This window comes from Amphiura filiformis, chromosome 6, assembly GCF_039555335.1.
Source record: "Amphiura filiformis chromosome 6, Afil_fr2py, whole genome shotgun sequence".
NCBI classification, from domain to species: domain Eukaryota; kingdom Metazoa; phylum Echinodermata; class Ophiuroidea; order Amphilepidida; family Amphiuridae; genus Amphiura; species Amphiura filiformis.
The window spans coordinates 54260570-54377577 of NC_092633.1; the positions used below are offsets into that span (position 1 = coordinate 54260570).

Sequence of the window (117008 nt, forward strand, 5' to 3'; positions counted from 1 at the left end):
GGAACGTGCGACCCCTAGTCTCCGAGAAAATAGGCTGAAAACAGTTGTTACTAATTTGACCTCAGATGACCCCTGGGTGACCTTGACCCACTAACCAATACAAACTTGTTTCGTCTTAGGTCAAGATGCACTTACCCACCAAGTTGCATGCCCATATGACAGTTTTTACTATTTTGACCCCTAGATGACCTCTGGTGACCTTGACCCACTAACCAATACAAACTTGTTCTGTCCCGGGTCAAGGCGCACCCACCCGTCAAGTTTGAGGAACGTGCGACCCCCAGTCTCTTAGAAAAACAGTTTTTACTGATTTGACCCCTGGATGACCTCTGGTGACCTTGACCCACTAACCAATACAAACTTGTTCTGTCTTGGGTCAAGCTGCACCCACCCACCAAGTTTGAGGAACGTGCGACCCCTAGTCTCCGAGAAAATAGGCGGACAGACAGACAGACACACAGAAACACAGACACACAGAAACACAGACGATGCGTATTATTATATAGATATTTTGCGTCATGTTTTTAAATGTGCCGATCATCCGAAAAAGTAGACAAGGGAAAAGGTATATGGGAAGACGAGTTGTCGGAGTTGATTGTCGGAGTTTTACTTCAAATATTTGCATATTGAAGATACCCAGCAAACACACACACAAAGTTTAAATGTCGGGTTATATGGGTATAAAAACGTTTTAATAACATATTCATAAAACATTTTGGAAAACTTTTGATAAAATATTTTGCAAAAATGTTTGCCAACATATGCCCAAGATATTTTACAATGACATTTTAAACACGTATTCATGATCTTTATATAACCCGACCTTTAGGCCTAAATATGATAAAAAATAAATGTTTTAAGAACATTTTTATGTTTGCTGGATATTCATATTTGAAGATATGTGATGGTGGATATTAAAGTCCCAGTGGGTTGTTGGACAAGAGAAGGCAAAATTGATACATAAGAGAAAATAATAACCAGTCATGGAGGTTATATAATTTTACGTTGCCTTAGCACCATGCATTAAGTATCAGATTAGTCAGTCTAATAGTACTTCATTCATATTGGTTAGCTGTATCTGTGGAGGTAATTAATGGTCTACTACTGGTAGACTACTAGGGACATTGTTTTCCATGCAGGAAGGTATTTGTTACAGTTTGCAACATGCATGAATTTTCCATTTGCATACCCTGCTTCCTTTCCTTTGGTAACTTCAGTAGATAGTCAAAATAATAATCATTAAAAAATAATTAAACATAAGGAAAAAAATAGAGGTATTAATTATTTTCTTTGTAGGCCCTACATGCTATCTACAGAAGATAGCAAGCAAAGCAAAAAATATGCAAAATAACAATGTTCCAAAAAAACATTGCCTAACAGTAACACGCGTTCTAGATGATGATTCAGTACGGCCAATCTGAGGATTCAGTGCGCAAAATCCCGGGGCAAAACCGCTATAAATAGCAGCGCGCTTAGAAGAAAAAATAGCTAATAGGCCGAATACAAAGCCATAAAGAAATGTTAAAATGAAGAAGCTGACCAAAATTTAAAACGGCATTGATATAGCATTGATTATCAGGAACAGGAAGGAAAAATATAAGAAACAAAACAAAACAAGAAAATAAAATCAAAACAAAACAAAACAAAACAAAAAACAATGATGATTCAGTACGCAAGAAATTACCTTTTATCTTAGGCCTATATAAACCCGCCGTCATTGTTAACTTAAGTAGATAGTCAAAATAATAATCATTAAACATAAGGAAAAAAATAGAGGAATTAATTATTTTCTTTGTAGGCCCTAAATGCTATTTACAGAAGATAGCAAGCAAAGCAAAAAACATGCAAAATAATAATGTTCCAAAAAATATTGCCTAACACGCGTTCTAGATTTAAAAAAATGTAGATATTTATATAGCGCTTTATGCCGTAAACAGCCTCAAAGCGCTTTACATTTATTCCGCCGTCATTAGAATAATCGGAACCACGTTTGCAGCCTACAAATGGCGCAGGGTTCATCAGTACAACGACTGTGACTACCCCTAACAGATTCCCATTGCACCTGGGTGGGGGTGAGGCAAGCGAGGCAAAGCGCCTTGCCCAAGGGCACAACACGGCTGGCGGGACGGGGACTCGAACCCACGCACGTCGAGCAAGCTCTCAGATTATGAGTCCAAGGCCATATCCACTGAACCACCATGCCCACATGATGATGTTTCACTACGGCTAATCTGAGCAGAATCTGAGGATTCAGTGCGTAAAATCCGGGGGCAAAACCGCTATAATTGGCAGCACGCTTAGAAAAAAAAAAAAGCCAATAGGCCGAATGCAAAGCTATAAAGAAATGTTAAAATGAAGAAGCTGACCAAAATTTAAAACGGCATTGATATAGCATTGATTATCAGGAACAGGAAGCAAAAATATAAGAAACAAAACAAAACAACAAAATAAAAACAAAACAAAAACAAAACAAAACAAAACAAAAAACAACGATTATTCAGTACACAAGAAATTACCTTTTATCTTAAGCCTATATAAACCCGCTCTCATTGTTAACTTCAGTAGATAGTCAAAATAATAATCATTAAAAAATAATTAAACATAAGGAAAAAAATAGAGGTATTAATTATTTTCTTTGTAGGCCCTAAATGCTATCTACAGAAGATAGCAAGCAAAGCAAAAAACATGCAAAATAATAATGTTCCAAAAAACATTGCCTAACACGCGTTCTAGATGATGATTCAGTACGGCAAATCTGAGGATTCAGTGCGCAAAATCTCGGGGCAAACCCGCTATAAATGGCAGCGCGCTTAGAAGGAAAAATAGCTAATAGACCGAATGAAAAGCTATAAAGAAATGTTAAAATGAAGAAGCTGACCAAAATTTAAAACGGCATTGATATAGCATTGATTATCGGGAACAGGAAGGAAAAATATAAGAAACAAAACAAAACAACAAAATAAAATCAAAACAAAAACAAAACAAAACAAAACAATGATGATTCAGTACGCAAGAAATTACCTTTTATCTTAGGCCTATATAAAACCCGCCGTCATTGTTAACTTAAGTAGATAGTCAAAATAATAATCATTAAACATAAAGAAATAAAATAGAGGTATTAATTTTTTTTTTTTCTTTTGTAGGCCCTAAGTGCTATCTACAGAAGATAGCAAGCAAAGCAAAAAACATGCAAAATAGTAATGTTCCAAAAAATATTGCCTAACACGCGTTCTAGATGATGATTCAGTACGGCGAATCTGAGGATTCAGTGCGTAAAATCCGGGGGCAAAACCGCTATAATTGGCAGCGCGCTTAGAAAAAAAATTAGCCAATAGGCCGAATGCAAAGCTATAAAGAAATGTTAAAATGAAGAAGCTGACCAAAATTTAAAACGGCATTGATATAGCATTGATTATCAGGAACAGGAAGCAAAAATATAAGAAACAAAACAAAACAACAAAACAAAAACAAAACAAAAAACAACGATGATTCAGTACACAAGAAATCACCTTTTATCTTAGGCCTATATAAACCCGCTCTCATTGTTAACTTCAGTAGATAGTCAAAATAATAATCATTAAAAAATAATTAAAAAAAAGGAAAAAAATAGAGGTATTAATTATTTTCTTTTGTAGGCCCTAAATGCTATCTACAGAAGATAGCAAGCAAAGCAAAAAACATGCAAAATAATAATGATCCAAAAAACATTGCCTAACACGCGTTCTAGATGATGATTCAGTACGGTAAATCTGAGGATTCAGTGCGCAAAATCTCGGGGCAAACCCGCTATATAAATGGCAGCGCGCTTAGAAGAAAAAATAGCTAATAGGCCGAATGCAAAGCCATAAAGAAATGTTAAAATGAAGAAGCTGACCAAAGCGCCTTGCCCAAGGGCACAACACGGCTGGCGGGACGGGGACTCGAACCCACGCACGTCGAGCAAGCTCTCAGATTATGAGTCCAAGGCCATATCCACTGAACCACCATGCCCACATGATGATGATTCACTACGGCTAATCTGAGCAGAATCTGAGTATTCAGTGCGTAAAATCCGGGGGCAAAACCGCTATAATTGGCAGCACGCTTAGAAAAAAAAATAGCCAATAGGCCGAATGGAAAGCTATAAAGAAATGTTAAAATGAAGAAGCTGACCAAAATTTAAAACGGCATTGATATAGCATTGATTATCAGGAACAGGAAGCAAAAATATAAGAAACAAAACAAAACAACAAAATAAAAAAACAAAACAAAAACAAAACAAAACAAAACAAAAAACAACGATGATTCAGTACACAAGAAATTACCTTTTATCTTAGGCCTATATAAACCCGCTCTCATTGTTAACTTCAGTAGATAGTCAAAATAATAATCATTAAAAATAATTAAACATAAGGAAAAAAAAATAGAGGTATTAATTATTTTCTTTGTAGGGCCCTAAATGCTATCTACAGAAGATAGCAAGCAAAGCAAAAACATGCAAAATAATAATGTTCCAAAAAAATTGCCTAACACGCGTTCTAGATGATGATTCAGTAGGCCTACGGCAAATCTGAGGATTCAGTGCGCAAAATCTCGGGGCAAACCCGCTATAAATGGCAGCGCGCTTAGAAGAAAAAATAGCTAATAGACCGAATGAAAAGCTATAAAGAAATGTTAAAATGAAGAAGCTGACCAAAATTTAAAACGGCATTGATATAGCATTGATTATCGGGAACAGGAAGGAAAAATATAAGAAACAAAACAAAACAACAAAATAAAATCAAAACAAAAACAAAACAATGATGATTCAGTACGCAAGAAATTACCTTTTATCTTAGGCCTATATAAAACCCGCCGTCATTGTTAACTTAAGTAGATAGTCAAAATAATAATCATTAAACATAAAGAAATAAAATAGAGGTATTAATTTTTTTTCTTTGTAGGCCCTAAGTGCTATCTACAGAAGATAGCAAGCAAAGCAAAAAACATGCAAAATAGTAATGTTCCAAAAAATATTGCCTAACACGCGTTCTAGATGATGATTCAGTACGGCGAATCTGAGGATTCAGTGCGTAAAATCCGGGGGCAAAACCGCTATAAATGGCAGCGCGCTTAGAAAAAAAATTAGCCAATAGGCCGAATGCAAAGCTATAAAGAAATGTTAAAATGAAGAAGCTGACCAAAATTTAAAACAGCATTGATATAGCATTGATTATCAGGAACAGGAAGCAAACATATAAGAAACAAAACAAAACAACAAAACAAAAACAAAACAAAACAAAAAACAACGATGATTCAGTACACAAGAAATCACCTTTTATCTTAGGCCTATATAAACCCGCTCTCATTGTTAACCTCAGTAGATAGTCAAAATAATAATCATTAAAAAATAATTAAACATAAGGAAAAAAATAGAGGTATTAATTATTTTGTTTGTAGGCCCTAAATGCTATCTACAGAAGATAGCAAGCAAAGCAAAAAACATGCAAAATAATAATGTTCCAAAAAACATTGCCTAACACGCGTTCTAGATGATGATTCAGTACGGTAAATCTGAGGATTCAGTGCGCAAAATCTCGGGGCAAACCCGCTATAAATGGCAGCGCGCTTAGAAGAAAAAATAGCTAATAGACCGAATGAAAAGCTATAAAGAAATGTTAAAATGAAGAAGCTGACCAAAATTTAAAACGGCATTGATATAGCATTGATTATCGGGAACAGGAAGGAAAAATATAAGAAACAAAACAAAACAAAAAAAAAAATAACAAAAAAAAAAAAAAAAAAATGATTCAGTACGCAAGAAATTACCTTTTATCTTAGGCCTATATAAAACCCGCCGTCATTGTTAACTTAAGTAGATAGTCAAAATAATAATCATTAAACATAAAGAAATAAAATAGAGGTATTAATTTTTTTTCTTTGTAGGCCCTAAGTGCTATCTACAGAAGATAGCAAGCAAAGCAAAAAACATGCAAAATAGTAATGTGCCAAAAAAAATTGAATAACACGCGCTATAGATGAAGATACATTAAGGCGAATCTGAGGATTCAGTGCGTAAAATCCGGGGGCAAAACCGCTATAAATGGCAGCAAAAAAAAAAAAAAAATTAGCCAATAGGCCGAATGCAAAGCTATAAAGAAATGTTAAAATGAAGAAGCTGACCAAAATTTAAAACAGCATTGATATAGCATTGATTATCAGGAACAGGAAGCAAACATATAAGAAACAAAACAAAACAACAAAACAAAAACAAAACAAAACAAAAAACAACGATGATTCAGTACACAAGAAATCACCTTTTATCTTAGGCCTATATAAACCCGCTCTCATTGTTAACCTCAGTAGATAGTCAAAATAAAAAAAATAAAAAAATAATTAAACATAAGGAAAAAAATAGAGGTATTAATTATTTTGTTTGTAGGCCCTAAATGCTATCTACAGAAGATAGCAAGCAAAGCAAAAAACATGCAAAATAATAATGTTCCCAAAAACATTGCCTAACACGCGTTCTAGATGATGATGATTCAGTACGGTAAATCTGAGGATTCAGTGCGCAAAATCTCGGGGCAAACCCGCTATATAAATGGCAGCGCGCTTAGAAGAAAAAATAGCTAATAGGCCGAATGCAAAGCCATAAAGAAATGTTAAAATGAAGAAGCTGACCAAAATTTAAAACGGCATTGATATAGCATTGATTATCAGGAACAGGAAGGAAAAATATAAGAAACAAAACAAAACAACAAAATAAAATCAAAACAAAAACAAAACAAAAAACCATGATGATTCAGAACGCAAGAAATTACCTTTTATCTTAGGCCTATATAAACCCGCCGTCATTGTTAACTTAAGTAGATAGTCAAAATAATAATCATTAAACATAAGGGAAAAAAATAGAGGTATTAATTATTTTCTTTGTAGGCCCTAAATGCTATCTACAGAAGATAGCAAGCAAAGCAAAAAACATGCAAAATAATAATGTTCCAAAAAACATTGCCTAACACGCGTTCTAGATGATGATTCAGTACGGTAAATCTGAGGATTCAGTGCGCAAAATCTCGGGGCAAACCCGCTATAAATGGCAGCGCGCTTAGAAGAAAAAATAGCTAATAGACCGAATGCAAAGCTATAAAGAAATGTTAAAATGAAGAAGCTGACCAAAATTTAAAACGGCATTTATATAGCATAGATTATCAGGAACAGGAAGGAAAAATATAAGAAACAAAACAAAACAACAAAATAAAATCAAAACAAAAACAAAACAAAAAACAACGATGATTCAGTACGCAAGAAATTACCTTTTATCTTAGGCTTATATAAACCCGCCGTCATTGTTAACTTAAGTAGATAGTCAAAATAATAATCATTAAACATAAAGAAAAAAAATAGAGGTATTATTTTTTTTCTTTGTAGGCCCTAAGTGCTATCTACAGAAGATAGCAAGCAAAGCAAAAAACATGCAAAATAATAATGTTCCGAAAAATATTGCCTAACACGCGTTCTAGATGATGATTCAGTACGGCGAATCTGAGGATTCAGTGCGTAAAATCCGGGGGCAAAACCGCTATAATTGGCAGCCCGCTTAGAAAAAAATTAGCCAATAGGCCGAATGCAAAGCTATAAAGAAATGTTAAAATGAAGAAGCTGACCAAAATTTAAAACGGCATTGATATAGCATTGATTATCAGGAACAGGAAGCAAAAATATAAGAAACAAAACAAAATAAAAACAAAACAAAAACAAAACAAAACAAAAAAAAAACAACGATGATTCAGTACACAAGAAATTACCTGTTATCTTAGGCCTATATAAACCCGCTCTCATTGTTAACTTCAGTAGATAGTCAAAATAATAATCATTAAAAAAATCATTAAACATAAGGAAAAAAATAGAGGTATTAATTATTTTCTTTGTAGGCCCTAAATGCTATCTACAGAAGATAGCAAGCAAAGCAAAAACATGCAAAATAATAATGTTCCAAAAACATTGGCTAACACGCGTTCTAGAACGGCAAATCTGAGGATTCAGTGCGCAAAACCCCGGGGCAAAACGGCTCGCTTAGAAAAAAAAATGCCAATAGGCCGAATGCAAAGCTATAAAGAAATGTTAAAATGAAGAAGCTGGCCAAAATTTAAAACGGCATTGATATAGCAAAGATTTTCAGGAACAGGAAGGGGAAAAATAAGAAACAAAACAAAACAACAAAATAAAAACAAAACAAAAAACAAGGATGATTCAGTACGCAAGAAATTACCTTTTATCTTAGGCATATATAAACCCGCCGTCATTGTTAACTTCAGTAGATAGTCAAAATAATAATCATTAAACGTAAAGAAAAAAAATAGAGGTATTAATTATTTTTTTGTAGGCCCTAAATGCTATCTACAGAAGATAGCAAGCAAAGCAAAACACATGCAAAATAATAATGTTCCAAAAACATTGCCTAACTTGCACGCGTTCTAGATTAAGTTTTAAATCCCGGGACAAAACGGCTATAAATGGCAGCTCGCTTAGAAAAAAAGAGCCAATAGGCCGAATGCAAAGCTATAAAGAAATGTTAAAATAAAGAAGCCGACCAAAATTTAAAACGGCATTTATATAGCATATAGATTATCAGGAACAGGAAGGAAAAAAAAGAAACAAAACAAAACAAAACAAAACAAAACAAAAAAACAATGATGATTCAGTACGTAAGAAATTACTTTTTATCTTTAGCCTATATAAGCCAACCGTCATTACCTCTTCAGATAATCAAAATAATAATCATAAACATAAAAAAATTGCCAATAGGCCGAATGCAAAGCTATAAAGAAATGTTAAATGAAGAAGCTTTACGACGGGGGTTCATAACAATTAATATGTTTTTAGCAGGTTCATCGTCGGACAATAGAACTGTTCTAAACTTGTCCGACGGTGAACCCTCTAAAAACTTACTAACTGACAGAAAATATTAGCATGAAAGTTCATCTGTATTGGTAATCCATATATAGAAAGATTTAAACTCTTGATCTCAATACAAAATATTTACCTCCGTAATTTTCAGCTGTTGCTACTACAGCCTTCGTCAGCGGAATGACCCGATCGAAAATAATTCATACATTTAGCAGAACGCATGTTGGAAAAATCTGTTTGTATATAAATTATTTTTGTTTATAACATCTACGGCGTGCGGGCATGGCAGGTCTATGAAATATTGAAGTATTTGATGTTTGTTTGTTTGTTTTTTCGCTATCTACTCAAGATAGCATTTACAGCGCGGCGGGTCTATAATAAAGAAAATTTGAGAAAAGTTCAAAAAGCCGAATTTGGGTGTTGAAGATAGCATTTACGTCACGATGGTTCTATAAAATACAGAAGGAAGGAAATTCACTGATTTAGTATTTAACATTTTATCGGCCAATTAATATAGCCCAACTTTATTTCCTGCATGCTCATCTCTTTGACTATATTTTTCTGAACACGTGCCTAGAGTTGGGTATATAATGGGCGATTTAGAAAAAAAATTACCAGGCTGGTGGTGCCACTACTAGAACCTCCAAGATAAAAAGCTATAAAAGCACGAGAATGAAACAAATCAAAATCGTCAGCTAAGTGCAAGAAAGTCATAAGTGTTTATAGTAATAGTAAAACACTTACTACCTCAGCTGACGATCATGATAAAGCAACTCAATCAGGCGCTTTCTACGAATGGAGACAATTATACGAGCGAGACCGGAGACCGGATTCTGAGCCAGAACTATTTTTAACAATTAGTATCACATTCTAAAATCACAATCTAGAAACTTCCAGAGTCTCGAAACATCCATGAGACATTCAATCATGCCAACATGGAAAAGAATTTACATCCTTGACGTGAATGGCAAATCATATTCATATTTATTGGTATTATAATTAGATTTGTCCCTTTATGTAGGCAAATACATCCGGTCAGTTCATTCAACATTCAGTAGGCCTATACATTCGACGATCAACTTAACTCATGAAGTACCATGATTGAAGCTCCGATTTTGAATTCCTGATCGAAAATTATCTAATTAAAACGAGTGTTTAATGATTTTATAAATAAAACAATTAATATCTTGCTCCGTTACACATCTTTGAACTGTTTAATTCTACAAAACATGATGCCTGATAAACGTTGGCATACCACCCATTCCTTACATACCAGTCAAGATTGCGCGTGCGCATCAAGCTCAAATTTCTCATATCAAAAAAATAGGATGCCACTTTCCTTAGTGTCACCTTCTTCACGATCGTTGAACATTTCAACACACCATTAGCAATGCTCTGCGAGAACGTCTATCAGATGTTCTCAGAACACAAACTATTGAAAATGCAAGAATTTGTAATCTAAGATGTTCATGGCGGCTGGTTAGTGCAGCGATGACTCTCTCTTACTCATCCCTGCGAATAACTTGTATTTCTGGTTTTCGGAAAGGTTTGTGTAGCAAAGAAATAAACATCGTCTGCAAAAACAGGTAAGAAAATAAGTTATACAATAAGCATGTCAAGTTTAGGCCTAAGTATGTATTGTTTTTATATATAAGAAGGTAAACTTTCGGTGCAGAAAACTTTGCCGACACATATTGTTGTTGCAGACGGCAACATCACCGCGAGACGATGGGCATGATGTAGGATGTGTAAACATAATGTCATATCTTAATATCTTTATTCCGTTTGGCATCACGTTACTTTTTATCGTCGCTACTTCGTCGCTTTTATATATTGAAGAAAAATAATTCAAACGCAAATGTGTGTGTGCTTCAATAGGCCTATAATTCAACAGAAAGTAGTTTGTATGTTCTTGAACATTATCGCATGTTGACGTGATCTCATCATGACCTCAGGCTTAACGCCATTCACATTAACTATTAGCGTTCAGGTTCAAATCGTTTCACAACCAATACTTCCGACATTAAAGGTCGCAGTTCATTCCATTACATTAACCCATGGCCATGTGTGTGGTAGGCCCTACATTATTTAAAGCGAATGTGACTTTTATATTTTACATATTATTCTATGCGTCATAACTTTCGTGGTATTAAATCAACAGTAACTATGGTAACGATAAAACAGTCATAACTCACAAAATGTAACAGATACATAAACAGGCATTAAGCACATAATAACAAGTTCAAGTAAATGAGCAACTAGTACATATCAAGATAAAAGACATTCAAATTCAAGACATTTTAAATAAACCGAAGCAATTTTATGATCACCAAGGCTTGGCTGAAGTTATCCGTTTTACTTTAAGAACTTATATCATCCATTGGGTGCAAAATATCAGAAACATTGCGGGCACGATTTTGCGATTTTTCAGGAAAAAAAATAGTATGTAAAAACGTCTAATTTAGTAATTTATCGCAGATATATTGATTTGAAATATCTTTGAGTACCCCTTAAATGTGACAGGAAATGTGTTTTCTATTATAATTATAACGTGTGGGCTGACTCAGGCAAATGGGGTGATATAAAACGCGTCATTAGGTGTAACTGGTTGTCTCAACTGTAATTACAATGATCAATAATTGCAATAATTTCAATAATTACAGCTTCAATAAATTAGTTAACTAAAACAAACAAGCATTAGTAGTAACTTGATAATTCTTTTCAGATTTTTGTTTTATAAAATTGGGCTGCTGCAACTAATGCGGCTTTGATTTTTTCAAATTGGTACCACAATGCCACCACAAAATCCAGCCTCGTCATATCCTGGATATGATTTCCGACACCAGCAAAAAAAGGCATATCAATTTGTAAGCGCTCTTTAGCAAAGTCATAGTTCATTGAATTTACAACCGTATGACAAAACAGGCGAAAATAGTAACTTTTTGCACAAGATTTGCAATTTAAAGAGAATTGGCCATTGCTCATTCTAGTGACGCTAGTGTATGGACAATATAAGTGTGCTTTTTCATTTAATGACATAAAATTTGACAAATATTGTAAGGAACACTTGAGGTTTTGTCTTTTAATACCTACATTTTGGTCAAAAAATGTGCTTGAGTAGGTAGTTTTCAACAGATTTACCACATTCGCCTTGAATTGCGTTATCTGTCGACCTAATGACGAAAAGTGTTTTCAGGGGGAAGTATTAGCTTTCGTTTGATATAAAAAAAATTCTGATTGGATGAAGGGAACACTTGAGGTTTCGACAAAAACCAATCAAAGAGGCCCATTTTTCAGCTAGAAGCTCAACAGCTCTCACATTGCTATGCACTCAACCGTGTAGTGTAATCAAAGACTGTGTTGCAGACATTGACATTCACTGCTTGTTGTTCTCTGCTTGGAAGCTCTTGGACGAAAATGTGTGCTCAGGTGTATCGAGGTGGAAACTGTACACATGATTGTTTATAAGAGAATCGTTTTTGTATAGAAACCTTTCCATATGTCATCTACATAAGAAACACTACCGGTATTGAATCACAAGTTCTTTAGATTTGATGTGTAAAATACTGGGTACTAAGTGCAGTGAACACTGAATACGAACATTAATTCTATTCTCCATGCTCTTGTTGAGATTACTTAATAAAATTGAGACAACAAGTTACTTTAATATAAGTAAGTATAAGTTCAACATATTATATTTTTTTAATGTAAAGAAAAGGGGAGACTCAGGGGACTCAAGCAAACATGCATGGTTGCTGTAAAAGTTTCATTGATGTGACTGTGCGCATACTAATGTCATCTTATCTGACTTTGGAATACCTCGTACATTCACTGAATGAGGTCTGACCTTCCTGTCAGACCCATCTACGACACTTTAAATCATGTTATCAACAATATGTACTAAGATGTGCTTAATCATTGTGATAGCAAAAGATGGGTAATAGACTGTGGTTTATTCTGAATGTAATATTATAATCTATGATGATATGCTTGACTCTTAAACTTTTGCTGGTGGTGATATTTCTAATCTAATTAAGGTTATTTACACTATGACCTTTCCTGTGGGTAAATAATTGTCAATACTAGCAGCCTGTTATTGTCCTCTCATCTAAGAGTCTTTAAGGAGGCATACAGGGCAACTCTAAGTGGGCAATTGTTTTGTATTGTATTTTTAGAAGTTATGGTAGTACATAAAAGTACATTTTCAAAAAGGAAACGATGCAAGGAATCCAACTAGCACAGCAGATTTCTGACCAAAATGAGCAAATTTAGAGAAAAGTGCCAATGATTTTCCATGCCAATTTTTTCATCTACCACGACAACTTAACTTAAAATTCAATGAAACATGCATATTTATGTTCTAAGGACATAGCAAACGTTTTCCTCAAAGTTTAATTTGGAACGTATACTATTTTTATTCCTAAAAATATCAAAAATTTATATAAGTCAAATTTTGATCCTTTTTGACCCTTTTTAAAACGAAGAAAAAGTTCTGAGATTCGAGAAAATAATTTCTAGTTTTGTGTCCTCAGAACACAAATATGCAATTTTCATCGATTTTGAAATATAAGGTAGGCCTAAGTTGTTATTAGAAATCTACCGTACCGTTGGATTGCTTGCATCATTTCCTTGCACTAATCACCATTACTTTTAAAGATACAATACAAAAAATTGTCTAAAATTGCCCACTTAGAGCGATCCTGCGTGCCCCATTAATTTGGAGCCATACAATCAGAATAATGGGTGAGATGAGTGTTAGTGAATGTGTTTTTTTTTCAACCATTTTTTAACCAAGCGTTACCATCAAGGTAATATTAAACTCTAAACTACAATAAGAACACTACCCAACTTTGGCCCGTAGTTTGCTATTTAATTCTAAAATTCTTAAATTGTATTCACAGCTGATCTGGTTTTTAAAATATATATTTTATAATGCTTATATAGGTGTAGTATTTTTAAGCCTTTTTAAATTTTTATACTGATTTCATTGTATCTAGATGTATCTTTTATTTTGTGATTATGATTTTCAATTTTATTGTAAAGCGCATTGAGAAATTATATTATTATTATTATTATCATCATTATTCCGAATGTGTGCGTAAATTTAAACAGTACTGAGAATAAGGAATATTTTTTCTTTGAGTTTTCAGGAGGGGGGGGGGTCGATGTCGTGTATGGGCTGTTTTTGATTAAATATGCTTGACTACCGGTTAAAATACATACGACAGATTTGGATGGTTGCCAAATTGAATGAGCTGATAATGGCACTCGTCTGCAATTTCTTGTGGTTGGCGGAATATCGCCCTCTTTTTGAGTTACGAACCGTCTAATAGTAGAGAGTTTTGTGTGGATGCACTTTTTTTTCAAGATCCTGTGCTTCAACCTCAATCTAAATGATGATCACGTATATGGGCCCGAAGAAAAGCCTTTGCATCGGGGCTTGAGATTGGAATTCCAGTTTCCTCTCTCATGAAGTAAGGGTTAAGAGTAAAATTGTACAATTTTTGTTGTGTTTGGGAGTGGCCTTCTCTCCTTTCTCCTTTTCCTTGTTATTTTCTTCCTTTTCTTGCTTTGTTTATCAAAGCTATCTCATGATCTTGGCCGAGCCAGCATGCATTTTATTAGCCTACATTGGCTATCCAGGCTTGTGCTTTTTATAGTATTATAGTATTTTATAGATTAAAATTCCTAAGAGATCTATAACAGCTCTATTTTGATTGGTTACGTGTATGCCTATATCATATAATGAACCAATCAGGGACAGTGCAAGAAAGACAGTGGTGCACATGGGATTCGTCTGACCTCTCAAGTCAAACAACCGTATCTATAAATAACTAACAACGCAGATACTGTGTATTGACTTAGATGTTATCATCAGTCAGATCCTAAATTTTAAATGCAGCTTATACAAGTAGGCTACGTAACATAGTAGATGCATGTGTTTTTACTTAGGAGTCAGAGCACAAATTGGCCTCATACTAGTGGGTACGGCCTCACCCTGGTCCCCACTATAGTCTGTGTGAGGCCAACTCAAGGTCAGCCCACTTCCTGTGGCTTGTCGTACTCACTTATATTGTTTACTCGTCTTGGGATCTTTAGCCAGGCCCCATCAGTGAAGTGGATCTGAACCACAAAAGGCTTCTTGCGTAAGTAGTAAATAACACAGGGAATCCATATTACTATACAAAGTGGGCAGAAGGATATCAAAATATGTAAACATTATGATGACTTTTCAAAAAGACACATTAAGAGTTTACATTATAAATATTCTGACACTTTAGTATCTAATCCCTGAGACCAAACACCAAACGGCTTCACTCTGGCAATGTGACCAGAAAAATATGTGGAGTGAGGCCAGCCCCACTAGTGAGATGAGGCCGATTTGTGCTTTCACGGTTCGTTCATACTACGCCACAATTGTTTTGTGGTGCGTTACCGCACTGCATCGTACTACAAAGCACTGCATTGCTGTATCGCAATAAAGTTAAATACATTTTAACTTGAAAATGCGACGGGTTGCGTTGAGTTGCGGCAAAAAGTGATCGAAATGTCGGCAATACACCGCACCGCAAAGCAACTGCGGCTTAGTATGAACGAACCTTTAGAAAGTAGATACTATGCAATTGCATACTTTTTAACCGGCTTGCTTCTAAAGTATTACTAGTAATTAATGAAGTACATACTGCATTTGTAATCGAGAAGCTTACCCAGTTCGTAAATTTTCTCCTTTCTATACGTGTCATTACAGATACCAAGATGGCGGCTAGTCTGGTGAGGACAGATGAATTAGATCGCCAGTTTCTGCAATGTGCATTGTGTATAGATCGATTGCAGAAGCCTAAGGTTCTTCCTTGTCAACACTCATTCTGTCAAGGCTGCTTAAAACTTTGGGCTGCTAGATGTGACGATCTTACTCTCTCATGTCCTGTTTGCAGAACAGAATATACATTAAATGAAAATGGAGTGGAAGGATTGCCTGATAACTTCTTCGTGAAAAGTATAATAGATTTCATCAATCGCAAGCGTCGTGTCTCATCTGTGGCTACACCATGTCATGGTTGCGACCAAGAGGCGGCCCACTATTGCCACGACTGTGCCGAACTATTATGTATTGACTGTGCCGGTGCTCACAGACGACTTCGTCTTACCCGCAACCATCGTCTTACCACGGTTGATGAGTACAAAACAAGTGGAATGGTGGTTCGTCTGGAAACAATTAATAAAGCTGTCACAAGTTGTGGCACCCACGGTAAGGATGTCACTTTGTACTGTGAAACTTGTGATATGCCAATATGTTCCCAGTGTACCTCGACGACGCATAGAAGGCCAAGCCACGTCCATCGCAAATTGAAAGATGCGGCAAAAGTACGCAGGGTGTTGTTGAATCAGTTGGTAGATCGCGCACAGAGAAAAGTCGATGAGTTACGCGAATGTGTGTCTGCAATGCGAGAGACAAATAGACAACTTCAGATAAGGCGTGGGCACGTAGAAGCCCAGATTAAGCAAAGGAAGGAGACTATTTTAGAGTTACTTGATTGCTATGAGCAGGATACATTGGCGGAATTAGAGCAGGAATATCAGAATAGACGATCAGCAATGGAAGCTGAGATCGAAGATGTTCAGCATGTACTTGACAAAACAATTGGCGTGTGTAATGTAACTGAAAATCTCATGAAAGAAGGGGATGATGCCTCTTTGTTGTTTATCAACCAGGAGACCACTAGGAAATTGGAGGAAGCCATATCTGTAGACATAAACTGTCAAATCGATGAAAATGGTCATATTGGCTTTACCGTCCCGGATGCTAATCCTGGTCGCGTAGCTACCTTCGGGAATATCCAGCGTCATAGTGCCAGTGCCACTAGATCGTCTATCAAAACTGAATCATCGCCGCCACAGGCTGTCAAAATCGGCGAAGATATCAGGGTAATATTAGGCACCAGGGACGCCGCTGGTGAAGAGGTTTCCGAAGGTGGCGCCAATGTATCCGCCAAGTTGTGGGCCCCTACAGGTGAGGTTGGTCTCGCTAGAGTGATGGATAGGAATGACGGTAACTATGATATACTTTTCCGGCCAAACATTGAAGGCAGACACAAACTAGTGGTGTCTGTGTTTGGACGTCAGATTAGTCAAAGTCCCTTTGAGATTAACGTTGAACAGACGGAGCGTCACGTGATTGCATTTGGTAATCCTGATCTTGAAGGCAATAGCCAAGGCAGCATTCTTAGACTTCGCGAGCCTTGGGGTGTTGCCGTATCTCGCAGTAAAGAAATCATTCTGATTGCTGATACAGGCAATAGTACCATAAGGATCTTCGATCTGGATGGCAATTACCAGAGGCAGTTGAACTTTCCTAATTTCATGTGCAAATTTGAACCGGTAGATTTAGCGCTTACTGAAGATGAAAACAATCTGGTAGTTACTGATCATAGCAATTGTCAAGTCATGCTGTGTAATTTAGACGGACAGCTCATCAGACTCTTTGGTATGGCTCAATTGTGCAGACCTGCAGGTGTTGCGATTAACAGCATCGGCTATGTGTTCGTGGCGGATCATGAGGCTAATTGCATTCGTGTGTTCGATTCGGAAGGCATGTTCATCAACAGCATCGGAAGAGGAGGTAATGGCAATGGGGAATTCAACGGTCCTATTGCTGTGACGGTCAACAGCAAAGACGAACTGTTAGTGTCTGATCGTGAGAATCATAGAATCCAAATCTTAGATCCTGATGGTGAGTACTTAGCAGAAGTTTCTTCGCGACATAGCGGTGAAAGTGAGTTGAAATATCCAACGGGTATCGCTGTGGATGATGACGATAATATCGTGGTATGCAATGACTGGAACAATCGCGTGTTGATGTTCCGATCAGATGGCTCTTTTATCAAGAGAATTGACTGTGATTCGGATGGCTTGATGTATCCCAATGGAGTCGCTGTCATTGAAGACGGTAAGGTCGCAGTTGTGGATTATGGCAATGATTCGGTTAGGATCTTCAAGAATGTTTGAATGTATTAAACACCTATACGTGTTTCGGACACATTTAGTGATTGATGCATGTTATATAAGCATCAAGTTATTGTATTATGATTTATTATTTGTGAATATGATTATTTCCAAACTGTCATCATGTATTTTGATATTGACAATGTTGAAATTTATATTAACTGTATCAGTATCAGAGATTCCTGATATTTTTCCATTTGAGTCGGGGAAATGAATAAAAAAAAAGGAAGCTATGAGGCTAGGTTGACAGGGTAAAGACAAATATACTACGCATAAAAAGTATCCGAACACTTAAAAAACAAAATCTTGAAGACCCTTAACATAAAGTACCATAAAGTAATCATTAATTTGATGGATAATTTTATTATACGCATTTTGATACCGCATTGGCCCGATCCTACTTTATTTCCCCAAGTTATACCGATTTGAATGGAAAAGAGAGCATTTAAAAAGTGATAAATTTGGCTATTTCCTCCTTCAGGGTGATTCCTACTGGCTATTCTAAAGGGTTTTATAGCGCAACTGAGCAACATTCACTCAAACTCAACCGTGCTCATTATTAGTGTATTTTGAGAGAAAGGTCTATGTACATTTTGGCACTTTTGAAATGCTCTCTTTTTTTTTATTCATTATCGCATAATGTCGAATGAGGTATCAAAATACACAGAACAAAATAAATTATCCATCTATTGATTACTTAATTTGGTAAATTGGGTTTAATGTATGTAAGATGTTGCTTTTTTTAAGTGTTCTGGTACTTTTTGTGCGCCGTATTATATCTCATAGAATCGTGGTCTAATTTTGGTATGTCGACTGTCATCTTTCTAATCTAAATTACACAAGAAAACAAATTTACACAACACCAACGAAAAATTATTTTCGATATCCCTCTCCTTCTAGTCGAATAATAATTATTCAAGATAAATTGTAATATTTTGGGAATCACTCATACTCATTGAATTATTCGTGGTGACCATGGAGCACCGCAGTTCAAAAGAATGATATTTGTATAGCAGTTAAGGGGGTACTACACCACTGCCCAATTTTGTGCCTATTTTTGCATTTTTCTCACAATCATAGCGCATTGGGGACAAGTAAGAAATGTATATTATAGGGGCAAAGACTACAAATACTGCACTGGAAATTTTATTTCAGCACAGACAACAGTTGTGGAGTTACAGTCAAAAATTAGGGAAAACCAATATTTGATAAATAAATCAATAACTACTTGCTTTGAGTTGCTGAATTGTCAGTACAGTAGTTGTAGTTCTTGCCCCTATAATATACATATCTTACTTGTCACCAATGTGCTATAATTTTTGGAGAAAAATGCAAAAATAGGCACAACATTGGGCAGGGGTGTAGTACCCCCTTAAGTTAGCTCAATCGAAAAGGTGTTCGACTATGGTGAGAAAGGTTGCGGGTTTGAACCCTGCCGGTGGTTTAGTACATTCTCGTGGAAAAATTGAGTTAGCTTGAAATTCCCCTGGACAAGGAACTTACTGCTAATAATGTCTCTTTGTAAACCGGACGAAACTCTGGGAGCTGATCCTGGATGCGTAGGTCAATTGTGAAATGCCATAGGGTGTGAGCTTCTAACCAGCAAAGTCCCAGAGTTGTTAAATGGTTTATGGAATGATGTGGGGCCGTAGTGGTCAATGACAACCTGTAAAGTGTGCTGAAGCTTGTGAATCATCGTCTAGCCGTAAATTTCTTACCATGTGTTTAGGATATGCTCATTTGCACATAACTACATGTAGTGGTATATATCATGTACTGGAGAAATGGCTTATTGACGATTGGTAAGCGATTAATTGCAAAATATGCGTAACATTTGACATTTTGTCTATTTTCGTCTCAAAGTCCCAAACTAACAACGCGATGAATCTTCTGGAAAAACATTTGAAATCGAAAGAGTATTTGATCTTCCCAAATGGTAGCGCACATTATTGACGTCTATGTGGATGTATTTGCTAAGATTGGGTCATTTTCATATTTTTATGTTGAATATTGTAATATATCCATTTAAATGTCAGAATTAATTCATAAAAATGTCATACGCAAGAAAAACTACAGTCAACGTTATAATGTTTCGCATTGTATTTTTATTTAGTTGATAACATTACAATCTTGTAAAAGTTACAATTTTGAGAATAATTGAGGGCCTCCTCCAGAGTACACGGAGTTGGGTATACCTCTTAAGCAAATCTTGAAACACAAACAACATAAAATAATGCCGAATAGTTGTAGCCATTTAGCAAGGCTTGTGGCTACTCCATTATATCACAGTAACTACATGTGTACACTATAAATATTGAATACACAAACATATTTCCTACCAGTTATGTTTATTAAAACGAACATGGATGCCCATAAAGATGCAACGTGATAAACTAATATTGTAAGTATTAAAATCTGTATTGCAGTATGAGTGAATTAATAGCGAATTCCATTCAATAATTGCCAAAAAAAGAGAAGATATTGAATATATTCGTGATTATGACCTTGAAGCTCTCTGGTGCAAAAGGATGATTTTCGTAAATGAGCAACCACAGCATGGCCAGTGTAGGGCAACAGAGCAACCAAGGCATGGCCAGTGTAGGGCAACAGAGCAACCAAGTCATGGACACTGTAGGGTAAATGAACAACCAAAGCATGACCATTGTAGGGCAACAGAGTAACCAAGGCATGGTCAGTGTATGGTAAATCCAAGCCATGGTCATTGTAGGGCAACAGAAGTTGTTTGACTTAGGTTTGACTGACCATATCAAACTTCTTGCCATGTGTTTAGGATATGGTCATAACTAACCTATCAATTTGAGCGATGATATTCACTCAGTTTGCCAACATGTTTTCAATTATTGATATTATCTTTGGTAGGCATCGTTATGAGATGTTGATCATGTTGTAGATTCATATTAAAAGTTTAGATCTCCCCCTGAGCCTATTTTGATCGCTAGTGGTAAGATTGATAAAATCAAAATTAAATGATAACATATTATGTGCATGTACCGGAGAAATAATTTATGAATCCTTTATTGACGGTTTAGTTAGTATGGGATTAATCACAAAATATGCGTAACATTTGACATGTTGTCTATTTGCGTCTTAAAGCCCCAATACTCAATTTAATCTTGCACTATGGTACATGTATAGTGCACATTATTGACGTATATGGATATATTTGCTGTGATAGGGTCATTTGTTTTATGTATAATATTGTTTTGGCATATATATATATCCATTTAGAAGTCAGAATTCATAAGAATGTCATACACAAAAAACCTGCAGCTAATTATTACTGTTCGCGTTGTATTTTTAATTATAGTTCATAATAAAAGTACATTACAATCGTGTACTAAAAGTCACAATTTTGAGAACAATTGGGATACCTCTTGAGCAAATTGCGAAATACAAACAGCATAATCTAATATAGAATAGCAGTAGCCATTTAGCAAGGCTTGTGGCTACTCCATTATATAACGATAACTACATGTGTGTATTATTAATATTTGAATACACAAACATATTTCCGACAGAAAACGAACATAGATGCCCATAAACATGCAACCTGATAAACACACATTTTAAGTATTAAAATCTGTATTGCAGTATGAGTGATTTAATAGGGAGGTGCATTCAATTATTGCAGAAAAAGTGAAGAAATTGAATATATTCGTGATTATGACCTTGAAAGCTCTCTCGTGCAAAATTATAATCTTCGTAAATGAGCAACCAGAGCATGTCATTGTAGGGCGACAGAGCAACCAATGCATGGCCATTGTATGGTAAATGAGCAACTAAAGCATGGCCATTGTAGAGCAACAAAGCAACCAAGGCATGGCCATTGTGGGGTAAATGAGCAACCAAGGCATGTCCATTATAGGGCAACAGAGCAACCAAGGCATGGTCAGTGTAGGGTAAATGGGCAACTAAAGCATGGCCATTGTAGGGCGACAGAGCAACCAAGGCATGGTCAGTGTAGGGCAACAGAAGACTAATAGAAGTTTTCTAGCTTAGATTTGACTGAGCCTTTCACGTTGACTTCTCGCAAAAATCTGAAAATTGCTGCTCCTAAGCCATTTTAAAACTTCTCGCCATGTGTTTAGGATATGATCATTTGCTTATAACTAACCTTTCAATTTGAGCGATGATATTCATTCATTTGCCGACATGTTTTCAATCAGTGATATCATCTTCGGTAGGCATGGCAATTGCAACGTTATTAGGTTCATATTAAAATTTTAGATCTCCCCGTGAGCCTATTTTGATCGCTAGTGGTAAGATTACTTGTTACAGGTACATCGCTATAACATATCATGTACTGAAGAAATGGCTTATCTGAATCCCCTATTGACGGTTAGTATGGGATTAATTACAAGATATGGGTAACATTTGACATTTTGTCTATTTGCGTCTCAAAGTCCCAAACTAACAACGCGATGAACCTGCTGTAACAACATTTGAAATCTAAAGAGTATTTAATCTTCCACAGTGGTAGTGCACATTATTGACGTCTATTGTAAAGATGTATTGGTTGTGATTGAATCATTTTCATGTTTTATGTATAATATTGTATCCACTTAAATGTCAGAAAGACTCCAGAATTTATAAGAATGTCAAAGATATTAATTTGCAAGAAAAACTACAGCTGGCATATAGTCATAAGAGAAGTTGTACCACTGTATAGGGCAAAATATTTAAAGGGTATGAAATACATACTTACATACATTTGCAATAATAGCCAAAAGACTATTAAAACTGTATTGTTATCGAAGTGAATCTTCATGATTGAAATTCCGAAACTTTTACAACGAAAATATCCGGACTTTCGAAACTGTCATGTGCACTTTCATGTATTACATAAAGGGTGAGAAATAGACCATATTGTTCAGGTATTGTGGACATGATAGATGTTGACCAATAGCGAATAACCGATAGGAGAAATGCGTGTTGTTCTAATCATCTATAGTGTCTACAACACTCTAAATAAAATTTGTGACATGATCTGGTCCATGGGGGCCAAAGGTGGCAGATTTGAAACTGAGATAAAGGCAAAAATATGGAGTAAAAAACAATAAAATACATAAGAAAATAGACATCAAAAAACTTCATAACTTTAGAACCAAGTATGCTAGACCTTTGGTGTTTTCAGTTTATGATAGCTTATTGTATGTATAACGTAATAACTACATCAACATAATTTTCAGAAATGCCTCCTTTGGCCCCCATGGACCAGATTGTGTCACAATTACTCAATGTTGAGTGAAAAGGAAACAGAGCAACAAAATAAGTGAATGGAATTCAATGTTGATTAAATTTTACTCAAAGTGAGTAAAAAACAATCAATATTGCGTCATTTTGTTGCTCTGTTTCCTTTTTACTCAACATTGAGTATTATTTTTTATACTGTTTTTTTTCAAATTTAAAGTGAAGCTAAAGTACACTCACTGACTAACAATAGAAAAAATTTCTTCGAGGTACGTCGAGACCCGGAGGGGTATATTTAATACTAGATTGCGATTTGATCCCGGAAAAGAAAAAAGTATAAGCCTATAGGAAATTCAGCGTGATAATGTTGAAAACATTATTTTATCTGTGTATTTTTTGACTCCGATCACATTTTATCACGTTCATGTACTCTAACAAACACTGAACGGGGCCTAAGGAAATGGGTAACTTCATGATTATGTAGCGGTGTTTTTCATCACATTTAATATTATTTATAGGTCAAAACATAAGCATAGGCTAAGGTATTATTGTTGAATGACAGAGTCTGACTTTATGCTTAACATTTGAAATGTTCTGTAATTTTATTAGCAGCAATCAATCGTCTTTAGTGTACATTTGTATTATAAATTTAGTTTGCGGAGAACTATTTCCTTCATTATAGGCGCCGGGATTAGGCGACGAAAAATACACAGTTAATTCTACGGACAAACAGACCTTTTAAGTAGGGTCGTTCGGGTTTTTTTTTAATGACTCTAAATATCACACTAATTTGTAAATAAATTGCATATGTTTGTAATTACTTTTCTTTTATCGCTTTGCACACGTACTTATTTCAGACAAAATTATCTACCTTTTGCATGATTGTATAATGCTTTAATGCTTATAAATGCATTTTTTTTAAATTCCAAAAGGAAAATCTGAGCCGGTCGGGCCCGTAGAACAGGGTTTTTTCTTTGCCATAACTCTTTAATATAGCCGTATGTTCGTTAGTTAATAGTTTACAGTAATTCCAATTACGAGATAAAAGAGGAACCATCTTGTAATTAGGCATATATTGTGTTACTAGAATGTCTTTCACATACTGTTAATACTTTCATAATGTACATAGTTTCCTATTATCCACTTCTAAACGCTCTAAGCAGTCAAGTTAGCCCAATAGAAAAAGGTTCGAGCCCCGACACAGTGTCTGTTTGTTCTTGAAAAATAACTGAGCTAACTTGAAATTCCCCTATAGGTAAAGAATAACTTGTTATTGTCTTGGACGGTCACCTGGAAAGAACTTGAGGTTGATTCTTGGTGCTATGGTTTATTGTGGTATGTATAGGGTGTGTGCTTCTTAGCTGCAAATCCCTGATTACATGTTTGATTTTTATTATGTGGTGTTTTGGGACTGTGCTTGGGACACAGTGTTCAGCGAATTCCTGTTAACATGTAAACATATAGTGAAGTGTTCTGAAGCTTGTGGGTTTGTACCGCTGAATGAGACAGTGTGTTGGTGTCGCATTATTGATGTTGCTATGTTGTGCTAAACAATGCATTGAAAAGATAACTTTTAAGTAACAGTAATTCCAATTTAGAGATAATAGAAACAATATCTTGTAATTGTATGTGTTATTAGAATGTCTTTCACATTATATTAGTACTTTCATAATGTATAGCCTAACTTCCTATCTTTAAAAACCTGTATTGTTGGTTTCGAAGTGGATAAGTATGTACTGATAATGCATGTACTTATGTGGTTGTCTCAAAACATAGGCTGTATCAAAATGATTTGAGTCCTAAAATGGTTATTTGTGGTCATACCAAGAGCATCCAATGTGATTTCGAAGAGGCGGGCCTTTCAATCAATATCAAAACTGGTGGATACCAATTATTGTGATACAGCTTGTATAAGAAAAACAATTGGCGCTCTTCTCTTAGTTCAGGCAAACAGAGGGATTTATCTTTATCATGAAATGCGCAATCTACACTCAAGGAAAATAATGTTTGCACATCCACACACTGGCATACTAAATTGATGAAAGCACTTTTGACATTGGGTCTCTAGCCTCCTCAACATAATGTTGAAGAGGAATGGGAAATGGAATCTTAAGGGAAGGGGAAGCTTTGTACTCATCAGACATTGTTACACTAATCTCACTAAACTAGCAGAGCAAAGAAGAGTACTAATTTATTGTCAAAGTGTGCCAAATAGTTATTTTCCTTGATTGTAGGTATTGTATTGCACTTTATTCCTGAAATGTGAGGTGCAATTTCAAGACTGCGATGGTAACTTGGAAGAATAAACCATTATCAAAGAATTGCGAGTTTCTCACACATCCCTGAAACCTTTGAAATTGTTATGTTTTACTCAAATTAATGATGATACATTTTAGCTGTCAGCACTCGCATTAAAACATTGATACATTCTTGACACATATTTCTATTCAATATCTAAAATGATATTTGATCACGTATTATAACACTTTTAAAAAGTTGTTGATTGAGCACCTGTATAAGTAATTGATAAAATGTGCATATTATAACATATCATATTATTTTAATGTATACCCTTAAACCAGCAACAGAGTACTTGTATGTGCATAGAATTTAAACCTGCAAATTCAATAAAAAATGTAAAAATAATAAACCATTCTTTGGGATGTCATAAACGTTACCAACACTTTTAAAGAAAACAAGTCGGAAGTATAAAGGGTCGTAAGTCCAAAAAGGTTAGGGTTTAGGATATTTTAGGATTAGGATTATAAGGTTATGCTTAGGGTTATGATAGTATTATGGTTAGTGTTAGGGTAAGTGTTAGGGTTTGGGATATAGGGTAAGCCATGGTTTAGGGCCAGGGCTTGGGTTATAAAAATCTCGGGTGAGGATGAGGCATGGGGATCATATATGCATTATTGCCGTTTTGGACTAATGACTCTTCGGACTAACATTTTAATCTTCAGTTACGAAGCACCATTTCTAAAAGCACACAGATTGACACAGATCATGTACAGATTTGTGAAGAGATTTTAACATGTTCTTATGACGAAGAGATGTATATATTTCAAGTAATATGTTGCAGTACCGAATGTTTCCAATATTTTTGTATCATTTTTGCGACTTCATAATACGCTGACAAGCACGCTGAACAATTTTCAAATAGTAAAAGCAATACTGCGCGTCCTGATATTGCACTTTTATAATAATTCTTGATCACCCTTTATAGGGCATTGTTAATAACGTTGTCATAGAGATATCATTTTAGGAGTCTTTGCACTTCGTCAGCATAATAATTATTGAAAGTGATTTTCCCAATTAGATCATGCAGTATGTACACACCAAAACGTTTTTCTTTTTCTGTAAATCGCAATAATATATATTAAAGTGCGCTATATTATACAGTATATATCCGATGATTTTATTATCATTTACATACCAACTTATATACGTAGCTCCATCTATTTATGTATTGACTAATGCGTGGGTACATAATGAAAAATGACAAAATTCAAATAAAATGTATTATACGTAGAAAGTGTTGTAAGTGACTGTTTTTGTTCATTCTTTATAATTGGACTTATTGAAAAATCCTAAAGTCATGTGTATCTATGTATGTAGCAATATTCGTGTAATACGGTTTTATTTAGCTTATTAAAGGAGGATTTCGTGATCCTAGCATCCTCTTTTTATGACATTTTTCAGTACATATCCACGAAAAAAGCCTATTCCCAAAATGTCAGTTGATTCCGATTTTGCGTTTGCGAGTTATGCATGATTATGTGTATTACACTGCTCCATAGACAATTCGTTGTAATTTCGTTCTGGTGCACCAGAACGAAATTCAAATTTCACGATATCTTTGCAAAACGAATTAATCTGCAAGAAATATTTTGTACATCAGAGGTTTCCAGTGATATAAAAAATCTCAACTTTTTTTCAGAAAAGTCTGGGGATGAGGCTGTGGATCACGAAATGCCCCTTTAACCAATTTACCCTAGCAGAGATACCAATTTGGTCGAGCCCGTTGTTATTATTGTTTTCAATTTTGGTCCAAGTTTCAATGGTGATTCTGTAGGGTTTACCTGGGCTTAACTAAAACAAACAAACAAACAAACAAACAAACAAACACACTGGACGACATGAAAGAACCATTCATTCTTTAAAAATATCAATAGTTTCAAAATATTATATTTTTAAAAGAATTCGTTTGTTTGTTTGTTGTTGTTTTGTTGTTGTGCATCTTGTTTCACTTTACGGGTGTAAAAACAGTAGCTCCCCATGGCCACGCATCAGGCATGTATCACGCACTTTGAAAAGTTTCTATCACCATGTAACCGTCGAGATATTGCGATGTTGTAACAAATAACTGATCCATACATACCCTTAACTAACTGCCAAACACCCTGGCACATGCACACATCAAATACCTTTGAAGAGGCATTCATGCGTTTCCATCTCACACACACATACCTTTGAAAAGGCATTCATGTGTTTCCATCTGTTCATTGCAAAGTATTAATAATAGCATTAGTACGGCTCCGTACATCTGTACAGTTTAGGATAAGCACACACGCGGCGAGTTAATTGGTCATTTATGGTATTGCCGGGTCTGAAAGTCAACTTTACTATCATTTTTGAATATCTGCACATCACATTGTTTATATTAGACTAGCACACCCCAAATCACACACCACACACCCGTAATCATAAAATGTCTTTCGCGTGTTTTTATGTTTCACATGTTTTTATCTGTTTGAAGTGATATTCTACATCTTCCCTATGCAGGAAAATATAGCACAACACAATTATTACTCTTGGAAAGTCAGCCGAAGGCTACACAGCCTCATCACCATTTCATTAAGCAAGCGACCGACCGCCTTGCCGTCTTCGCGCCCAAATCAAAATGTTGCCCATCTTCTCTTTATTACGCCCAAATGTTGAATGTTAACTGCACGAGAGAACGTTTTTAATATTGGCATGAATTTTTCAAACAACAATTTTGATGAAATACTTTAGATATGCAAACGATGTACAATCTGGAAGAAAGTGCGTAAGGTTAATATTTCATAAAACCATATAATTATCCTCTATGTCAGTTAAACATGTCAACATTTGTATGAATTATGACATCTATCATCTAGCAACCCGTCGTTTTTACCAGCTGCCAGTACCAGGCACTTGAACTTTTGGATAACGTAACATGGAGTTCAAGTGTAGAGCCAAAAATACGTCTGCAGCGTGTCGTTATGTTTTTAACCTTTCAAAAGCTATCATAATTCTAATCTATTTCAATCATTATCATTTGCGTCCTGCAGATCATCTATTTACATTCACTTGGACAAGCAACAGTCGCGTGTAACTGTTGGAGTGTCATTTTTGTATAATGGTATTTGTATATTGTGTTGAACAAAACCATTAACAAAACCAAAATCCTGATGAGAAAAAAAAATATACATAACACTAGCAGACTAAAAGATGATTTATGACAAATCGAAGATGTTTCAAAAGCCTTATTCACTGCACATTTGCCGTTTGTACAGTACATTTGCATAAAAGCCCCCGGCATAATACCGGTACAGTCTGTATATAATTGCGTTTGCTTAAAGGAAACGAGGGAAATATAGCTCTTTTAAAAACTCAGTATGAGGGCATGTCAAATGGTAGCAATAATTGATAAGATCATGTAAGTTCAAATGTTAACTTGCGAGTTGTATACAAGTCAAATGAATACGAATGGGTTGTAGTCAATCGTGATATGATTAAGGGTATAAATATACGTACTCATGATGCAGAAGAAAGGGCAGGAGGAGTAGCGTATAAAACGTTAATGCTGCAACAGACTGAGAGGAGAGTAAGTTAAGGAAGGAAACAGAGCGCCACGACTATTATCATCATCACAGCTGGCTGCATGGCAGCTTGACTGGCTCGGCTGTCTTGACTCTGCCTGCGCAGGACTGAAACACAACTAGGCATGCTAACAATTTACGACCCTTCTTACTCACGTCATTTAAAGAGACGGTACCGACGTAGCCTAATTGCTGCGCCGGCTTAAGTGTATTTTCTTACCTCGATTCACCTCAGCGGTGCAAGGCTAATATTATGTGAAGATATAATGCTATTGCAGATTCTATATAGACTAGGTTACGGTTTACGCTAAATCACTACCATGCAGTGAATGTTTACATCAAGTAAGACTAAAAATATATAGCAGTGTGCTTCGTTATTGTCAAGGTATCTCCTGTCGACGTCTTCTTAAGACATTCATGGACCTTTAATGATTACCATCAAACGTAAGTATAAATTTACTTTGACTTTATTGAACTATTGCAAATTTGTTATTACTATATGATATTGTTTGTTTACCATAATAGCTGGATGCATTACAGATTACAGGTGCAACAGTCCTTTGAGATGCACTTGCATGCTCTATGAAGATAATTACGAAGATCTGTCACATGCTTCCAAAACATTTAGCATACCATAATAAACATTAAAGCAATAATTACACAAGTCATGTAAGAATGTTTGCAATATATAGGTTTAGCAAGTGTTATATTGTTTCAAACACATCAATGCAGACCATTATTGCTTTAAGTTATTTTTATTTTTATAATTAGCTCCTTTACAACTGACTTTCTAAGAAAATTTATCTTATAATTGTTGTTAAAATATATGTATCATATATATCTTACATTAATATGAACTGAATGATCATGCAATCGGGGTTTGGTTTCAAGTTGCGCTTTCAAATATTGTTCTTTACAAGTGGAATAATAAGGCACTGAATGTTATCAAAGGACTTTTACTTGTGCGGGCAAATTACAATGTGTATAGCATTAGAGAAATGCATCACTTTATAATAATTACAGTTAGTCGGAGCTAGTCGGCATCTGAACACACGTGCGTCTTGTAGTATTTTCCGGCAGGCGTGAATAATGCATTGTACAACTTCTACTACAACTAGTAGTAGAATGTAAGGTATAGGTAAAAGGGTCCATCTACCTACGAAAGGCCTGACCTTTTTTTCTTTGCCGTACCGTGAGCAACATCCACTTACTATACATCGTAACCTAGGCCGAGAACACGGCATGCAGGCAGATGCTGGTGTTACGTATCCTCATAATTTAAGCCGCAAGCTGGACCGGGAAAACGTGAACTTAAAGATGAAGTCATACCAGCGAAAAAAGCTCCCTTATGTTGAAATTGAATCTCAAAGTATTGTATTTCCTAATTACTATGCATGCATTCTCGCATCACATTGTCTGTGCACCTGAAATGCTTTTAGTAGCAATTTCCCACATTTACAAAATATCAAGAGAAAGATTTTATCTTGATTAAAAGGTATCCGAGGTATAAACATTCTACAATTTGTAACAAACGGTAACGTTGAGATTTTAAACCACTCTTAAGATTAAGATGGAAAAAGGTAAATGATACGCCCCTGGGAAGGCAGAAGAAACGAGCATGTTCTAGGAAAAACTTAATTATACGACCAAGAAGAGTGTTATGGATCAAGAATGATACCTAGATAAATGCACCAGACTAATCCGGAATTAGATCGAAATAAAAATGAGATAATGCTTTTAGGTGCGTCTTTTATTGCTCAGACGAGGAGCAATCTTATATAGGTATCCCTATGACGCCAGACAGTGTATGAAAGACAGTGTTAGATTACAGCCATGCACTCAATGAATATTCGCCGTTATCTTTCTCCACACAATTTGACCTGCAAAAAGCCGTGGATTGAAAACTGTTCTCTTCTTTTTTATTTTTAATTCAAAGTAGATGAATAAAAAAAGTGTTTAAAATGTATCTGAATGTGGATTGGTAATATTATAGTGAAACCTTATGACTGTATTAATTAATATATTTTAATCAATTCGCCCCTTTAATTTATGTGGCAGTCATTTAGTTGATTCCGACGCTGAAGAATATTGCCCGGCTTGTAATCATTATGTCTCCTAATTATACAAGACAAGGGGTGGGTTTTTAATTAATTTAGTCGCTAATTTGAAACCCACAATCTAAATTCAAAATAATACTAATATGGTTAGTACGCAAATATCAAGAGACTGAAGCTCTGTTTTAGTCATCGTTGCGGATTTTACCTAGACGATATAGTAAAAGTGGTTTATGTAAGCAATTTTGATCATGTCAATTGACTTGTGTAATTTAGCATGGTGTGCTATCTACTGAAGATAGCGATATAGCGTAAGTTGACTAGAGCCGGACAGTCTTCAATTTGCTCGGCAATAGCACCAGTAAATTACCTAATCAGTAACATCAGGGATGTATTCAGTGTGTGGGGTGTGTTTGTGGGATGGGTTGGATGTGGGAGTGGGGTTGGTGTGGTTGGGTGTGTGAAGATGAGGCAGGGGTATATTTACCTGAGGGTAACTAAACCGTATTGCATTAATTATAGGATATGTAATGTTGATTGACCGTATCTGAGAGTACCATGTATGACAACAATTATTATGTATAAGATGATGTTTGCAGGGTGTGTGTGGACGTTTTTAGTTGTTTGGAGGGGTGCGTGGTTGGGTGTCTGTCGTCAGGGTGTGTTTAATAAACATCTCAAAAAAAGTAACTAACCACCCTTAAATAATGACCATTATTCAAAAACTGGTGATTGTATTACAAATCTGTAAAATGCGTTGGTAGCAGAATTATTTCTGTACATATTTGCAGCAATTGACTAAATATTGACGTCACAGCGTACATTTAAATCAATGTAACCCAAGATTTGAAAGTTGCAGTAAATTGTATTGATTTTGTATTCAGTGTAATGGAAGGAAATCTGTGTAATGATATCTGAGTGTTTTTGTATTGTAAAAATTTGTATAAATTATAAGTGCAACTTTCAAATCTGGACCTTACTACATTAAATTGACCGGTGTTTTATTGTTTTCTAGGCTATCGTATCAAATGAGGTGTCAAAATGCGCAGAAATAAATTCTGCTTCCAACACATTTTACAGATTTGTAATACAATAGCCCTTTTTGAATAATGACCATTATTTAAGGGGGGTTAGTTACTTTTTTTTGAGATGTTTATATCACGATATGGGTGGATGGGTTGTATTGTGTGTTTAATAAACATCTCAAAAAAGTAACTAACCACCCTTAAATAATGACCATTATTCAAAAACTGGTGATTGTATTACAAATCTGTAAAATGCGTTGGTAGCAGAATTATTTCTGTACATATTTGCAGCAATTGACTAAATATTGACGTCACAACGTACATTTAAATCAATGTAACCCAAGATTTGAAAGTTGCAGTAAATTGTATTGATTTTGTATTCAGTGTAATGGAAGGAAATCTGTGTAATGATATCTGAGTGTTTTTGTATTGTAAAAATTTGTATAAATTATAAGTGCAACTTTCAAATCTGGACCTTACTACATTAAATTGACCGGTGTTTTATTGTTTTCTAGGCTATCGTATCAAATGAGGTGTCAAAATGCGCAGAAATAAATTCTGCTTCCAACACATTTTACAGATTTGTAATACAATAGCCCCTTTTTGAATAATGACCATTATTTAAGGGGGTTAGTTACTTTTTTTGAGATGTTTATATCACGATATGGGTGGATGGGTTGTATTGTGTGATTGCAGATGTGGACGGAGCATTACTGATCTGCTTGTTTTTATCATCTGTTAAAACAATGTAAAATGATCCAAATCATACGTGTCGCTTACAGATGTTATAGCGAAAACACTACGAGTGTACCGTGTTCGCAAACCTACAAACGGCAATGGTTTAAAGAATGACAAAATATTACACGATATTGCGAAGTTCATTGACTTTATATTTTAGTCTCCTGTTATTTTCCTTTTCTAATTCTAAATGTGGTGTAGGATTACGTCTTTCCCGGTTTGCTATCATCGGCCCAGACACAGCTTACTATCCCGTAGTAACACATTAGCATAATCACAGAACACTCCGTTTCTAGGTACTGTGCCGGGCACCATAATATTTCAAATCATGTCAATTAATTGTCAATGTTTATTGAAACTGTCTTTGAGCATTAGCGGTCGAAATACTCTCTAAATAATTTACACAAAACTCAGACAATAATGTTTCTAATTTTTTACTACTTCTACAACTGTCAAAAACGCATAACAAAAATGAATGCAAATACAGAACCTCTGATTATCATTCTAAATTATTTATCATCAGTTTTGCTTCGAAGTTAAATCTTGTTCATGCAAGTGCGCAAGTAGCTTTAAGACTAAACGACTGGCGTATCATTAAAAAATCTTTTCCCCTTTAAGAAAAAGTGTCGATTGCTTAAAATGAAAATAATTCTTGTTTGAAATGGAAACACCCTTGGGTTGTAAAAGAACCGTGTTGTATTCAGGTTGTTATACTAGTGTGGACCATTACACGACATACAATATACGAGTTTTATTAGTCCTGCTTGTATTGGTACCATGTTATATAGTTTAGAAATAACATTGCAGCATGCATGGACAAAATGACCGCAAGGCACTTGTTTCAATACGCTATGGAATTCCTCGCAATAAAGGTACATGCTTGTATGTTGCTAACAAAATGTGATACAGTGTAATATGCCTATTTTATCAGACAAAACTTTGCCTCTCAAACATTTTGCAAAAAAGCTGTGTGCTATACTTTTTTTTTCTTATAACGTCATCTGTGTAAGGCATGTCCTTGAGCACGCATAACAAAAGATGCATGGTAGCCCGAAAGCCTATCATTTGCATAACAATTCGTTCATGATCTGTTATCTATCTTACATTGAGACTTACCATTAAAACAACACAAGATATCAAAAAGAAAAAAGCATAGCACATAGCCTTTTTTGCAAAATGTTTGAGAGGCAAAGTTTTGTCTGATAAAGTAGGCATATTACACTGTATCACATAGGGGGGAAATATTTTTTTAATGATACGCCAGTCGTTTAGTCTTAAAGCTACTTGCGAACTTGCATGAACAAGATTTAACTTCGAAGCAAAACTGGTGACAAATAATTTTAAATGATAATCAGAGGTTCTGTATTAGCATTCAATTTTTAAATTTATTTTTGACAGTTGTAGAAGTCATAAAAATTCTGTGCAACCGCTAATGCTCAAAGGCAGTTTCAATAAACATTGACAATTAATTGACATGACTGAAAATATGTATGGTGGCCGGCACAGTACCTAGAAACGGAGTGTTATGTGATAATGTTAATGTGTTACTACGGGATAGTAAGCTGACAACTTAAAAGTTGTGTATGCAAGTCCTGCAATTGAATTTTGTTTATATATTGTACCGCGAATGTATGACTGACAGAAAATTGCAAAACTAATGTCTGTACATTTTTTCGCGGGTAGAAGAATTTTATAATGGGATGTAATAATAGTCCATTAAAGACCTAATTGGGATTTAATATTGTATAAATATCATTTTTCATGTCGTGTTTTTAGAAAAGGTCCAAGAACTAGTGTTTTTCTACTTGTTTTTCTCAGTTTTCAATAGGCAGAAACATACACACATTAGTCTCGTTTGTCATGGAATTTGGAGTAAGAATATTCTAATAAGCATGCACAGGACGAACAATGAAACAAAGCCGTGCCATTTTGAAATTATAATAGCTCTAAAATATCATGAACACTGCCAACGAAAGACACAAGCAGATCAAACATGTATGTTCTCTTTATCCTTCTCGGTTTTTATTTCCATTAATTTCTTTCACAGTAATATCATAGTCATAATAGCCGAGTAATATTTCCTACACTCTTTGCTCGGGGTTATGAGGTTCTAACGACATTAATGCTCTTTTCTTCTCTATTGATCGCAAGCACTATGCCTGGACATTACCGGATACCGGGTAACACAAAAACAACTGCTGCTGTAGATCAATTCGTCTCTTCGTATTATGGCTTCCGTAAACACTTTTTGTGAAAACATGCCACGTTAAGAATTTAGGCAGTGGTTTCATGCAGAATTCTAAAATATGTATATTAAGTAGCCTTGACGTTAACATATTGCTATCTTTTCAGTGTGTAATTTGCCGATAATTTCCTTTTTAACTACCTTGGAACAATTGTAGACGACTGTGCACCATTGTAAAGTGTGAATAATTGTTTAGGATATCTCTATTTTGTAGCTACATCTGCAGCTATGTCGTTCCAAGACAGACCCAAGTAATGATACATAGATATGCATGAAGCAATAATTGTTTACAATATCTTTATTTTGTAGCTACATCTGAAGCTATGTCTTCCCAAGACAGACCCGAGTAATGATGCATAGATATACGTGAAGCATAATAGTTGTTTAGGATATCTCTATTTTTATAGCTACATCAATCGTCATGACATCCCAAGTAAAAAAAATATCTATAAATAAATAACATAGTAAATATTACATTTCGGCATGAGAATATGTTTTGTTAATCAATATGCTCCAAAAGCTCCAAAAGTACTTAATTCATTGTACTTGCCTACTACATCGTTCTACCAGCAGTGGGTTGGTATTGGTTAATGCCATCTGGCTCGGATGGTTGTTACTTAGCTAATTGTTTAGGGTATCTCTATTTTGATGCTACATCTGAAGATATGTCTTCCCAAGACAGACCCAAGTAATGCTACAAAGATATGCATGAAGCAATATTGTTTATGATATCTTTATTTTGTAGCTACATCTGAAGCTATGTCTTCCCAAGACAGACCCAAGTAATGATACATAGATATGTGCAAGGCAATAATTGTTTAAGTTATCTCTATTTTTGTAGCTACATCTGAAGCTATGTCTTCCCAAGACAGACCTAAGTGATGATACATAGATATGCATGAAGCAATATTGTTTAGGATATATGTGCAAGGCAATAATTGTTTAAGTTATCTCTATTTTGTAGCTACATCTGAAGCTATGTCTTCCCAAGACAGACCTAAGTGATGATACATAGATATGCATGAAGCAATATTGTTTAGGATATCTTTATTTTGTGGATACATCTGAGGCTATGTCTTCCCAAGACAGACCCAAGTGATGATATTGATATGCGTGAAGCAGTAATTGTTAAGGATATCTATACATTTACGTTTCGACATGAGAAGTATGTTTTGTTAATCAATATGCTCCAAAAGCTCCAAAAGTACAACACAATTCTTTCTACTTGCCTACTACATCGTTCTACCAGCAGTGGGTTGGTATCGGTTCCTGCCATCTGGCTCGGTTACTTGTTACTTAGCCTGTAATTTCATTACACGTAGCAGATACAGTCTTTTCATTTGTAAGATGAAATTAGTCTGCACTTCACAAGCAGATACTTCGTGTGGACAGAGCCAATGACGATTGCAACTGATATTCTTTCATGTTTATATCTGTTTTATCAAGTAGTCTAATGACATATCCATTGCATTGGTGCTGGAAATGGCGTCAAGAATTTGAAATCATGTACTTAGTTCAGTGAAAGTGACAAACCCTAAATATATTTTTCATTTTTCTGAATTAATTTTGAATTGCATTATACATCTAAAACATCCATATGGCATCTGAATATTCGACTTATAATTTGTTAACTCGTAAAAAACAGGAAATAAGAAACGTAGTCTAATTTCATTAGAATTAAAACAACAGCAAAACAACGACAACAACGACAAAAACAACAGCGATAAAAAGACGCAAAATTGTTTGGTTGGCGTAACTTTCCTGACTCTAAATAACCGCTAACCCACACCTCTTTATTACCTTCCATAAAAATTGTCCTCGACCCGAGTGTATTTTTCAAACATAATAAGATATTTTCATTTTAGTATTATTTTGAATATCCAGTACTAATATACTGCACATGTGCGTATTTCTTAACATTTTTATATTCTATGTACATTTTTGGAGGGCATTGCAAATTGCATGTATTGTGTTGGCGACCCTATTTTTTTGGCCTGTTATGTCAATACGTATTAAATTTTGGATTATTTGAACCCAGGTTCGACTTCAAAATAAACCTTTTTACTTAGCTATTATATTTTGAAAAAGTATTGCCGTATTAAGCAATATTTTTTATGCCTAATAAAATAATGAAAAGCAGCACAAGGAAGGTCTCTTGATTAAAAAAAATCACCCACACAAATCTGTGTCTATTTTTGTTTGTTAACAGTACGTATGAGAGAGCTACTAACACAGGGCAGCCTTCGATCGTACAAAATTTCATCACTTACATTGTTCAATTATGATTCTTGCTCATGCAGCAGGATTATGGTCATATTTCGAGCCAGTAAATTGCTTCTGGAGGCTTCATTTTAATTGATACTGTATACATAGAGAGTATGATAGCCTTACTAAAGTAATGTCTAACAGATCAATAAGCATGACAGGATATTGAAAATCGAAGCTCAGAAATACAGGTACGGATGGTTAATATAATATTGGCTAGATGACACAATATGGATTGGTTGTGTGGCATTAACGATGGAATTTAACTTGTTAGTTGTCTCATTGCTTTAGTTTCTGATTAAATATGCTAATGCATATGCTCTCTACAGACTATAAAAATAGTCATAATAAAACCAACCAGGTTTCGCTTTTTAAGAGAAGATATCTTTTTCAAAATATAATAGCCAAGTAAAAAGGTTTATTTTGCAGTCGAACAAATTAAATTGTTCGTAATACCGGAACATTATAATTGTCTGTCCTACTTCCGATTCTACGAAATTCTTTTGGATGCATTTATTTGCTTCTTATTCTATTATTTGTAATTCTGTTATAAGAGTTTTATCGAATTACATTTCCTTGCAATTCTATCTGTATCACCGTGCTTTTGCACGCACCGTACATTTGTACACTCTTAAAAAAGGCAGTCGAATTTGACTAGATTCATGGTAAAATAAGATATCATTAGATTAAATTTTGTCAAATTTGACCAGATATCGCGTCACATTTGTTACGATCAGGATGAGAGTATATACAACCCTAGTCAAAATTATACTGACACCAGCTTTGTGTCAAATTGGATCCAATTTAACACGATTTCTAGTCAAATTTGACTAAAGAAATCTAGTGAGATATTATTTGACAAGGAATCTAGTCCCATTCGACTAGACCTTTTGAGAGTGTATCTTGTTGCCATTGTTACCATCAGGATGAGAGTATATACAACCCTGGTCAAATTATACAAAAAAAAGGAAATCTTTCAAGGTAAGCGCTTAACAAAACCATGTAATATATATACACCTGTTTCCGTAATGAGATTTGGACTTTGACTAATACAGCGCAGTGTGACAATTGGTTGATGCAAAGAGATATCTTCTGACACTATCATTATTATTTAATTACAAGGGATTTGTACGTTTTGTTTAATTTTGCAGATGCAAATATTTTATTCTATTGGTGAGACACAAACATAACTAAAATCCGATTTCAAGAATAAGTATTGCTGTAATGCTGATTTTTAAATATATACATATACCACGAACACTGTCTGTAAACATATGCGGCGGAACTTGGAACGCGGGGGTCAGGACCCCTCTAAATTTTTTGGTGGAGGTCCGACCCTCTCCCTCCCCAAAATCATAATAGAAGAAAAAATAAAGCAACTATTACCCTCTGCGTCTTCCGTTTTAGCACAAAAAACAAAAGTTTTTTGCCCAAATAGGGTAAAATTGCGCACTGGTCCATAGAATAGCAAAACGCACCTTCACTTAGATCTTTATTACTCTGAAATTGAAATTGTTTCGCGCAAAATATGTTCGTCCACCGACCTTCCCTAAATTTTAATGCTTCCGCCGCCACTGTCAGCAAACGAAGTATTACCATGATTACTATGATTACTGACAAGACATATGTGAAAATATCGCCCATAACGTTACTCGTAAAATTCATGGAAATTATTCTGCGGGATGGTAATTATTTTTGATGTTAACATCTGTTACTTTACATTAGGAAAATTGATACGAATTCTCCATATCTCCTTAAATAATATTCATGTAACATACATGCAATACACTTGAAATGAACTCATACAAGAAACAATCGTTATGCAGACCCCTGGTGGTGTGAATGTCTGAAGCCAAATTCAACTAATATTGTTTTCTTAAAATTTAAAGAAATTATGCATAGCAATTGTATTTAATTTTATTTCTATATTCTATTAATCCTTCTTGGAAAATTTGACGCGCCGTATGTTTACTGTCAAAGAAGATTATCGTAGATGGTGGCCAGTGGCATATTCCAATTAATAATCCAGCAGTAGGCTAGGTTTACTCATATCATATTGGTCAAAGAAATTGATCCGACTTCCGGTAACTAGTCATTTTGTTTCAACCTGTGGCTAGTTTAACATATAATGAATATAGTTAAGGCCTGAAGTATAATTAAAATGTTTTCCTGTAATACAAATATAATTACACACTGTTTTCTCAGAAATCGTTTAAACCTATGTTGAACTCCCTTCCTGAAGGCTGCTCATGGTTGAATTGAAACCTAGTATTTTTGAATGTTTATACCACTGTTTACTGTAATTAGAAAATGCTATTGGCAACCTACTTAAGGGCTTGTATCTTTTACAATATCAGACGCTATAAAATAAGAAACTTATCTTGCAATTTTCTACAAAGCCTGTGTATGTATATAGTCTATACCCAACACAATTCGAAACTTACATAAGTTAAATAAATGCCGTGAGGTATCTTTAGGAGTATTCCAATGGATGTTATCTGATCTGACAGAGTCTGATTTTTCAATGCAAGTAATAAAGCAGTATCTGTTTTGCTAATTACAAAGAGATATTACCCTTCACTTTGGAAGCAGATTAATCCAAAATATCTGTCTCACATGTGAAAACTCAGCATCGGATATGTTACTTTATTGCAGATACTCCATTTCAGGGGCGGCGCCACAGGGGGGCAAGGGGGGCAATTGCCCCCCCTATAATTTTCAAAAAAGAGGTAAAAGGAAGGAAAAGAGAAAGAGAAGAAGAGAGAGAAAAGAGAGGGAGAGAAAGAGAGGAGGAGAAGAAGAAAAGGAGCCATTCCCTCCCTGGCCATGGTTAGAAGGAGGAAACTCCCCCCGGGGAAACTCCCCCTTCGGACATCTTGCCCCTTGTGAAATGCTGACCTACGCGGTTTTAAAGTTGTTGGTTTTTATATTTTGGGCCCATTTTCGGCAAATTTTCCCCCATAAAAGTCACATGGCTTCTCTTGACTTTTCTCCCAACTCATAAAGAACCTAGTTTTTTGCTCGCTACACTCGCGAATGGGCAAATTTTGTCCTTTTCTAACTGAAAAAGCATAAAAAACAGGGTTTTTTTTTCGCTCGCTACGCTCGCAAAGTGGAGTTTTGGGCTTTTAGTGATCATATGGGGCGACTATACCTCCCGTCTACGCTCCTGATTACGGCTTTCAGTTTGAAATATTTCCCCCCCTTCATATAATTTTATCGTGCCAATTTATAATAAAAAAAACCGGCATATCATATACAATTCAACTGACTTAACATAGGCCTACACCGCGTTGCGACCAGAGGCGTAGAGATCCGACCCGGGTGTGGGGCATAAATCCCCCCAATATTTTGATAGGGTAGATGGTCCATACAATCATTCCCTAATGTTGATGCCTGTATGTGGGTTTCTGACCAAAGTAACCTCATATTTGGCCATTTTAGCCTAAAAAGTGCCAATTTTTCGCGCTTCGCGCGACTTTGTTTAACATTTCCACCATATTTCACTTCGTGCACATTTGTACAATGAACTTATTTTGTTGCCAAAAGGTGCTGGATTTACTAATTGAGTAGGTCCATGCCTAAAACCAGCGGGCTGAAAGTCGGGCCCGTGAATGAAATCCATAAAAATATGCGGTTGGAAATAAATAACCCGAAAAAGGTGCATCAAATGGCTTCATTTGTGCTTTCATTTTTAAAATTTTCCCAATTCTGAGGGGGGCACATCTCCCCTCAGACACCCCCCTGCGTCGCGCAAACGCGACGGGCGGCGCTGTCGCGCCGCATAACAAATTTCTAAAATGGTTTTGCCCCCCCTATCAAAATACCCTGGCGCCGCCCTGCTCCATTTCGACTGCACTTACCCACTTCTTGCGCTGAGCAGTTGATTTACTTTGAGAACAGACCGAATCCAGACACAATCTCCAAAGTAAAATGCAGTATGCTTTGTAATATATGTACTTGGAAGGCAGAATATAGAATACGTCTTACGCCTTGTGGCTTACGCCGTGCAATTCCTTTGAAATCAGGTCTCAACGGAGCGATTTGGATAAGAATAATCCGTCAGGTGTATTAAAAGACGGAAAACGCAAACCAAATATTATTGCAAATCACAATGTCTGAATAATGCTCGATAAACTGCTTTATAGTAGTTCAAAACAATCTAGAAACGTTTGAGACTCGGGATGCAACCAAAGAATAATAATTAAAAAAAAAACTACTTCATGTAAACATTTTGTGTTGTAGTTTTTATGAAATTTCGGGCAGCGAAGTTGCCAGAACTGTTGATGGAGCAAAAGAAGTTGTGAGAGTCAAGGTCATTCAATCGAAGTGGCAATTTAATGTGATGAAATCAGACCATCCTCCTTAAGTATCATGAAAATAGATGTATCGGTATGCAGCAAGGAATTGATAAATATCTATGCTAATAAATTATTAATTGAATATCAAGTTCTACACCTTGTTAGGAGAGAACAAAATTATAAGCACTCGGAAGTGTGCTCCGATTATGTGGCGTATAGTGTTGAAGAAAATATAGGCAGAAGGGCATAATGGGGCATGGGTAATACGTGACTAATATTTCGCCGTAAATATTTATACATTCGGATAAAGATAGATCTGCATATACACAAACTTACAAAAAAGTATTGCAATATCGCTGAAAAAAGAACAATTCAGTAAACTGTAAGTTGAACATTGATCTAATATCCTGCCGAATTCACATCATGTGCTAGATGTTATGTTCCTTGCATGAAGATATTAAGATTAGGCTATAATCAAATGCAGCAAACCTTTGACGAGCGCGACTACCGCGATGTTGCAAATTCGGAGCTAACAACGCGTACGGCGCACAGTTCATTCATAAATTTCCACTCGGCAACAGCAGATTGCCTCAGCAGCCAATCAGAGACAAGTGCGTCCAACGCAGTAAATACGCGATGTATAGGCTACTTAAAATACGCGCTCGTCAAAGGTTTACTGCATTTGATTATAATCAATGTGATGGAAGGTGTCCACTGCTGTGGTGACATCATGCAATGGCGGAGGGAGACGGAAATCCATTTGAACGCAGAATTGATGAAGCTTTAGTCCAAAAAAAAGCTAGAAAATGTCCAGGTGTCTTAAAATGGTGGCGGGAGAATGAGAGTGGCTACCCCATATGGCACCCGATGACTTTGAATCACACAAAAACATTGTTTTGTGTGTTCACTTGTTTAAATGTCATTATGTCCTTTCATAGTATGGAGTAACCACGTGATCTTATACTCTCCCAACCCTTGTAAGACGTCGGCCAAAATTGACTGCTATTTTTTTTATATATCAAGCACCGCTTCCGTGCAACTTTCTTCCGTAACCAATTTCCTGATACGTTGCAGAAACCTAAAAAACCATTTGACGACCATTGTAAAGGCATCTGGACATTTTATGGACTTTTCTGTCAAACGGAGTTCCGTCTTTCCGCCATTGTGAGCACCTGAGACCATACTACCTAAAGGTATTATGGTCTCAGGTGAGCACTGACAAAACGCGCATACATGATGTCACCATAGGTGACACCTTCTATCCTATTGATTAGCCTGGTCATAATTATATCATGCAAAGAACATTGCCATCTAGTACGTTATCTGAAATCGACAGGATATTGGATGAATGTTCAACTTACAGTTGATTGAATTTTTGTTTTTCGGCGATGTTGCAATACTTTTCCAGTGTGTGTATATACTTCATCACGCATTTTAAAGATTTTCATCTCGGACGATCTCGCAATCTTGATCCACCAAGCAGCACAAAATATAATGAAATGGAATATTATGGTCAAAGAAATTTTTTCAACAGTTGGACCCATACTATGGAACTGTAGAGTGTGTGTGAATGTATTTAAAAATAACCCCAAATCTTCCCCAAGTGAAAGTTTTGACTATTCAGCAAGCACTTTGAAAACTTTGATGCAGAGTCCAAAGAATGTCTTTAAACTGTTTATTGTACACTAAGACTTGTAGACGATTTTCAACAATTGGGACACTCCTATATAATTAATCCTATAGGGCACATGACGTGTATATAAATTCAAGTCAGAATTAAACAAGATTACAGAACTTATAATTATAAACCAGACTTAGTTTTGTAATGACTGATCAAATTTGATCGCCTTTTGAGTATTTTGAGTAATAAGGGTCAAACTATTCCACCGTAATGTGGTTTGGTTACCTCTCCTCACCTCGGTACCTCAAAATGTACAACGAATTTGATTGAAGATCAAGATGAAGATCAGATTGTCCAAACAGACACAATCAAAGTAATACTGTCATTGCTTGTCAATAGTGTTAAGTTTTAAGTCGCAAAGATTACAAAGTACATATAACCATCTTCTACTTTCGTATTGAATTTCAGGTCTATTTAGTCATGTCAGTATTCAACTTGATTTCTTTTATTGAACACAATTACTTAACAAAATCCTGTATAAAAGGTTTGCGTAAGAGAATGTGTTATTGTGAAACTTTGTTAGATTATCAACAAACAAAGTTGAATGATTGTATCGAATCGTTAAACTATTCTCTATACCACATAGTCAGGCGAAGAGATCCAGACTAGTAAGTATCCTATACCAATAACAGGAATCCCATTGGACACAGGTTAGGATTTCGACGTTGAAACAACGTTGATACAACGTCAAAGTTTCAACATAACCTGATTTCGAAAATTAAATTTGTGCAGAAGTGTTGGCAGAATTTCAGAATATACCTGATTGTTTCCGAAAAATCAATGGTTCAAGCTTCATATGGGGTGTCCATAGATTGGGTCAAAGGTAACAAGACGATCACTAGGGACAATCAGCTAAATTACACTCTAATACAGTTAAAATTAGATAAAAAAGACAAATCTATAACTTTTTTGGACCACCCTTTGCTTTAATTTAGTAAAACGAATACTAAAAAGCATGAAATAAAGTAAAAAAATTAACAAGTAGCTTATGAGTCCACCCACTTTTGAAGTAGGGGTCAGTCGACAGTCGGTCGGGATTTATATTTCTGTAAAGCTAATATCGAGGGCTTAGAGCCAGAAGCAGCTATGTCCATTTGTTTCCTCAATTACATGTTACTCATTTCGGTAACAAATTCTGACATCCATAAGAAAATGTAAGTGACTTTGGGGTATATGCATGGTCACTTGTGTCTAGCTAACTGTTCAAGTGACCATGCATATACCTCAAAGTCACTTGCATTTATATTATGGAGGGTATAATTAACCGTACATTTGTTGCCGAAATGAGTAACATGTAATTGAGAAAACAAATGGACTTAGCTGCTTCTGGCTCTAAGCCCTAGATATAACGGTAAAATACGACCAAGAGCTTGAAGGTTTTTGTTTTTAAATGTTATTATTTAATATTTGCAAACATATTTTGAAACATTTTTTAGTCAAAATCAATACCAAAACAAACCCGGATGATTTTACATGATTTCAGCAAAATAAAAATAAAATCTCCCAAAACGCAAAATCTGGGTCGGTCGGGTGCGTAAAATAGGTTTTTTCGTTGCATAAACTATAGTACTTTAGAAGCCCAACATAAAAAAAATCGTCAAAAAGTTTACCAACGAAGTCTATTATTTTTCCGGGATATCATAAAGGAACAAAGGGTAAATAGCCCTGTCATATCGTTATCTTAAATATCGCAATAATCGTCCTATCTAACATGATCGAGTGGAAAACTTGTTGTAACTCCCTGGGCGGTACATCTATCAATGCAATAGTCACTGTGGCCTTTAAAGGTTAGTGATTGCGTCACCATTCTCAAATTTTTGAAACGTAAACCCAAAATAACATGTAAACTTCTAGTTTTGTGTTACAACTTGATAAAATCTACTTCAGCTATATGGTCACCCTTTGTATTTATTTGGCTTCTATATTGCCTATTTCGCAATTGTGTTTTTTTGCTAATAGGGAGATTTTACTTTTAAAGGTATATACCTATGAGACGAAATAAACGTCATCATACGATATGGGCAGGGAAATAATATAGTGGAGATGCGAAGCACAAAGCAGAGAGCCTCGGTATATCCGTAACTAATACGGCGATATGAAGTTATCACTTCATGAGGTGCGTGATTTGAAGTTATTTTAGTATCTTCTCCATATGCCTAACAATAAGAGTGGGCGAACTTATTTCGTATCGTACGTGGGCTTACTTTCGCAGCTGAATAAACTTTTGTTCTCTTATTTATCCCTCTTGCTATCTATACCAAGTAAAGTTTCCAGGGTTTGTCCTTTATGTCAATCTCGATCTCAATCTAGTTTTAAAGTACACATGACAGAGATTTGGGCCCAGGGGCTCTCAAAATTGTACTGAATTGCTCACTGAGTTTCGATAAAGTACCATTCTCTTATCTCTCTACCCACCTTTCGCACAAATTAGACCCATCATTATGCCATAGGTGATCAATAATTTGTCACCTTTTGCTTTAATAAAATTAATGAGGAGATCGCTTTAGCAAATACGTATGCTGAATATGCACACGGAAACCTGGACATAGGCTTCCTCATGTAACAGGGAGACCCCTTCCCTTGGGGGATCTGGGTACAGGAAGGGGCATATACTCGTATATTTTCGTCCGGGGGCAACTATAAGTACAATCATTCATCACAGCCATTATTTTGACAGAACATTGAAAGACATTTTGATGTTGCATTAAATTGCAATTAAAATCACCGTTTGGGTCGAATTTTGTACCTAATGTTGAAAGGTTTCTTGAATTCCCTCCAAAGAACTTGATTGGAATCCACCTTTAAGAGGACCCATATATACCCACGCTTTTGTACATCGACTGTACTGTTCCAGTGATAAATATCTACCTGCTATTTGGAGCGCTGTCATCTTATGTATGTTTTAGCACAAAGCTTGATCAATGCGTGATCACGTGACAAATATAAGTTGACGGAAAAGCGTAAATTGCGTAATAGCGGTTTATCTTTGATATGATCTTCCTTTTTACTTATAAAGCTTGGTGATCTTATAAATTGATCTCTTAGGACTTCATTTGATACAAATGAAAGACGCTCAATGTGAAAGCAACGATCCAGTTATTAGGTCACTGACGTCGGCAAATTATTCCCGAAGGACTTTGGTACTTCACGATTTTTTCCCTGATATACGATAAATGCCAAGTATAGGGCCTATACCTTCCTCCATCTATATAAGTAAAATAGCCTTAGAAATACGATATGACATAGTAAAAAAGTTCAGCACTAATGACAACTTTGTGACGTATCCACCTTTGATTTGATTAAATACAGCGAAAAGCAAGTAAAAAAAGTTTTTTTGAAAACGCCAATCTAGAATATTTTTAGCCATGGACAAAAAAGGTTTTATTTCTAATAACTGTAACATAATTCAATCAGTATTTCGTCCAAGTTTGTGACACAACGGAAATCCACAAGAAAGTTAAGTGGGTCTACAAGTTAGTTCGACATCTTCCACAAACGGAAGAAAAGCACTCGAAAAACACAAGTTGATTGACACGAACGCATACAGACTGTTCGAAAGAAACCGTGATTTAAATCTTATTATTCCTTTCATGAAGAGTGTAGGCGGAACAAATTGTCTCCTATAGAGTGACGTTTGCGTTTCATGACAACTTTATTAAAACGTAAAAGAAAATGTAAAACGACACACCAATATCCGCTTAGTGCATGGCCTAAGTCTACTTTGATTTATTAAAGGGGCATTTCGTGATACACAGCCTCATCCCCACTTTTCCCAAAAAAAGTTGAGATTTTTACACCACTGGATACCTCTGGCTACATAATGTTTATGTACCAAATATTTCTTGCAGATTAATTCGTTTAGCAAAAATATCGTTAAATTTGAATTTCGTTCTGGTGCACCAGAACGAAATTACAACACATTGTCTATGGAGCAGTGTAATACACATAATCATGCATAACTCGCAAACGCAAAATCGGAATCAACTGAAATTTTGGAAATAAGCTTTTTTCGTGGATATCTACTGAAAAATGTCATAAAAAGAGGATGCTAGGATCACGAAATACTCCTTTAAGATCAAATCAGGGATTTTCAACAGTTACAATATTGTTATAGACAATTAAATTACAATACACTTGTTTCCTTTTCCGAGCATGATGTCTATCTGATCAATCTTTTCAGTTAGAAACAATTAGACCTGAATATAATGATTAAAAGCTTTCACATATCGGTTTACATAACACAGAGAGTATGACAGGCAGAAAACAGCATGACAGACGGACATTACGGACGGATACGTAAATGCATACAGCCCACCCACCCATACAATTACACACCCACCCCTCCATTCATACCCACACACGCAACAACCCCTTCATCTCAATAAACCAGCCACTAGTTAGACACACCACCATTCATCCTAAATCCTGTACACATACTCAAATACTCATTCCGTATTAAATTATTAATTGTGCAACTTGAAAATAGCGTAGTAAAATACACAATCAAACACCCCCAAACACCCACCCACGAAACCCCAAAGCACGCATCCGCCCACCCCAACAACCAACCACAAACCACACCCACATACGCACGCATGTTTTCATTCCCAAATGATTCAATTGGTTATACGTGGTATTCCAGGATCGGGTAAACCGACTTTAGATATGCAACTTGAATGGAGCATAAGATGCAGGAAATTGCTACAATCACACACACCCCCACCCGAAACCCACGACACACCCACACCCAACTTTAAAAGAGCGGAAAATACAAGGAAAAGGGGGATTTTAGTGCTGGAATGTTACGTTTTCTTGTTTTAGTGCTGGAAATGTTCTTTGCAGGAATTACTAATAGTAGCATATAATATTCATTTCACTTTGTGATATTGAAATATTATGTCCTGAAGAATAATTCAGGCCTCCATAATTAAGGATATTAATAGGTATTCAAACACAAACACCCCCCTCTCCCACCTAGCCTAGACATCACCACCAATACACCCCTACTCATTCAACAATACGTGGTATTCCAAGATGTGGAAAATCGACTTTAGTCATGACTTTGTACAACTTGCAATATTAAAGCGCAGCACCCAGCGGCGCAACATAGCCTAAAATCCTAACCGGTAGAACACAGTTCTTTAACACCAATGAAATTCGATACTCATAAAACGATCTCTGAATATATTGGGTTCATTATTCCATAATCATAGGTCAAGGTCTACTCCATTATTGTTACATGGAGGTCATTGAACTACGCCCTCTGTAATGAATATATTTTGGATCATGGTGTGCTACGAGCCATTTAACAGGATCCGATGTTGACGGAATTTCGTGTTACTTTTTGTTAAAGCAATAGATTTTTTTCTGTGGTGTTGTATTTAATTAAAAAATAACCAATCATTTATGCAATTATACAAAACCCTATTTCCAGGGTCTTTACCTGAATAAATATTTATTTGTGTATACATGTATAATCTGCGAGAGTCATAACGCTTTTAAAAATCTTAATTATAGATGTTACTAACACTTAGTACAAACGATATCGATTCAGCCTGAACCATCTGGGATACTGTCGTGACAATATTCCCTGTAATTAAATTTAGTGATAAAATACGATAGGTTTAATATAGGGAATCAAATTCTAAAATGTTGAATATTTCACCATACAATAAAGTATTTATGTGTGGTAATAAATGAATTTGATTCAGGCACAATTCCGCTTACATTATCATATAATTATGTTATTAAATACAAAAAAAGCTCTAATAGTTTCATGGTTGGTATTTACACACATGTAAATTTACATAACAATACATCGCACCTGTGAAGGCATTATTGAAGGAGTCCAAGAATGTTGACTCTTTGAGTCTGTAAGCATTATCTGATTAACAATGTTGGCAGATATCCATTTATGTGAGAGCACACATCGGATGCAAAGTTAAATAATTGTTGGCACATGTCCAAAACTATAACCAGTAAATCCGTATGAAAGAATTCGATGTTCTTTTCTTAATACTAATATTCAGGAAATTATATTACTAGCCGGGCCTCCATACTTTCATTTTTTTTTACACACACACAAATGTTTGACATTGTTTTTAATACGTCTCCTTGATATTATGTAAGATTGCAATTAATAGTGAAATATAAAAACAAAGTCGGAAGAGAAGAGGAACCAGATTCTGTTACCATCACGAGCCAAGGTTTGCGTGCTTGCATCAAATCTATTTGAATTTTTACGAAATTACATGCTGACCTCGGCATGACTGCTCCATTCTCAGCGGATAAGTAAATTGCAACTAGCCAAGTGGAAATTAAACTCTAGATTGAAGGACCTTGTTAATAGTCACTTGCATTCTACCTATTTACACAGCCGTGACGTTAGTCACGGCTGTGTCTTTTTTCTTACAGGTTCTTCTTCTTACCTAGCCGGGACACCGGCTAGGTCTTGGGATGCTATCGGATCTTTCTTCTTCTGGCAACACGTGACATTTTGCGTGACTTGCCACGTTTCGCCCCAGCTCTGTTATGCTTTGACTGATTTTGACCATACTTGGTCACAAACACCACTGACCATGTCCTCACATGTGACATGACATTGGACTCCATTTGACCTTTGACCTGCTCACAATGGCAAAAATGCAATTTTTACTCTAAAATGCTTCTTCTGCCACAAATTACATAGTACGATGATGTCACTTACACATATGCATCGGCTATATCCAGTGCCTATAAATTATTCACAGAATTTGGGTCAAAGGTCATTAAGGGGTCATTTCCGGTCTGAAAGCTAAAATATTTAAAAATCACTGTTTTTACAAATTACATAGCAGAGTGTTGTCATTAGCACACATGCATTGCTACCAACCAGGGTCTTTGGGGTGTCTACAGTTTCGGGGTCAAAGGTCATTAAGGGGTCGCTTCCGGTCAAAAACCAAAAATCATCAAATATGTTCATTTTTTTTATCTCAAAACGTAACCAAACCAGAGTGACATAAACTTCATATATGCATTAGTGTTACCCGATGTATGCACGGTATTTTTATTTTTTTGGTCAAAGGTCATTTAGACGTCATTTCCGGTTTTAAGCTAAATAACTTCAAGAATTTTTATCTCCATAACTAAGCACAGTTGATTTTTTAAATTTAAACTGTAACAATGCATTTTCTCGGTGTATATAAGGTTTTTTTATATTGGGGTCAAAGGTCATTAAGGAGGTCAAAACGTCAAATTTGCAAAAAAAAGTTTAAAATTACGGAAAAGTAGCTGTATATCAGCCTATGGAAGACGGATAAAGCCCCTACATGCTACAGTGAAGCTCCATTAACGGTGTTAGATGTCCACAATAGCAGGTCAAAGGTCAAACTTTAAGTTAAGACTGGCATTTCCGGCCCTGGCTAGGTCCAGATCTGTAACCAGATCTAGTTCTTTACACAGCCGTGACGTTAGTCACGGCTGTGTCTTTTTTCTTCAGCTTCTTTCTTTCCTTACACAGCCGTGACGTTAGTCACGGCTGTGTCTTTTTCTTACAGGATCTTCTTCTTCTTTCTTTCTTCTTTCTGTCAACCATTACATTTGCTCTAGCACTCACATGCTTATATCGATTTTGACTTAACTTGGTCACAATGATCATTGACCGTGCCCCTACATGTCACATGAAATTTGTGGGGTCAAAGGTCACGCAGGGGTCATAGGGGTCAAAAACGTGATTTCAACTAAAAATGCATCTTCTCCTACAGATTACTTACGACAGTGACGCCACTTGCACACATGCGTTGTTATTAACCAGTGTCTATATGGTGTACACAGATTTGGGGTCAAAGGTCATTAAGGGGTCACTTCCGGTATAAAACGAAATACTTTCAAATTTTTTTATTAGCTAAGGAAAACATAGGACAGTAACGGTATATTCACATATGAGTTGCAGTTACCCAATGTATATGTGGTATTTTTAATGGTATTTTTTTATTTGGGGTCAAAGGTCATTAAGGGGTCACTTCCGGAATAAAACGAAATACCTTTAAAATGCATCTTCTCCCACAAATTACGTAGGACAGTGACACCACTTGCACACATGCATTGCTATTACCCAGTGTCAATGTGGTGTACACAGATTTGGGGCCAAAGGTCATTAAGGGCCACTTCCGGTATAAATTGAAATATCTTCAAAAAAATGTATTAGCTAAGAAGAACATAGGAGAGTAATGGTATGTTCACACATGAATTGTGTTTAACCAATGTATATATGATATTTTTTTATTTGGGGTCAAAGGTCATTAAGTGGTCATTTCCGGTATAAAACGAAATACCTTTAAAATGCATCTTCTCCCACAAATTACTCAGGACAGTGATGCCACTTACACACATGCATTGTTATTACCCAGTGTTTATGGGGTGTACACAGATTTGGGGTCAAAGGTCATTAAGGGGCCACTTCCGGTCTGAGACGAAAAACGTTCAAAATGCCCCTTCTGCCACAAATAACATGGCAAAATAATGCCACGTGCACGCATACATTGACATTAGCCAATGCCTATGGGGTTTTCATACATTTTGGGGTCAAAGGTCATTAAGAGGTCACAACACGGCTGTGTTCGTGGTCTTAGACCACAGCTAAGTCTAGTTCTTCTTCTTTCTTCTTTCTGTCAACCATTACATTTGCTCTAGCACTCAAACGCTTACATCGATTTTGACCTAACTTGGTCACTATGATCATTGACCGTGCCCCTACATGTCACATGAAACTTGTGGGGTCAAAGGTCATGCAGAGGTCAAAGGGTCAAAAACGTGATTTCAACTAAAAATGCATCTTCTCCCACGACTTACGTATGACAGCGACGCCACTTGCACACATGAATTGTTATTACCCAGTGTCTATGTGGTGTACACAGATTTGGGGTCAAAGGTCATTAAGGGGTCACTTCCGGTATAAAACGAAATACCTTTAAAATTTTTATTAGCTAAGTAAAACATGGGACAGTAACGGTATGTTCGCATATGATCTTCAGTCACCCAATGTATATGTGGTATTTTTTTATTTGAGGTCAAATCTCATTAAGGGTCACTTCCGGTATGAAACGAAATACCTTTAAAATGCATCTTCTTCCACAGACTATGTAGGACAGTGACGCCACTTGCACACATGCATTGTTATTATCTAGTGTCTATGGGGTGTACACAGATTTGGGGTCAAAGGTCATTAAGGGGTCACTTCCGGTATAAATCGAAATATCTTCAAAATTTTTTATTAGCTAAGAAAATCTTAGGAGAGTGATGGTATGTTCACACATGAATTGTGTTTACTCAATGTATATATGGTATTTTTTTATTTGGGGTCAACGGTCATTAAGGGGTAATTTCCGGTATAAAACGAAATACCTTTAAAATGCATCTTCTCCCACAAATCACGTAGGACAGTGATGCCACTTACACACATGCATTGTTATTACCCAGTGTCTATGGGGTGTACACAGATTTGGGGTCAAAGGTTATTAAGGGGTCGCTTCCGGTATAAAACGAAATAACTTCAAAAAGTTTTATCAGCCAAGAAAAATATAGCACAGAGACGGTACATTCACACATAAATTGATGTTCCTCAGTGTATACGTGGAATTTTTTTATTTGGGGTAAAAGGTCATTAAGGGGTCACTTCCGGTCTGAGACATAAAACCTTCAAAATGCCCCTTCTGCCACAAATTACATGGCAAAGTGATGCCACGTGCACACATACATTGACATTAGCCAATGTCTATGAGGTTTTCATATATTTTGGGGTCAAAGGTCATTAAGGGGTCACAACACGGCTGTGTTCGTGGTCTTAGACCACAGCTAAGTCTAGTTCTTTCTTCTTTCTGTCAACCATTACATTTGCTCTAGCACTCACATGCTTACATCGATTTTGACCTAACTTGGTCACAATGATCATTGACCGTGCCCCTACATGTCACATGAAACTCGTGGGGTCAAAGGTCACACAGGGGTCACAGGGGTTAAAAACGTGATTTCAACTCAAAATGCATCTTCTCCTACAAATTACGTAGGACAGTGACGCCACTTGCACACATGCATTGTAATTACCCAGTGTCTATGTGGTGTACACAGATTTGGGGTCAAAGGTCATTAAGGGGTCACTTCCGGTGTAAAACGAAAAAGCTTCAAAAAATTTTATTAGCTAAGTAAAACATAGCACAGTAACGGTATGTTCACATATGATCTGCAGTCTCCCAATGTATATGTGGTATTTTTTTTATTTGGGGTCAAAGCTCATTAAGGGGTCACTTCCGGTATAAAAAGAAATACCTTTAAAATGCATCTTCTTCCACAAATTATGTGGAACAGAGACGCCACTTGCACACATGCATTGTTATCACCCAGTGTCTATGGGGTGTACACAGATTTGGGGTCAAAGGTCATTAAGGGGTCACTTCCGGTATAAAACGAAACACCTTCAAATTTTTTTTATAAGCTAAGTAAAACATGGGACAGTAACGGTATGTTCACACATGATCTGTAGTCACCCAATGTATATGTGGTATTTTTTTATTTGGGGTCAAATCTCATTAAGGGGTCACTTACGTTATAAAACAAAATACCTTTAAAATGCATCTTCTTCCACAGATTCTGTAGGACAGTGACGCAAATTGCACACATGCATTGTTATTACCCAGTGTCTATGGGGTGTACACAGATTTGGGGTCAAATGTCATTAAGGGGTCACTTCCGGTATAAAACGAAAAACCTTTAAAAAATTTTATTTGCTAAGAAAAACATAGGACAGAAACCGTATGTTCACACATGAATTGTGGTTACCCAGTTTATATGTAGTATTATTTTATTTGGGGTCAAAGGTCATTAAGGGGTCACTTCCGGTATAAAACGAAATACCTTTAAAATGTTTCTTCTTCCACAAATTACGTAGGACAGTGATGCTACTTGCACACATGCATTGTTAATATAACACAGTGTCTATATGGTGTACACACATTTGAGGTCAAAGGTCAGTAAGGGGTCACTTCCGGTATAAAACGATATACCTTCAAAATGCCCCTTCTGCCACAAAAAGCATAGCAAAGTGATGCCATATGGACACGTGCATTGACATTAGCCAATGTCTATGGGGTTGTCATATATTTTGGGGTCAAAGGTGATTAGAGGTCACAACACGGCTGTGTTCGTGGTCTTAGACCACAGCTAAGTCTAGTTTACTATTTGTTTTATGTCCTATCTTCTACTCACGTTTCAATCGGTGGCGAGGCCTTTTGGATATTACAGGCAGAAGAAAGACATATTTTTGTTTCCCAAAATTAATATGTAACTGTACATTGTAGTATGGTTTGAGTTACGCTGATGTTAGTTGATCAATAATATTTCAACCTTGAGTAACAAAAATATTTTGAGAGGGAGAGAGGAAAATGGGAGCAATGAAAGAGAAGAGCGGGTGCTAGAAAGTAGAGAATTGGGCAATAGTATTTTCAACCTTGAGTAGCCTAAAAACATTTTGAGAGAATGAGAACGGTAGAGTGAGAAAAAGCAACTTAAGAGAGAAAGAGAGACGATGGAGAGTAGAGAGAAAGAGATAGTAGAAGAGAATATAAACGAACAAACGAGATAAGAGAAAAGTTTGCTGCATGTTGTTTTCAGTGAATGTCTCTTGAACTCTATCAATGCCATTTTATTATGTCCTGTTCTTTCTATAGAGCCTATGACGGTAAATATTAACAATTATCATTGAAAGAGAGACGATGGAGAGCAGAGAGAAAGAGATAGTAGAAGAGAATATAAACGAACAAACGAGATAAGAGAAAAGTTTGCTGCATGTTGTTTTCAGTGAATGTCTCTTGAACTCTATCAATGCCATTTTATTATGTCCTGTTCTTTCTATAGAGCCTATGACGGTAAATATTAACAATTATCATTGAAAGAGAGACGATGGAGAGCAGAGAGAAAGAGATAGTAGAAGAGAAGATAAACGAACAAACGAGATAAGAGAAAAGTTTGCTGCATGTTGTTTTCAGTGAATGTCTCTTGAACTCTATCAATACAATTTTATTATGTCCTGTTCTTCCTATAGAGCCTATGACGGTAAATATTAACAATTATCATATTCTTGTCTCAAAGCAAGGCTCTCATTGTAAATAGTCGTAACAGTTACTATTCAAGTTCATGGAGTGCAACGAAGTTAGTATCCAAAATAGGAAACTACTAAACAGTGATGACGAAAAGATTTGTTTCCCGAATGTTGCGACCCATACGATCAATAGAGGTTATCCGTGTCCTATAAGTTGTATATCCTATCAGCGACTGCTATACCTTGTTTAGGACTTTCAAAAGAAGTCCCTGCATGTGCAATCATGACTGTTTCAAAATAGCCCGCCAAGAGTCATGCAGGTAATTCCGCATTGCATTGGTTTGAATGAGGAATACTACGGGAATCAGCGCCTTTTGTTAGAAGTCACACATGAGTAAAGTGGCTAACCTCTATATTGGGGACCCTAGATGCATTCCTGGATACAAAATAATATTTCTCTTCAATATTATTGAAGAGATCTAATCTAGTTTGATTTTATTGACGGTTGAACAATAAAATCACAATACTTCGTGTGTACAATGCACAATGGCAGATTTTGTATCCACTCTTGTATCTAGGGTCTTTGATATTGATCAATCAAATTGATCGTGTATGGGCCGCATAATAGCTCATAATTTCAATGCCTATTCATTTGATTTATATGTACTGTGTTGAATAATGTGTTGAACCAATAATCTGTATGGTAAAAGCAAATTTCTCCCTGTAATCGTATGGCGACATTTTTGTTGTTACTATATTATGTGTTGGTTATCGTAACACCTAATTTATTATCCTCACTTCTTAATATCATTTGCTTATAAAATTGAGACAATTTAGAACCCATCCACGCATAAAGCTTCACGTAATGTGTAATCAAACATAAAAATGCGTCAATAATTGCACAACATTTTCATTCAATGTCTCGAACTATGCTTCTAGATAAATATTTTAAACTACATTATTTCGTGTCTAATTATAAAATATTCTTCTGTTAAAAAGGCCCCTGGATTTTTATTTCAGCAGGTATCTATACCAAAATGTAATTTCACTTTAGTAGTCGCATAGTAGATAGCCCGCCTCGAGATATTCAATTACCGTGTATCATATCCAACCCGGGCAGTCACGTGATCACGTAGAAAACAGCCTGTATGCTGCATTGCAGACGACCGACGACAAATGAAACAGACAAATTGCAAGCGTCGTGTCGGATTGGAGTTGGAGGGATTTCTTGTTAAGGCCAGGCTACCCCAGTATACCAAGCCCGCAGCTAAAGATTTACCCAAAAATCACAATCCTATTATGATTATGACGGGTAAAGTCTTCGGATGTCAGCAGGCTTGTATTTTTTGTGTCGTGTGTAAGAATACTTCAATACGGTTCCAGTCACGTTAACGGTTAAAATTGAAAATAAAAACGTACAGATAGACTGTTGTGCTTATACAGAACTATTCCATAAAATGTATTTAATTTTGGGGCAAATATCAACCTTCAGGTTGTCATTGACGAAATCACGATATATAATGCAATATTATGCAGCTTGTTTCATGGTAGTCTCACTAAACCAAAACAGAGAAAACATAACCATAACAAATAAACGTTTATATAATTAAGTCCATCTGAGCATCAAGGGTTCGAACTAGAGATCGTTCATATAAATGAATGAGCATTTGAACTGTTTGCGGACATTGTTGGAACTGCTAATTAGATTGAGTATATCATTGTATATTGTGGTAATAATCTGAATAACTGGCTGAATTAACCGTTGAATATAAAAAGAAAATCATTACGCCACATTCAATTTGAATCTTAACTTTTAGTTAATCGATCAAACACCAACTGAGAACAAGCCACCTTGACAATGTAAGCTAATCATGCTAATGTATCTATTTATTCAACGAGACAAAACTTTCGTTCTATTGCGTGGACCACGTTACATTGACTGTTAATAATACTATTCATAACTTTGCTCTCTTCGCACAGTTTGCTCCCTATATCCAGATCGATGGTACATTTACGAGGAGCTCTTTTAATTCTTTACCCTATAGTTCTACGAAGGGAGGAAGAGGGATGTACCAACCCCTAAGGGTTTCATCCTGCATAGGAAAAACGCTTATGTTTACACCCAAACGACTCTAGCCAATCGCAGAGCAACCCTTTGCGCTCATTTTGAGTGATAACAGTTTACCTAGTACTTTACCTGAGAGCAGGGCCGTTCGAAAATGACCATAGGGGGGGGGGGGTGAGGCCCACACTAATATTCTACAGTAAAATCCATCTTGCTCTGTGAAATTATACTTTTAACTTTGTGATTAGGATTGAATAGTCATTTCTCTTAATATGGATGAGAAAATACGGTGAAAATATCATGTTGGTAGAATTTTTAGCCGAAAATCAATGCTGTCTATGCATAACCGTAATTCGTCATAGCGACATTATGTGGGAAATGTACTTATTTTGGTATCACTAGATAGAGGAGACCCATGGCTTTATACTTTGATACCAAATATACTGGTATAAAACGTTTAATTTAGCGATATTATTATTTTGGTATCACTGGACAGAGGAGACCCATAATACTGTATTACCAAATATATTGGCGTGACGTTTAATATAGAGACATTATGTTTGGAAATGTACTTATTTTGGTATCACTGGACAGTGGAGACACAATATTCTATAAATGTTGGTACCAAATATATTGGCATACTAGTATGACGTTATACCAATATTATGTGGGAATGTACTTCTCTTGGTATCACTGGATAGAGGAGACTCGTTATCTACTTTGATACCAAATATATTGGCATATGACGTTTAATATAGACATATTACATGTGGGAAATGTACTTATTTTGGTATCTCTTATAGAGGAGACTCGTTATCTTTACTTTGGTACCAAATATATTGGCATATGACGTTTACTATAGATATTATATGGGATATGTACTTACTTTGGTATCACTGGATACAGGCTGTATCAAAATGATTGGTACACATCAGCTTTCAGTGATTATGGACAAGACTACCACATCAAAATACAACCTAAGATTCACCTAATTTGTAGATAAATGTTGTGAAAGGATGTCAACTCTAAATTGTTGCAATTTCGATATGATCCAATTTGGATTTGCAGGCAGCAGGCTTGTCAATAAGCATGAAAATAGATGGGTACCATTCATTTTGATACAGCCTGTAGAAGTGACTTGTTATCTTTACTTCACGGTTGTTTGATGTGATCATTTATTAATGTTTCTAACAAAACATTACATAATATAGACTTTTACAATACCAACAGCTATCACACTAATATACACATATAACTATTTTTTAACTTAGATTTTCTTTTCTTTGTCAAATATTTCATTTTCTGCCTTTTGAGGTAATTTTTATTTTATAAACGTTATTTGTACGCAAATTGAGGGCGCTATTTACATATATTTTAAATATAATTTAGCCCAATAATATGAGTCATTCCTTTCATGATAAAAAGTAGTTCCTTGCCATATGTTACTCATTGTTATGTTTTAATGCCATTATACAAGCGTCTAGCCCTTGGAAACATTTATCTTGTAAAAGATTGATGATAAATAGTGCCATCAGTGTTCAACTTTGCTTAAAAATGAACACAGTTCTACATGCCTTCAACCGTGACTTTGGTACCAAATATATTGGCATATGACGTTTACTATAGCGATATTATGTGGGAAATATACTTAGTTTGGTATCATTGGATAGAGGAGGTCCATTATCTATACTCTGGTACCAAATATATTAGCAAATGACATTTAATATGGAAAACTAGGGGGTTGCAACACTCTTCTCTTCTAAGGTATACCTAGGCAGCTAACTGCGATCTTACCTACAAGAAATCTACGAACGACCGAAGCCTGTAACCAGGCCCGTACGCAGGATTTCATTGGGGGGGGTGGGGGCTGATTTTGAAAAAGTGGACTTTTTTCCAAAGGGGGAGGCGATTTTGTGAAAAGTGGACTTTTTTCCAAGAGGGGAGAGGCGATTTTGTGAAAAGTGGACTTTCTTCCTATAATTTGGACCTTTTTTGTCCAAAAAAGCATAAAAACCTGATTTTTTGCTCGCTACAATCGCAAATTTGCAAATTTCCCAAATTTGGGGGCCCCCCCCCCCCCGCGTACGGGCCTGCATGTAACTAGCAAAGCCTGTAACTATCAATCAATCCCTTTGGTATAGATGGTTAGCTACTCCTTTATTTTGACAGCAAGAACATCGTAATTATGTCCTTTTGCCGATTGCATTATGTCTACAGGTATATCTTTGCTATATTGTATTTTACTTCGTTTAGTTAATGCTACACAGTCATAGCTTTTTTTTCCTTGTAACCATTAAAGAAAAAATATATGCTAACACTTTCTACACAATTTGCCTTAGGTTCTCTAACTGTGAGAATCATCTGATTTTCAGACGCTGATGTAATTGGTCTATCTGATAATCTCCAGGCCAGGATCTGAAACCAAATCTGATGTTACTCTTGATAGCAACAAATTGACTACAAATGAGAGCCAAGCTTGATATGTCTACTGCAGACTCTATAATTTGCGTTACCTAATAATCTTAGATTTTCTTTTCTTTGTCAAATATTTCATTTTCTGCCTTTTGAGGTAATTTTTATTTTATAAACGTTGTACGCAAATTGAGGGCGCTATTTACATATATTTTAAATATAATTTAGCCCAATAATATGAGTCATTCCTTTCATGATAAAAAGTAGTTCCTTGCCATATGTTACTCATTGTTATGTTTTAATGCCATTATACAAGTGTCTAGCCCTTGCCGGGAGCCCTTGGAAACATTTATCTTGTAAAAGATTGATGATAAATAGTGCCATCAGTGTTCAACTTTGCTTAAAAATGAACACAGTTCTACATGCCTTCAACCGTGACTTTGGTACCACCCCCCTCCCCCCGCGTACGGGCCTGCATGTAACTAGCAAAGCCTGTAACTATCAATCAATCCCTTTGGTATAGATGGTTAGCTACTCCTTTATTTTGACAGCAAGAACATCGCCCGGGGGTCACTCCCATTGTGGCCTGTACACCATCCGCGATAATGAAAACGCGTAAAAAGGGTAGTTTTTCGTGGGTAGGCACGATACGCGCGTAACGCGTTTAGGGTGTCAAAAACATGAAATATTGGAAAAAAGGGTAGCAAAATTGCAATTGCTACTACGCGGAAATGAAATTTCGGGTATGAAATTTGATGCAAGGAATAAAATCCCTGTTTAGGGTATCATTTTAGCCAAGGGTTAAATCCTTGTTTAGGGTGCTTTTCAAAAGTTGATTATCGCGGATGGTGTACAGGCCACAATGGGAGTGACCCCCCCGGGGAACATCGTAATTATGTCCTTTTGCCGATTGCATTATGTCTACAGGTATATCTTTGCTATATTGTATTTTACTTCGTTTAGTTAATGCTACACAGTCATAGCTTTTTTTTCCTTGTAACCATTAAAGAAAAAATATATGCTAACACTTTCTACACAATTTGCCTTAGGTTCTCTAACTGTGAGAATCATCTGATTTTCAGACGCTGATGTAATTGGTCTATCTGATAATGATTTGTGAATCGGCATCTCCAGGCCAGGATCTGAAACCAAATCTGATGTTACTCTTGATAGCAACAAATTGACTACAAATGAGAGCCAAGCTTGATATGTCTACTGCAGACTCTATAATTTGCGTTACCTAATAATCCATTAGAGTACACAAATGATATTATACAGTTATAGGTATTGTTATTAGAGAAACAGTACGACATGAGAACATAATAATAAATACTGAGGCCTTAGCAGTGTTCCACATGTAAAGGAGTTAGTCATAATATAACCATCCCATATGACAAGAATTACTTTCCAAAACGAAGTGTTTACAATTTCCCATTTTTTTACGCTAGACAGCAATACTCTAGAAAAAATAGATTAATACTATTATGAGTTAAGGAAGTGCCAGTATTGGATATCAAGCAGATAGGCAGAGCGAAATTCGAAGAATAGCTTTTCAATCTTAAGGAACTGTACACTGTTGTCGGAAGTTACATTATGCTTGTAGACAAGAGCCTTAGAAAGTGAAATGCATCTAGCATTGCAAGTCATCTCATAAAGGCATTTAAACAACAGATGCATACGAGGCACCGATTCATAAAATATGCTACCTCGATCTTCCATGTCTACAGGCCTTCAGTTTGAACTACGGTTTAATAATGTGAGACTGTTTCTCTCACGAAAGAAACCATTTCTGGATAATAGAAATTGATAACCTTAAATATAAGAAGGTCATTTGAACATCTGCTTCGTTGTCTTTGGATGCCCAGTCTATGATGTAATGTTCATTGTCCAGTCTATAAAAGTGGCAATCGTCATTATTTTATATAGATGGATAAGTGCTTCAAAGTAGATTGAAGTAGTATTTGATTTTGAAACATTAATACAAAAACATTAAGGATTCCATGAAGCACATGATCCATGTATGGATGGAACTGTGTTGACTAGGCCTTAGCTATTAAATATAGCAAATGACTATACTTGATGTCAATTATTTAATCTGCATGAAAACTTTGAACCTGCTGAATTCGGCAGCCATAAAGACATCAACATCCATTGCTTATGACGTCAACCAGTCTATACGACTGTTCAACATAAGTTCTTCACTGACATGATGCGACCTTTAGTTGACCTATTGAAGATGTCATATGTTGCAGTAAAGCAGCTAGTCTGACGCACACCTCTTTATCTTTCAAGATTGGGTGCGGAGCGCGTGTGTTACACTATATCCAGGGCAACCCTGTTGTGTTCGACGTCATTGCAAGTAGTTACTTAGGATCATATGGCCATTACACGTACGAGCGTGCCATTTGGAAAGCCACGTGCTTTCATATGTTGACAGGAGTTTCTATTACTGGTGATGTCATAGTCCAGCTTCTTTTAAAAGAGTCACTTAGATGCGCCTACTGTGTTGTAATAGGAAACCATATTGGCCTTCAATGTTATTTAGTTACATCATTGTATATGCTCATTAAATTGGCTTGGTAGGAGAGTTGTCATCTTCATGTAACACAGTGACCTTGACGTTGCTTTTGATATCTTTGAAAAGTTTGCTGCGGTAACACTATAACAATAAAACACGATATTATTGTAGCCCTATAAATAACTGGTCACATTATAAAATTTAACAAAAATAAAGCGTTTCCTTGTTGAACAACATCGCCATGTTCCTTCGAGTCAGTCCCATTGCAGTCTTCGTTAAATGAAGCCTGCAATGGGACTGTGTCTGAATTGCCTGACATTGCTTCTAATGTACACAACATATTGGCACACCATATTATGTAACTTCTACATAGTATCATTCCAGGTGTTACAAGCTGAGTTCCAAGGAGAATCAGACGTACCTTGTTCACGTGTGTATACCATCTATGTATCTGTATCAAAACGTGGATAGAAAATGTGTAATGTACGGTACAAACATTCGAAGTAGAGCAGGAACTGGCGGCAACGAATATTATAGAACGCACTTCAGTGTATAGTGCCTTTCAAGGTCAATTACCTACACCTTGGTGTAGTCTGAAGTGTTGAAGACGGCCTATCCCATATCGGCACAACAATTAGCCTAAGAAACAGGGTGAAGTGTTGAAGACGGCCTATCCCATTCCGACACAACAATTAGCCTAAGGAACAGGGACAGCATAGACATAGTCATTGGCAATTGGAGACAATTAGACTCAAGAGCCCCAGCCCTGGCACCGTCTCCGTGCTCAACAATTAAAGTCATAATGTACGATCTTTTTCAGAATTTACCTTTATTTTTTTTCAAAACCGATTTTTTGGCATATTTGTAATACTTACATATGTTCTAACTTAAATCTATGAGCAAACTGTCAAATTCGTCCTATTTGTAGTAAAACGGAACGATTTTTGTTGGTCCGACATAAAGTCATAATTTTTTAGATTATGACTTTATGTCGGCCACGATCGCAAACCATAGTCTCGTACAAAACTAGCTTGGTTACGCTCCCTCCACATGTGGAGGGAGCGTAACCAAACTGGCCGCGTAGGAGACTAACTCTGAGGCCGCACTCGCTGTCCTAATCCAAATAGTGCGAGATGTTTGATAGAGGTGAAGTTTATGATGTTGTTTCTTTGCAAATTCCCAATGTTTTTCGCGTCCAAATATATTGGGAACTTTCATAATGATTGCATATTATCATTTTAGAAGAAAAAAAGAAAAATCTAAAAATTTAAAAAGATCGTACATTAAGGCTTTCGCGACTTTTTCTTTCTGTTTGATCAATCGGTTAACACGGTTTGTATGTGTTACCCTATAATATGATATGGGTTCGTCATCTACATATTGCAAGGGTCCTTTCTGTTATAAACTGAACTGTTCGTCTGCAGTCTATGTGTAGAGTAGCTAACAAAGTTCTTCAAGTACGTATAAAAAATACGTAACCTATATAATATATGTAATGTAATATAACATTATTTCCAAAGGTGAATGTGTTTAGCATCCCGTATTACATCTGCCACGACAATAGTCACGTGATTTAAATTACCATCTTATGTAAATGGACATTCACTATTACCAGAATGACCTGGATCAGTTTAAATTGCGTCATGTTATTCGCGAAACTAGTTCCATTGACCAACATAAGAAATTGGTAACTGACAATATCTTCACCATCAGCAACACCAAAATTGACAATAAGGAAGTAAGGAAGGGCACGGCGTGGCCTCAAAATTCCCTGTGTAAATCGAATCATGCAACTTTTAGTGATGACTATCACTCATTTTGTGGATCGCTCTCTTCCGAAGGGCATTAAAACTAAACCACTTGACGGATATTTTTTGTACTTGCTGTAAATCAAGAATAATGTATACATTACATGTAGGCTAAAAACTGAGTAGGTGAGGCATCTGCAAATAGTCGTACCTCCCTGATATGTAAATGACAGATAACAGCAAAACCAACTGGCAAATCTGTCCATTGGTAAGTGGAGAGAGTCAGGGGATTTCAAGTGGGTGCTTATTGATTGGCAAATGACAAATTTGGGCATAAGTGCAGCCCACCATTCAATGTGGAGGATGGACTAGACTTTATCGATTGATTTTGCTGGAGTAATTTCCAGTTAACCAGGTTTAAGTACTGCAAAGGTCAAATCATGTATGCTGTGCAGCATAACTGTACTATGGGTCGCATTCGTGACTTTTTAACTTCGTATATCGTAACATCTTAAACACAGTTGACAGTTCTCCAAAATGGGGGGGGCTCTCATGAACAGGCGTATTTAATTATCCCGGTTAATTATTTTAATAATATTGCTCAGTCCTGTAGCTTGCAATGTGTAAAGTACTTTTAGTATCTTTCACATTACAATTTCAAAGGGAGAATAACTGCATATACCAATAAATTGAAGATTTTAAACTTGTTTAATATAACGGCGTGATTGCTCATCATCAACTTGTCAACGTATTCTAGAGTGACTTGCAAAATGTTTGTAACAGAAAGAATGCTTGTAACAGAAAGATTGATACGAAAAACAAACAAACATGTTTCAACATTGGTGAAAATACGAATGATAAGCCTAAGGTACGAATAATATAAATTTGGCCTAAGGCATCCACGATTCAGTATGCTTTGAATGCATAATCTACTTCATCAACATGCGTAGATACATCGTATTATATATTGTATGGAGTTAGTGAGGCTGATGAAATCCAGATAGGCGTGTATCGAGTTGAAATAAAAAACCATTCAGCATGGATGAACATACAGGTGCTATTTTAATCGTGTAATTATCACACTTCTGACATTTAGAAACATACCATTGTACATCTCAAATGATTTTGCAAAATTGTGATAAACATCGTGGGAGAACAGTGTATAGATAAGCACCGTATGAAAACAGTATGATTCATCAAGATGTTAAAAAAGAGCGAAAAAGAACAAATAATCTGGTGCCTTGAGTGTGACAACAATGGACATAAGTTTAAATGCGGTAATTTTTAACGTGCCACAAAGGTATAACAGTGTATACTCAAAAAACCAAAATGTGATTGGCCCCAGTGGTACCATATGTTTGCTTGCAATCAATGACAATGATCTTCATTTAACAGTCACCTACCTGGACAACCGATTCTTTAGAAATGCTTAGTCGCGCTAAAAGTCGATCGATACATGTTAAAATCAGCACAATTCAGAGATACACCTTTTGCTATGAAATTAATTTTCTCGGTCAAATATAAAGCAATATTTTTTTTTTTCAGTAATGTCAGTTAAAAACTTGGTGCTTGGATATACATTTTTTTTAAAAATCCTGGTGTTAAAATTAAGCATCAAATTGTATCTTTTAGTGTGATATTTTTGATTTTTATAGGCCTTGAGTTCGCCTGCGAGCTTTTTACGGAATTGATTTTTTAGCGTCTCAAACTAATATAGTTTGCTAAAGAAAGATATTTCCCACCTCTGTAAAGCACATCGTGTGGGTCTATATATTATAGTTTTGTCAGAATGTCCGTTTTTATTTTACCCTTTTTCCCTTCATGCTCTGAAAATGTCAAACTCGGTGCTTTTATCTCGTGCGCAACCAGCAGAAATAGTCGATATTTTCATTGTTGTCATCCAGGGCAATTTTCCATTGAAAAGCAAAGATCATGTAGATTGCCCGACTAGCGATTTGGTAGCCCAAATCCCCAATTGGTAAATGAGGTGAATTTTAAAAATTTGCTCCCGTGATAGCCTGCAATTTCAATTTATATGGATTCCATGATTATGAAAACCATTTTGTCTGTCGGTGTGTTTGTTTACCTAGGTTAGTCCGTATTAAGAGACGCACGCTTGAGGTTCATGAAAATCCACGGTCCAAACCTAGAAAAATTAGCGTGTTATTATAGGGGATTTTAATCTTCTGTCCCTCCTATCTCCATGTGAATTTTGTATGACCTACCCCCGCCCCCCCCCCATCGCGGGTTGCCATTTTCATTACACCCTTCAGACTTGTGTTCGGGTTTCTGTAGAGATTCATCAGTGTTCGGGTTTGTTTTTAATTTGACATGTAGGCCTATATAATAGGCCTAACCATATTTGTCATAATTAAGCGCTATACCTAAATGTATAGCTATGCTATATATTATTATGTAATATCATGTACATGTAGGCCTATAGGGTGGGGTGGGTGCAGAGGTGTTTAAGGTGGGTAGTGGGGGTGTATGTAGGGAAACTTTGGTGTGGTAATCAACACACTTTAACCATGACTTTCAATGCAAGGCTTATTGTTGCCACAAATGTTGTTTTTTTTCCTTAAGGTTATTTAATAAGTTTTTATAAACTTCCATGTTTAACCTGGTATTGTTTTGGCTGCTTCATAAGGGCCTATGACTTTCGGTGGGTTTCCAAAAGCAGTTTCAAACAAACACAAACAAAAGGCACCATACCCAGTCACCTTCATGACAATTGAAACACTACGTCAAGTATTAACATCCAAGTTATTCTGTTTTTAGGCAAGCAATTTTAAATAATTGCTTGAACAGGTTTTTGTTTAAAAACAAAAACCTGTTTAAGTTAACAATGAAAATGAATGGTTCTTATAAGGCACAATCTCTGATGAGGAACTCAAAGCGCGTAAAGCACGAAATTTACAAACAAACATAAAAACAATCAATTTATAAAGATGTTTAAAAACAAAAACCTGTTTAAGTTAACAATGATAATGAACGGTTCTTATAAGCCACAATCTCTGATAGTTCTTATAAGGACAATCTATTTCTGGCGTTTAAATAACGAAAGTCTGGGGCGTTACGCCAGGGCGTTACGAAGGTTATTTCTTTGGAAGTGTGTTCCAAACAGTTTGCTTGATCATAAAACATACAGCGTAATATAATGTTTTGTAAAAGAAAGTTTTGTTTAAAATATTGCCCAATTGCATGTAAGCCTTCGGGCAAAGTTGTTTTGAGGAGAAGCAAATTTCAACACATTGGTCCGAATCACTCACGTGATGATGAAATATCCTCATCGTGCTATAAACATGATCAGTATAAGAGCGCTATTAGGCCTGGGAATTTCGTTGCTATATTGAAGTTCTGGCAACACTGTATCATGCCGGTATTCCTATTAAACCCAGGGATATCGATCCACAATGCTAGTATTATTAGCCTTATAATTTTATATTTCACGCGTTGATTTTGAAAAAATTTCAGCCGGTGAAAAAATGGTGAAATCAAAACGTAAATTCTGACAAAACTATGATATATCGCTCACGGTGATGTGCGTTAGAAAGTTGGGAAAAATCCTTCATTAGCGTACTATATTACTTTGAAAAGCTAAAAGGTTGATCCAAGAAAAGGCTCGCGGGCAGAGTTTAAGCCTATCAAAATCGAAAATCTTACACGAAATGACTGAATTTCACGCCTAAGTTTAACACTAGGATTTGAAAAAAAAATAAGTATCAAGCACTACAATTTGACCTGACATTTACTGAAAAAATGAAAATGATTGCATTTCATTTGGCCGAGAAAATTAATTTTACATTGAAAAGGTGTAACTCAAAATTTAGCTCGTTTCAACACCAAATTCGATCGTTTGTATTGCCACATTAAATGACTGAGTGAGCCTTGCTAAACAAAAGAATCGGTTGTCCAGGCTGCTAACTGTTAACATGTTCCCAAATGTTGAGGGCTAGTGTAGTAAGATGTATTCCGGTATACATTGACTCTTGTAGTTCATACTGCAGTTACTGTTCATTTTCCTATACACAATACACAGTGCTCTCACCATTGACGTGTGACCTATATATATTTTGTACTCTCTGAAATTCTAGAAAATATAGTATTGTAACATGTCCTAAATTTTTAGCTAATTTAGCTGTTTGGAAATATTTGCACTTTGGTGTTTTAGTATGGAAGGGCACGGCATGGCCTGCAAAATTCCCTGTGTAAATCGAATGCAACTTTTAGTGACTATCACTCACTTGTGGACTGCTCTCTTCCGAAGGTCATTAAAGCTAAAGCACTTGACGGATATTTTTTGTACTTGCTGTCAATCAAGAATAATGTATACATTACATGTAGGCTAAAACCTGAGTAGGTGGGGCATCTGCAAATGCTCGTACCTCCCTGATATGTAAATGACAGATAACAGCAAAAACAACTCCCATATCTGTCCATAACTTTGGTCAGTGGAGCGAATCAAGGGATTTCAAGTGGGTGATTATTGATTGGCAAGTGCAATATTTGGGCATAAGTGCAGTCCACCATTCAATATGGAGGATGGGCTATAGACTTTATCGATTGATTTTGCTGTATAATTTCCTGTTAACATGCAGGTTTTAAGTACTGCAAAGGTCGAATCATGTTTGCTGTGCAGCATAACTGCACTTTGTGCTCCATCAAACAGTTGGTAATAAACATTAGGTAAATGATTTTTCTTTATTACATAAACGGAATCTTTTTTTTTAAGTTATGGCCATTGAAGTAAAGAAATATTTGAATTACACTCAAAGTTGTTCCTCTACATTTTAAAGGAATCATGATGAGTACGACGACTATAATTATAAGAATTGATAAGATTTTGATTAACGGATCTCAAGAAAATGGAAAATGAAGGCAATGCATGAGCCATGGGATCTTCTTGATAGAACTCATGCCATTCACTCTTGTGTATCAGATTTATTTGACTCAATATTTGAGTGCAATAGGTCATGCTCCCATCCCACCCGCCTTAATATGTATCTGCATCATTACTTGGGTCTTTCAAAAAGTTACTGTAACCCTAGGTTATATATTTGGTAAATTTGTCCACGATACACTTGGGTATTTTCTACCTTGTGATGCATGTCATCTGGTTGTCATATTTTTGTTGTTGAGGCGAAGTAGACATTAAACTAAGATTCAGTGCATTGAAACCATTATATGAAAAGAAACCCCCAGATGAAAAGTTGTAAACATGGTATGGTTTCTAGAAACACTGATTTCAGCAGCATCTCACACACCATCACCCACTGAGAAAGGAACCAGTTGGTTCTGAAATTATTTGGGAAAATAACCTGGTGAGTGCAGTTGAAAGTTTTAATCTTTTTACTTCTTGTTTACTACCTGCACGTATGAACTTACACAACTGTATGGTATGTAATGTTTGGTCACCATCAATGTAATCTAATGTGATCTAATAATATTTGATTCCTTAATTTAGATTTTATGTACCGATACTTTTTAATAATACGGTAATCACTCTTTGAAGAAAAGGTTCCAAGTTCCAAGAGTTCTCCCAGGACTGAGGACAGGATTTTACTCTTGTAAATGCCTCATTGTCAAATAAATCGATTAGAATCTGATCGACTTTAGTATAAATTACTAAAAGGTACTTAAAACTATGTAAGTATATTGCCCTACAACGTACAAGAGAGAAGATAACTAGATTATCTTGAAGTAATAGAGTAGAGGAATATTATTGTCAATTCTGCTTTCCCGCGTAAAATACGCAAAAGAGATTTTTTTCTTTTGACTTCGGAGGAATTTGTAATGGGTCTGCTTACATCAAAGTACAGTAACTACATGTAAATACAACAGCAGATACAGTGTTTTTGCTCTGTATCCTGGAGCTAGTATATGTAATGATTAACAAAGCAGGCCGGTTCTGCGTTTTTTTTACTCGGTAAGGCAGAATTATTCTTATATATTAGTTCTAATTGGCATTCTGGGTTCGTTGACCACGATGATGTCTAAATGTCATATTTATGAACTCAACTTAAACATAATGATTTTTATAGTAGATAACAATAAGCTATATTTTTTTCCTCATTATTTTATAGATTGCTCGACATGATGTAATTATGATGACTCTCATCAATTGAGCAACTGCTGGATGGGACGTAGTATGCAGGACGGCCAATCCGTGACCCTCACGCTTGTTAATCAGACGCTTCGGATAGATGTTGCGGAGATAGCATCTCAGAGGTCCACGGTTTTGTTTTAAATCGCCTCGAACCGAAACAGATGAACGGTACACGGGAGCGCTAAAAGGCTGAGAGTAGTTTCGAGCTGGATTGGTATTCTGTATGTACGGATATGAGGTACGGTAAAGCAGTTTTTATAGTTTGAGTGAATCTCATCATACATTTTTCCGTTTCAGGTTTATCCCGTGATATCATTTCATTATTTCCTAAAATTATATATGCAACGACGAATGGCACATTTGCAACGGTTTATATGCCACAATACTTCAACTGTTCCTTTCGTTCATCGGCAAAAATAATGATGCACGACTGTACGTTAGGCGTAATGATAATGACAAAATAAATGATTTTAAGTCAATTAACATTTACAAACAGTTCTGGTACATATCTTGATAGATATTGTCGCCATTTAGCTTTCCCCCGTTAAGGCTGGATTTGGTGTTTTTGTACCTTTTTAAATAATTTTCTAAATGGATTAAAGAGGAATACTTTCAATTAATATTTAATATAAACCTATAATTGAATACCTATAAGTGGAACAAGGGCCCAACTCCACCATTTTACAAAAATGAGTTTGACCCAGCATTCTATTGCCAGCAGACTGTTCATCCTTGTGTGTGAAAGAAGGGTCCCAATCCACTCTCTATTTATAAATTTCTAAGTCCTCCTTAACCCAAAATCTGTGGATGAAAAGTCCAACTCCGTGGAGTTGGGCCTTTCTTCCACAAATATTGGGTTAAATAGGAGTTTTGTTTATCCATGAAATGTCATAAACTTTCATGTAAACGGGTTACATATTTCTACTTTTTCAATAATTACCAAATTTCTGTAGCTATATATAACATAATATGCTTACGGAACTATAGCACTTCCAGTGTACTATTGGAAGAAGGGCCCTGTACCGCTGGCATGGAAACATAATATATTTCTGACATGTACGTATGTAATAATGGTAATAATGTATATATATTCATGGTTAAAAGTCCCCTGAAGATGAAAACATTCTCTGCAACTTTTCCAAATATTAAGTTTTTCTTAATATCTCCAAAACAGTTTTGATGGAGTTGAGCCCTTCTTCCACTTTCAATGCATGCAATCCAAATACATGTATGTATTACTTGGATATATGCAAAGGTTACCGAAACAGGTTACGAAAACATGAGGTCACACAACTGAGACAGCACAGGATTGCACTCCTTTGCCCAGTTGTTTCTGGCCTATAACTTGACTGATTTTTCCTGTAACCACTTTGCACTTTCTATAACCTGCTTTTTCCATTACATCTACTTGGATTGAACCCCCTTGTATTCACAGCATGCTAATTGAGTACATTGTCTATATATTGAAATGTGAGAAACCCTCAAGAGACAGGACATGATGAGCAAGAACTATACACTAATTAAGTTTGGTATTATGTTGCAAATGTTAAGTTAATTTATTAATAATTAAACATTTGTACGCGCAAATGGTTCAAACTAGTAAATAAAATAAATCGATATTAGCCTGAAAATATTTTAATAAAATTAGACAAAAAAATAGCGAGAAATATAAAATATCACTTGCTCATATGGTTCGTTTTATAACCATAATGGCTGCACTGACAAAGTAATTAGCAGATTAGTGACGTCTGTACATGTCAATTTAAATCAACGTCTTATTTGAAATTAAAATACAATAACCACCTCTATACGGTATTTTCATGACAAGCATGAACAGTTCAGTTGACATACATATGTATCATCTTAACAAATTTCTATTATTTTTGCTTGATTTTATTTTCCATCCATATTTAAAGGCCCATTCAGTGATTTGCTCATCCGGACGATAGTAAAAATCATGAAAATTCAGATTTTGGTATCTTTGTCATTATCATAGATGTGCTAACATAGTCTGCTAATGGTTCAGCGGAAAGCCGTGTATTTAAAGGCACTGTGTTCCCAAACACATTGTGCAACTCCATCTGAAATTTCCGTGATCCTAGTCTGACAGATTGTACCATTTTCACCATGCGATGGCGTGCTAACATACGACTTTTTTGTTGTTGTTGATAAATGGTTTATGGAATGATGTGGGGCCGCAGTGGTCAGCGACAACCTGTAAAGTGTGCTGAGGCTTGTTGATCAACGTCTAGGCGTTGTGCCTGTGCATAGCGCACTATAAATCACTGCGGTTTTTTTTAACGCCCAATGGGCGGGCTTACATAGACTGAACTTAGCTATTTACATGAATCTGTAATTTGCACACTGACATACATACTATACATTAGCTACATGTATTTGAATGGGCTCGAACTTCGTCAATACTGCTGTTTTCTTCGTTTTTGGCCAAATGTTTCATTTCAAAAATACCAGATGACAATTTGACTGACTTATTCTTCATATTTAAGCAATTTATAAACAATTTTAATGTTTTTACACTTGCGCTGGGATCACTGAATGGGACTTTAATATGATACGACCTTTTACTTTCAATAATAACATATGTTATGGCGTCATTCCTGATCATAATTTCCTTTCTATATAAGGCAATTTTGGAATTCATGATATGAAAAAATTAATGTTCAGTCATCTGCCATTATAAATGCGAAACAAGGTTTGGTTATACATGTGGCTTAGCTTAGTTTAGCACCAGAGGATGATTTAAGCACTTCCCAGCAAGTCTTGCGGTTAGCACAGCTGTGTGAGTGAACATGACACCACTGCCCGCCCACTGCATACACACGTGCATGGTTAAATTTGAATTTGGACAGATATATTTACAATAAAAACACCTTCAAAAAGTTGGTCGATTTCACATTTTATGTTATCTACAGAAGGTGTGAATTATCCTTCATGCATACATCACTTTAAATCTGAAATCGACCAAGTAATAATGACACACGGGCAATTCTAAAACAACATCTTTTGCACAGAGTTCAATGGGATTTGAAAAGTAAAGTGGCAGTTGAAACTCTAGTGATAACACTTTTACAGTGCATGATGGGGCTTCCTTAAATCATCCTCTGGTTTAGCACTCCACACAGAAATAATACGGTTAGAATAGGACACTTGATATTAAGCGAGAACTCATAAAAGCAGATGGTGTAGCCGGTCTTTATAGCTGATCTGTAAGTTTCTGTAACTATACTGCGCCAATAAAGTATCCTTACATTTAGAAAAATAATCACAATTTCCAAACTGAACAATATTGGAGTAAATTTGTTTTTTCAATAGATGCACTATCTAATCCTGCACATTATGACACCACATTGAATCCAGTGTGACTTCAAAAAGTAAAGTTACATGCATTTGATTAGACGAAGGACCAGTTTTAAAAGTGACAAACTGGCCTATTCAAAACTCCACAGGCCACAAATCTGGTTTGAGAGTGGTGAATGGTTAATTTATGCGTTTGGCTTTATTTAAAACAAAAGGAACAAAAGAAAACTGAAACAAAAGAACTGACAAATAAAATGAAAGTTATGAAAGTACAGAGAAGTAAAAACTGAAATAAAAACTGCTTTAAATAACGCTTCATTGAAGAAACTGTGTTGTCTCTTTGTCGCGCTTGTTGGAATCTTTTTACGCCTTGTATAGGCCAGTTTGTCACTTTTAAAACTGGACATTCGTCTATTCAATTGCTTGTAACTTTACTTCTTGAGGTCACATTGGATTCAATGTGGTGTCATAATGTGCAGGATTAGATAGTGCATATATTAAAAAAACAAATTTACCCAAATATTGTTCAGTTTTGAAATTGTGATTATTTTTCCAAGTGTAAGGATACTTTATTGGCGCAGTATTATTATATACAGCGCAATATACGGTACCGGTTGAGCCGACTGGCGTTCAAATTTAATTTGAAAATATTAAAAAATGATTTTGTCGGTAAATTGCTATAATTATGTAAAGAGAAAAGACAATTATTTATTCTTATGAACATGATGAATACCTTGAAGAAAAAAAAGAAGCAGAAGAAGAAAAGGAAAAGAAAGAAATAATCTGTTAGTCTACTGGTCTACGCCGATTCATTTTTGAAGCCAAACCCCAAAACATTTACGTTTTCGCACAGCCTGTATGGGCCGGGCGTATGGATCGGGAACACTGAGTTGTTCGGGAGGGATGACTGGAAACGTTTTTGAAAAATATCCAAAGTATTGTATATTTATTGTAAAAAGTATATATAGGGCCTACAATGAATGGATTCAACGAATTAAAACAGAGGTATATTTGAAATGGTTTAGAAAAAAAAGAAAAAAAAAGACACAGCCCGGAGGATTATTTAAAAATATACATTCCAACAGCAGTCATGTAAATATCGGAAAATGAATCTGATCCATATGAATCCAGCTAAAGATTCAATTAAGATTAAACTGACATAATCATGATAATGCGTATCGTCATTCAAAGAAGTAAAATAGCACGGCGGGCACTCGCCTTTGGAAATGACCTGGGTGTGAGGACAGCGATTCAAAACTTTTGGTAAGAGATTTGCCGCCATAAAAGTGTGTGGGGAAGTCTCAGTCAGAGTTGGCCTGGTCAACGATCTTGGCCTGGTCAACGATCTTTCCCTTGCAAAAGTTCGGGGCAAAAGTACCTATACCGTTAAGTATTTTAATATTGTTGCTAAAGGTACCCATACCCTTAAGTATCAAAGTGTTAATATATCAACGTGTTGCTCACAAAATTGACGTGTAAAAGGTATGCATTGGGGTAATACAAGTTACAGACCTTGCTTGGTAGAACCTAGAATCCATTTAAAAAATGTTTTCCACCAGGTTTTAACTAGCATTTGAGATAGCAAGTCTCATTGCATTCTATTGAAAAGACGTATGTTTGAATCTATTGAAAAGACGTTTTTTTAAACTGGCACATGGTTACACTGTAAATCCATTGCTGTAACACTTTTTAAACACGTAAGGCGTTGTTATTTGTTATTATTATCTACATGTACCTTTTCAGAGAAAGGTTTCATATTTTGAAACCTATGCTTATACACATGACCAAATCCACAAAATGTCAACACCGTCCCTTTAGTTTACAAGTTACCACACTCTGCACTGATTTTAGGGGCTTCTCCCACCGAAAGACCCCGAGACAGCCCAAGATTGCACTCATTTGTCCAGTTTTTTCTGGCCTCTATTGTAACTTGACTGATTTTTTCCTGTAACCACTTTGCACTCTTTATAACATGCTTTTTCCATTATATCTACTTGGATTGAACCCCTTGTATTCACAGCATGCTATCAATTGAGTATTGTCTATATTGAAATGTTAGAAATCCTCACGAGACAGGACATGATGAGCAAGAACTATACACTAATTAAGTTTGGTATTATGTTGCAAATGTTAAGTTAATTTATTAATAATTCAACATTTGTACGCGCAAATGGTTCAAACTAGTAAATGAGATTAATCGATATAAGGCTGAATATATTTTAATAAAATTAGACAAAAAATAGCGAGAAATAAAAAATATCACTTGCTCAAATGGTTCGTTGTATAACCATAATGGCTGCACTGACAAAGTAATTAGCAGATTACTTACGTCTGTTACATGTCAATCAGTCAATTTAAATCAACTTCTTATTTGAAATTAAAATACAATAACCACCTCTATATACATGTCAATTTAAATCAACTTCTTATTTGAAATTAAAATACAATAACCACCTCTATATTCATGACAAGCATGAACAGTTCAGTTAGGCTCTCATGTCCCATCCCAGAAAAAATACTGTACAAACGTTGCCGTCCGAGCCTCGCCCTTAACATTTTTTTAATGGATTCTGGGTTCTACCAAGCAAGGTCTCAATTTGTATTACCTCGATGCATACCTTTACATGTCAATTTTGTGAGCAACACTTTGATACTTTAAATATTTTGAGCAACAATTTGATACTTACCAGTATTGGTACCTGTGAAGAGGAATAATCGTTGACCAGGCCAACTCTGGCCAGGGAGGTAACCAACGTTGGTTCTTCTATACCAGCCAATACTATGTAGATTTGGGCATGTCCTTACACATCCAATTTGCTTTTACATAGTTGGACTTCCATTATCATGATATATGTTAGCTTATGTTTTGCCATAAAATATTGAGTCCTCTTGCAGGCCTAAGTCAAATTTCAATATTTTTAATATGGGTTTACCTTTGAATGAAAGTCAAATTTAAATGCTTATTACATGTAAATGCTTTGTGCAGAATATTAAATGAGCTGTTACAGATGTTGAGCTGAAAATATGCTGCAACATGGAAGTAGGGGCTCTATCTATATACAGCAAAATGAATAGACGTCGAAAAGAACCGAGGTACTACTACATGTAGTCGTAGAGACTGTGCGAGACAGAAAAAGGCAAGGTTGAATGCATATTGCATTCACTTCAGACCGTGTCAACGCAATGTAATACGTATAGTTCGTTGTCCGACAGAGAACCGGTTAACCCTTCAACAACGATAAGCTGCGAATCGCACTAAAAATTATTATTTTTTCCAGGATTTATCAATTTGCAAACGCACAATGCCAGCCTTTTACGCACGTATTAGCTCCGTCGATGCTTGCTTAAATTTGATTTAATTCTGTGGTTTTTCTGATTAACCTCATAAATTTGAACGCCAGTCGGCTCCAAGACGCTTCGGAAACTATGCTAAAAGGCCGGCTACGCCATCTGCTTTTATATGGTGTCGCATTTATCGAGTGTCCTATTTTAACCGTATATTTATGTACTGAAGTGCTGTACTTCTTTTGAACTAACCAAACCTTCTTCATCTTTATTTACTCTGTGAAAGAATACATTGAGAACGTTACCACCCAAGCCCTTGAGTCATTTGAGCCCAGGCTATCCTTACTGTTTACACCAAGTCTTCATTTCTGATGCAAATATCTAAGGTAGATAGCAGGGGTACTGGATGGTAAAATCAAACACGGTATAGCTACAATGTCTGTAAAAAGGGCTTTGGATTGGGAAAAAGAGAGAGGCTGACTTTATTCTGTTCTATATAGGCCTATAAACAGTACCAACAATAACAAGTTTAAGGACAACAACAAGTTTAATGATGTGGGCAAAACCAGCCACCGGTGATTTCATTTGGGGGGGGGGTAGGCTAGGCTTATATTTGCACAGGAATGAAAAGAAATATTTTAAACAACTGAAAACAATTTTAAACAATAACAAGTTGTTCAAGCCTCACTTAACTCGTTTTTAACCATCGTTTAAACTATTTTCTTGCTCTATACGACAATTTGGCACTATAAACCAGCGTAACATACAAATTGAATGCAAAATACGATACATTTATCATATTAAACATGAAATTAATCAAATCAAATAAATCATAATATAAATCAACTGTTGGTCCACAATATTAATATGCCACATCTGAAGTACATGTAGGCCTAAATTAGGTAGGTAGGGATTTTTTTAAAACTTTTAAAGCTGTAAATTGCGTTTGATAAAGGCCTTGAAACTTTTTTAATTTTTTATTTATTTATCTATTTTTTAAGATGGTCTAGGGTCGGGGCTACTTTTAGGGTCTATCGGGTTACGCCAATCAAACAATTTGATAGTATGGTCATTTTAATATCATGTTTATCGCAGCTGATTTGTAAATGTTTTCCGAAGCCTAAAGATAGCGAAATGGTTTTTTATGACACATTCAAGCACCAAACACATATGGTTGCAGGGACCTTTTATTTGTTGACTCATTTGTTCAAAACCGTTTTAGTCACATTTATGTGATTACCTGCAACAGCTTTGCTGTGTAATATCAAGTCCGACCTACATGTAAAATATCGACGTACAAATGTGACTAGTGTATTGACTTGACTTGCATGCTTTCTAAATAATCGAATTCAGCACACCTTCAAAATCAATAGGAAAATATACCATATATTTACTCTATTGGCATTGTGCACGTACTAAGTACTACACGTTGAGAATAGAAACCTTCGGGAATAAAGAAAATGACGAGAGCATGAGCTTGACTCGTATTTATTCCGGGTTTCAATTCCGTTCCCGATTCCGTTACTCTTCGTTTGGTAAGTACCGTTTAGGGCCTAATCATTCCATTACTAGTACATGACTAATGCATGTAAATAGCCTATATCATTATAATAATTATAGTCCACGGTTGTTTGGTAAAGAAGTTGACATTATTATCTTTTTCAGTGACATGACATGACTTAGTGAAAATGATGAGTTAGTGTCACATGCGCATCCAACACTGTTTTAGACACCGTCTGGACGAATTGCCTTTAGTTTCTTTGTTTAACCGGTTATCATCTTGGTATTTTTTGGCATATTGATATACCGTAGCTTGCAGTGTTTTAGACAATATCTTTTCGTCCTCATAGATGCGCCGTCATATATACAACATTTAACGAATTGTCCAAAACACAGTGACTTAACTCAAAATATGAATGAATATATATGTGACGTGTCATGGCAAAAGGAGACACTTTTGGGCAGGTTATCAATTTTGAGGTTTTTACATATCTTAAATATAGAGATATTTTGCTCCACAACGCCGTTTTCCCCAATGAAATCGGACATTCCTAAGCGAAGATATTGAGTTCGTAAGTTATGGTATTATAAAATTGAAAATTGAGATATCGGCCTTTAAAAATATTATTGACAATGTTGAGAGTAGGAATTACATTGAAAAATGTCTCAAAAATACCAGATGCCAGTTATATTCCGGTCTGAAACTATCAGACAATATTTTTAACAATAATAACATCACAAATTTACAACAAACCTAAATTGTGAAAAAATCACCCCTGAGCAGATCTTTGGCTATTTCTCCATTTACGATCGTGCCCAAAAGTGTCTCCTTTAAGTCCTTTTGACATGACACATCACATATACTTGACTACGTACACCAGTAGCTACATTCCGCTATCTTTAAGGACCACTATATTGAGGGTGGTGCATGTGAAATCGTCAATTGGGTGTCAAAATGTGAAAACAACAAAAAAGTGATCAAATGGGGTTGGAATTTATTTTTTTATTTATAACAATTCTGTCAGAGACCAGGCGAGAATCCAATAGTGCTAATGTAAAGGATGGCCTAAATACAAAAAAAAAAAAAAAAAAAAGGATTGAGTTGTGACAAAAGGAGTGTGTTGCATAAATTTATGTTGTGTGGGATTGTTTTCGTTTTTGTTGTGTGGGGAGTGGAGCGTGCATGGAAGGGAGGGTTTCTATGGAGTTGTGGTGTTTGTGTGATGAGAAAGGGTTGAGTTGGGGACGCAAAGGGTTTAAGGAGATGAGTGTTGTATTCAGTTATTTTCACATTTAACATGTTACTCAATCATTTTAATGTTTTATTTTAAATACCTTCATTATATTGTAAATTATTTTGGTCTAATACCATTTCGTCTAATTCCCGTTTTGTCTATATTCAATTGGTATATTACCAGAAATGCTAATTGCTACTTGCTAATAATCTTATAGCCTATTGTCCATTTAGTCTAATATTGTTTGGTCTAATAACCAGTATGCCTACTATTTATACCGTAATGATTCGCCTAATGGCGCTATGGAGTCACTTGACATGAGTAGAATTTTAGGCACTGCCCTCCCGTAAAATTCCCACCAGCAAATAAGGACACGGAACCTAAATTCTTGTTGGGATTTCAGAGGAGGGAACTCTCTATTTACACATGAAATGTACCCGTACCCCAAGGCAAAGGAACCCAAGTGCGCCATTAGGCGAATCTGTACGGTATAGTCTAATAACTATTTGGTCTAATATTTTTAATAACCATTTCGTCTCATAACCCTTCGGTCTAATAACCGTTAAGTCCAATACTCGTATGGTCTAATAGTTTAAAACAATTTATTACTGTTTATGAAACCCCGAGAGCAGTGGTGTCCTCCTTAAAACACAGTGACCTCGGACTATAACCTCACAATGGGTAACTAGTAGGCCCCCTACTAGCGTTATTGCGCCTATGCAGCCTCACTGTGCTCACACGTGCTATTAGACCAATCGGTTATAATAGACCTATTGGTTAGCCCTCACACGTGCTATTAGACCAATCGGTTAGTAGGCCAATTGGTTAGTAGACTAAGTTCTTGTTAGACTATTATTGACCAAATGAGTATTAGACCAAATGGCAATTAGATTTATTGGTTATAGACCAAATGGTTATAGACTAGTGAGAAACATCCCACCGTCGCGTCCTTCATCATATGGGTGTCTATCGTTAGAGTAGAGTAGTAGTCCGTTAAAAAATGTCAGTATGGTGCAGTCAATGTCTGTGCTGACGAAACTAAGTTGGACGTGGACAACTATGTCAGTTAGACTAAATGGTTTTAGACTTATTGGTTATTAGACTAAATCGTTTTTGGACCAAACGGTTATCGGACCAAATGGTTATTGGACCAAATGGCTATAGGACCAAGTGGATACAGATACAAGTGGGTTTAGATGAAATGGATGTACATGTAGACGAAATGGATATTACATTATTAGACGAAATTGTATTAGACCAAATGGCAAATCACCCTCCAATGAAACCCTCCCCTCATGCTCCACCCTTGCTTTACTATGTGGTGCACCACATAGTAAAACAATATCACCAAACATAATTGCAAGCATGTAGGCCTATTACACATCCCTTTCTCCACAACTCAACACTTTCGCATCCCACAAACACCCCCCCCCCCCATCTCCAATGAAACCCTACCCTCATGCTCCACCCTCCCCACATAGCAAAACAATTCCACCAAACATAATTGCACATACGTAATACACACTTCAAAATCCTAACGAAAACCCCTATTCTTCTCATCCCACAGACACCCTTCCCCTCAAGCTGCCCTAAAGCTGAAACCCCTTATCTTCCTTCCTCTCTCAAACAAAAATCAAAATGCCTCCAGCCATCTCAACACAATATATCCCACCACTCACATCAGTAAATAATTCAGAACTAGCTAGAACACACTGATCACTGATGGTTAAGAACCTTAGCGAGGTAAGGAACGGGACTGTTACTATATCTGTTGGTTCTTGCGACATTGTAAGTGCTGGATGCAAATGCAATAAACTTTTCAGTTTGGCCTGAGTATTTTGCTCGAGCCTGATCTCATCAGAACCCAAGCGTGTATTCACCCGGGCCGACTGTTTAAACAAACAAACAAACAAGCAAGCAAACAAACAAACAAACACACCCCACAACCCCCACACACCCCAACAAACAAACCACCCAACACATGCTGGACTTTGAGGCTACATTTTTGTGCAATCGCACAATGGACTGAAAGTGATTTCAGCATACTTATCGAGTTTAGTGGCATTTTAATATCCATAATTTACATAAACATGTAATCAGTTTCTTATAGTGCTCTTTCTTTTTTCATTTCTTCTTACAGGGCACCCCCTGTCACCATGGTAACTGATGCCTTGACTGCTTTGTTCTACCTCATCTGTGCTGTACAGATTACACAGCAAAATCCAAACATCTCACCATTGTCCCAGAACACGTCTTATGGCCCCATGATACGAATCAACACTGGACGAATTATGGGCAAAACACAGACTGTCCTCAATAAAAGAGTAAATGCATTTCTCGGAATTCCGTACGCGGAATCAACTGAAGGTGAAAGACGATTCAAAAAACCAATTCGGAAAGAACCATGGCCGAGTGATAAAATTTTTAATGCTACAGCCTATGGAGATGGATGCTGGCAGATTCCTGATAATGCTTTTGAAGGATTTCGAGGAACTGAAGATTGGAACCCTAATGTGCGTCTACACGAGGACTGCCTAAATCTGAACGTGTGGGTACCCGTCGAACCAAAACCAAAAAAAAGCTCCTGTATTGGTTTGGATTTACGGCGGGAGCTTTTGGTACGGAGTCGCATCGTTGGAAGTATATGATGGCAAGTTTTTAGCAGCAGAGGAAAATCTTATAATTGTATCAATGAATTATCGTGTAGGCGCATTTGGCTTCTTAGCAACGGGTACAGATGGCGCACCTGGCAATCAAGGACTTTACGATCAAGCCCTTGCTCTTGAGTGGGTGCAAGAGAATATAGCAGCTTTCGGTGGAGACCCTGAACAAGTAACCCTCTTTTCTGAAAGTGCCGGTGCTGCTAGTGTTTCTTTTCACATGCTTTCTCCAGTATCAAATTCATTATTTAAAAGAGCTGCTCTTCAGAGCGCCGGTCCAACAAGTCCTTGGGCGTATTACACGAAAGATGAAGGCTTAAAAAGGGCCAAACTTCTAGCTGAGAGCCTTGATTGTTTGGAAGACACTAATGGTACCGAGTTACCGATATCTGAAATGTTAAATTGTTTACGACAACTCGATCCAACTGATATACTGGCTTCATCGTGGGTTACATGGCGATTTTTAGATTTTCCGTGGCGTCCCGTCTACGATGGTACATTCCTGCCCGAAGATCCGAGGCTTGCCTTGGAAAAAAAAGCTTTCAAAGAGTGTGACTTGCTAATTGGCAGTAATACTAACGAAGGATTTTTCTTCATAATATATGAGGTACAAGCTATTCAAAAAGATCACATGAACTCCAGCTTATTGACTTACAGCACCTATATAGAATCATTGAAGCATTGTTTCTCAAATCTTAACTCATTTGGTCTAGAGGCTATTGCCTTTCAATATAGACCGTGGTTATCTCCAAATGATGGAGCCAAATTAAGAGACGCTGTTGATTATGCAGTGGGCGATTTCGCCTTTACCTGTCCATCAGTAGACTTAGCACAAGCGTATGCAAAGGCTGATAATCGTGTGTACTATTACAGATTTACTGAAAGGGCTTCAAACAGTCCATTTCCAGATTGGATGGGCGTCCTACATGGAGATGAGATTGCATATATTTTTGGCATCCCCTTGGATGATGAACGAGCGTATCCCTTTAGCAAAAAAGAGAAACGTCTAAGTAGAAAACTTATGAAATATTGGGGCAACTTTGCCAGAACCGGGTAAGTTATTGATTGAAATAACCATGTATACTGATACTATAACATGTAGAGCAATACTTTACCCAGCAAACACTGTTATAACGTTTGACAGAAAACGTTTCAATATCGGGTTATATAAAGGGTATAAAACGTTTGTAAAAACCTGACGCCAAACATTCCAACATAATGTTATTAATTTGTTGACGAAATGTTTTGCAAAAATTGTTTGTTTTGCAATAACATTTTGAGAACATTTGAGAAATGTTGTGTCGCAGTGTTTTTTCATATTAAACGTTTTAAAAATGTTTTCATGACCTTTATAATTATATAAACATCTACCAAAAAGTAACTACCCCTTTAAATAATTGCCATACTCCGAAACCGTTGGTTGTATGCCAAATTTAATATGCAGTCGAAGCAGAATGTATTTTTGCGCATTATGACCGCCTCCAATGGTCCCAATATTGATGTTGCAGCGTACATTTTAAAGATGGTAACCCAAGATTGAAAGTTGCAGCAAAGTCCTAAGTTGCCTTGTATTCAGTATCCATTGAAGGAAATCTTATCAGCTTTCATTGATTATTCTTTTTGTTTCATGCATCAAAACATGTGATAATCAGTAACAATTGTCATTATTCACATCAGTGATCATTATTCACACAATGTCAAATTGAAACATGGCTATTTCAATATTGTTTTCTGACTATACCAAGGTCCTAAATGGCCTACAATTGCAAGTTGTCCTTTCAGTGGTAAAGTTAGATTCAAAATTTACTGATTGGGAGGTGTTCGCAACAGATGTAACCCTTGGTCTTCCACTTCTTGTGACCTTCTTAGTCACAGAATACATTGAACTTGTAAGGTTTTAATTTGGGATTAAGTAAACAATGACCACTGTCCACTGCTCATGCTGATGTGAATAATGATATTTTGGTGGGCCAGTGGCACCACAGATATTGGAACACCCTACTTACTTACTAACTAACTTACTTACTGAGTAACCATTTCGTCTTAAATGGGCATATCTTCAAATGCAGTTGCATACTGTGATATACACCCAAATAATATCACAGGTATTGGGGTAATAGGACTTGTTCTTGTAATACTATACCATACAATAGTATGTTGTCAGTTTGAAGATTAAAATCGGATTAATATTAAGAGATATTAGGAAAAGGGTAAAATTTTAAATTTATATTCCGTTAATTAATTAATACTAATTAGTTCAATTTTAAATTAATAATTAAATGAAAACCAGGGGTCTAGTACTCCTAAAAGTGAAGTGTGCACTTAGCTTGGCCCACCAATTTGCGGTGCAATAACCGCTCTTGTTTATTGATTATTGCATGTTTTGACCCCCTCCAAATTACGAAACAAGAAGATTAATCCAATGAGCGCCCAAAACATTTTCTTCCACGGACAAGGCAATAGGACTTTGCTGCAACTTTCAAATCTTGAGTTACTTTCATTTAAATGTACGCTGCGACAGCAATATTGGGACCAGTGCAACAAATGAGATGCCAAAATGCGCAAAAATAAATTCTGCTTGCTTCGACTGCATGTTCCAAATTTGGCATACAATCAACCATTTAGGAATAATGACTTTATTTAAAGGGGGTAATTACTTTTTGGTAGATGTTTACAACTCGACATTTAAATGTTGTTGAAACGTTTTGAACAGAACCAACACGAGTTTATGACACATTTATGAAGGTATAGGATTGTGAAAAACACAATTTCTTGTCGTGAATTATATATAAAACCAAAGTTGTCCGCAACTACAAAGACTTGCCATAAGTCCAACGACCACACCAATTTGTAAATTATGCCTTATTCCTTATACATGCTCTTGTGTGGCAACACCAACAACCCGTTGATGATGTGATGATGATGACGACGACAGTGATGATGCTCATTTTTTAAACAGCAACAATCATAACAGATGAGTGTCATTTTATTCCACAGGGATCCAAATAAAGCCAATCCAGGTGATTCTCCCTCCGAGGACTGGCCTGAATTTACGATGGACAACCAAGAATACCTAATATTGAATGAAAGTTTGGTGGATGGTATTACAAATACTGGTGTTGGGGTCAAACCATTAGAATGTGCTTTCTGGAGGGACTACCAGCCAAAATTACAAACACAAACAGGTAGGTACAACGGACTGAAACCTTTATTCATCTATTGTGTACGATTTGAGCGCTGACATAATTGGAATAACTTATAGTACGTGTAAGAATTGCCTGTTAGTGATAGACGGTATGCCAATCTGACTGGTACATACATACGAAGAGCGCCGAGTTAATATCAGCCTAAATATGGATACACCGCGGTCGTTTTCGCAAGCGTAATCATTTACTTTCACTTCGGACCCAACTGTACTTATATATCGCAATATTTATGCAGTATACAGAAAAGCAGCAAACAAAGATTAGACGAATTTCATAGTTCTAGTCTAATTACAACAGCACTTACTGTGGACGTTTCAAAATCTGTCAGATTTCTTTCTCAAGGGTACATGCCACCAAATAGCTTTCCATAGACTTTACGTGCAAAATAGGGGTCACGTTTTAGGCTATAAGTCGAGTTACGTCTTACTTTGAAATATATATTTGATATCATCTTAATCAGAACAAAATGCTGCATAACATATCTGAAAATGACACCATATTTTAGGTCTACTTTTTGAGAAAAATAGCGCTATATAAAAAGGCCCGATTTTCCCGTGTTTACGTCCGACTGCTAACCGCGTTTTGACCTCGTGTGTTCATGCGCTCATCATCGTAAACATCAGTCAAATTTTCGCGTTTTCTGTTCAAATTAGTAGAGATCACATTCACAAGTTCTAGCAAAACACGATTTGCAACATTAAAATTGTTAATATTGTACCGATTTTGCACAATTTTTATGCAAAGTTGGGACTATAGTCGTGATAAACTTTTACCGGAAACCGCTTCACAGGCGGATTTAGTGGCATGCACCCTTGAAGAGGCTAAAACATCGTTTTTAGGCCTTGAAAATGATTTTGTTATCTTTTTCACTGCATTTTAAATTAATTGTAAGAAATTTTGGGTTATTTTCTTTCATACTTTAGACAGGGTGTCGATTTCAAGCACAAGCATGATAGCCGACAATTGCCATTTTTCGTCATTTTGATGCACATGAATGCACAATGGTTGCTGATTTGCTATTTTCATGAAGATATTATTTGATGTTAAGAGTAAACGTTCTTTGAACATCTTTTACAAGTGCATAACTTCAAAATTAAAACATTCTCAGTACCTGCAGAATATTTAAAAAGACAAGAAATGTCAATCAAGTAGGCCTACCCCCCCCCCCTCCGTCACTTTTAACCCGTTTTGTCCAAAAAAGCAAATGTAATGAATGGCTATTTGAAATTGAATATTAATATAAATTAAACTTTGAATGTTATAACAATTTAAAATACTGGACAGTGGTATAAATAAAGCAAACTAGAAACTTAAATATCTTAAATCTAATATTTTATGTAATTTTATTAAAATTGAAGGCCAAAACTTGAATTTAAAAAAAAAAAAAATTGGTTAAAAAATAACAATGAAATTGAAAAACTTCTTTGTAATTTAAACACCAATAAACAATGTTTTTAATATTTTGAAACTCTTCTTAATTCATATCAAAAGGTTTCAAACTTCTACCAAAATCGGAACTTTTATTAAATTGGAAATAAAAGTAGGCCTATTCGCGGCAAACGCACATACAGCGAAAAACCTGGCGGCGTCCATGAACGCGCTTGTTGATGTCCCTCCTCTTTTCTTCGCGTGCATTTTAAATAGATAAAGACGCACGGAAAACGCATGGAATTGCTCCTTAAAGGGTACATGCCACCAAATAGCTTTCCATAGACTTTACGTGCAAAATAGGGTCACGTTTTAGGCTATAAGTCGAGTTACGTCTTACTTTGAAATATATATTTGATATCATCTTAATCAGAACAAAATGCTGCATAACATATCTGAAAATGACACCATATTTTAGGTCTACTTTTTGAGAAAAATAGCGCTATATAAAAAGGCCCGATTTTCCCGTGTTTACGTCCGACTGCTAACCGCGTTTTGACCTCGTGTGTTCATGCGCTCATCATCGTAAACATCAGTCAAATTTTCGCGTTTTCTGTTCAAATTAGTAGAGATCACATTCACAAGTTCTAGCAAAACACGATTTGCAACATTAAAATTGTTAATATTGTACCGATTTTGCACAATTTTTATGCAAAGTTGGGACTATAGTCGTGATAAACTTTTACCGGAAACCGCTTCACAGGCGGATTTAGTGGCATGCACCCTCAACACTGACGTTGTTGTGACGACCTTCCGTTTACAACAACTGGTTGTTGCTCAGCAACGCAGTTGCCAGTTGGTTTCTTCTTCAGAAGATCGTCAAACACGTGAGTTAGGTTGTATTGTCCCTCGTCTCTGTTCATGGTGGGGCACACCACTAAATCAATGCGCCATTTGTGTAACCCTAATGAGTTCCGGTAAAAAACAGAAACTTTTTGAGGTATTTTGGGCTGGTCTGTAGACTTATTAATCAGAAAGAGTGGCGAATTATAGCTTAAATAAAAGTGTAAAGCCTATACATAAATTTGAGTCGCAAAAAAAGTAGCATTTTTATAATTATTGAGAAAATAGGTCCGCGAATTAAAAAATGGCAGAATCGGGTTTGCAGTCTTGAGAGCATGTCAAAAACAGTGAGGGCGCTGTTTGCGGCCTCCTAGCGGGAAAACGAGATGGAAGAACCCCCATACATTGACATATGTTAAACTTTCATCGATTTGCAATCGACTGGTCATCATAAAATATTTTAAAACGAGCCCAAAAGGCCTCAAAATGAGCAAAGAAAACCGGTGTTTTTACACGTGTTTCAATGGGAAGATTATTTAGTGGTGTGCGCCCTTCGAAGGGCCTAGGCGTAAAATCGTGCTCTTGAGAGATTCAGCCAAAATTGAAGTTGGCTTTCGATTAAATTGCGGTTTTTGGTTTATATAGATAGTTTTTATGTTAGTGAATATATTTAATGCGTTTTAGATGCAAGTCGCGCTAAGTTTATTCTCTCAGAGGCCTTCAAAGTTAAAGAAACTGTCAAAATTGTGAGAAAACTAATATTTCTCAGATTTGAAGCAAAATTGTCTTAAGGTGACAAATCGGCACAAGTCTTTAAACCTCTCAAATCTTAATTATTTTATAGGGGGGGGGGTGATTGTTGTAAAATCATTAATATATAGACCTTTGCTATTATGAACCCTAATTTCTTTTCATTTTAAAGCGGTTTTTAGCAGATAAACGGTCTAAAACTATATGTTGAGAATTGGTATTTAATACAAATCTAGGGAAATAAGCACAAATGGTCAAAATGTTGAAAATGTGCTTATTTTTGGCATGCACCATGTATCTTTGATAGGACATTTCTCTTGATGTGGATGTCACAGAGCACTCAAACCTTGAGTGTTTTACTCAAAACATTTTATAGTTCAAGACAAATATAAAAAAATTGGATTTTATGAACATCATTTATTCCTTGAAGGGGGCACACCACTAAATCAATGCGCCATTTGTGTAACCCTAATGAGTTCCGGTAAAAAACAGAAACTTTTTGAGGTATTTTGGGCTGGTCTGTAGACTTATTAATCAGAAAGAGTGGCGAATTATAGCTTAAATAAAAGTGTAAAGCCTATACATAAATTTGAGTCGCCAAAAAAGTAGCATTTTTATAATTATTGAGAAAATAGGTCCGCGAATTAAAAAATGGCAGAATCGGGTTTGCAGTCTTGAGAGCATGTCAAAAACAGTGAGGGCGCTGTTTGCGGCCTCCTAGCGGGAAAACGAGATGGAAGAACCCCATACATTGAAACATATGTTAAACTTTCATCGATTTGCAATCGACTGGTCATCATAAAATATTTTAAAACGAGCCCAAAAGGCCTCAAAATGAGCAAAGAAAACCGGTGTTTTTACACGTGTTTCAATGGGAAGATTATTTAGTGGTGTGCGCCCTGGTGGTGCCTTGGAGAAACAGGGCTGTCCATAGCTGCACCAAATCGCTGCCTGTAAATTCTGTCTCTGAAGGTGAAGTAAGTGGCGGATAATATAAAGTCCAGGGACGAGGGGCAATATAACTTAACTCACGTTTTTGACGATCTTCTGAAGAAGAAACCAACTGACAACCGCGTTACTGAGCAACACCGGGTTGTAAACAGAAGGTCATCACAACAACATCAGTGTTGAGAAAGAAATCTGACAGATTTCGATTTTCGAAACGTCCACAGTAAGTGCTGTTTTAATTGGACAACTATGAAATTCGTCTCTATTTTCATGATTTTCAATAACAGTCTCGATGAACATGTTCAGTAAAGTCAGATTAAGCGGATGAATAATATAAATTTCATAGTGTTGAAACAGATCGTAGTCCAAACGTTGACAACTCTTTGCAATTTGAATTATTTATTTGAAAACCCGAAAACACATCTTTTCTCCACTGAAAACTCACTCACCGATACACCAAAATACACCAATACACCCAAACCGTGGCACATCCCATACACCCTCAACAGGGAGACCCCCCCTGTCTAATCTCTTCGGGAAACTCATCTTAATACTAATTACGGCGTGTCCGTCCGTCCTCTGTCCGCGCGCTATCGCGTGCGCGTGGCTCGCTAACGCGTGCTCGCGGTGCGTATAACGCGAGCTCGCGGTGCGTATCGCGTGTGCGCGGTGCGCTATCGCGTAGTGCTGCGGAGTACCGACGGGCGCAGTGCGAGCATCGGAAAGCATTACAGTGACTCACAGGCCCAGACAAACAAGTATGTCTATGCTCACAGGTGCATCTCAGGCCTATTTTAAAGACATGATTAACATACCCGTTTGCGTTCACATTTCTCCCGATTGAATTGACGGCCTACATCCAGACACTACTAAAATTGGGGCGGATTTTTCGGTCCTCCAATGTGGTTGCAGGACAGGGTTTGGAAGAGGCGAACGATGGGTTTTCAGATTATAGGTTCCGAAGTAAGCGTCACAGCTACAAGATGCCAGTTATATTCCAGTCTGAAACTATCAGACAATATTTTACACATTAATAACATCACAAATTCGCAACAAACCCAAATTGTGAAAAATCTCTCCCGGGCAGATTTTTGGCTATTTCTCCATTTACGATCCTGCCCAAAAGTGTCTCCTTTTGACATGACACGTCACATATATCGTATAGGTCAGGACAAGTATTATAGGTAACGGGCGTTGGGTAATTAGAGATAGGCCTATCACGAGAACCGCCCAACCCGAGAACCGCGAAATCTAGTTACTGTATAATATCAGAGTGATCATGAAATAATTCTCGAACATATATTTGCATATTACTTTTTACAGGTGATATTGACGAAGCTGAAAAACAATGGAAGGAGGAGTTTCATATGTGGAGTAGTACTTACATGGTGAACTGGAAGACAGAATTTGACAATTACGTAACAACCAAAGACGGTAATTCATGCACTCCAAAGCAATGAAAGACGTTTGGTTACGAATCAACAAGGATCAACTAAAATGCGTCTTGGGCGTATCAAAGTTTGCATGGGCGTAGTTGCTTGTAACCAAGAGGTGTATAGACAGGCTAAACAAAAACGGACCAAAAAGATGCTCGCGGTTTGTTTATCACGATTTCTCTAATATTGAGTGTCAAATACTACCAGACTATACGATTTTAAACATATTAAAGAACCGTGGGCATTAAAAGTGTTAAAATATTGCAGTCATTGAATTAATGACTTAGTGAAGCGGCGTTAAAGGGCATCGTCTGCCGGCTTCATCTGCTTGTATCAGGCACACACGTTTAATATTATATAATTATAATGATTTAATTCGAAATCATCAAAAAAATCAGAGACAGGAATGACTTCAAGAACAAGAAGTCAAATCAGCAATCGCGTAGACCGCGTGGAGAAAAATAAGAGCTGATTGTTGGTAGTTTGCCAACACCACCCGGTCTGGAGGAATATTTAGTTCTTCAAACTTTGTATATACCATACAAGACAATTCTTTAGGATAACCAAAAAATGTTTGAAAAATTGACATTTCTCCAATATTATTATTAGGGTTTTATAAAGATGAAGATGCCATTTTTGCGCACTTGTTGTTTTGTGCACAGAATTGCCATATATTTAAGTTGCGAGGAGATGATGTGAGTATTCATAAACATGATAAAGGTATGGCATTGCCGGACACGGAATAAATTTGAGACGAAATATACTCTGTATTTTGTCTTCGTGGTCCGGTTATTCTGTATGTATTCTGCCACAACTCAGATGCAAATTCGTCGTTGTACCGGTCTATTACACCGACGACGCACCGCGCCGTGACGCAACTGAGGTGATGCACCGCGGGGAAAGAACCAACATACGCAGGTTTCAGTCGAGAATGCACGTATATAATGATACGTGGTAGCCTAATTATCGTTGTTGGTAATTTTTTATGAAATTAAACAGAATGACTAAAATGATAAATTTCATCATTATTGGTGATGGTACTGTCTCTCGGATACGGGATTTGCAGGACTATAGTGTTAACCGAAGCGCGGGAATGATGGAGTGGGGCTCTATATGAACTGACTCTATCGAGCACTGTCTACCCGCAAATATAGTTTTATATTTTTTCGGAAATAACGGTTCAGTGCATTTTCCGAAGAAAGGTTGACTATAAAGGTGGCGGATTGCATGTTATAGAATATCAATATAAAAAGTACAAAGACAACATTTTTCTTACTGTATTTGAAAATAATTTCTACGTACACAAGTTGTACAATGTCAAACATATTGACATAATTTTGTTATACTCTTTTGAATATTGTGCTATGTTACAGTCAGTCGTGCCATATTATATACACCAAGACGGCACATATTGTGTTAAGTTTAATATTTGCTTTTGTAACATAAGGGGAGAATTCACTACTTATTGTTCATAAGAATGATTTTTTATCTTTAACATGTATATCCCCTTATATAAGCACTTTGAGCGTTTGAAACAAAATAATGCATTGGAATTTTTCATAAATTCAGCAGAAACAATATACGAGTATATATCTAATAACATTTGGTATACTCTCTTACAATTATCTAAATACATGCTGTATCCAAATGATTGATATACCCTTCAGTTTCCAGTGATTATAGACAAAACGGCCAAACGCCATAAGATCCACCTAATTTGTAGATCAATGTTATAAAAGTCCTAAAACAATAGAGTTATGACAATTTTAAGAGGATCCAGTGTTGCATTTGGAATTAGAACCAGGCTTTTCAATGATGATCAAAATTTATGGGCACAAATCATTTTGATACAACCTGTACCACATTCAACTAAGGCGAATTTGCAAAACCTTCGTAAAGCGAAAGTATTCCAAGCAAAAAAAAAAATTGATACCTTTGTAATCGTTATCATATTATATTCTGCCAAATCCAGAGCATTATTTTGCTTTTCAAAATCGTCAAAATTTTGAGACTGTCATTCAGTATTTTACCGTTGCGTCTTTTTTTCTGCACACAGTTACCATGGTTACTCTGCACAGAAGTGTATCAAATGTATATGAAAGATATATAGCACAATAAATTATATTAAAGAAATGTTCATGTTCATGCATCTAAAATCTTCAAAAATGGCTCTTTCAGTGTTACGTAATTGTTGGACATTTCAAGCGTAGATAGAGGTTTATGTCCATTGGAAATTGACACGGCGTCTAGAAATGTAACGCTTTTCTTGATGTCGGTAAACATGTTTAAAATCAAATATATTACAAATAAACATATTGAAAGCTTTGATCGCTTGTGTTAGGACATATTGACATGTGTTTAGCATTGAAGCATGTTCAAAAATTGGCTTTTAGGTTTTAAACGTGCTTTCAAATCGACTACAACAAGAGAGGTGTTTAATATCTCAGTGTCGTGTCAATCTAAACACTAAGCTCCTGAGTTTTAGCAATCCGTTGCATTGTATTCAGATCAATTCAATATTCTTTATTTTAAACCTTCCGGTATAAAATGTATGCAAGTTTTAATCTTTAAAAGAAACGATTACATGTTTAATTCCTAAAAACCAAGATAATTTATAGCAATGGTTCAAAGAAAGGTATACCAATCATGTATCTGCATTATCATCATTCTGGAATATATTGTAGTTTTGAAAAATAACCATATACTAAAGTTCAATGTCTCCAAATGGAGAGTTTTATTACATGTTTAAGGCCTTCTCCCCTTCCTAAAGAATGTATCCGTGTACGAGTTGATTATTACAATCAAGTACATAATAGTTTATATGTATTTTAAACTGAGGGACCATAGTTAAAGAGAACTGAGGAGTCCGTGAAGTTTTTTTATTTATTTAATATTCTTAAATTATAATATTTATAGCATACAAATACAAGTTAAAATTGTTCCTACTTATTATTATATTATGGTCACATGAATTCAGGTTTATTTTAATAGCTCGTGATGCAGGTTGTGAATCAAATCAGTCTATGTATACTCTCGACTTACGAGTAGTTCCAGGTTTCCATCTGATCCACTCATACGCGACGTAATTTTTAGATGGTTCCTTGAAGCTAGGCAGTGCAATCACATGATTAGAATGATGTGACTTTATGTGATATGACATGTGATTTGACATGGGATGTTGTACTCAGAGGACAGAACAACCTGGATCACGTGTTCATTATCACGTGATTCTACTTCGCAATTGGGTGCACCTGAAGCACTATTTTATCATCAATGTAAAATAAATTGATTGTAGAATTCAACAATGAAAACATGAAATATATGTCACTATTATGTGATCTCAATAATGCCAGCAATATTAAGATATGTACAAGCTGTATCAAAATGATTGGTACCCATCAGTTTTCATCGATAATGGATGAGCCTGGCAGATCAAAATTCAACATAAGATCCAAATAATTTGTAAATTAATTGCAAAAACAAGTCATAAACTATACATTCTGGATATTTCAAATGTATCCAAAAGTGTATTTGGAAGAGGTAGGCTTTTCAATAAACATCAAAATTGATGGGTACCAATCATTTTGATACACCCTGTAGATCTGATATAATTTAGCTAAAGACAATAAGGTCTTGCCAAAATATTGTTTTAAAATCTGTCCTACAAGTTTAGCGATGTAGAATGCATAACTACTTAGAAGTAGAAGTACTTTTCTATAATTATAGTTGTATTTGATACATCATTATTATGAAGATTGACATTAATTGGTATTATATATGATGTCCATGCCAATTAGTCCTTGATTGTATTAGACCTACTGTGATTTGGTATCTACCAAAACATTTATATAAAAACGTATCATTTTTATATGTATTTTGTACATTATATACGGTATAACAATACCTCGTTTTATTGTTTTATTGTTATTGTATGGAATCAACAAGGTATATAATAATTGATATACAAGATGTACCGTACCGGTATCAAATTGTGTTTATATAATGCTAACGTTGGTATTCAGTTCACCACACATGAGAAAAACATGTTTGAATTACAATATAGATGTTTGAATTCAGAAATAGATATTACTAAAACCTCTACTGTGAACATATATTTGTTAGTTAACATAAACCTGTAAATAAGAACTGAGATATAAACAGTCTTTAAGATGTATGAATATGAAATGTTTGTATAATATTTTGTAAATTGTATATGTATAGTGTAATCTTTTCACAAATGAGTTATACAGATTTTAAGATGCGTTCACGCCGGTTGATGACCGGCCATTTGGGTTTTTCAAATGGTTCTACGTGATTGAATTGGTGTATTTTGTATTTAAAAATCGTCATTTATAAGTCATTTATAATCAAAACTTTATATTGAGTAACGATGATATTATGATATCATAATTCGTTTGATTAACTGAATACGCCTATATTATATAGTTGCCTCAAATGCAACTCTTTTCTACAGTTTAAGGGGCCTACATCGTTATTAATGATACCGTTGCGATTGATTATTTCTTGAAATAGTTCTACAAAATATGCCTACAATATCTCACTTTTAGAATAAGCTACACACATGCGTGCATGTGAACAAGCTTGATCACGTGGTATATATATATACGGTACAAGAATGTAATAAACGGGAGGCAATTCTTGTTCTCGAGCTAGGATTGAGACGTAGCTTACGGGCATACTATGTTCTCAAAGGTAGAACCAAAAGCAAAATTCATTCCGAAACTTTTCGCATTAGAAATTTACAACGTAGGCCTACAAAAAAAACCCCACATTAGTTATACTGGAAAATAAAGAGTCCTCCCACAGTTGTTAACATAATTGTTACAAGGAAATTTCTTAGCCTGTAATGCATGTAATATGAATCCAAAGGTAATCCAAGTTTCTTACAGTCAGATAGGAGATAACGCCCGTCAGCACAATATAACAAGTAAATGCCAGTAAGCAATGCATGGTAGAGTCCTGATGTGAATGTCCAGATTTTCGGTTACGAACAGTTATGCATTTCACAAATTTAATTGTTCATAAATAATCAAATTGATACCTTTTGTAACTTTTCAATGGTATAAGCACAATCATCAACGTTTTACGATTTTGTATACTATAGTGTCCCCAAATGATTGAGTCCAATGTTTCAATGATACTCTTTTATATATTGTTACAATTTTTTGGTTGGAAAGCCCTGACAGCAACAATACTTGCGCTCATACAAATAAGATGAGTTTCGCAGAATGACGAATAACAATTTATTATAAACTGAGTTACGCGTGAAATGCTTTATGTGATCATCGATCATCTAAATACATGTAAATGTTTCTCGTCCGGAGGAGCTTAAATATTTACGACTTCTATTTTGCCATATTTTTGACAAATCAATAAATGTTAATTTGACATAATGAGTCGAGGGCGAACCAACTGATGCATCTGTGGAAAATACCATAATGTCAATTAAAAAATCCATTCCCAGCAAACACAAAACGTTTAGAGCATCATTCGCAAAAGGTTAGAAAAGGTTGCTAGAAAACGACTAAATAATGTTTGCAAAAACTATTTTACAATAACATTTTGAAAACATTTTAAAAATATTGTTGCAGTGTGTTTTCATACGAAACGTTTTCATGACCTTCATATAACCCGCTAATGTAATGTTTTTACCAAAAACAAAACCGAAAATATAACCTGTTTAAAACGTTTTTAAAAGTTTTGTGTTTGCTGGGTTGTGTGTCAACTTCAAAACTTGTCTTTGTTATTTATTATTACACTGTAAATAAACGTGTTTATGTTTTTGTAACACTTTTTAAACACATTGATGCATTTATCAAAACAAAATATAGTTAAACTCTTTAATCAAAATATAGATAATATTCACATTTTTGTGAAAACAGATGACATTTTCTTAAACCTTTATTATTACAGATCCAAAATAAAACACCGTCATTCTCTTTTCAAATAATCACACTTTGAAAATAGTATATAGACACACCAAATTGTTATAAACACTACGAATGTGAAAACTTTCCTGTTTAAGATAAACCGACGTGCCCCAGCAAACACAAAACGTTTTCGACATCATTCGCAAAAGGTTATAAAAGGTTGTCAGAAAACGTTTAAATGTCGGGTTATGTAAAGGGTATATTAAGGGTATAAAACGTTTTCATAACATTAAAAATCATTTTTTGATAATCTACTGCTCAGCAAACAAAAAATGTTTTAGAGAAAACGTTTAAATGTCGGGTTATATAAAGGGTATAAAACGTTTTAATAACATTCCAAAAACATTTTTGAAAACTTGATACAAAACATTCTAAACAGAATGTTATTTTGGGGTTGAAAAATATTTTGCGAAAAATGTTTGCCCAAAATATTTGCAATAACGTTTTGAAAACGTTTTCATGACCTTTATATAACCCGACATTTAAATGTTATTAAAACGTTTTGAAAAAAACATTTTAAGAACATTTCTGTGTTTGCTGAGTGCAAATAGTTTAACATAATGTTATTTAAGTGTTGACAAAATATTTGGCAAAAAATGTTTGCAAAAATAGTTTACAATAACATTTTTTGAAAACATTTTAAAAATATTGTTGTAGTGTGTTTTCATACAAAACGTTTTAAAATGTTTTCATGACCTTTATATAACCCGACATTTTAATGTTATTAAAACGTTTTTATGTAAACCAAAAGCCAAAATATAACTTATTAAAAACGTTTAAAAAACGTTCTTGTGTTTGCTGGGTGTATAAGAAAATATACAGTGCAGTCTTTAGAACTTCAACATGGTGATGTGTTTACGTTGTTAGTGTTTATAACGCTTTGCAGTGGCGGCGGAAGCATTACAATTATTTGGGGGGGGGGGGGTCGGCGACGAGCATATTTTGTTCCGGTTTTACTTGGACTTTTTCGCGCGCGTGAAGCGAGCGCAAAATTTAAATTTCAGACCATTTTAGCCCCAATTGAGGTGTGTTTTACTATTTTGTGGGCCAGTGCAATCGAGCTTCACCTGCAAAGTTGTGCAATTTTACCCTATTTGGGCCCAAAACACGATGTTTTTCGTAAAAGGCAAATGTACAGGGCAATTAATCTTTAGAGGGGCCCCCTTACAAAAATTGGAGGGGGGTGCTCCCCCGTCTCCTCCCAGCTTCCGCCGATGTTTTGATGCGCAAACGGGAAGTTCACTTATTTGAAAAGGAAATTATTTTATTTGGAATTTGTGGTAAAACAGAGGAGCAGGCGGGCTTGGATTAGCGACAAAATTTACATATATGCTAACGTGATAACCGGAGTGTGAAGAGAATTACCACTTTATGACTACACTTTAAGATAAAATTGTTGTAATTTTAAGAAAATGTCTCTTTTTGTTGGCAGAACTGTTTCATAAACATTTCTGTAAAATATCGTAAATTACTGTAAGAAATAACAAATCTCTTAAATTGCACAATTGAAATAAAGTATTTGAATATTTTAACGGTTGATGATAGAAATTAATCTAAATAGATTAAAATGGATATTTGACTCTTAGTCTTTTGTAAACTAATTTCACATTCTAATTTGGTACTGTCAGTTGGCATGTGTTGTTGCAAGATTGGAATGAGATATCTAACTTTACAATAGTGAATATTGTCAAATGTTTTTTTAATTGAAAAGGATTTGTCACTAACTTAAGTCGGAAAAAGATTGAAAATTAATTGAAATCATTTAGATTGGATATTCAATAATATTGAAAAAGATTTGTTCCTAACTTCAATTGCTTTAAAAGTGAGAATTGTTCTTTTTGATTGATTAAAAAGATTGAAATTTTACAATATTAGACTGAATATTAGTCAAAAACTATTTGTCCGTAACTGCAATCGGCAAAATATTGAAAAATCAATCTGTTTGAATGAAAATTCAACCGGAAAATTTAAGAGAGGGTTGCACTCCGAAATGTCCGTAAAATTTCAGCGCATTTAAAAAAAAAAATAGTGTAGGGGGTATGCATGATACACAGTTTTGACATTTTGCTTAATAACTAATGGAATATTGTCCATGTTAAATTTGAATATATTGCTAATTACATTTTCCTTGTTTTGTGATGGATTTGCTTTATTTAAAGGCGCTGAAAGTGACAGGAATATGATTCCGGTGATTTGTGCATTTTAATTGCCCACGAAACAATGTGAATTTGCGATTCTGTTTGTAGATTACAAATACAAAATAATTGTGTAAATTGGTACTCAAAATACCCGTCAAATATAGTAAAATGTATGAATATTAAAAAAAAATATTACAAACAAACGTATAATAATACATGTATTAAAAACAAAAAAGTTGTACAAAATAACATTTCCATTTTCTTACTTTTACATGCAGAAGTACCATGTGAACTGTGTACTCGTTATTCTAAAAACATAGCTAAACAGATTATATTAGACGGGCAGATTAATAGCCTCATTTTCAACTCCAAGTTCAATAATATCGCAGGGTAATCTTCGGATAAAAGAATCCGTCATGGCAATTTGTTGCCTTAAATGTCGAGTTAAAGAATGAAATGAATATCTATGATGGTATTTATACTCTTTTGTTGAACTTGGTTTTGAGAGATGAGGCTTTTAACGAGTTTGTACAATAAAGCCCCATAAAATGATAGTTTATCGGATATAACCTGTTCGTATAGTTAATATTAGTTAATAAAGTCCATTTTGCTGTTTGTAATTTATTTGTTTTCCTATTTATGGTGTTATATTGCTTTATTTCTCCCTTGTATCACGATGTACATCATTTAAGCAGTCACGTAATAGCTCAATCACCGGGGGAGGTACTCATGTTTGGTGTGGGTTAGTGAGTATAATTATATGCCTCCAAGAATCAGAAAGTGCCTTATAATATTTATACCCATTTAGCAAGAAAATGTAACCCACTTTTACATACCTAAGACCCAGAATTTTGACGAAATTTAAAACAATTTTGCGACATTTGGGTTCCAGTTTGGTGACAATGGTGTATTTGTTTAGTTTGCTACGTGGTAAAAAATGAGCTAGCTGAAATTCACCCTGAAGAACTTTTACCTATTATAGCAGTTTAGCATAATATTGTCCTGGTGCATCCCGTTCGAAATTCCGGGAGCTAGTCCTGGCTGCGAAGGTTTAGTGCAGCATGCAGTCTGCTAAGTGTGTGCGCTTTATATAGCTATTATAATAAGTCCCTGATTTGTTGTTAGTCCATATAAGATAATTAAGTAGTAATGAAGAAGAACGAAAGAACAGTTTACTAACCCAAAGTGTTACAATTAGACAAGACAACAAATAAAAACAAATCACGACCGGCACACAACCCAACTTGAAAAAAACAAACACAAAAAACAAACAAACAAAGGAATGTGCCAGCATGAGATTCGAATCCACGACCTCCCGATCTCTAGACGGACACTCTATCCATTATCATGATTAGGCTGCCAGCACCCACTGATAAACGGTGGTTGAAACTGGGTACTAATGTGAGCAGTCGAGGTATACAATACACACAGACAAATATTACGCAAGTACACAAATACAGGAGACTGGGGAAACGATTAAGCATCAGTAATGATCTCCTGTACTTGCGTAATATTTGTCTGTGTGTATTGTATACCTCGACTGCTCACATTAGTACCCAGTTTCAACCACCGTTTATCAGTGGGAGCTGGCAGCCTAATGGACAGAGCGTCCGTCTAGAGATCGGAATGTTGTGGGTTCGAATCCCATGCCGGCACATTCCCCCAGGCACATTCCCTTGCTTTTTTTTCAAATTGGGTTGTGTGCCGGTCGCGATTTGTGTGTATTTGTTGTCTTGTTTAATTGTAACACTTTGTGTTGGTAAACTGTACTTTTTTTAAAAATTTATTGTATTCAGTTTTCTCTTGTAGCGAGCAATCGTTACCTATTGTGTTTGCAGACGTTCGATGTGAATTATGTACTCGTTATTCTAAAAACATAGCTAAACAGATTACATTAGCCGGGCAAACTAATAGCCTCATTTTCAATTCCAAGTTCAATAATATCTTCGGATAAAAGAATCCGTCATGGCGATTTGTTGCCTTAATTCGAGTCGAGGAATGAAATGAATATCTGTATAAATTATGATGGTGTTTATTCTCTTTTGTTGAACTTGGTTTTGAGAGATGAGGCTTTTAACGACTTTGCACGATAAAGCCCCATAAAATGATAGTTTATCGAATATAACCTGTTCGTATAGTATCTTTCGGGGGAGGTACTCAAGTTTGGAGTGGGTTAGTGAGTATATATTCCTATGAGAATCTGAAAGTGCCTCATATTTACCAAGAAAATTGGACCCACTTTCCCCCTAGACCCAGAACGTTGGCCAAATGTAACACAATTTAGCGACATTTGGGCTCCAGTTAGGTGACAATATTTTTGGGTTATTTGTTTACAGTTTGATCAGGTCGTAATAGGCGGGAAACGTTAGGCTTTCACCTGTCTGGTCTCAATTTTGTGTGTTAAAGAAAGTAGACAAAGTATAGGACTTGAATTAATAATTCGTGATGCTTCTGGTGAGATGTCACAAGGAAATTCTCAAAATAAAATATTTTGCTATTAATCCGCGATGTTATAAGGCCCGACGATGAGCTGCTCAAAGTATAGTTTGCTTCGTGGCGAAAAATGAGCTAGCTGAAATTCACCTGGAAGAACTTTTACCTATTTTAGCAATTAAAACTGCTATAATAGGCATAATTGTCCCGGTGCATCCCGTTAATCTCCGGGAGCTAGTCCTGGCTGCAAAGGTTTAGTGCAGCATGCAGTCTGCTAAGTGTGTGCGCTGTGAGGAGTGACGAAAGTGGTGACGAAAGTGAGGAGAAAGTAGGCGAAGCCAACTTTCAACCCGATGAGTGCGCTCATAGAAACCTCATTCCTCCAGAAATGTAAAATAAATATTATGGTAACTATACGACGTCGTGCAAATTGCGGAGTTTGTCTGAAGACATTCTTTCAACATTTTAAAACCTAAACGAGCTACCAGGCAGGTGGAAGTACAGAATGCCGAAATCCCATCATTTAGACATGGACTTTTTAAAACCTCATCGATGTACCATTGCCAAGATTTCAAAACATATTACGGGGCATAATGTACCTTTTCATACCAGAAGATGCAGGGGCTATAGACAGTAGGGCCTCTAAATAATAGATGGATTATAGGCAGTATATATAAGGGCTTCTAAATTGTAAATAACTAAATAAGGTACCTGAAACGCCATTACGCTAATTGCTTTTGGTATAAAATGATGAACATTTTGGATTTTTGTTTGACAAAACCAGGTGAATGTTTACTCACTACAATATTTCGTCCTACACATCGGAGGACTTCATCAGGTATGACCGTCATGGTCATTTGATCCACTTTCTCCATCAAACAAGTTTGAGTCTCTTTTCCACACTTCAGTAGAGGAACGTGACTTTGGCCATCCTCTCTGTTTAGTGTTTAGGGTCTTGGTGCATCATCTCCTTATTTCCATTGCATCCGAACTTCTTTAGATCTTTTGTCGTAGGCCTACTCCCGCCCTAGGATCTTTGATTCTTCCCAGTCTATAACATAGTTAGCCCTTATCTCCAAATGATGGAGCAAAAATGGAGCAAAATTAAGGGACGCTGTTGATTATGCAGTCAGCGATTTCGCCTTTACCTGTCCATCAGTAGACTTAGCACACGCGTATGCAAAGGCTGATAATCGTGTGTACGACTACAGATTTACTGAAACGGCTCAAACAGTCCATTTCCAGATTGGATGGGCATCCTACATGGAGATGAGATTGCATATATTTTTGGCATCCCTTTGGATGATGGACGAGAATATCCTTTTAGCAAAAGAGAGAAACGTCTAAGTCAGAGAAAACTTATGAAATATTGGGGCAACTTTGCCAGAACTGGGTGGGTAAGTTATTGATTGAAATAGTGTATACTGATACTATAATAGAGCAATACTTTAACCAGCAAACACTGTTAGAACGTTTGACAGAAAACGTTTTACTCAATAAAGGGTATAAAACATTTTAATAACAGCCAAAAAACATTTGTAAAAACTTGATGCCAAATATTCCAACATGCTATTAAAGTGTTGACGAAATGTTTTGCAAAAAAATGGTTGTCCAAAATATTTTGCAATAACATTTTCACAACTTTTGTGAAATGTTGTTGCAGTGGTTTTTCATATAAAACATTTTAAAAATGTTTTCATGACCTTTATATAACCCGACATTTATTTTTATTTTTGCATTCCAAAATTGGCGCTGAGATAGCAGAGACACGTCAAGATGTTTCTCTTGTTTTATGTCCACTAGCGGGATACCCGCGCTTCGCGCGGGTCCCCGCTAGATGAGTAAATGGGAGCGTTCACCATAACAGGAAGAATTACTGAACAGATAGAATCATTGACCCGTCCATGTACCTTTTTGTCCTTTATTTTTCCTTCTTTCCGTATCATGTCCACTGGTCTCTGGCTCGCAAGTCGCGTGGCTCTGCGCCGTTTACTCGCGCATTGGCGTAGTGCGCATTACGCACGCGGCGCCGACGCGCTGCCGGCCAGCTGCAGTGACGCGTAGGCTGGCAACTGATTTTCATAACAAAAACCCCGTTTTTACTCATATTTTCACTGTTTTTGCAGCCAATTCTTGACCGTTTTCAATCAAATAAAGTTTAAACACGTTCCCGTATATTCCCCGATCTCCCGTATGAATTTGGCAATATTTGGATCGAAACTAACGGAGCCTTTGATTATCTCACATCTATAACAAATTACCGAGTTGCAAAACTTTTCGGGATAAAAACTCGAACGGTGGTGATGCAACTGCAAATTTTACTTTTGCAAACCTAATCATACACTGAGTTACGCTGCATATTCACCTCATTTTTTTCAATCTTAGTGATTAAAGTCTAAAAATGAGCAAAAATACCTTTAAAAATATCCAGGGACCTCAAAATAGTGAGCATCAGTTTCTATGCCCACCTAACAACTACATCGCGTCAAACAAAATAATCTTGCGTCTTTGCGTATCAACACGCCGCGTCAAACAAAAAACGCGTATCATTTAATTCGCGTCATCTCGCGACATCGCGCATCAACACGCTGCCTCTAAAGCAGCTGGGAATAAATAAACACGGGAAAATCAAAATGAGTGAGGAGAGTGAATGGGTGCTATGGGTTGGCGATATAATTTAACAATTCACGATGCATGGGTGACCATCAAACTTCGCAAAAATGGCAAAAATACAAATTATAACTTTTTTGAGCATAATTCCTACTAATATAGGCCTACTGACTTACAAATTGTACATTTTATGTTTCACATAAATCACATTCACAAAATTTTTAGCAGTTGACTACGAAGAAGTACTAAAACCATGGTAGGGGAAGGTGGGGCATAACGGACCCCCGGGGCAAAACGGAACCACCTGGAAAAATAGGCCTTGGCAATACTGCCGTCTATGCAAATTATATTGAGGAACACAAGTATGGCTACGAGGATTTACAACAAAATTTTTATCTGAAACAATCCACTGACATTCGAGCAAGATCGAGTCAAAAAATTACTACCCGTCTGGTGTAAGATATGTAGATTCAAGTTATATTGGTTAATGGTATATTAAAGGTAAATACAAACTTCAACTGAATATATAATTTTTACAGTCATATTACTTATGGTGACGTCACAGAGCATCCTCAAAGTTAAGTGTTCCGTTATGCCCCACCTTCCCCTACTATGGACAGACACAGATCAGAAGAGACAGAGCGGAGAAGAGGGATGTGAGCTAAAGGGGGAAACGGTGGAAAGAACGGGAGGATAGAGGGCAACACGGGGGGGGGGGCAACAAAAACAAAGTTGATTAAAATGAATTAAATGAAACGACTGATCATTCGGTAATAAATTATGGAGTTGGTAAAATTGTTCGCAATAAAAACTCGGAAGGTGCATGGTGATGCATTTGGTAAAATTGCATTTATTTACGAACCGCGAAAGACGGGTGACCGCTAGTACATATAAGTCACAACATTCCCCTATTTATAGTAAGATTTTGTGGCATTATGACCATCGTGGCCAACTTTATTGTTTCACAGTACGCTCAAGTTGACATTGGGAATCCAGTGGATACTTCAACGACAAGGTTGATACTGAACCATAGCGGGATATTTGAAAATGAACATCCTAACGTGAGTACTGTGCTTAGCCCGGCCAAAAATCCAAAATGTTTATTTACTGCTGAACAAACCACTGGTTCAAACACAGATTCTCTAATTCTGTGGGTTCAAATAAAGTCATGAATTCAGCTTTTGGTATGCCTATATTGCGCGTATTTACGCGTATAATACGCGTTTAAGCATGCGGGCAGGGTCAGTCACTAGGTAACGCGTTGTCACTACGCGCAACACAGCAACGCAAGCCATGTGCTGCATATTATCAAGGTCCCCACACAATGTGCTGCACGGGCATGTAAAGTGCAAAGCACGGCGGCCCGCTTGCGCCTTGTTTTACGATCCTTTGGCGCGGCGGGCAGGGCTAGGCTTCAGAAAGATGGGGCATAATAGGCCTACAATACAAAATTTGAACCTAAATTAGCAATATATTTGTTTGTGGCTATGGAACTAGACTGTGATGGTTCTGTCAGTCATGCCAGTAGTGTTGCTAGCAGTCGTCAGAGCAGTGCGTCAAGTCAACGAAGTGTACGAAGTGAGAGCGGTAGGACAAAATCAGCAATTACAAATGCCTACGGGGCACTACGAAGACTTGTTACACGCAAAGCATCCAACAAAAGAACAGACTCGCCACATCTACCAGTAGACTGTGGTTCCGAACTACATGAAAACGAAAGTTGTACAAAACGGCAGGAACCTACACTGTTAGAAAGTCTACACTCTACAGACCACGAACAGGTCGCAAAAGGTTCACAGGCAACGTCAGATGATCGAAGTCAAAAACAAAAGAGAGATGAAAAAACTGAGCGTAGGCCTAAAACTGCGAAGAAAACTACGAAAACGGTCAAAGACATGCCCAAACCTTCAATCCCCAAGCCACACGCACACAAACCTGAACCATTAAAAGCACGTGGAACAAAGGGGCAAGATGCTTATGCGGATGCTCTTCATGAGGCGGCGAAATCGGGATCAGATGGTGAGATCTTAGCAGCAAAAGGTATCATTATAAAACGAAAACTTGGTGAAGGAACGTATGCTAAAGTTAGATCAGGATTTCACACCAGGCTTCAGCGTCCTAGTTACGTGGCTGTTAAGATCATATCTCGAGCTAAAACAAACGAGAGATATCAGCGGAAATTTCTTCCAAGAGAACTCGGTGTTCTCCGTCAAATTAGACACAAAAACATCATTCGACTCATCGATTGTTTCGAACATGGACCAAAAGTGTTCATGGTGATGGAACTAGCAAATTACGGTGACTTACTCGAATACATTCAACGAAAGCGAATTTTACCAAACGATCGAGCACGTTATATTTTCACACAGATCCTTGACGGTCTCGAGTATCTTCATCATAAAGGGATTTTTCATCGTGATTTGAAATGTGAAAACATCTTACTGAATGTAGGGTATAAAATCAAAATAACTGACTTCGGATTTGCGCGGGAGTGGAGTGATGCACATAATCTGTGTCGTACTTTTTGTGGAAGCGCCGCGTATGCATCACCGGAAATCTTAAGAGGAATTCCATATGACCCACATGTAGCTGACATTTGGAGTATGGGAGTGATTCTCTTTATTATGGTAAGAATTGAAGAAGAAATAAGAACTTAAAAAACGCTTTAAACTTATAATTTTTAGTGTAAGTGTTATAAAGTGCTGGCTTGAATTGCTTTTTCTTGTTTGCTTGATTTATCCAGCGTGTTTTATTTGCCATTTACGAGTTTCCATGGACGTGGAGAGGGAACACGTCCCTTAATCACAATCTGCTCAAATTGTATTGCTTCAGCAGCCATTGATTTGGACGCAAAAAAGAGAGTAAAGTAGACTTTCCTGTCTTCGGATAACCTCGCAAAAGCTACTTTTTCCTTCGCATGACACAAAACAAATTACCCTTTTGGGATCACACCATCAAGTTCCTATTTTATGTGTTAAAAGGCACAGAAGATTTCGTCATTTTCTCATGGTTAAAACGCATTCAAAACACCATTTTGCTAAAAGTTTATGATATATTCTACTCCAGAACCTGCATTTTTTTGGTTGTTGAGCTGCTAAATTATCCGCGGTGATGCTTCGAACACGATTATACCAATCTCTACACAATACCTTGTGTTGTGACGTCATTTGGTGAATTTAACCCCAAACGTTCCTAAAATTTCATAATTTTATTTAAAAAAAATCTTTTTATGCTTAGATAGTGAGCAAGACATCCACAGAGCACAACTATCACTAAAAATGGGCTCGCCAGCCTTTATTCCAAACTTTTTTCCCCATTAAAATCAACCAGGTATTGTCAGTGAATGGGTTGTTATATACAGATAGGCGGGGACCTGATTTAGTGGTGTGATCTCTTTTAATCAATTGTACCTTATTATTCGCTTGTTTGATTGCTTGAATGTTAATCAATCTATCAAGCGAGCAATCAAACAAACATGACTGGTCCATTTACATCTTTTCCATCCTTTTATTATCATCAATTTATATTCTCCATATGGCTGCATTTTTAATCAAGCAAAAGAGACAATAAAGTAACCTCGCAAAGAGTTATTTTATCCTTCACATGACACAAAAATAAATTACCATTTTCATCAATTGTACTTGATTGTTTGATTACTTGATTATTAATCAATCTTATCAATTAATCAAGCAAACAATAAAAAAACTTTGATCTATTTACAAAAAACAGCAAAGCAGTCTTTCCCGTCTGCGGATAACCTCGCAGAAAGTATTTATATAGTCAATGACTGCATGTTTAAGCAAAAGGGACAGTAAAGTAGACTTTCCCGCCTTCGGATAACCTCACAAAAAAGTTACTTCATACTTCGCATGACACAAAACAAATTATCATTTTAATCAGTTGTACCGACTGATCCATTTTCTAAAAAAGTAAACCTTTTTCATCCTTCAACAATTATCATTAATTTGTATTCTCGATATGGCTGTATGTTTTAAAAAAGAGACAATTAAGTAGACTTTCCCGTCTTTGGATAACCTCGACAAAAAGTTACTTTATCCTTCCCATGACTGTATGATTAGCATTGCAAGAATGCAATTTGCAAAAGGATCATAACCCTTCGAGGTTTTATCGCGAAAAGTTTTCCCAACTCCTTTATTTAGGCTACTATAGATTGTTTCGTATTATATCTTTAAAAGTAAAGATGATAAGTACATAAAATTATACATTTTCAGAAGGAAAATGATGTTAGCACAGCAGATTTCTGACAATATGAGCAGTCTTTGAGAAAAGCGCCAAATTTATCTTCTTTAAAATAACTATGAGAGAAAACCCCGACTTGGTCGGTTGTCATCTACAAATTTTCTGGGTTAGGGGCTAGTTGTATTCATAATAAACTTACATGCATTCAAGATGTGAATGGGGATATTTCAATGATATATCCCTTTCATGTTTTTAACCAGTTTAGAAGTGTAAAAATATTTTAAACGCTTATAAAATACATTTAAAATGTATTTCTTTTTTTTAGTTTTCAAATATGGTTTGGGTAGGCTTAATGGTAAACACATTTAAAATGCATTGTAACGGGTTGGATGGGTGGAGGTACTCGCTTCATGCTACAAAAAATCTTTTGGTCTTGGTTGACAACTTTTTAAACCCCGGGTGAGGAAGGTATGCAAGTGCACGGTTCTGGTGGAAATGGATCTTAGAACACTCCAGTATCAAATTGTATTTAGAACAAATGTATCACCGACAACTGACTTTTAAAATTCCATTTTGAAAATTTCAGGTCACCGGTACAATGCCCTACGATGACTCCGACGTGAAGAAGATGCTGAATATAATGGCTCAAAATCGTCTCGATTTCCCGCGTAAAAGAACCGTCTGCTACGAAGTGAAAGTACTCTTACATTCAATCTTATATTACTGTTATCGTGATCGAGCCACTTTGAGTAAGATACGTCATAGTCCATGGATGCAAGGGCAGTGTACGATGCCACCATCAGAGGATCCTGCTGGTTCGTCATCGACAATGTTAACACCAGGGTCTGATCCTGAAGGGAAGAAGACGCCGGTGGCAGCTCCAATGAACACGACTGGTCCAGGACAAAACCAAATGGTCGCTCAAATGGATCCTAATGTCCCTGGTACTTCCTCTTTAGCTCCTTCTTGATAAAATACTTTTTGCGTATTGTTTTCTAAGCAAAGAAGATTTATGTATATACCTTTTAATTACTCTTCTTTGTGGTAAAATGACAATGGACAATGAGTGTGATTAAAAATATTTTTCTTACATTGAAAATGCTTGTAATGTTTTATTATTAGTCTAAAAAATTCAATTTAGATACATGTATCCGAACATTATAGGAACAATCATGACAATGTTATAAATCGTCAAGAACTTTTGGGAACTATCACAAAGGTCCATGATAAAAAAATCCAGCATCAAAGGTCCATGGGGGCGGTAAAGTTCACTTTTTACATAGAAGCTGATTTCTTTGCAAAAAACAGGTCTGCATTTTGGAAAATGGTGCCATTAATTACAGCTGTACACCCAGTGAATTAATTTCCCTGATTTGAGGGCAAAATTAAATTGCCCACCCAGTAATTTATCCTTATTTACCTCCCTGGACTACAATAATCCTGATGAGTGATTGTGGGAGTAAACTGCTCATTTGCTCAGGCTAATTAATAAAAAGTTGGTAATGGTGAGTTCAAACAGGTCACAAACACACGTCAAGAATCACTAAATGATACAAGAGGATATATCCTGAACAATGAATACAAACAACTGAAAAGAAGGGACACCAACTTCATTTGAGGACAAATGCAGGAGAACAAGAAACAATAAATGTAGGCAGTTTAAATAAAGTTTGACAGCCAAAGATTTCCAATTCCAACCCCACAGAAATGTAAAACCTGCCAGAAGGACAAGAATAAAGTAAACAATACAAAAGTGCACTGGAACAAGTGATGATAATCACTGTGCACTTTAGCAGACAATCTAAACCAAAAATACAGACAAAAACAACAGCCATTTCGAGCAGATATCATCATAAACTGCTCTTCTTCAGGGACAAATACATTAAATCAAACAACTAAAAATTAGTGGCAGGTTCAACTGAAGCCAGTAGCAAACAAGACACCTAGTTCATGGCAATACCATATGTCTTCACACAATGAAGTTCACTACAAAAATGCATGTTTTTAAACAATTTATTATCTTAAATACTGTTTGTTGAACATTTTACAACAGTATGAAAAACACCACCAGTAATTTTGAGTACAACTTTAATACAAGACAGAAAATATGCCTTTTCCTTTTTCACAAATCCTATTGCAGCTGCCTGCAAATGTATACCATCACCAAAATACCAAATACTTGTACACACATAGAGTACCTACACATACACATTCCCAATTCTGCTTCTACACAGGACCCACCAGCAGTGGTACTGCAGCACTGGTACTGCAGCACTGGTACTACACTAGTATTTCCATTGTACTGCACAGTACCAGCCAATACCTTGGCGATGATGTACCTGTGCAGGTGGCCACAAATGGTATCTGGTAGTGTACAAGATACTTGCATTGTATCAGATCTTCTCCCAAATACAATACAGTATCTGCTTAACTTCAAGCAGATACTGGGATTTACACTTGGAGTAAGGGACCGATCGTAATTTACGGCAGGGGGAATGGGCGTTTTGAAAAAATATCAACAAAAAATTTTGTGTTCCTCCCTCGCGTCCGCTCAAAATTTTTGCGTTCCCCCTTGTTTTCCCAATTTTCTCCACTTTAAAACTTAACAATACCCCTCCTGGTTCAACTAAAATTTCAGGTTCCCCCCCCCCCCTTAAGACCCCCCAAAAATTTTGTGTTCCCCCTAAATTTTCCCATTTCCCCCTTGCTATAAATAACGATCACTCCCTAAGCACATTCAAAATACCTGCCTCCCAAACACACGCATCATCTGTTGTTTACTTGTTTGCATGTTGTCCTTTGGGTGCAGATTGGTAACATAAACATCTGCATCCTAAGGAAAAGGCAGTTTCTGAAGGAGACATGCCTACCATCCTATTATTGCAATGTGCACTGATTCACACTTAAACAAAGTGACACGGCACAAAGGTACAGGATGGTCTGGTGTTGGTGTACTTTCTTGCTACATTAGTGAAGTCATGGGATTTGGGGGTACCATTATTGTAACAATGGCATCAACCCTAGTTTTGTAATTTGAGGTGTTAGGACTCCCCCACCCAAAAAAAACCCAACAAAAACACTGATTCCATTAACGTAGCAAGAAAAATGGCCAGTTTGAAATTTTCATGACCCAAGGGCTATCATAAACTTTGTTTCTTGGGAGTGGTCTTTCTTTTTTCCCCTTCAAATCTGTTTCTTTCTTTTCTCTTCATATAGGGCAGCATGCTTATTTATATATGTGACATGATCAAGTGGAATGAGTCACATGTCAACCCAAGTCGAAAATGAGTTTTACATGTGTTTCTAAAGAGGACATGTAGAGCTTTCACAAACTGAAAACCCCATGTTGATACAACTTTTCTTTGCAAAGTTACGTCAATTTATCAATCGCTGAAGCAATAAAAAACAAAAGAATTCTAAAACTTTCTTTTGCCAATATCTCAAAATCAATATTAGCGACATCCGACTCATGTGTCCCGTATATATGTTTTTAAGGATGACTTGAGCATATTGCTTGAGTGTGGTCCCATCAGGACCAAAGTGTGTGTCTACTCGGACAGACTGGTAAAACAAACAAATGTAGCAAGAAAAAATGCCAAATTGAAAATGATTACATATCACTGTGACTATTTCATTACATACCCAAAGCAATCAGTGTGCTGCATATAGTGGAAACCCCAAACCCAAGATGTCATGACTCCTTTGTTGTGTGTTAATGTGCTATTCCGGTTGAAATCCATACACCCCCTATGGAAGAGATGATCTTAACCTTCAACACAGGGATTGTGAATTTCAAATGGGGTTTCCTGAATGGGTGATTCCATTTGGAATCTACATAGCCTGTGTGGGAGATCAACTGGAATAGCACAATAATAAATCTTAACTTATTACCAGGGACAGGCGATTTGCACGGAAAAAAATAGCAAATTGCGCGGAGATTGCGCGGAACTTTATTTCAGTGCAAATCATGTATCCCTGCCCATGGGAAAAAAATAGCCAATTGCGCGGAGATTGCGCGGAAAAAAAGTTCCGCGCAAATCGCCTGTCCCTGCTTATTACCAAAATCACTTACTTCAGATAGTAGCGATTGCACTCATGTAATCCGTCTACCATGGTTTGAATTTTGTAACATTGCTATTACTAGTCTATGTGCCCAGTTGTAAATTTGAATAAAGTGTAAAATCATATGTAAAATCTCATCAAAAGATGTTATTTCATTAAAACTTGAATGATCATATAATGTTTATTTGAATTACTTCCAAAATACAAAAGTAACAACATTTACACACTTTACATTTCTTACACATGATTAAAGCAAGTAATTCAGGATGAGTGAATGGGCTTAAAGTCCAAACACATAATTTGTCCAAACACAAACTACTCAGTGCCAGAAGTGGGTATTAGATGAGTACAATTTGAATATCCCAACATGTTTTACTGACAGCAACTGATTCAACCTATTCATGGAAAATAAGCACGATCGAGCACTGCAGCTTTCTGCCCAACTCTTTGACCCATGCTATAATCCCAGGTAAATTAATAAATACATACACACTATTATTTAATTGTTTACCGATTTGCTCCTCCTATTGAAATTTCTAAAAACTTCTGCTATTAATTTTCCAACACTTAAGGAGCCACCTTTATATTCTCTACAAATATGTTAGGTACTTTTTTGGAAATGTTATAGTAACTCAATATTGCTTTCAAAGGGTACAGTAGTTTAGTACCAAGTCTGTCAGTACTTCATTAGCATCATGATAATATCTAACATAACATGGAGAGGTATTTTCAAGTAAAATTGGGACAGAAAGAATGAAAATTAATGTTATGTCAGCTTGTTTTTCCCTCCAATAGGGACAACATTTTACATGCCTGGGTTTTGCCCCCTAAATATGACCAGACTGTTTATGCACTTGTCAAGAAGATTGTAATATTCACCAGTTCATAATCTTGTAACTTTTCAATAATTTTTGTTGTTCACCTTTAAAATTCAAATTTTATTATCATTATTCATGAAAATGTAACATCTGGTTACCTGTGTCTGATTATGTAATCCTTCAAAACAATACCCCTCTCAACTTTACACACAAAACATTTACACACAGATTAACATGTTGCACACATTACTGTTATACATACCATTTTGATACATAAATTATTGTAACATACAGAAGCTATAGCTTCTTGACAAATCCGAAGCAGTTAATAAAATAAATGTAGCTTCAAAACATTTAAATTAAGTAATGTAACCATGCTTCCTCCGAGTTTGCAGTAGTTGGTACAAAAGACAACAATAAAGCTTATAAATATTAAATCTCCAATAATGTTTGCAATTTTTAAACAAAATAGTGAGAATACACCTAGATCAGATGCTGAAAAAAGTGAGCAATTTAAATTACAACAATCCTGGTGACTAGGCTTACTACCATACTTTCAATTATATTAATATGCAGTAGTTTGGAGAACGTTTAGTGCACGGGATGCTGTAATCCTAACCCCAATACTAACTCAAATTCCAATTCTTACTAATTCTTAAATGTAACCCTTATCCTAAACTCTTATGGGGACTTTCAGAGATCTGGCAGAGACTAACGAATCAGTCAAAATTTCTGAAGTTGCTTACAAAATATGGTTGATAGATTGAAGAAATATCACTTTCTTTTAAAAATATCAACAAAATATGAAAAAACCTATGTCCGTGTTTGAGATCACATCTCCTATTGGATTTGCACAGAATTCCTTTTCACCGGGCATACAGAACTAGTTGTCTCTCCTGATATGAAAACACAGTGCCTACTTGGTTAGTAACTACATTAGTAAATATTCTACAAATTCAATCAAAATGACATGTGTAAGGGACAGTTTGGGTTGACACATCTCGGAATGTACTTTTAAGAGAGGACACCCTGTACTTCCATCACTTTCACAAAGCTAGTGCATCTGATGAATTTAAACAAATCAAGTCCAAAGGCTACTATTATATTTGCAACACAAATTCAAATTTTGGCACTATTGTGTTAGATGCAAATTGTGAATTTGATCTTACAAACCTCCTGCTCAAGGGTTCAGTTCTTCAATTATGTGTTGCCAAGACCTTCATTTAACAATTCAAAATTGTTTCATCATTGTTCATCACAGATTAACAACTGTGCCAGACGCGAGTTGTTAATTTGTGATGAACAATGGTGAAACATAATTGAATCCCTTTCAACAACGAAAACAAGCTGAAGATCGTCTAATTCACATGATTCTTTCATTCGGAATGTCCTTTTGTCATTGCCACTCAACCTTACAAGAAGATCAGTGATTTCTCAGTTGATATCAGTAATAAAACTATAAAGAATAAAGCGAGCAATGAAACTAAAGAATAAAGCTGTAATAATTTAGCTGCTGCCTCCAACATAAGAGAGTGTTTACGCAAAAGTTCCAGGCATAACAAATTTTACGCGCTCACTCGTAACCTTGCGTTCACATTATGCTACTGGACTGTGGATTCATCACCGATTAACAATGCTTGGCTCCTGTACAAAGGCATAGGATGAGTTGTTGAATTAGGAATGTGATGAACTTTAGAGTTGAATAAAACTATTACAACAGCTATGAATGTACTTGCAACATTGTGACACAGCACTATACACCTGTGCAATGTAAGTCCCTTTAATTGGGCTTTGGATATTCAGTTATCAAACATTTACAGTATAAAATTTATGTGTACATAATCAGTTCAACAGTTACACTGTCCTGTATTAAAGCAAATTGCACAATGGATCAACATTGTACAACTTTGAACAATATATTAATCATGAATATCAAGTTTGAAATACTATTATTTAATACAATGAAACCACTATCTCTTTATTGTACATAATTTGTTTTTACATTAAATAGTTGTATCAATTACACCCTCCCTTTATCTAATGACCACATCCTGATTTCTGGTGTCATCCCCAGAGGTACACTGCTGCCAAGCTACTTCATTGGTAGAGTACCTGGGTGGGTACTCTAGAGCACACACATCGGAATTACATGTCGTACAGTACACACACTGGTACTGGATTGGTACTGGACAGTAGGGTACCTCTGGGGTAGGCAGCAATCAGGAATAGGAATCTGCAGGTGACAGACTTAAATTCAGTTCAAAATATAAAAAAATAACTTCCTTTACCCCCTTGAATTACATTACAGAAGTAGAATAAGAAAAGACACAACTTGCATTTCACTTGAACCCAATGGTCACTTCTAGCCCAATTATCATCCTATGAGAAATATTTGGATACAAATGTCATTACAGAGAGTGCTATATCATGTATTGAGCCAGTCAGAGACATGATAAGAGCAGCCAGTCAGGCTCAAGTTTGAAATGACTAAGAAATCTATAAGCTCTATTTTGATTGGTTACTCAGATGATTACATCACGTACTTAACCAATCAGGGGCTCTGTAAGAAAGGTCACATGAGGTTAACCCATATTCATTTGACCTCTCTCTGCCTCTGGGCAAAGATAATGACAGCAGATTCTAAGAATATTCATAGAATCTGTTACCATTGTTTTATTATCCTTCTTATACTTATTGTGCTACAAATATAATTGCATCAAAGGACAAATGAAGATTTCTGATGCAAAACACAACCTATACTACATGATTCCTATTGGGGCTGCACAGGTACACCATCGCTAAGGTACTGTGCAGTACCTGGGGAGTGCCAGTGTAGTACCACTGCTGGTGGGTTCTGTACAGGTGGCCCCTCTTGTAGTGTATATCCAAAACCTGCATTTACACAAGGCAGCACAGTCATAGGCATATAATATATCATGTTTCATATCTGAACACTACAAATTAATTTTAGAAGACGGAGTATTCAGTTTTAATCACAACTGAACTCTCATAAGGGCGTGAAGACTACAAACTAATTTTAGAAGACGGGGTATTCAGTTTTAATCACAACTGAACTCTCATAAGGGCGTGACGACTACAAACTAATTTTAGAAGACGGGTATTCAGTTTTAATCACAACTGAACTCTCATAAGGGCGTGAAGACTACAAACTAATTTTATAAGACCGGGTATTCTGTTTTAATCATGACTGAATATTCTTTCTTGTTGTTTAAATTTCTGTGTTTAAGGCTTTGGGAGAACCCTGGAAATGATGTTAGCCCATCATTTCAATTTCTCTATAAACATTTTGCTAATTTCAAAGAAAGCTGACTTGCGTATCGCAAACACATAGTGAAACTTGGGCTTTCTTCATCATGTACACACTCCATCCACCTATGCACCTCATTCCACCCCATTTTTTTCCATACCATATTTTCATATAAAAGTTGTAGATCACAAGCTACTGTTTGATGCAGTGTTAAACAGTTTCTTGTGTAACTTTTATGAAAACATGACTGTTTTATGACTTATAAAATTTGGCAAAGATACAGTCTTCACTTTACTACCCAGATACAATCATCGAAATAAGTCTTGGAACGCTTGCGTGTAAATAACGGAAAACTCTCACCCCCTCTCCCCCGTTCAATGTTGAGAAATGCCAATGTCTTCAGCGGTTTCCCAATGTGTTCCAACATTGATTGATGGGGAGAGGGGAAGGGTACATCATTGTTGTAGATGTCATGCTTGTTCCCAGGCAAAATATACATCATTTCCATGATCATATGAATTTCTGCACAGAATTTCGACAGAGTGTACCAAGGGTTCCAAGGACTTAATTTCGTAGATTGATATAGGTAGGACAATGTCCAAACCAACTTGATACAACCTCTATGGACCTTTTCCAAACATAATTCCTAATTTCCAACGAATAATAAATGACAAGTAGTTAAGTTTCATGGCCTACATCTATCAAAACCCACACAGAATGACCCCAAATATTTCACCATAATACAGTCTGCTAAAAGGACTGTCTGGTAGAAACCTACCATTGCTGATTTTCACCTGTTCTGAAACACCCCAAATTTAGCATT

General features: G+C 36.1%; 2 protein-coding genes and 1 pseudogene across 2 annotated transcripts; all 3 read left to right on the top strand.

Annotated features, from left to right (window-relative positions):
- Positions 1-10274: 10274 nt before the first annotated feature.
- Positions 10275-18202, top strand: LOC140155629 (E3 ubiquitin-protein ligase TRIM71-like). Its single transcript, XM_072178546.1, has 2 exons — positions 10275-10454; positions 15617-18202. Exon 2 carries the CDS (start codon positions 15625-15627, stop codon positions 17872-17874), a length of 2250 nt encoding a protein of 749 aa, XP_072034647.1. The 5' UTR covers positions 10275-10454; positions 15617-15624; the 3' UTR covers positions 17875-18202.
- A 10682-nt stretch (positions 18203-28884) lies between these two features.
- LOC140155630 (cholinesterase-like) lies at positions 28885-92214 on the top strand (annotated as a pseudogene).
- A 12551-nt stretch (positions 92215-104765) lies between these two features.
- On the top strand, positions 104766-109092 carry LOC140154286 (testis-specific serine/threonine-protein kinase 3-like). Its single transcript, XM_072176867.1, has 2 exons — positions 104766-106464; positions 108624-109092. Exons 1-2 carry the CDS (start codon positions 105325-105327, stop codon positions 109005-109007), a joined length of 1524 nt encoding a protein of 507 aa, XP_072032968.1. The 5' UTR covers positions 104766-105324; the 3' UTR covers positions 109008-109092.
- Positions 109093-117008: the final 7916 nt, after the last annotated feature.

Bases quoted from the DNA above. Each gene is read 5' to 3' on its own strand.
- LOC140154286 (XM_072176867.1), top strand. From the start codon at position 105,325: ATGGAACTAGACTGTGATGGTTCTGTCAGTCATGCCAGTAGTGTTGCT. The intron at 106,465-108,623 runs GTAAGAATTGAA...TGAAAATTTCAG, and splicing joins GAGTGATTCTCTTTATTATG to GTCACCGGTACAATGCCCTA.
- LOC140155629 (XM_072178546.1), top strand. From the start codon at position 15,625: ATGGCGGCTAGTCTGGTGAGGACAGATGAATTAGATCGCCAGTTTCTG.